The 144,179-nt window shown below is 42.6% G+C and overlaps 2 protein-coding genes across 2 annotated transcripts; one reads left to right on the forward strand and one right to left on the reverse strand.

Annotated features, from left to right (window-relative positions):
• Nucleotides 1-5,854: 5,854 nt before the first annotated feature.
• KIFAP3 (kinesin associated protein 3) lies at nucleotides 5,855-75,121 on the reverse strand. The gene is made up of 20 exons (XM_086617370.1): nucleotides 75,090-75,121; nucleotides 69,879-70,010; nucleotides 69,322-69,476; nucleotides 68,133-68,188; nucleotides 67,505-67,646; nucleotides 65,831-65,930; nucleotides 64,973-65,097; nucleotides 64,414-64,512; nucleotides 63,542-63,720; nucleotides 61,038-61,200; nucleotides 47,446-47,546; nucleotides 42,644-42,752; nucleotides 41,211-41,323; nucleotides 40,079-40,244; nucleotides 39,763-39,888; nucleotides 39,284-39,382; nucleotides 37,695-37,780; nucleotides 28,998-29,187; nucleotides 24,588-24,687; nucleotides 5,855-5,966 (listed from the first exon to the last, which is right to left on the reverse strand). Exons 1-20 carry the CDS (start codon nucleotides 75,119-75,121, stop codon nucleotides 5,858-5,860), a joined length of 2,382 nt encoding a protein of 793 aa, XP_086473496.1. The 3' UTR covers nucleotides 5,855-5,857.
• A 14,419-nt stretch (nucleotides 75,122-89,540) lies between these two features.
• NTMT2 (N-terminal Xaa-Pro-Lys N-methyltransferase 2) lies at nucleotides 89,541-105,919 on the forward strand. Its single transcript, XM_009980650.1, has 4 exons — nucleotides 89,541-89,784; nucleotides 97,097-97,272; nucleotides 102,792-103,041; nucleotides 105,645-105,919. The coding sequence occupies exons 1-4, from the start codon at nucleotides 89,541-89,543 to the stop codon at nucleotides 105,917-105,919; spliced, it is 945 nt and encodes a 314-aa protein (XP_009978952.1).
• Nucleotides 105,920-144,179: the final 38,260 nt, after the last annotated feature.

Consider the following 144,179-nt stretch of genomic DNA (forward strand, 5'->3'; position numbering starts at 1 on the left):
CCGGGGCCCCACAGCCGCCCGACAGATCCCCCCGCGCGGCGGCCGAGGTGGCGTTAACTCCCGCATCACGAGGAGATCCCTTTAACGCCATTAAAAGTAATTGCTCTCTGCGCTGCAGAGCGAAGCGGCTCAGGGGAGAGATTTCGCATGAGTATTTCGGGCAGCGGAACGAACATTGAAAGGAATTACTACAGTGCGGCGGGAGGTCTGGGCTTCCCACACGCTGTTTTCATGTCGCCAGTGTTATTCCAGTTTCAGGCCGCGCCAGGACGTTAGGATGTGGTTTGCTCCGTCGTTTGGAACCTGATGCTTAGAGCAAGCTGAGCCTCCAGCACGCCCCATACCTGTGGCCTTGTCTAGACAAGGATTTAATGGCAGTGGCAGGGTGTTCCACAAAGGTGGTCTAAGCTGTGCTAACTCCTTGGCTTTCTCCAGCAACTAAACTCCACAGCTTTAGCTGGCACTAAATTTTGTGCTGTCAAATCTGGCATGAACTTAGTGGATTCTTTAGGAATACACTTTTTCTCCCCTTTCCAGCACTGCCTTCCAGTCCATGACCAGAGTGTGGACGGTGCAGATGGTCCCAGAGACACCTCTGCCGGCCAGCAGCTCATCTACGCCAGAGTCCTTTCGACACAACAAAGCCACACGTACCTGGACAGAAAAACAGATCCCCCAGAGGAAGGCTTTACTTCCCCTGCTGTCTACTGGGAAGTCTTTAAGCTGGCCCATCAGGACTAACAGCGGCAGAGTGCTAGGAGTCCACTCCTCTGGTAGAGGGGCATTTTGGCAGCTGGATGATCTCGGTCTTTTTAAATAAAGCAGAAAGCTGATGGGAGGAGGAGGGTGCAGGAAAGTAGAACGGGTCCAATGTAGCGTGCCAGGCAAAGTATGTCATACATTATGGGGTGACATAACGCACACAGGAACAGAACTAAAATCAGGTTCAGATATGCCACCTCCCTCTTTCAAAGGCAGGAAGGATCTGAAATCTTTGGCTCCAATGGGACAGACAGTCATGTCAAAAGACCCTGGCCCTAAAGCACAAAATAAGGGCAACTGTGGGCATTCCTCACCTCACTTTATACAAGGGCATAGGTGTGGATTTATATGTCCTCTGTGTGTGTGTTTGTGGCAGGGAAAAGGCAAAAGATTGGAAGACCTGAACAACTGCAAGTGCCTCATTAGGTTTGTTAATGGTTATGAAAGTCGATTGGGCAAGAAAAGATTAGCATAAATGTATACGTGGGGAGAGAGACAGCTAGTGACAGTAGAAGATGATGGAGCAAAAAGCCCATCTGTGTAGAGCTTGTAAGGTCTAAAAGGACAGCCAGGGAGTGTTGTCCAGCAGACTCTGGTGAATTCGCTATCTGCACTGAAGACATGTTGCCCAGCTTTTCGTCTTCCAGGCCACAAGGCCTTTGGAAAACGCAGAGGGAAAAAACAGAGCTGGGTTGGTGCTCCCAGAACCAACCTGAACTGTAGCCGATGTCTTTTCCAATGTCCTCCTGCCACATAGTCGTGTTAGTGACAGCTACATTACAGTAGGTTTTTGCTGCTAAGGATATTTCTCGAATACTCAATTACTTAATAAACAGAAGGAGGTTTCTCTTTTAGGGGGGCAGGAACCCCAACATACCAACTCCAGAATAGTCCACATTCTTGTTCAAATGTGTTTCTAGACTGCTGCAAACGTCACCTTCTACCTGTGAACTGCGAGCAATGCCGCACTGTCCTCCACCACCTGCGCAGGCGGGCAGCTCCAGTAGCTCTCTTGCTGCCTCAGCGCTCTCTCCTGAACCTCATAAAGAAAAATGAGCAGGTCACAACTACTTTAGGGCTGACATTTGCAACATACTTTGCACTTGTAAGCCAGCTTCACATTATTTTATTTTTCTTGAGGATGGTCATGGAAGGAAGGAAGGCTGTAGCTATCCTCAGCCTTCTCCCATGAAGAGTGGACAGCTGAGCTCACCAGTGGCGTGTTACAGGAATTCCATCAAAGAACCTGCCAGAGGGGCTTGAAATCTCTTGTATCTACACAGACCTTGTCCTGCTTATTCCAGAAGGAAGACACATCTTGTTCCTGTTTTATTTAATCCAGAGTGGATTAAAATAAACAGAATCACGGCAGTCTTATTTCAGTATGAAATGCACATGTTCAGCTGTTACCAGACAGCTCCATGCACACACTGGTATTTAGAAGACTTTTAATCAGGTCCTTCATAAGCTCCCTAGGCCAAGGATCTTTGTTTACTTGTGCTTTTCCCCACCCTCCGTTGCCCTAGTAAACTCCTAAGTACAACTAATAATTTAAAACAAGATCTTGGGCTGCTGTATTAAGTAGAAAGCTCACTGAAATTATACTGTACATCTGCAGAAAGCCTAAATAATAGCTAACAGATGTATGAACTTCTCAGCATATGCTTATTTCATTGTTCTATTAACTTTACAGCCTAATTATATCTAAAACACCTGCATAACCAAACTCATTAATTAATTAGCAGCAGACTGGGAAAGAGGATACTCCTGAGATGGTTAGGGATTGCTGCTGGGCGGGGGTGGGGGGGGGGGAACAGGAGCAATACAAAGTCAGGGAAAGAAACAAGGAAAAGAAGGAAAGGACAAAAGTTGTAGAAGTTGCTAAAAGAAAGCAGATCCCTCCTCGCTCCATTTTTATGCGGGATACAGTACTCAGGGACTGAATCCCTAAATACAGATAATTAAAAAGTTACTCTACAGGTCAGACTCTCCAGTCGCCTTCTGACACCCGCAGGAAATGTGATATAGATTGAAAAGTCTACGTGCTCGTACCTTTTTCCCCTTTCTGGCTCAGGAACTGTAATTGAAGGGAAAACCAGCCTCTCTCCTGCCTTAGAGAGTATAGCGGCACAGCTGGTTTTCATCTTGGCTAGCAGGCTCTGTCCTCAGGCTACTAAGTGCTGAGTAATTTTTACCAAGCTCTGCTTGCAGATAAATGATGTTCTTCTCTTAGCTGCTGCCAGGCAAAGCTACAAATACTTGCTCTTTTATTCTTTTCCCATAAACTCCTAACGTTGAATACTAAAAATGCAGCCAGAGATTTTTCCACTGCCATTTATTCTCAGCATGGTCACAACTGCATTACAATTACAGGCACCCACCCATCTGCTGAAGCTCAACTGCAGTTCCTCGTTAACCTGAAGCTTCCAATTAAAGGCTCCTTCAGTTTCATTGATAGTTTGCATATACTCCAAGGACTCACTTCATTTTTTTTTTTTTTCCTCCCAAAACACATTCCATGAGAAGGGCAACTGCTTTAAATAACTTCACACTAATTTTCTAGAAAAGCTTGATGAGCGAGTGCCAGTCTCAAAAGAAAAGCCTGTGTCTGAATATGCAGTTTGGGTAATTTTTCTCACAGCTACAACCATAAAAATATCTGAAAGCTTTGGACTAAATGTGGTACTAAACTGCTGAGCAGATAAAGTGTGAGCTCAGATTAACAGAAAGAATCTAGAAAGGTACAACACTGGAAACCCATTAGTTTAATTCAAGTTTTCTGCAGTGTTTCTAGTAAGATCTTACATTTTCTAAGAAACTGCACAAGAATTAGTTAAATTGTACAGAAAATTATTTCAAAAAATATTAGTTAATCTTGGCAACGGAGGTTCTTCCACCTACCTCCAGTAAGTGACGCCATGAACATGAAGCCAGCACAGGGAGGAGGCTGAAAACTGGTAAGAAATACCAGGGCTAATTTTAGAATCACTTCCAGTCATGCAGCACGAAACAGAGTGAGAAACAGTCCATATAAAGGTACCTGCACACTTTTAAAAGATAAAGCAAGGTTTAAAACCAATCTTGATTTCAAAAATATTTTTAAAGTATAAGACTAACAGCCTGTCAACTTCCTAAACCACCTCATGCCTTTGAAGATCACCTCCCCAGCACACACACCAGTCTTAAGGGATTACTGGCTACTGTTTTAGTAGTATCAGCCCCTGATGCAACTCTGTTTTCTGTTTAAGCCAGAAATGAGGGAAAAAAGAGGAGAGGAACAATTCTGCAAATCAATAGCTATTTAAAAAATAATAAAAAAAAAAATCACAGAATGGTTAGGGTTGGAAGGGACCTCAAAGATCATCTAGTTCCTACCCCTCTGCCATGGGCAGGGAAACCCTCCACTACATCAGGTTCCTCAAAGCCCCATCCAACCTGGCCTTGAACACTTCCAGGGATGGGGCAGCCACGGCTTCTCTGAGCAACCTGTTCCAGTGCCTCACCACCCTTGATGTGAAAAATTTCTTCCTTAAATCTAATTGAAATCTCCCCTCTTTCAGTTTAAATCCATTGCCCCTCGTCCTATCACTACATGCCCTTGTGAAAAGCCTCTCTCCACCTTTCCTGTAGGTCCCCTTTAAGTTACTGGAAGGCTGCTACAAGGTCTCCCTGGAGCCTTCTCTTCTCCAGGCTGAACAGCCCCAACTCTCTCAGCCTGTCTCCATAGCAGAGTTGCTCCAGCCCTCTTATCATCTTCATGGCCCTCCTCTGGACCCTCTCCAGCAGCTCCATGTCCTTGTGCGGGGGACTCCAGAGCTGAATGCAGTATTCCAGGTGGGGTCTCACGAGAGCAGAGTAGAGGGGCAGAATCACCTCCCTCAACCTGCTGGCCACGCTTCTTTGGATGCAGCCCAGGATACAGTTGGCTTTCTGGGCTGCCAGCACACATTGCTGGCTCATGTCATCAACCAGCACTCCCAAGTCCTTCTCCTCAGGGCTGCTCTCAATCCATTTTCCACCCATCATGAAGTGGAGGTAGTTTTTCTTTTAAAAACTGAAAATTTGAACTGCTGTCTTGATGTCTGTGGCAGAGAGGACATTTCCATATGCTTTCTTGCGTCTTTTGTGGATGGGGTACACAACTCAAGAATAGCTTTAGCTTAAACTCTGTTTGCACAGAGCATGTTTCAAAACATGGCTTAATGCACTGCATTGCAGGTCCCATGTGAAGGTGTCTGGGCCTGTCTCTGCTGTTCAGTCAATGATCTGTGCCTAGATCCAAACCTTGCAAACATGCAGCACAGGATGCTTTTGTATTTCAGGATGGGGAAGTTGGGGGAAAGCCTCTGCATCTAGATTCTGAACCAAGTTAGAGTAGGTCTTTTTTCTCTTCCTAGTCCCTCAGGACGTGGCTGTCTTCTCACAGCCCACAGAGCTTTATTTAAACACTATGGTAAAGGTATTCTTTTGTAGTGTGGTTTCTAATTTTAAGTGTTTTCAAGCATTTAAACTAGATTGTAAATGTCTGAAGCTCTGGGGAGTGAACCTGTGCCATCTTTCCATTATTAAAGTCTTTAGACCCAGGACTGGACTTCGCTAACTATGTGTCAAGGTATTGCCAGGAGATGCTGGGGCTTAACAGTGTTCCTGTTACTTAAGTGTGAGAGGGAAACAGTCCATGTTAAACACACTTCACATGAAGCATTCTTCTTAAATGCCTTGTAAAACAAACAAAACGTTGGTTAGAAACACATTCACCACTGCTGACCACACAGGTTTTTATATTTAATAGAAATTAAATTAGTAGCTTAATATACATAACGTTACGCTTTCCAGTCCAGTAGCCTTGCAATTCTTGCTTTCCTTTCAAGTCACAGGGCAAAACCAAAGAGCAACCAAAGAGCAAACACTGTCACTAAAACACTGGACCCAGAAAGGCTAGGTTTATCTGGAGCTACGCACGCCAAAGGATACATAACAATGGACCCATCGTGGTACTATCATGCATTACCAAGGGATAGATCTACTGCCGGCCATGCACCCACTGGTTTCTCCAGGGCAGGTGGCAGCAGCCTGGACTGCTGAGTGGGCTGTTTTATCGTGCTCCGTAGCTATAGTAGTAAGGTTCATCTGGGCGGTATCCATATGCAGTCACTGGGCGGCCAGGAACTCCTGGGGATTGACCAAATCCATCAACTCCAATGCTACAAAAGAAAAAAAAAAGAGAAGAGAGAAACTGGAGGGTTTTGTACAGCAGGGAAGGTGCACTAGTGCTGGTGTCTCCAACTTCCTGCCACAGAGACAGGTTCGTGAGGCAACTTCACAAGCCATCTTCCCCTTCCAGCCAGCACTGCTCTCTCGTCTGCCCTTGGCAGGAAAAGAAATGCTGCAGAAAAATCAACACAGCTCCTATGGAGGAAGGGCTTTCAGGTCAAATAGCCAGAAGAGATGGAAGTCTTCTATCCTTTTATGGATTTCCTGGAAAAGCATTTTACTTCTGACTCAATTTCTCTCTCTCAAAGTTAACCTGTCTTTCAGGAAAGACTAAAAGCATGCTTCTTGCAAAGCCCACCAGTAACTCCACCCTACACAGCACATCTGAATAATCTAATTTCCTTCCTTTAGTACATTCCTGAAGCCTCTGGGAAAACACCAGCTAGAAATGAGAAAGTGAGGATATCTGGCACAGCAACATAGTTCAGCAAAGGACAGTGTTTCTGGTGGGATACAAGACTGACAGTCAAATGGCAGAAAGAATTCATCATATACTGAAAGGCTGTGTACTAATGAGACAGAATAATTCATTTTTCATACAGAACAGCATCTTTCACACCTAAAAAGTCCAACAGCAATGAATTAAGATGCTAAAGCACGAGAACTGCGTAGGGAAGAGTAGCACAACGATCTCAACAAAAACTGTCTTGCAGGAGGTAGAGAAAAATGAACATTGCCTAAGATACTAGATTACTGCCTATTCATAGTTATGTCACTTCTTAACTTCCACTTCAGTAGAAGGACAAATGGAAAAGGACTCAGATTTATTGTCTGACTAAAGATGCATTGAAAGGAGTTGAACTTCCCCTCTGAAGACTGTCAAAACACAAAGAACCAAAGTGCTTTTGGAGTGGGGAAAAGCTGAACCTCATTACTGCCAATTATCCATATGGAACATGGGTTATGCAACAGTCAAGGCTGGGAAAGAATGACCCATCCAGAAGATGTACAATGGGTGGGCCCCAGGCCCTGGCTCAGCAAAAAGCTGGCACTGCTGAATCGGTTAGACTGAAAGGGCTCGGCTGAAGTGGTGGGGGACCATGTCCATCACTCTGTCCTTGCAAAGACGCTTTCCTCAGATTGTGCCTCTGAAGTCCTAGAAAAGGATCTCTGGTTCTTAATTTCTCATGAAACTAGTTCACTTATGGGATATTCTGATAATCAAGTGAAGGTGGAAGGTCTGAGGCTGATATTTGTCTTCTGAGAGGGAGAATACACAGTCAACATGCCGAACTGCAGAAAACAAATCATTGTTTCACCTAAATGCATCCTGAGAAATGCAGCACTCTGGAAGTGCTTTGCTATTTCCACGTCTGCCTGTCTGCATTTGAACTGGCAATGCCCCTGTCTCATAACTCATACACAGAGCAATCGGTCTGACCTTAGAGGCTGACCAGTCCCTTCTGCAGGGCAAAGGGAAGCAGAGTAGCCGTGGTGTATCCTGTAGCGGTGCAAAGCTACGTGAACGCATGCCTCTGGCTTCACACCTTCCTCTGGCCACCCACTCCTTCCTGTATGCACTCCAAAATCCTATTACTTTTTTGCAAGCCCATTATGGAATGAGCTGGTGACCTCTGAGACACCTTGCCCAGGTCCCTCCTTTGTACCTAGCAAACCGCAGCTTTCTTGTTAGCAGGCTCGAAGCTTTAAAGGACTCCTGAAAGAAAGGATTAAGAAAAATGCTGGTATTTTGTCTGTATCTAACTCTTTGTCTCCAGAAACACCAAACCCTCCACTCACCTTCGTCAGAGGATGGTCCCTGCTTCTGCCACTCTTACTGCTTTGCAGCATGCAAAGGGATCAGACAGGCCGACTTCACGTGGGCTGCCGTTAGGTATAGCTTTCTGAATACAGGCACAAAGCTCTTCCAAACAAGCCAGCAAGAATCTGGCATGAAGCTGATCAATTAATGTGGCAGTTCAGAAAACAAACAAGTTGAATAACTTCTGTAAAACAACACCGACTCTTTAGAGGAGCACTTTCAGTACTGGTAGTGCTAGAAGTTAATAACACACTAAAAGAAGGTGTAGTAGGATTTAGAAGCAGAGTCCAGTTTCATTGTGCACTACAAATTCCCAGTTGCCAGTGATACTACACACCTGTAACACTTCAGAGAAGCAGTGACCAGCAGGACCCTTTAAGACTGCCTTTAAGCTCACAATTCCACTGTTTTCTTCCAAAGATCTTTAAAGCATCTATAGTCAATTTATAACAGAAAGGTATTTTAACAGAAAACGCTTTTCTAGATTTATCTTTCAAAGCCTTTTTTTCTGTGACTATAACAATGTCAGTTGTGGCTAAGTTGTTTTTATTACTAGTATGGTAGAAGAGGGGCTTTTTGCATTTCTAACTACTGAAAACTTCACTCTGGAAAGTGAAGAGAGCAGGCTGTGGGTGCAGCAGGCTGCGAGCCCTGCGTGCAGGGAGGCTGTTGAGTGTGAGCCAAGCTGGCAGAGCCAAGCTGGCAGGGCCAAGCCTTGGCTCGCAGGGTAGACAACACGAGCCATCCTCAGGTTTGCTGTGGCAGAGAGAGACATGTCCTGAAGCAGGATTTTCTTCCTAAGTATAAATATGGTTTCTCTCGATCCTGCAGAGTTCAAGAACTTCTTCTGGTCACTGTTAAATACTAAACAACACTGAGGGTTTGGGGAGGGAGGTGTAATAACGACACCGAGCCACGCGGTGGCAATAGGTCTCTATCACTTCAGGCAGAGCTGTTCCAGCTACTTCCAGTTTAGTAATCCTTATTCAAAGAACTTTTAAATGTATTTAAATTGATAACAAGAGCAAGGAAAATATGGTTTCAATCACATTCCCAGCAAATCATTTTTTTAATTTTTTTTTTATAAACGTGTAAGTAATTAGGTAAAGATCCCTAGAGTTTAAACTTTGAGGAGTATCAGTTATTTCCAAATGGTTTAGACATATGTTAGTGTCCTGAAGAAAACTGGAAGAGATGGATCAGCTGATAACTGCTTTGGACGTAAAAAAAAAAATAAAAAGAAAGGAACAGAAAATCACATTAAAACACCTTGATCAAATCACCACTCTCTCCTATCTAAACATTTCTCTTAAGTAAATGAAGGCTTGTCCATGCTTCAAAAAAGAAGTTGGCTTCATTTTTACACGCTAGTGCTCTTGAAACATACCAGCTTTGCCTATCTGATTGTTTGCACTGGCAGCCCGCAGCAAAAGGCTTGTCCTCGTGGTTGACGGAAAGGCTATTGAACCCAGGAGGTAACTGCGGGGTAGGGCAAGGGAACAGCCATCGCGCCTCTGCGGAGGTGGAGACATGGGTTCAAACACCAAGTCCTGATGAATCCCTGCCACTTCTGCCAAGAACAGCAGAGGAGTAGAGCCAGGAAAGATGGTAGCTTTCTGGCTGTAAACACTTGTTGGGTAACGATTGGCCTGAGATCATGATTTGTGCCATGTGTTTTTAGATTTATACAAGCAATCAACTTCAAAACTTGGTCCTAGGAAGAACACGTTGTTGACCTTATTTATACAGCATCTACAGGGAAACTCAGTGCTCAGCAGAGCACGCTCCAGCCTGTCTTCCCAAAGTTAGGGACACAATTATGCCATCGAGGCAACAATACTCATCCCCGAATTGGTATTTTTGCCTCTCGTTAGTCAGCCCTGTTCAACTAGGTACGCAGCAGAAGCGAATGCAATCCCTGTAGTTGTATAATGGATCTGGATCACACGACACCACAACAAGCTCCTCAGATAAATGACATGCTGTTACCTTAATCTGCAAGTTATTTAAGGCAGTTTTGTCTCACCAAGTTGCACGTGTGCGCAGAGAGGGGTTGGTGATTGCCAACCACGCGGTCAAAGCACAACTGGATTCTTGTGCAAAGTTTACCACCACGCCTGGAGCTGATGGAGTTAAACAGTGAACAGCACAGCTAATTACTATGTACTGCTAACCTCAGTTGCTGGTTCATTTTGAGACCCTTTAAAATATGAACTGTGTATTTTACCCCTATGCACTCTCTTAATGATTTGTTTTTTTTAGACTGAAATCACTTCCAGCCATCAGTTATACTCGTGGTCTCTACACATGCACTTCTCCAAGCACAAATATTTCTTTTTCCTATTGGTCTGCCAGCCCCTGTCAGAGCAAATTTCACTTTAAACTAAATGCTATGATACTTAAAACCTCTTGGATTACTCAGGCTGCTAGCGTGATCTATGACCTTCCCCAAATGACAGCTGAACTTTCCAATTTGCTCGTACTGCTGGGGAACTGAAGAACACATGCCGAAGAGGAAAATGTTCCTGATGTGCCTGAGTGAGGAAAGATTTCCCAACAGCTCTACTTGTTGATACTTACTCTGATTCACAACATCCAAATTAATACACCCATCTAGGATCCTAGGTGCCAGCATCCTAGGTGCCCTGACATAATTTAAAATGTGAAGACCAACTGCGTCCCCCCTCACAGCAGGAAATGCTATCCAGCATCCACTCTGTCCACAAACTACTTAATTTCCTTAACTTCCTCCTGTATCCAGAGCCTCAGAGACTAGAGAGGCTTGGTGGTACATCTGGGAGACTGGGCAGCCTCAGACAGGGAACGTTCTGCCAGCAACCCTCTGTTGGGGTTCCCGTTCAGGTATCTTTGCTGCTCGTGAGTGCACGGTACAGGAAGAGCGGCTCTTGAGCTTAGTCTGAACTACAGTAATTAGCACCTGGGTGCAGACTGACCACGGAGCAAGGCTGCTTTCCGTAAGTTCTCCTGATGCGATAGACACCTGAGCCTGTCCACACCAGCGTTCACACTGTTACTACTGCTGGTGCTGACAAGCTGCTCTAAAACAGGTACTAATTCCTCCGGCACAAGCAGGGTCTCAGAAAGGCAAGTCCTGGGTCACTGGGGAAATTCTTGGTCAAAACTAACCCCTTTAAGTCCAACTGGAAATCACGTGGAAATCTTGCATGGATCTTGGAGCGATCCCAGCAAGAAACGCTGCTTGGGAAAAGAGGCATGAAGCAGTATGGTAAGAATCGTACCAGACTGTACTGTAGAAGACTGTGTCTGTACAGGCAAAGGTGGCCCAGGGAGAGTCTTCACCTTAGAGGGTGAAATAGCAGTTTAAGAGCTTACACTTCAGGGCTCATATTTCATCCTTTTTGGCCTACCAGTTTCATGGTTGGAAGCCCAAAATTAAAGCGCCCTGAAATCACCGCCCACTGAAAATGAAATCCAAGCTAAACACATATGGTGCTTCCACAAGAGCCACGATTTCAGCTATGTTTCTTTTCATCCTAAACCTGTTCTAAAACCCTGTGAATCCCTCTTCCTTATTCTGCATCAACAAGCCTTATACCAGCCTCATGTGTGAAAGGTTCTCAGCTACTCACTGGGGATACAAGTTTTATGATTTTATTAAAAAAAATCTATTTTATTAAAAAACCCTATAAATTAATAATTCACTAGGTCCTCTGACCTTGGTAAGACCAAGCAAACAATACAGCTCTCAACTCATCAGCAACCATACCAAATCCTAATGAAGGAATCACACCCAAAGTTCTCCATATGCTCTAATGAGCTGCTGAGAGGGTTTATCTGCAGGCATAAATTTGCAGCCCCTGTTTGCACACACGGCACCTTTTCTTGCTGCCATTGATCTCACCTGCAGCTTTGCAAAACTCATCCCGAGTACCAGAGAATGGGATTTGTACCAGAAGATTTTTGAGTATCCTTCGGAAGCCTGATATCAGTACAGTTCATGGCAACCCCTCTGTTTCCTCCCTACCTTGTCCCTTTATACACCTTACATTATTGTTTCTTAAAAACGCTGTCTTCCCTCTCAAAACATGGCCCCCTCACCCCAGGCAGGCATTCAGAATTTCATGCAGCACATCCTTGAAGCCCTAATGCTCCCCATCTGTGAATGTACTCATGTGTGACAGCACTGTTGGTAACATATGGTACAGTTACCATCCTATATTGCCCTATAAACTCCCATGCCATAACCCCCTGTAATCTATAATGCTGTATCAAGTTCCTGTGTACAACAGACAAAACAAGTTATGTTCAGATGAATACTGAAGGCTGCTTTTTCCCCCCAGGAGGTACCCAAGCCATAGAAATGGCACACCAGTCTCTGATCTTGAGACAAGCACAGCATTATAACCTGCACAACTGCGATGCAGTTGATTGTTTATGATACTCACCAACAAGAGACACAGGAGTTTGCCAGCAGCAAAGCCTGTATTTTTTCTCTCCTCTCAGTGGTTTTTGTTTGTTGGGTTTTTTTTTGGTGTTTTGTTGTTGGTTTTTTTTTTAAGTGTTGATAAAAGGTGCTAGACTGTAGATCTGAGATAATAACTGCAGGGCAGTATAATCACATATGGCATGTGGCAGAGGCTACACTCCTGCTATCTCAATTAGGAGATCAGTTAGCAAACGCTGCAGCTCTCTCCCTCTCTCCACAGGTTTCCTCTGCACAGAAACCAGAATAGGGAAAGGCAGGGGGAGCTGGAGGCATCCAGGCCTTGTCCCATTGTACAGTGAGGATTGAGGCACGGTGTGCATCAAGGCGCAGGAGGTAGGAAATGTTTTTGAACTTCATAGTACAAACACAGACCTCCAATTTCTTAAATTATCTTCAAGTAAGAAAAATTTAGCTAATCCTTTGCTGCTACCATCTAACCACCTCACTTTAACCAGGACTCAAAGTGTATGAAACCCACGGACCCTCTGGCCTTTCTGCTGATACTTACTGTCAGCTAAACATTGGATGGGATACCATTTTCACAACACCAGTCACAAAAGAGTGGCAGGCATCAGAAAGCAGCATACAACTGATTGCTTTTCCCTTTGCTTGGAGTCTAGCGATTAAGAAGATGATCCTCTTTACTTCTATGTGCCAGCTACCTCTGGTTTTGCTTCACTGACCATAAATTTTCTATCCTTCAGAGTAAGAGCACAAACCATGGGTTATGGAGAAACAGCATAGAACTGAGAAGTCTTAGAAAAACAACGTTTCTTTATATAATATCCTGTAACTGTAGATTCTTCCACTACTGGTAATGACGTTAAACTATAAACCACAAGTCTCTTAAATTCTGCCTCTCAAGGCCCCAACTTACTTTCTCCCCTATCTGTGAAGCTTTTTTTCCCCATGCTTTCTATCCCTCGAGTCCAAGTGGGAGAGGAGTTTCGTGGCAGGGACTGTGACTTTGCACACTGCATCAAATACCAAGTCTGTCTCTACATTAGCACTGAATATTAACATTGCTTAAATAGTAACACTACATCTGCTCAGAAGATAGAAAATGTGAGGATGAACCTGTGCAATAATACTTTAGCTCCCTTGTGCATCATGATACAGCTTTTATGGGTAAGATCATGTCTCTCCATGTGATCCAGCTTTCTTCAGTGCACTTAATGACTTAAAGTTTCCAGTTGCTTCTGGACTTGGTGCCCAGTTGTATCTCAGCACAATACTGCTGTTTCTGCCATTTAATTAAAAACAAATGCAAATCTGACAATTGTGGAGAAATGAGCACTGCGTCTTCTGTGTCAGGCTCCAGCTACGCACCAAGCAATAAGCATGCCAAAATTCACTGGGGGGGCAGCATTAAAACAAAAAAAAATTATTTCCCAACTGAATAGTAAGAAAGCACTGAACTAAAAACAAATGACCTTGCTTAGCCAAATTCACTAAGAGCCTTGCTTGAAAGCCGTAGAGCTTGCTATCCCAGCTCTGTGAAAGAAGCCTGGGACTTGGGCTCAGTTTCTTGCTCTGTCAGTTACCTGCTGTGTGATCCTGGGCAAGTTGCTCCTTTTCTCCATGACCTCAGTTTCCCATTGGAGTATTGAAAGAAAAAACCACTCCAGACATTAAACACAGTAAGTTACAAACTACACTAATGAGAAGACTCAAATTAGACTGGCATAGATAGAAAAGACTTTTGGTTATTCTGTAACACCCCTCTCAAAGAGGAAAAAAAAAAATTCTGATCGGCTAGAAAGGCAAGAAATCCAGAATACAGCTGAGGGTAAAAAGGCAACTCAAGAGCTCAAGTTGTTTCATATAGCTGTCTGCTTTCTTTGAAGGGCATCAGGATAACTTCACCAGCACTCCCTCACCCAGGCTCACACCTCCGCCATGTGGACGGGGAGTTTCTCAGCTATTCTGTACAAGACTTGTGAAAAGGTCAAGTGCACAGTCAGGGCTGGAACAGAAACCAGGAGTTCTGACTTCCCATTAGAAGCCTGACAGAAACATCTCCTGTGATGTTGGCTCAACAACTGGCCAAGCCCACTGATTAGATACATCCATTTCTTAAGAATTAATTAAGAACTAAAACAAATACAAAAGCCCTGAGGAGCAGGCAGTAACAAGATGATGTCCTTTCCTCCCCCTCTATCCTTGTACAGTCCAAAGTATTTGTGTCAACTCCATAAATCGAAGAGTGCATTGCCTTAATCTTGCACTAGGAATTTGTCTGGCTTGGGAAGGTTTCGAGCATCTCTTTTGCTGAGCTCCAGCAATGTCAGTGTTATGTTTTGTACAGAAGCTTCAGCCAACAGCCTGAGCAGAATAAGATCCTGAAGTGGCAACCTCCTAGAGGTGACTAGAGTTACTGATTAGATCAGCTCAGGACCTGGTCCACATCTTCCACAGGCTTCTGACTAGCCTTCCCGTTTCCAGACAGGAGCTGCTTCTTGCCTCCTGTGCCAGGTTACAGAGCAGGGTCTCTGTGAACACGTACTCTGAGATAAACAGTTGAAGTGGAAGTGCAAGCTTTCAGTGCCCTGCATTAAACCGCTCATAGCTGAAGAATTATTCCTTTAAATATTTATACAACCTCCTCAAGTCCAAGCACTGCCACTAAGCTCTGTGCTTCAACAAAAATGGGTAAAAAACATTCCCTCTTGTGCACAAATAGCCAGAAGAGCCACACCAACAGGTTACTGGCTGACAGTCGTGCTGTCTCCAGGGCTCAGCACCAAGATCCAGGCAAGTCAATGTGGATGATAATCCAGATGCTGGAGGGGAGGAGGGAGGGAGAGTCAAAAAATCTGTTCTGCTTTGACTTACAGCTGCAGCCAATAAAAGCTTTCAAAGTCTTTTCTGAAAGTTAACATTACTAGAGGATTTGCAGTGTGCACTAGAGCACACAGCAAACGCAGTTGGAGCATTATTACCGATGAATAAACTTGAAATACTTTTTTACCACCATAGATGATTCTCCAGATTTCAACCACTTTTAAATATCAACACAGGACCCTAGTGAAGTCTTGTCAAAACCTATCCCAAATCAGCGATGATTTTCATGTAAACCAAAAAGGAAGTAAATCTCAATGTCTCTTACTGTTTTCTTTCTTAGGGCTAACACTGGATATATTAGGGAACAAGTCAGATACAAATACAGATGTGGAACAGTTTCTTGGAGATTTATACCTTGGAGTAGCATTATTATGAAAAATTTCAACTTTAATTAAATGAACAAAAATGAAATGTTACCAGGACAAAGGCTGAGCAGGGAATCTTGGAAAAAATAAAACTTAAAAAGCTCAAAACCCAGAAGGCAAATAAACTCTCTAAACTAGAAGACTGGGGTTTTTTTAAGCATGAGATTATTTTTTTTAAGTAAGTTTTCCAGAGGGAAGAGAAAAGGGTGGTTCAGTCATCATACCCGAATGGCTGAAGCTGATAAATACAGATTCTGAGAATAAAATTTTAGAATCAAAACAATTTTAAGTGTTTGGCAAAGAAATTAATTTGATATGTTACATTAATTTTTACACTAGAGACTTGTTTGCAGCACATGTTGCATTCAGATAATAACCACAATATCCCACAGATATAGTGGACTTTTTAAAACTACTCATTGTAGGTTTAATTTTGAATCCTGTGAGAATGCTTACACATAGCATACAAAACACCCTTCACTTTATTACAGTTTTAAATCTTTCTTCCAGTTCTGGCCTTGCAACCGACTTGTCTTGATAAAAATAGGTCACTTGAAAAAGGAAAGCTCAATAAAACGAATTACAAAACCAACGAGATTAAACTGATTGTGCTGGTTTTGTACAGTGCAGCTGAATTCTGCAAATATGCTGCTGGCTGTGGTTTGGCATTTAACAGCATGCGATCAGTGAGAAGGAGGAAATTTTATTCTCATTAACTGTTGCAGATTTACTGCAGTGAAAAAGGGCTATGTAACCTGAGAAGTGACAGAATGGAAAGATCAAAGCAGCAGTCTGGAAACTAAATAAACCTTCTGGCTACTTCCTGCAAGGAAAATTCACTCTGGCAATGTAAAACAGAGTCCAGTTAAAAACTACTCTCAGTTTTATGAGCTGTCACAGCAGCTTGAGTGGTTTGGACCAGTCAAGTTTAGAACATTATATTTCCTTGTTTTTGTCTCAGATACTTCTGTAAGCAGTTTTATAGTTTCTTTTTCTTTTTTTTTTTTTAAAGAGAAAAATAAAATTCTTTTCTTTTGGTTGAAATCGAGAAGGTCACAGCTAAACTCATTAAAAACAAGCAGGTCTTCATTTGCACATTCCATTCCCATTTACTACATTTTAATATTTTAGTTTGAGATTTATAAGCAATGTACATTTCTTTAATAACTCTTCCGCATTCTGTTCACTTATTGTTTAATATAAGTGCAAATCAGTTTACAGAGCCCAGATGGCTTGTAACCAGGGAGCCAGTCTATTCCTAGTAGCACATCTGGAGGGACTAAGAGCAGCAGACAGAACGTGGGAATTAATTAATGTTACATTTCAGAAGAGACAGACCCAGGTTTGAGGGATTTTTTGGTAAGACATTCCAAAGGACTTGAGCTAACTGCTACAGCATTTTGGTATTCTTTTAAAATTCTTAATAGCTGCCTAAACCATGTCGGTTAAACAAGGCCAACTGCAGGTGGAATATAGTAAAATATAAAGCAACTAAAAAATGTAAAAGAAAGTGACTGCAAGCAAGAGAGACCCGAGTATCCTATATCCCAAAAGAGCTGAAGTGCATTAAAACCTCAACACTGACTCTCTTCCCAAATGGCATCTCCAACTTGCTGGAAAAATTGCATCCCTAAAATATTCCCAAGCAAGCTATTTCATCTCTTAGCATACTACTGTAATTGTTCAGAGCAATTAAACAGCTCTTACAGTAAGTGAAACAAGTGGAACACGATCCTTCATGATTACGGACCACACACCTTGGAGAGGTGGTGTGGTCCGGTCACTGGAGCACCACGAGAGCAGCCAGGAGAGCACTCACTGCTCTACTCCAGGCTCTGGCATCTGATGTTGGATAAATAACTCCTCTTCTCCTTGTCTTTGGTTCCCTGCCCGTCTTGACTATCAGCTCTTTAGGGCATGGACTGTGTGTTGCACTGTGAACATCCACTGAGTGTTGGGGGATACAAGGAGAGCTGCTTGGAAGCTTCTCCTGATACAGTCCATGAACAGAATAATAATAAATAAGCACCCAAGCACATAAAAAAGTTGCTATATAAAGACTACTGTTTATGAAGAATATTGTCCTCATCTGGATATTCCCAAATTACAGGCAGTGCTGGGCCCTAATCTTTTAGTGGTGCAGCATGCACAGCTCTCCAAACCCTGAGAAAATCTCATGGATGAATACGGGTCGTAGAGAAAAGTCTGTGTCAAGCCATATACAGCCACAGCAGAAATTTAGCAAAATTCTCCTGCCTGTGTTCAGTTTAACTTCTTTAAAACTAAACATGTAGGCAGTTAAGACAACAGAATATGATAAAAAGATATGACTCTGCCACCACTAACAACATTTTTGTGGTATTAAAACAAAAAAGCCCACCACCAACCCAAAAAACACCCTTATTTGTCTCCAGAAACTTCACTGGTTCTGGGCTTCTCTTAAAGGCCTTTTCAAATTCGTTTCAGTGGGATTTACAATTTGCTAATACTGATGTGTGATAAACTAATAAAACCTGCCTACAAGGTTATAGGCCCAATTTACTAATAAAACCTAATTCAATTCTCTTGGGAAATGCAAATTAAATAGTGTCCAAATGGCAGAAGCTGAGTACAACTCTGCTGAACATACTGCAAAGGCAAAAAAGGTTTTGTTTGTTTTTGAAACGAAGTTTAAGTATGGAAAAGCAAAAAGTCATGCACAGAACTGTAAGAAATATCACTATGGTAAAATGTTTGAAAGTCAGATCATTTTGTAATAATAATAGTTTACAGTATTAGCTTTTCATGCCATTAAGAAAGAGATTTTACACTCACTGTATGTCCACCTGTAAGACAGGAAAGTATTACTGCCTCTATTCAAATGATGAGGAAAGAGAGATGTGGATACTTTCAATTCTACTGTAGCTCAGACCCCACATCAGAAGATGTTTTTTTATCTGAGCTAATCTTCCCAAGAACCATGAAACAAAGTTTCTTCTGCCACTGATGGCTGTAAAGGGTTGCCTGAGGCAGCTCACTTTTACTGTCTACTGATGTATTAGTTTTTCACCTTCAGAGACAGGCTGCAAGGTGGCACTTAGCTGCTGAAAGGCTGGGAAAGGAAAGTTCACACTTCTAAATAAACCATGCGCATTACTGAAAACACAACATGGATGAAAAATACTCCATAGCAGGGTTCCCAACTCCTCCAGTCTTCTCTGGTTCTTTATATCGGCACTATATCCCATAGGGTTTAGAGACTAAAGCAAGAAAGAGATGAAATCCTAACTGCAAGGCTTGAGAAGTACAACATATGATTGCTTTGAGCAAATCCCATTGAAGATGAGGATCTATATGGAAGACCGCTATAAATGTCAAAGTAGAATGGAAGTTACAGGTACGATCACTTTAAAACATTTGATAAACAATCACAAAGCACATATTTGGCAGCACCTGATGCAGCTCCTGTACCTGACCTGAACAGGAGCCGTTCAGCTGTGACACATGACTGGGAGCTCACACCATGCTGCAGGAGTCAACAAGAACGGAAGACTACAGACCTAGGTCTTTTACCCATGAAAATTCACATCTGATTTTCATCAGGGTACCCAAGCGAAAAAGGCTGTGGATACAACTATTTTTGCCATTCAGTGTGGACTTTTAGCACGAGTGGACATTACGTGTGGGTAGCTAAGCTAGAGATAAGCTAAGTCACAGTAACAGTCTTCCTTGTACTCCCACCAGGACCTACGGCCATGCATTAAGTTACTGAAGGCCACATCACAACAGTTTCCATCAACTCAAGAGAAAACAGCTCAGTTATGTGTGCCTGTACTTGCCAACAACACACAGCCCAACTGAAGCCGGCGCAGAGCGGCCTGCGAGGCCCTGGCTCCACACACTGAGCTCACAAAATATCACCATGACCTGCCATGGCAAAAAGAAGAGACGCAGCTACAGTTTTAGGCTGTAAATCCCGGCAAGAGGAAAGATGCTTCACCAAGGACAGAGCCAGGCAGTCACCCCATAAAACTGGTTTCGTTTGACATGCCAAATCTCACCGCTTCCTGGGAAGAAGCTTCCATCAGATGTCTGCAGAGAGGAGATGCGAGCGCGAACGCTGGGAGCCGCACACACGCAGGAACGCCTTGTCTTCCTGAAAATGAGGATTGCACAATGGCAGCTCTGCTACATTTTATAAGAAGGTTAAAAGATTCTGCGCTGGAGAAAACTTCCTTAGGAAGAAAAAAAAGTTTTGGCTAGCTCCAGCATTCCGAACTATAAATCTTTCTAAAGCTACAGAGAGGGATTTGGGAACTCTGATGAAGATATTAACAAAAAATTGGCTTTTGCACTTAAAAGTTTGAACCAGTTATAGCTGAGAAAGGTTAAAAAGCAGTCTCTTCCCCAAAAGTGTAAGAAAAATACATGGATATCTATTGTAAGATATTTAGCCATCACTATTATGTTTGTGTCTTAAGAAAGTAATCAGTCTCTAGAAGGTGATTAAAATTTGATAAATGACCATGGATTCTTGAAGATATCTTTCAGCTGGTCTTTATCCCTTGCAGCTCAGACACTAAGCTGTCATCACATTATCCAAAGGTGAGGGATTTTTTTTGTTTGCTACAATCATAAAACTTTCACTCTATATTAAGAGTTATCAGAACCAGGAGCCTTGAATACTGATTTTAATAACAGATGAAAATTTCAAATCTATGCCTAATGCCCATCTGCTTCTGAAAGACAGTCAGACAATTCAAAGCTGGTAATCTAATCACAAAAGTCTTTTCCTAGCCAATGAAAAAGAAAAAAAAAAACTGGATACAAGCTGTCAAAACAACCTCCTCAGCCATGTATTTTCTGCTGAATGGAAAACATACCTTACAATCTGTTTGCATCCTGCTCCAAGCCTTTGAGGAAAACAGGAGATGCTGTTTACGTATTTTATCACCACTTCTGTGTACATTCTATTCTGTAATAATTCTATTTATAGATATCATACGCAACAGGACAACTCCACTAAGAATGCAGTTCAGAAGTGAGAGCTGTAAACTGAAGCTGCAAAACAGACAAGCGAGATTACCAGAAACAAAGTGTTTTTATTTCTAACAACGCCTTGGGTCCCCTAAAGTGAGGGTGGCAGAATTGGAAAAACACCAACTTTCCAGGTCTTCACTTATGTGCTGCTTCTTCTTTATGCCAACAAGTACCAGAAACAACAATTATTCCTGCTTTCTTCAGGATATGTCCAGAATAGCAAGCATGCAAACACATCTATGAACTCAATTTAGGGCTAGATACTTCCACAATTCAATTCCCTTCAAAGTTTTTCCGTTCTTCATGATGCAGGAACTGATCATGTAAGGTAGCATTCTCAATTCTGGACAGTAGTCAGTACTCTAGGTTTCAAAGGAAAGTCCAAGAAACCCCGCGAAGGGAAGGCAACGTCCTTGAAAAACGCAGCCCCGAAGATACTCTGCCTAATTCACCAGATCTATAGACGTTCTTACTGCTAATACTATTACTTCATGTTTCCCCTTCTTAAAAAGTTATGAGGGAAAAACCTCTCTGTGCTAACCCAACAAGTGCAGGTGCCTACAAATACCTTAACTTTTAAAACTCCTGTTTTACTCTTGACTTCAGAAAAGGACTTCCCTACTCATCTAAGAGTCTAAGACAATGCAGCAGGTCTATGTATGTAGGTCCAGTGTCTCCTGGGACAGGGACTCCACAGGAGATGGCTGTGAGATGCCTGCTGGGTTACAGGAAAGTCAACCACTTCATCGATTGCACACCTGCATATGGCTGCTGCTCCAATTCACCTGAATTCTCCTGAACGTAACATGGTGGAACTGCCACGGCAGTGGCCGCCCCAGACCTCTGCCAGAACTAGCATCCTACAGCCAAGGAAGCACACGGTTTTCACTATCTGCTCAATGCAGTACAACTGGTACAACAGTCCCATATATGGCAGCTGGTGTGGGCTGAGCTCCCTGGCACAGGTATTATTAAATACTGCTCACAGTGAAAATCTTCAAGGTGACTTGAGTCTGGTTGCGGTCCTTGAAAACCTCTCCTCACAGACCCATTTCTTTGGCTCCAAAAAACGAGGCTGGTAAACAGAACACACCTAAGCCCTGGTAATGCACCGAGGGCATCAACACTAGCTCAGCTCCTCAGTGACATGCAGGCACTAAAAAGGTGGGTCTTTCTGGTTGACTTGTTTGGCTCTCCTGGAGATAAGTGGAAGTCCTGATCCAGTTTGAGCACATTACAAGGATAGGAAATAACCTCAGAGAAATTAAAGTAGTAACATATCCTAAGCCTTCCTCACAGGAACACAAAAAGGAGAAGAAAGGATTAGATGATTCGAAGTTGAGTAGCAAGAAGTCAGCTCATGGTTGTCACCTACCTCAAATTTCAGAGGGTGGTCTTAAGTGACAGAAAAGACTCCTTCAGAACTCACCCCACTGCTCAGCAAACAACTGTTTCTGTTACAGAATTAAAAAGCCTAATATAAAAAACTAAGACCAGAACACACAGGCACAACAAAAACGTATAACAAATGAAAAGACCGAAAATATGCATCTAATCATTATTAGACCATCTCTGAGTCACAAAAAATGTTACTATTAATTGACTTGCTAGTTGTCTACACAAATCATAACTCAGCTTTCTTTAAAAAAGTTTCTGAAACATATTCAAATATTAATAATAGAAAAATGAACCATTTTATAACAAAAATCTTGACTTATTAAAAGCTGGAACTGGTTAAAAATAAATCCTTGACATAAGGTTCTTGTTAGCTTTAAATTGTAAGCATAAAAATACCCTAGAATTATGTTTTGGTATGGATGAAATGTACACTATATAACACATAAAAAGAGCCTTGACTTGCTGCTATTATTTTTAATTAGGCTCTCTAGCACGTATGGTTTTACCTTCCAACACCAATTCAAATTTGGGAAAAGGGAGGGTCTGACTCTCCAAACTCATGGGACTGGCAATTCCATGGCTCATGCCTTGGAGCACTAATGCATTTTACATTAGCTCTAAGCATCAGGAAATCCTGGCTTCTGGCGCCAAGAAGTTCAAAACGATAATGACACACATCTGAAAACTAGGATTCGCCGTTCGACTGCCAATATCCATTCTATCAAACAATTCAGTCCTGCTCTGCTACAAATAGGACAGAACATTTGCAGCCGTCCACGCTGTTTCCAATTAGACTGCGTGTCTGGACTGCAGATAAATCCATGGAGCAATCATAACAAAAAAAGTCTTCCTAGAAAACAGAATTCTAATGAGAAATCTGAACATTTACAGAGGCTATCATCAAAGGGCAATCACCAAGTTTGTCGTTAGCCAAACTGCAGTTTTTCTGTTTTCTTTCTTGAGGTGAGCCTCCAAAATGCCTTGAGACATTTCAAGAAAGTTCTACAAATACTTAATCTAACTAGGTATAACACCAGATGTATTTCGCTACTCGTTTTAGATGAAATACAATCAGACTAAAAAGCAGCTTACTAACATACCTACCTGATAAGGGATTTAAATTTGAGGTTGAGTGATCTACTTTAACTTTAACCCAAGGGCAATCAAGATTTTTTTTCCCAACTGAAAGCTTTCTGGTCAAACAAGAGCATCTTGACTGGGGCTATATCTAAGTTTATTGGAAACAACAGAGTCTGCAAGCTTCACCCTGCATGCTTTTCCCCCCACCTCCAGGGGGGCAGGAAGACTGTTGGGACCACATACCCACACAATGTTCCATCATCTCCTGTCTATTTTAAAGTTGAAAATGGTAAAACATATGGTAAGACGCCAAGAATAGCATATAAGTCATACTTTCCTCAGTTTCTCTATCACCTGCATGCTTGCAAATGAAGGTTATGCATTTGGAAACAACCAGCGCCAGTATCCCCTTCCCAAACACAGGAATCATACAAAGTGTTACACATTAGTCTGAACTTGATCCCTACCAAGTATAAACACTTCCTGTTTTCAAGAGGATCCATCTCTTAAGTCTTGCTTTTTTTCCTGATCTGAGTATTTTATATTAATTTGTTCTTACAAATGCTACGCCCTTCCACCCTTGCTGAATGTTCAGCCTTCTGGTGCATCACAGGTAGAATAAACAAAGAAGTGTAACTGTCCGCCGCCCTACAACAATTACAAGAAGCCAAAGTAAGGGATAAAATTCTTTTTTGCTTCAGCTGTATATACTGTGAATTACTCCTGTTTTACAAATGGTGACGAAAGTGGTAGGTGGTGAAAATTACATTCTTCCTTTGGAAAGAAACAACTTCAGCCACAGGGCTGGGCACATCCAGATAGCATCCTGTTAAAGTGGATTCTGTACCTTGACTGCAAAGTGTTTGAAATTTTTCCTGCTAAGGAGCGCAAATAATTCATGCTCTACAAAAGACATTTCCTAAACATTAGAGGATCTATGAAGATTTCATTCTTTGCAATGAGTCCTTTCTATTTTGAACTCATGGGAGAAGTCTACTCAGAAATTCAAACTGGAACAGCTTGCTAACATTCAGGGAAGGAGAGGTCATTAACCAGTGGGGAAATTCAGAGAAACATCTCCCAAAAGTCAAGCCAACATCTTTTGCTCATCTAGCAAATTTTCAAAGTGCATGCCATCAGTAATCTAACTGAGAATACCTTGGGAAGACTTAGGTTAAGGAAAAAAAACAAGCTAAACAAAAAACCAAATCCACATAAAAATAATTTCTCAGCTGAGAAAACTATTTAACAATTTAAGAATATCAGAAACAACAGTCTTCTAGGTAATCAGCATCTCAAGCCTCTTTTTAGATATTTCCCAACAACAGTGTCCGAACAGTATTTGAGTAACTGTTGTAACATGTAGTTAGTTGTGGGTTCTAGTTTTACTTTTCTATTCTGCAGCTTTTGGAAAGCTGTGATGTATTACAGCACATAGGTTAATACATTAAAAGAAACATGTAATTTAGAATACAGACTAGAACTGCATTTTCAGTGTAAATCATTCCCACTGCTATAAGGGCACAAATCGTTCAACGCCACAAATGAAGCCCTATAAAGGAAACCTGAATAGCCATTGTTAGATTATATACATTCTTCATCAACAACAACTTACCTGCTAGAGAAGGGATGCTGCCCCACGAGGTCTCCATTCTGAAGATGGTAATCACTGAAGAAATCTGGACTCACTGCTCCATCGGGGGCTATTAGGCCATCTATAAAAACAAGAAACATGCAGTGACTGTACGAAAGAGCTTCACTTCAGGGCAAGTGGGCAATGCAACCTGTGCTGGTTTGTCTTAGGGGCTCATTAGCAACTTGCAATATTTCTGGGAGGAATGTTGAGCAACAATAATACTGAAAAACAGCAACTTCAATTACCAAAAAAGCTTACTGGGACTCCAAGTAGCTCAGCCTACTGCCCTCAGAAAAAAGCTGTGCCTAAGAAATAGTCTCTTACCCCTTCTTCCTCAGGCCTGTAAAAGTTATATCAAGACCCATCTTGAAAGTGAGCCCAGAGAAAAAGTAATGAGAATGGTCAAACATTCATCTGGGGCAGCAGCATGAAAGTAGCAAAGGTCTTAATTGTTCAGACTCTACCCTTCACCACTGTATCTCTTAAAACTGGTGAAGAAAAGCAGGAAAGTAACTTCAAACCTATTTCTTTCATCTCCCTCATATTTTAATGTCTTCTAGCTATTTCCTAAAAAGGTGGTTTTCTCACATGACATCCTCTCAAGAACATAGGTTACAGTTTTCTTTTGCTCCCTTTATGTTAAAATGCTGGCATAAGAAGATGCAGACACTTATAAAGCCAGTAGTATTGCTTAAAGGTTTCACAGTCTCTGCTTGCTTTATAAGGAAGAGAAGAAAATCAGGGGCTGACATATTCCCTCTGTTACATCAGTGTAAATCCAGAGTGTCTTTGAAGTGAGGTGAACTGATCCCAGCTGAATCAGAGCCCAGCTTAACTCTTTCTTGTTCCCATTCACAAAACACATTTCTTGTTCATATTAAGGGCACAGTTCTTACTTGGTAATTAGTATAAGGCTCTAATCAGATAAAAAGAGCTATTTAATTAAAACAGACCCTACATCAGTTTGTCTCCATTACTGTATGAAAACAATCCCAGACTTGCAGTGCAGAAAGCATCCCAATAAAAACAGGTACATTCAGACTGATTCTTTAATAGTTTAACAGAGGGGGGGGGAGAGAGATTCCTAATGACTAGGAAGTTACAAATGCCATTCCACTTTAAAGATAAAGAGAGATAAGATCCACGGAGTCACAGGCCACTTAGCTTAACCTCTGTGGTTTCAAAACTACTAAAACTGCCTGTGCAGGAAGCAATGGAAAGTTACTTACAGACACAAGGGCTTAGAGATGACGACTCAGGCATTCAAACAAATCTCCCTGTGCTTTATGAATTTACCTGAGGTTTTTTGAAGATAATACAGTGACAAATGATAAAAGGAATAGAATTGACACATCTAGATTTCCAACAGACATTTGATGAGGTGCTACAGAGATTCATTTAGAAGATACCTCATGGGAAAGTGACTGAATACCACGAAACAGATTGTAAATGAAAGCGCTAGCCACGATCAGACTATGTTTTAGCAGCGTAAGATATCTGTACACGACTATATTCTAATTATATACATGTGTATACAGTATGTGAAAGAGTATTACTTGACAAGCAAGTTGTCTGGCACAGATCGATATTACCGTCTTTCAGCACGTTCAGCGAGACATGAGAGCTCCGAGATATCATACGGATGTGAAATGACCAAAGAAGAGGAAGGAAAGTTGAAAGAGCCGTGAACACTTGTGACAATTTTTTCTCTCTTAACACCTATTCTGTATTTTTCACAGAAAGAAACGAGGGGGAACATCAGCACTTTTATATCTGCAGCACTTCAGATCAAAACCAATCAATTTAAACTACGTGTTTAAAACAGTCGGGTTTGGTTAAAACTTATTCGAAAGCAGAGAGACTTAAATGTAACACGTATCTTTTACTAATAAAGCAAGCATTACATTTTAACTCTGAGGCTAGAGCTACCGCCACTTAAAGGGTCTTCAATCAAGAGTGCTAACATTCAAACCATAACACTCAGAGTTACGGCTCACATGAATTTATGGGAAAACGAAAGCACATGGATAACATCAGCTGCATATAATATGATTACACAGTTAACGGACATCTGTTGTTACGTACTTTTCAACATAAGTTAGGGTCATGTACTTTCAGAGCAAGAGAGACACGGAGCTCATGAAGGTAACTTCAGAGATTCTACCAAGTTCCTCATACAGGTTTAAATTACTTTACAAGAGAGATGTTGGTGTATCGTCACAATGAGGAACTCTTCTTGCCATCAGTGAGCTCAAGAACTGTTATGGCCAAGGGGGGACCTGTGCTGAGCACTAGCCATCAGTACACGTCACTTCTAAAATTATCAAACTGAAATACAAGCATTTAATATTTCTGACTGCACAAAGATTTGCATTTTTGTTATTTTTTGACTATGTAATGCTCTGTTCCTCAGAAACCCCAATGCCTACTCCAATTGGTACAATAATCCATAGCCTTTTCAAAGGAGTATTTTGTCTCCTCTGGCCACATCACAAAAGTATAAATCCAGCAGACTTCAGAAACACACCATTACTGGCACTTGTCAGAAGGAATCCGAGAAGTGAATCTGTGTTTTTAATATAATCACCTGCTCTTATACCTTTAAAAACAAAAGCACTTTTCAAACATCTGCAGAACATATCATTGGAAATCTGCCTCTCCTTCCTGGTCAAATATCAATTCCAACACAAAAATCTTTGTTCAAACAACATTAAGCCTGTAACATAAACGATGAAAAGCCAGGAAATTCAGTGTTACTGGTGCCACTCCATCTCTAGCTCACATTATTGGGAAAAGAAGCGGCCCTATGAAATAAACAAAGGTTTATTATTAAGACCTGTAAAGAAGAAACTACAACAGGCATTCTGGCACACCTTTAACTCGGGAAGCCTGAAGGAGACTTCATGTAATAGAAGACCCTGGTACAACACATGGCTCACACTGCCAACCTTGTAGATCTTGTAGAGCAAGACAAAGCTACAAGATTCAAAAGGGAAAAACATACCACTAAAAAGGCAAGTTGCTATGGTCCACATACGTAAACAAAAGTAGAAGAAAAAGAATCCTTAAGTTCTAATATCCTTTGAGATTAATTTTTGAAGTGCTACTGAGATCTTGCACAATTGTTTTCTCGCAGCAACTACAAGTAAAGCTGACGGGGTTTAGTGGTTTTTTATTTTTCTTATTACTGTTCCTGCAAATTCATCCGGAGTCATACAGTTTTGTGACTCATGCTTCATAGCAAAGGACTGGATACTTATGTGGAAAATAAAAAACCACAGACTCAAACCCAGCAATTAAAAAAAGAAATCCACACACACAGAGCCATCCAGGAGTTTGAAAAGGATATAAAACCTTAAGTTTGAAAGCATAAGCCAACTCCTAGTTATGAAACGTAATGAAGACATTTATCTGGTGGGCAAATTATTTCATTATTGTCTCCTGCGGCGTTTTTTGAACCTCCCTGTGAAACAGCTGGCAATATTGGACTAGATACATCAGTGTCTTAAGCCGGTATTAGCAACTTTTGTTTTCTTAGTAACTACAAAATCTTTATGGCAGGAGAGAGAGAGCAGATTCCACTTGACATGCCCTAGAACTGTGTCATTATGCACCACTACTAGGATTAAACAAAATCATGAGAAATGTCTTTTTTCTTTAAAAAATGTATTAGGGTTAATCTCAAATAAGAACATGACTTTTTTTAAGAATAATTTTGTTGTTTTTTTTAACTAACGTCTATAAATTGTCAAGTAATAAAACTTTTTCATATGAGGCACTAAAAAAAAGTATTTAGAGAAGAAATTCACATGCTTCTCTAGATATATAACAGCAAAAATCATACAAACAGATTAGCTGAAAGTCGCAGAATGGTTGCCTCTAAGCAACCTGCAAGTTTGATGTGGCTCAAATGAAGTCTTTCATCAAGATCTGCAATAAAAATTCCATTACACAACTAACGGGGGGCAGAACAAAAATCAGCATCAAATCCCATGGTCGTGAATCTGACAGGTTTGAGAAAAGGTTTGTGTTTGCAAAGCAAACAAGCTGTGGGCACACGAAATAGGTGTGAAGAACAAGGCTGGGCCACCTTTATTCAGATCAGTCGTCACAGTCTATTAACTCTCCGAGACAGATTTACTCAGATTTCTGAAGACCTGTAACACTTTGTAAGATCATGGATATATAGTACTCAACCCATCACTAACATCCCAACAAGGACAAGTCCATCCTGGGCTAGCAAGCACTAGTGCTGCTCCCAGTGACACAGAAGGGTAACTCTCCTACTGGTTTGAGTCAGCAGATTCTCTCTACAGCCCCACATCAAGCTCCAGTTCCAAATCCAGAGGTAGCAATCCCAGTCCTAAGTACTGATATATACTGCCTTACCTGCATTGTAGTAGAGGTCAGGTCTTTCCAGAATATCCCCTTCATGGATGTAGGGCTCAATACAATCATCACCATATAGATACTGCTCACTGTCATCCATCTGCCGACTCTCCACCATCTCCAGCCACTGAGAGTTGTGCCATCGAAATTTCTCACTCTGGATTTTTTTAGCCCATTCCTCATCATATTCCTGTTAAGAATCACCACACAGTATTTTAGGATGAGGTAGAGACAAAGCTGCCCAACAGGAAACGGCAGAGGAGTTTAATGTCAGCGAAAGACGCAAGTTTCAGGGCTCAGTGACTTAAATCCTCTATTCAGTTTGCAGAGCACTTTGAGCAAACAAGGGAATGATTTTGCAAGCACTAAGCATTATTCTGTTTTCGTACACGCAGCAGTACAATCTTCCCTTCATGGTTTGTAACTTTACACCATCCAGAAAAAATTCCTGCTTTCAGCAGGGAAGTTCCATCATCACAACCTCCTCATTTGGTTTATCAAGTAGAGTCAATTACTGCCAATTTTCAGGGGATTTCAGTAATTAATTACTAACACTGGCCAAATACCCTGTACATCCTCACTAGGTAAGCATTCACTAGTACAACTAGTTACTAGGAAATACAACAAAAAAAAGTGGTGATAAAACCAGTAAATCTTTATTTTGTTTCAAGAGCTCCAATAAGACAGGATTTAATTTTCAACTTCTTTTCAAATTTTATAATGGCTTTCTATGTTTAGTATTGAATACCCACAAAAATGGTACACAACATTTGTAATAAAGAGGGTAAGGGAATCCAAGATACAAAACTAAAACCTGAGAGGAACTTCTCCAGAAAGCTGGGGAAAACGGAATATAGGTTCTAGGCACTATGGAAACAAAATGTAGGCAAGAAATTTCAATCTGGATTACAGCCTAATTGCACTCAAGTGATGTGATACTCAGTATAAAGCATCATCAGAAGGAAGTGACATTGCCTATGGTTACGGCAATCAGCTGTTCAGAAGGCTCTTCTAAACACAACAGACTGTGTGGGCTGTTGATTACCACCAAGGGAACACAGACCTGTGGATAATACTCAGTTTCTCAATATTACTGGAAAATAGGGCACAGCTAAGTATAGGAAACCCATCAACATATGAAATCTGCAGATGTTATCAATTTGTGAAGATTCACAAATAATGCACCATGGTTAGTACTTTTTTAATCAAAGGATTGTGAACAAGAATAACATTCATCATCAAAGTGGTTCTACTTGTGGGAAGAAGTATCCTCGTGAAACAGGTCCTGCTTCGCTGTCTTCTAACCTAACTACAAAGGAGAGAAAAACGGAAAAGCATTTCTTAATTCTCACGTTGGCTAACACATGATCCACACAAACTTCCCTTGGAGACCTAGTTTAAGGTTTTAAAAACATGTTTTACTTAATCCTGAAGGGGATGAAGAGTGTTCACACAATTATCGACAATGCCTTGGCTGCGCAAGTGGTAATTTCTTAAACTGCTCCAGCTAGACATGCAAAAGTAGATCTTTCTACAACCAGAGGTCAAAAAATTGCAGTGAAGACAGAATGAGTTGGGTTAGTACTTCAGGTTAACCTTCTGAAACTCCTATTGACTGAATTTGAGCTTTTAAACTGACTCAGTATTCAAATTACCTTGTCTTCACTGCTATTAACCTGACACAGGTAAGACACACTAACCCGCACCTTTTCCACCCTTCTGACTGGTCAATAACACAAAAACCAGCTGGCCCTGTCATTCTGGCAGAGGCCTCTCTGACATCTCTAACAAGTATCTAGAGCACGCAAGATTTCACAGGGAATCACGTCGCGTTGTGCGACCACATATCTTTATTCCAAGGCAGTAGGTTTTTAAACTCTGTTTTACTTGGAGAAATGGGAAGTTTGTTTCTCTTGGCTTAAAGAATGTAAACTCCCTTTTGATGGGACATCCATACAAGAACCTGCAGATTTGGGGCTCTGCTCTGTCTATGGCATTATTCTAAATTTCTCCAAATCCACCTCTAATCAACACTTACCAGACCTTTCTAATTCCCCTTCACACCATCCTGGCACACAAGTGGTCATATTCCAAGCCTGGTCTCCTGCATAAATTGCATACACAAAGCAGGTACACCTGTGGGATCTACAGATATTCTCAGTGCCTAGTGGCCTCAGGCAAAATTCCACATTTCTGTCAGCCATACAATAACGCAACAACCTTAGTGAAGGAGAAAGAAAAACCAAAACACCCAAAACATCAAAAAAACAAACACACACAACTATGCCTCATACTGTTTGGAACAAGAACATCTCATACTCTGTCCGCCTCTTGATCCTTCCCCTCCCACTTCCACTCTCAATTAAAAGAAAAGGCTACAAATAACAGTGCAAAACAAGAGTTTTCCTGGCAAAAGCAAGATGATCACTGAGGCTTATAAAATTACCCATAAAAACATGAAAAGGCATGACTTTCAATGATGACATCTGACCAGCATCTTGGAAACATCTCCTGTGCTGCATCTGCCAGAGGTAAGCTGTGGCCTATCTATTATGTCAGCCTCCAGCAGCTGTGAGTTACTTACAAGCTGTAACTGCCAGAAATCATACTGCTGTCTTAAGAAAACTATTCCCAGAAATCATGATTGCAAAGAAGTGGGGGAAAATAAACAAATCTAGCAAACAGCAAATTAGACTAATCTGTGGGAAAGCTGAATCCCTTTTACATTACCTTGTTTACCTTTAACAGTTCCCAAAAGCAGAAAGGCCAGCAGCTAAATTACTGATTCACATTTACCATACATGCACTTCGAAAACACTTTCATCTTCCCAAAGTTACAACCCCAAATGAATCCCACTTGCCCGACATCACTGTTCCATTCCACCCTCCTGTCTGAACACGTTGAACGTCTGTCACAAATAGACTTGTACTTCTTATGTTCTTCTAAAAGAATCAGTTAATATTTCTTAAATCTTAAATGATTTTTTCTTCAGACAATGACAGCAGGGCAGAATATTCCTAGGTATTCTACATTTCCCATTCTATATCAAGAGGCTTAAAACTCTCAGGTATTTTACCTCAATCATTCATCTAAATTTTGGAAAACAGGATTAGCAAATGAATAGCAAATTAGCAGCTGTAAGACTGAGCATATCTATACATTACTTAAAAAAAAATAATCACAAGTTACCCATTTAAGCGGTTTGGCTACTTTGTTGTATTTGAACCCTTTATTTCACTATGAATGAGCAACAAGAACAAAGAAGTGACCACACCAGAATCAGATCAATGATTAGTTTTGTCAAGAGTTTCATTCTGGCAGCAATCCTAGAAAAGGACGATTTGCAATAATCTAGAACGCTTTACATAAGCTCAGCACAAAAGAGTTCATGTAAGTACTGCTAGATCAGGACCATGTCTGTAAATTTTCCACAGAAATGTGCAGAAACACCACTGGGTAAATGATTAATGGAATAACATCAGAATGGAAGAAAAGCTGTAAACACAGGACTACAGCCAAAAGGCACAAAGAAACCAAATTAAAGTAGTATAGAGCAAAACAATTCCCTAAAACACAGCAACTCTTCCAGTAATTATATTTTGAGCTATTAAAAACCTTTTTTTTTAATTTTGTGTGGGGTTTTTTTTTGTTTGTTTTTTTAAACACGAGTATACCTCCTTTACTAAGGAATTCCTGCAAAAATGAAACCAGAAAAACTCATGGAGATACAAACACAGCTTTGTGCCCTCTAGTCCTTTTAAATGTTATGCTATTGGAAAAGCAGCGGACGGAGGAACGAGAAGAAGGTGGACAGAACATGCCTATTCTCCAACCCCCTGCCTCCACCCCCCTCGCAAATACTGCATGTTCAGAAACATAAAAGGAGGAATCCTGAAGGTTGATTTTATTCTCTTCGGAGCTCCCTGACATCACTGTTTTTAACATTCGGTTTCCATAAATCCAAAAGTGTCACAGAAGATGTATGGTTCGACTCTGCAAGGAATGTGCCATCCTTTTTGAAGTTCTACTTCCAACTTTGTTTACTACTGAACCATTGAAATATTATGAAGCGTTAACTGGCCTATTATCAGAGCATGTCTGTTCCCTATCAGGGGTCCCCTTTGTCACTGGTTTCCGTCACACCTTGTATCTGATTAACACACTATAGGATAACATAGAGCTACACAGATCTGCTTTGTGTTCTCTCACAGCTGATGAAAAACAGATTTTCCTTTTCACTTTAATGTGGTTGCCCTTTAATTGGGTCTGTAATAGGGTTCATTTGATGTGATTCCTCATACTAAACTAAAACTGCTATACAGTAAGTAGAACTTACTTATGTAAGTTCATTATGTTCAAGGCTGTACTTGATGATATGTTACATTCTTCATTATTTAACCATCCCTAAAACACGCAGTTTACATGAAAGGTTAAATTAACCATTTATTAAGAAAGAAAATATTTATCTTGTCTAGCTATCCAAAAGTTAGGTATGTCATTTGAACTATATGCCTCTATAAACCAAGGAGAGAAACAGATGTTATGGATCACCTTCTGCAGGTGTCTACGACACCTACCTTATGGTAAGTACCACCAGAGGGCAATTCATTCACAGGATAAACAAAAAAGAAAATCCTTCTACCTCTTACACCTGTGTAACCCAGAGTCACTTCTTCACAAACAGGTTCATCCCTAAATACATTCTGATGGGAAGCTAATAGAAACCTGTGATATGAAACTAATGCCAAGGCAGAGAAAAAAAAAACATTCATCCCTCCTAAATTCAGATGCCTACATAAAATGCACACTGTCCACAGGGTTCTCTCTGAAGAGGGAAGCTTTCCAACCCCCCGCCTCCTTTAGAGGAATGTAAGGTATCCATTGGCAAGCTGTTAGGAAAATAACAGAGATCAGTGGTTTGGCTCACCTTCCTAGTCTTACAACTCCAAAGAATAAGCACCAATGCTAGAAGGAAATCTGTCCAAGATTGTTTTTGTCTTCACATAAACCTATCAGGACATGCCACCTGCCCTATCTAATGCTGCCTGCGGTGTGGTTACTCTCCTAGTCCAGAGTCTTTCCTGCTGGGTGCATGCTCTTTGCCACAAAAAGCTACCAGCACCAAAGCAGACTGACTGCAAATTTAACAATTCAGAAGTTGATCAGTGACAACACATGTCAGCAGCTCAGCCTGCAGTCCCACACCCTTGCTGCTCATCTGCCCACCTCTCTGTATTCCTGATTGTTAGAGGATAACAGGGGAACAAGAGACACAGCAGAAAGGGGGAGGCTTGACAAGAGAAGGGAGAACCTTTTTCCTGGAGTGACTACAGCAAGGAAAGAGGACACCAAGCTGGAGTCAAAGGTTATCTATTTTCAGAGTATGCTGCCTATTCAAATAAAGCCTAAACCAAATCCCTGCGGTCTGCTCTTCCTTGATTCTAAGAGAGCTGGCCAATATCTTGCACAGCTGCCCCAAATCCCAGAGCACTGAGGGTTCACAGCACATTCCTGATTCTGATGTGAAATTCCCGCATTCCCAACATGGAGGATTTGTGTCAGGGCACTTGGCTAACACGGAGAGATGCAAGCTGTTCATTAACATAGCTTTCCATATCAGGCAAATGTTAATTGGTATTCATTACAAACACTTGGGCAAAGAAGGAGAGCTGGAAAGACACCTTAGGCACAAGGCCCTTCCTAAATCCCATGGATCTTGCCATAGCTATCTAGAAGATGTTTTATTTCTGCAGGAAGCATAATGATGTACTCTTGATCATAAGAGAAACAAGACAGTACAGCAGGCCTGAATTCGAAACTGTAAAAACACTGAATAGGAAAATGAGAGGAAATGGGGGAGGCAGAAGGCTTGGACTACACAGACCAAGGATCTGGTTATGGTAATTAAATATCCTTTGAATAAATGAGGAAAATCCTTTAACTGCAATAAGACTGAGCTAGGAGCAGAAAAAAAGAAAGAAATCTGAGATTAATAACCCTCTCAGCTCTTGATAATGTTGTCCAAGGTGAACAGAGTAAACCCATCTTGAGTAAGCAGGCATTTCTTTCCATAAGCTTTGAGTTGCAAGCACGCAGGCTTCTGAGGCAGAGTAAAAGGAAACTTCATTTGCTTGAGACTCTTACACCAGCTGTTGATTCCAGGCTTTCAGCTGAGCCATGAGACTTGTCCCACTTTAGGTACACCAGTACAATAAACTAGCTGCTTGGTGTCAGGACTCGGCACACAACAGGAGACTGAAGCATTCCTACATTATCAACGCAGATTTTTTTTGACAAAAGGGATCTCTCACATCTACCAGTTCGAAGCTGAGACTCCCCAGTACATACTATGCTAAAGCAGCACATCTGTTTCAGTTCATCAATGGCAGAGTCCAGCCAAGCTATATTAAACAAATCATCACTAGTGTAACATTTCCATAATTTCTGTGACAATTACTTTACTACAGAAAGCATTTCTCCCCTAAGGCTTGTAAGGCATCTGATTTTCTTCAGCGTTATTTCAATCACACTATATAGAGCTTATTGATGAGTGAAAGAGGCATTTGTCTCCCTGAGAAGAAATTACTTTCAAATCTCTATTCTCCAACATTTAGTTTTTGATTTCCATCATCAGAGGAACTAATCCTGTCAGCATGTATAGAACAACAAGACTGAAAACTTAAGTTTTTCTTGTTGTGGATTTAGCACAGATAAGAAGTTTCACTGATCTTAGAGACTGGGTTTGTTCAGACACCTCAGAAGGCACTGGTGGTGTAAAATCACCATGCAACCAAACACCTCAGTGTTTATAGGCTGCTTTACCACATCCTCCGAGCTGGATGACAAAACTCCTATCGAGATCTGAGGTTCTGATAACTTACTGTTTCATATTTTCTCCCATCACCATCTAGAATGCGTTGCCTTTTTTTTCCTCTGATTTTTGGTACTGGGAGATATGTGACCAGCTTACAACACCGCCGAGAAAGCAATCAATTAGTGTTTCTCTCTGTCCTCCCGAAAAGAGGGCATATTGTGCTTCCTGTTCCCCACAGGGACATAGTGTTACTTAGGGTTTAGGCAACTTACAACCCCACAGCTAGATAGTAAAGCTAAAAAGACTTTCTCAGAAAGGGAACTCTCCTAACTTACCAGTGAACACCATTCTAAGTGTGGCACTGCTCCTTAACCAAAGAAAAAAAATAATTTACCACCACACAAACTGCTCTCAGTATGCCCTTGGTATCTTCTCCCTTGCCCCCAAAAACATCAGTACCACATCATTTCTTCCCTTTATTCTTCCTCGAAGCCCTAAAAGTCCTGTCCAGTGCTTCTTGCAAGTGGAGAAGTGCCTCTCATCCATTATCATAGCACTCCTTGTTTACTCACAGCTAACATAAAGACTACCTCTTCTTAGGAAGGATAAAAAAAAATCAAGTATATTTCACTCAGATGTTAATATCGAATATGAAGCTATGTATTAATGTATTTATTCTTCTAAATTCTATAAAATAAGTGTTGCTTAAGAATATTTCTAAGAATTTTTCAGTAACTAGATACTACTATGTACCACGTTGTAAAGCTCCCCCATATGAACGAATCAATGCCCGAGACACTTGGAAGTTGCACTAGCTCCGAGATAAAGCCAGCGTTGAAAGACTTGGATTACCCAGTCTCACCTAGAAGATAAAAATCTTTCTACTGTTTCCACTAGAGATGACCCTGGAAATAATTGATCTTGGTAAGCTGAGGATAATGCCCATCATAAATAAGTACTAAGTACAAGTTCATCTGAGTTGAAATCTTGCCCTTAACAAATGTCAGTGGCAACTCTGCCACTAACTAATGGAGCACGATTTTCATTCCATACCTCCAGGAAGCAAGATAAAAAGAAATCCAACACAGAAAACATTACGTCATTTTACTTCTTTTTTCAGATGAGTATGAAATTAGAAGGCATTACTAATGGGTATAATAGAAAAAGACAAAATAGACTACACTTGTGCAGTGTAAATTAGGTCTTCTGTGATATTAAACCTTTCAGAGAACAAGTTGTGATATGCATAATTTAACTGAAGAAGAAACTAAGCAGATGATAGGAAAAGCACTAACATAGCCAAAGACACTTCTCTTGGCTCATAGTTAAGTTCTTTGGCTATCACATTTAATTACATGGTATCATGTAATTTCATTACATCCAAAAGTTGAAGACAATATTAAAAAGTTCAATATTATACTGACTGTTCCCGCAGCAGAAAACAACCAGCTCCAGAATCGCTGCCCATATTTTCTTTTTGAACCAAATATTGGCATTGGGTGATGTAGAAAAGCTGAATAAAAGCTGCTGGATAAAAAGAGCCATTTGTTTGGAGAACTAAGAAATAATGAAGTTAACATGTAATGTGATTAATTTATTTAAGTATAAAAGCACTCCTTAGAGAAGTGTCTGTAGTGTAAACTGGTACTAGTTTTCTAAGAGTGTGTGTATATATATGTGCACTTTTTGGAAGTTTAGTACACAGCCTAGATTAATGATTGTCATTGTCCCATGAAAACAGATCTTTTCCCTACGTGATTAGAAAGTTGCACATAAAAAAATATTCTTAAATAACTAAGTAGCAATAACCTGCAAATTGAGAATTACCTCATGTAAAGAAGTTATTGAACGACATGATTAAAAAAAAAAAAATCAGACCTACCGCTATAATATCCAGAGTGTTGTCACAAACTTTCCGAATCTCAGCATTTTTGTCATGCATCAGGTCTATAAGATATGCTGGAGCCTCTGGAAAGAAACTGTTAAGGATAAAAGGTATTTTTTTTTCCACAGCCCTGGGTTCTTCCAACTGCAGATTTCATTAAGAACCATAGTCAGGAATTTTCCATCACATGTGAAGTTCAGCAGCCTTCTCACAAAAACTTTTGTGGGTGTGGTTTGTTTGTGTTTTTTTTTTAAAAAACACACTTTTTAAAATACTCAAATATTCTCCAAAATTGTTGAAGAAAAATTACATGTCCCTTACAAAGAAAATACATTCTGATATCTTATAGGAAATCCATGCACTTCTTGTGTTAGTCCAAAAGGCACAGATTCTGTGGAATGGTTTAATCTTTTGAGACTGTTAATTTTGTAATCTTTAGGGAGTTTTCTTGTTTTAAAAAAGGTTTCCAATGTATTTGTCTCAAAAATACTGAAGATCATCTACTATGCTAGCATTAATACTAGTCTTGTTCAATTTAAGTGAGAAAAGCATGTTCAAATGTTGGTGCTTTATCATTACAGATATAAAAACAGATGCAATTTTTTGGGTTTTTGTTTTGTTTTGTTTTTTTTAAAGCTATCCAGCTAGGAGTCCAAACTGGAGACAAAGAAGGACATCCCAAATGGCTTCTCAGTTATTCCACAGAGCTTAAAGGAAAAAGGACCTTAAGAAGTAGTCCTTGTACTGTTAGCAAAGCAATCACTAATCAGCTATCCCTACAAGGGCTCCATTCAACCTATTCTTTGTGTTTCAATAAAATTTAACATTCAGTTAAGGCCCACAAAGACAGCTTGCACCTCTTTCCACAGTTTTGGGATCATCTGAATGAGCTCAACATCAGCAGTGATTGAAAAAATAAGTAGTAAAGACTGATATGAGTACCATACAAAAAAATTGAACACATCTATGACATTAGGAAACTGAAGAACAGATTCAGTCATCAACAGACAGGTGAAGAAAGGAGAAAGAGGAAAGCCAGGAACAGAAATCCAAGTCTCCACAGTGGGAAGAAGATAGGAGACTTATGCCAAATATAAAATTCAAAAGTAAATTAGATAGACAAAAAATACAGAGCAGACATTATTTGTCTAGTCTGATGTAAGAAAGCATGCTACCGAAATATTTTAAGGCACATATCTTCAGACTATGCAACATGTACGCCTAAGGGCACAGTGCGAGAAATTTGTCTGTGCTCTAGGTAAGTTTTTCTATGGACTATGGTTTTGACTATGATTTTCAAAACAAATTCACACAGTAATTAAGATTAGATAGGAACTAATGGGTCACATCTGGCCCAGTGATCCCCTTACTATCCCCTCCCTCTTTCAACGCAAACTAACTTTTAACCTTTACTAGCAATCTTGCCGTCCCTCTACATGCCTAGGCTGCTTGGATTTTTTCTTCAGCTGAAATAAACCATTTACAAAGATGAGATCAGGAGATTTATGGAAGATAAATATAGACCAAACATCAGTTATGACAAACTAAGTGCTGTAATTCCAGATGTTTATTTTTTAAAAAGATACGGGTTTCCTTGATAATGACATCTCTGGTGGCTTGATGGAAGACCATCTGATAAAATACATAGATGATCTGGCAGACAAACTCATCATCTTCCTGCTGAGCTGCAAGGGAAAAAACAAACCACGATTTCAGATCTCACAACTTGAAGAAGCTCTTGATGCTTAGAGAAAGTCCAGCTCTCACATGTCAGCTAGACAGTTGCATGAGATTTCATCTGACAACAAAAACAGAGTGTTTTCTTCCCTTTCTGTAGAAAGACCACAGATTGCAGCAAAAGTTGTGGAGGTGTGGGAAAAATCAAATCTATTAGACCACTAGTCAGTATCTCTCTTCAATAACGGAGGAATTGCTCCTCCTTTCATATACAAACCACCTACCCTGCCTTGCAAAGGAAAAGGAACAGTGCATTCCCTTACAGCACAGCTACATCAACTAAGCTTCTCTGAAAAATAAAAACCTAAAGTCAAACATGGCAATATACCATTTAGAAGCTCAATGAGCGCAGGAATTATTCCAGATTTAGCCAGCAGAGCAGCACAAGAGTCATCCATAGAAACGGTTCCAATCATTATCACCACTTCTAAAACGAGGTCATCTTCTGCAGAACCTGGTAAGTCAGAAAGTATGATCTCTTAGAAATTCTTAGTCTCATGTTGTATATACAGTTCTGTTCTTCAGTGCTATGTTTCCCCAAACAACCACAAATTAAAAAGGTAAACAGACTCCACTCTGCAAGAGCACTCCAAGTATTCTTCAAGAGACACTACTTTGAAAGACTAATCAAACTTCGTACAGACCTGGTTTTAGTTTATCCTTGAGGTATGGAACCAGTTTGTACTCTTTCAGCACAAGTTCCCAGTCCAGATCTGGTAGAGTCAAATTTGCAAGTGTTCCCAGGCATTCAATCACAAACTCCTCTTCTTCATCATTTGATATTTGAGCTGCTAAATCACCAACGTAATCCTAAAGAAAGGACAGCAACAAACATTACAGGTGAACACAATCTAGGGTTCTGAAGAACTTACAACTTGGTCAAACCAAAACTACTTCTCGAAAGAATGCTAAGGAGACTTTTCTCCTGAAATGAGGGATAATAAGGGAGTATCATTTTCGGCTGAAGAATGATCCAAGAAAACATTTCAGCATTTTTTTCCTCCATCCTTTCACTTTGAAGAGATGTAGATCATTTGTTCAGATGTTCCAAAAGCAGCTACTACACACACAGCTTCAGAAAGCTGTTAGAAAATAAGGGAAAGAAGACAGCGAACACTATACGGCTATAGTGACAGTAATGCAGTCCCCTTCCTGAAGATTTTGAGAAATAACTCCAAGATTTTCAGAGAGCATCAGCAGAGGAATCATGGATTCTACTTACTAATTCCATACTGCTTTATGACAATTTGATAATCAATCTTCATTTTAACAGTACATTTAAAATTTCCACAATTAGGATGTTGTGCTTCTCCCTTTTCTTTTGAAAGGGTAACTTTACACCATTAACTAAATATTAAGTATTTAACATTTTAGAATACCTACTTATAACAAACCACATGGCACAGTGAAAAAAAAACACCTTATTTTGCCCTCTAGCACAAAAACCAGATTTAGGATAACTGTTAATTGTTAACTGTTAATTGTTATGATGCCCACCCTAGCATTTGGGTTTGTTTGTTAGTTTCTTTTTGTTCCTTTATTTTGGAACAGGGACTTACTGGATACAGCTTAAGACCTGTTTTCTCTTTAGTGAGGGATCCAAACCCTGACCAACCAACTGAGATAGCCTTACAAAATGAAACATAAATCAACCCATGACAGCCACGAAAACTTAAACTGAACGCCCTGTAAAGACAAAAAACAGCAGCTCTCCAAAGCCAGCCTTTTCCAGTAGGAAGAATCAGAGATCACCATTAGGTCACAGATAGTACTTACAATAAACAGGCTTTTAGTTGGCCCATCATGTTGTGAAATATTCCTGATCATCTTCATTAACAATGGGTCCTTAAATTTCAAAGCCCGCTTCATTAGCATTTTCAAGCCATTTCCTGAAAAGAAACATACACTTAGGAAATACTCCAAATAAAAAAAATGAGCAAAGTACTGGCTGATCAAAAACCAAGAACAAACCTTTAACTTTTAAAAGTTTACAAGAAAAAAAAAGTGAAGAATCTAGACAGGAACTACTTCTTCCCAGTTTAAGTTGAAGAGAAAAGATCTGCTTTGTATAAATTCTATAGCTTCTCTAAACCAACTACTATGACCATATGTACTGGTGGGACACTTAAAAAGTCAGATAAATATCTAAACACTTCAGGTGTGCTTAGTTATTCATTCAGACCAAGAAAGGTTCTAGATCCAAACCATTATCCTATCATCAGTTCAGTCAGTAGAAATACAGCACAGCTGTTGGTACTAGCTCAGAGACTTCTCTCCCCACTCCGTAGAATAAATACAGTGTTATGGTTTTAAAAGATTATTTACCCATCCTGTAGACCATTACATGGATTCACACACAACAGACAGACCTCAAGAACTTGATTGCACAGGGCAAGACCCACTGTTACCATTATGTTTCCAAAAGATCACCTTGCCTATCTTTTAAGTGCTACTAGCTTGAATTTCATGTCTACCTTTAACATAAAATTGGATCTCCCTGCTCCTCCCCCTTCTAGAGAGCTATGCAGACGATTTTAAAGTGGAATTGCTGGCCATAGAATCCACTGATTGCCACTGTCCTTTTAGTAATTTATTATAGTAGTTCATAGTGAAAATTTTGAGCACAAGTGATAATGAGAGCTACCGAATAATAATGTTCCACTTAAAACCTGCTGCTAATATGAAAATAATGAAACTTGAAAAGCATTTAGAAAGCTACCAAATGAAATACCGAACCCATCTGTACCATGCAACAAAATACTAGAACACAAAAGATGCTTGACTTAAAAAAAAAATATGGAAAGATATAACTAAACAATATCACTGTGCTATTAATTGGGTACTGGCAGGTGAAAACATCAATCAGCTGAAGATGGATTTTCAGCATCAGGTAGAAGAAAATCTTGATCTGTCCATACAGCCACAGTTTCCCAGAGTAATGTCATCAGTGTGTTTTACAGAACTACATGCACATGAGACATGTGGGCATGTGTGGCTATACAGTGTCATTCCTGCCACCAAGACCAATTTTGGGGAAGATATGGCCATTTGCTTGCAATCATTACCCAATAAGGTGCATTTTATTTTTAAAAGATACATATATGTACATAAATTTATAAATAACTCAAATATACATTATTTTTATATATATATAAATATATGTAAGTGTTGTGATCTCCAAGAAAACAGTAAAACCTCAGTATGCTTACCTTCGCAGATGAGTTGTACATTTCTTTTGTTAGCAGCAAGGTTAATACAGAAAGAAATGAGTTCCAGGTCAACTCGTTCATCAGGACATTCAAAAAGCATCTTCATTAACTGCCAAGAAACACAAACACACTTAAGTCATTAACCCTTCCAAAGCATTAGAAGAGCAATGTTATGATGTCAACTACAGCAGCTTTTTTTTTTTTAATTTAATATTCAGCATTTTTACAAGAACAGTAAAGTCATAGAATCATAGAATCGTTAGGGCTGGAAGGGACCTTCAAAGGTCATCTAGTCCAACCCCCCTGCAAGGAACAGGGATATCTCCAACTAGATCAGGTTGCTCAGGGCCTCATCCAACCGGGCCTTGAACGTCTCCAGGGATGGAGCATCCACCACCTCTCTGGGCAACCTGTTCCAGTGTTCTACAACTCTCATGGTAAAAAATTTTTTCCTAATATCCAACCTGAATCTACCTCCCTCTATTTTAAAACCATTACCCCTTGTCCTATCACAACTGGCCCTCCTGAACATTCATAAGTTCAGTCATAAGTCATAAAGGTTAAGGGCACAAGATGTATAGTTCCATTATCTGGGGAAAACAATGCTTATGAAGTGCCAAAAATGGCAGTCACTCATCACCTTAAATTAACTTGGGTTAGTTACATTCAATTGTTACCACTGAATTTTTTATTTTACTGTTTTTTAAAGTTGTGAATGGATAAATCTGTTTTGAAAGTTTAGACAGACTTAACATAGGGAAAAAACCCAACTTAGTTTGAGAAATTCAGATTAATACCTGGTTGTTTAACAAAATTATGACTCTAAACAGGTACTTAATTGCAGAATAATTCTAGTACAATTTTGCTTTAAGATGACTCCATTGAGAGATGTTAGCTGTATCTGCAGCAGTGTGCTTTATCTTTGCAGCTTCCATGGCTAGAATTGAACACTGCCATATACCAAAGACTTCTCAGTAGCAGAACAAGAACGTGACAGAACAACCTGGGTTAACATAAGTAGACAATCGCCTATAATGCTGTTCCAACTCTTTAGTAAGCGTCAGTGAATTTCCAGATGATTCCTTAGGCAAATAACCTATGGATTGCCATTATTTTATATATCTGGCACCTGCATTGTCCATTACAGCACAGGCTATCTAGTCTTATTTTTTCCAAGATGAACATTTTTTGAAATGGCATATTGAATATACAAACATGACTCAAATATGTTTCTCTCTTTTTCTGTTTCCAGCCATGGCAGACATATTGCATGGCTTCCTCATCAACGGGCTGCAGGACATCACCCTGTTTGCCCCTAAAGCCTGCTCAGTTCATACAACACATCAAGATTATAATGCAAAGCAGTGTGATAACAAGACTGAGATTACTGGAAGTAGAAACAACTGAACCTAAAGATAAGCGGGACATAAAGCACAAAAAAACCACCCACAAACATAGCTCAGTTTCTGTCAAAAAGGGTTGAGAAGAAAGCATTAAGTAACAATTAAATATCTGTGTGCTTGCCCCCTGGTGGAAAGACAGTTTGTAATGCATTAAAAACTAGAGAAAGTGGGTGAACAACTCATTTAGAGAGGAGGGAAAAAAAAAAAAGGAACAATAGGATTGCAGTAATTTCACTCCAAAGTATTTTACTACAGCAATTCTGTGTGTTTATCTACTATCAGAAACAGGCTGTCATTTCAAATGGACCCAAACAGAATGTAATAAAGATCTTTATGTTACAACATAGTTATTAATCTCATTTTCTGGGACTTTCATGTACTGATTTAAAACCTATCATTGATTTCTTCCTCCCTTTCTTAAAAAGGTAGAATCAGATTTCCCTTGGTTGTTATAAGAACTTATGAAATCCCTAGTTTGTTAAATCTGTAAGCCTGACAGTCACATAAGCGTCAATTAACCAGAGAAGAAAGTTGCCACTTAACAAGTAGAATATGAGCATTCAAAACATCACCCCCTGCAACTCTTCTGTTACAAAACCTTTAAAACCAGATTTTAAAAACCCTTCAAATAATTTGAAGGGAAACATTCTCATTACTTACACAATACAAAATCCGTGGAAATTAGATGTTTAACAAGATGGGATTACACTGTTAATTACTGAACTACTTCTCTATAAAAAGAAAAAATATATCCAGTTTCAATTAAAGCCGTTCAAATTCTAAAATAATAGTTTTGTACGAGCTCCATGTTTCCCATTATGTCTTCATTTAATTTGATTGCTTCTTGTGCCACTTCAAAAGGAAGAGTAATTGCTGCCAAATAGGAAATATTAAAATTAAATTTGTTCTGCTTTTACTATGTCCATTGTCATCTTTTACTGATTTAACAGGAAGGCAGTAAAAAGACTGCAGCATGTGCAATGAAGAGGCAGTAGTGTTCAATCAGACAAGTCCCATATTGAGTATCAGATACCACAGACCAGGACTGAAATCACTGTGTCTAGACTCTCTGGCACCTGCCTTCACTTATTTACCAGTGACCAGAGGCCAACCCCCACAGCTCTCTGTTCGCATACACCTCTGTCCAACCCCCTCCCCAAGCCCAGCTCAAACATCTTTGAATGATTATGCCAGAACTGCATGCCTCAGGAATCTCTCCTGACCGGCTACTCCCTAACTCTGCTGTTTGAAGTGATGCTCTGGTTTCTGAACTTCAGCAGATAATGGCGGACAGGAGCAAAGGGTGCTGTCAAGAGAGGACGTTTACCAGCATTAAGCTGAAAAGAAGCTTACAGATCAAAGAGGGGCCAAACAGGACAACCGTGGTGGAAAACATGTGGGTAGCTGCGGAGAGCCTCGCACACTGCTCTGCGGTAAAATATTAAATATCGCCATGACATCACTGCCTAACCATGCCCTTTGATTGGCCAGGTTATTACCAGTAAAGGCTTTTATAAGCATCTGGATGGCATTTGCACCTATTTAAACAAAACACGCGTTGCTGAGGTCTCAACAAGAATGAACTGTTAATACTCACTTTTAACTGTTACTAGAATAGCACCCACTAACTCCTCCAGTCCACGAGGATGTTCACCTGGGACAGCACGCACGAGCCCTTGTCAGGCACTTCGCCTGTTCAAAACGACAACAGGGGATGGATCTTCCAATCGCTCGCTACAATAGCGAAACATTCCTTACCGGGTATTTGCCGGTTGGGGTGTTCACCTTTCCTCAAAAGGAAACAATCCCTCTGAAGGGCACACACTACTATTTGGAATTTCGTTTTCCGGGGTAGAATCAGATGGCAGGGAGTCCTTTTAAAAAGGTTGTTTTCTTCTCATGATGCCTTCCCTATGTTTTCTGCTACCTCTGTCTTCCTTGACTATCCTAATTTTGAACACTCATTAATAAAATTCAAGCTCTTATTGTCCAGCTTGTCCTTTTTGAACAGTCAGCAGATGCGATCCGTGAATAAACACATTGATCACTGAAGCATCAATAGCAATAGGTATCCTTTGAATTTTGCAGTTTTAGCCGAAGTCTGATGAAGGCAGTGGACCTCTTTCCTCCTCCTCTAGTCTATGGGTACAGCTCCGTAAGCACTGGTGTGAGCAGTCACTGCCTATTAGAACAGTGATGTTCAAAGCTCAGAGTATGATGTCACTGAAGTTTCCACACTCTCTACAGTTGGCACTGGGCATCTAAGAGCCATGCCAAGATTTCCTGAAAGCATGTCATAAGCGAGCCCTGAAACACCGTGCATCATCAATCCCTTATATCATGCAAATGCCTTAACGTATAGCTGCTTCTTGTGGCAGAAAAGGCAGTGGGCGGGATGTTTACAAGACCATTTGTAACACACACTAGTTATTCCCACCAGTTCTCCCCTCTCTAGCCTCCAAAAATCCTCCTGTATGTGGAAAAACATCACCATTTTTGTCATGAGATAATGACCAGAAACATTCTGAAAACTTTCCATGGCAACTTCCCATTCTGGATGCATGTGATGTTAAAAACATAGTTGGCAGGAAAGAAGACACCGTAGTGCAATTCTGAAGAAGCTACTGGAGAGTTTTTACACTTATGCAACACAGGCTCTCAACTCCAGCCTCATCAAGACTGAGAAAAAGATCAGTAAGAGAGGATTTGATACTTGTTAAAAAAAAAACCCACACAACAAACTACAAGACACACAAAAACATACACAAAAAACCCAAAGCCCCATGATATTGTGTCTGCACTTGGATCAAAGACTTTGACTAGAGACAAAATGTTATGCAACAAACTGTAGCCTGAAAGATGGGTGAAGAGCCTTCCACAGTTTTCAATTCTCCCCTGATGTACATGCCTGCAGTTGGAAAAGGAATTGTCATGAGCAACATAACTCTGCTTGGCTGGTTTCCAGTTCATATCCTGTAATACTGGAGACGCTGAAATTTTGATATCCAATGGGATCAGAAAAGAATGCCTTCTAAAACTGTAAAGGAAATACTTTCCACAAGGTTCTCTAAGGACCTGCTGTGCACAAGCTTTAATCTCTTCCGAGCATTCCTGATCTTCCACAGAAATTCATCAGGTCACCTGTATTTTTACCAATTCATTGATGCAGCTCAAGTGCTAGTAGCACCGACAGAGAACGAGTCACCTCTCCTTTTTCTGGGGACCATTACATTCAGCAAGAACAGTCCCGACGAGTAGGTGGTTCGCTACCGACTCAGCAGCATCGTGGTGGTTCCTGCTTTCACCTGCGGGTGTCAGTGCGAGCTCTGCTACGAGCGAGGAAAAGAGGCGCACAGGGAAAGATGCACTTACCCCCTCACCGTACGGAAAAGCACATACCTGCGGGATACAGTCCGTGTACGCAAACATTGATTTAAAGCGATCATCCATGCTTATGTGATACAGAATACACATTGCTACTTGTTTGTAGTTTTCATTTGCTAGAAAGAGAAAAAAATCCGTATTAATAGAAGCCTGGTACTTTAGGTGGTGTAAACACTTAAGGGGAAAACAAAAAGCACCAAAAATCCTAGCGAACAGAAGGAAAATTTAAATCAGAAATGCAACATTAATGAAAGAGCGTTGCCTGACCTATCCAAATCAACCACGGTTTTCTACAAAGAGGGAAAAGGCAACAGTAACTACTTTCCCTCTTCCCAGCACCTCAAAACACTTCCTTAACCCCACTTTGCAAGGAATATAATTTGCAGAAGGAACACTTAATAATGATAGGCCATCAAAACAAAGCCTTCATTAGTTTCCAGCCAGGAAATCTAGTATCAAATGTAACACCAATTTAGCTGTAGATATTCCTGTTGAAACAACAAGCTTGTCGCAAAGTGAAATGATAAAGAAACTAAAAATGCCAGAGAGAAAAATAAGAACTAACACTAAAAAGTGTTGTAGAAGGAATCTCGTGCCTTTCAAGTCAGTCACATACTGGTTGTTTTATTATCCTAAACAATAACATTATCCTATGGGTGCCTTTTGTTTCAAACAATTCAAGGACAACATTAGTATATTTTCACATTAATACTTACCAAAGAAAAAGAGTCTCAAGAAAAATTGGAGCAGTTAACGCAACTAGGCTGTGAAGAATTTAGCCAAAAGGTTCTATAAAACTAGCTTAGACAAACGTACAGATGTTTAAGAACAACACAGGCAAATTTGATCCTGACTCACTGCTGAAGTCTGGACTGAGCATTCTCTTGAGCTCTCCTCTAGCCCTACACTAGCAGGATCCTGGCTATATACGGGGTAAAATGTTCATATTAGGTAGACCAAGATGTAATAAGGTGACCAATTCAGAATTTATTCACAGTTCTTCTGTAACTGATCAGAAATATCCTCCCACTTCTATTTAAGCTAAGTTAGAACATAATCTGTTCAACACTTTAGCAAAGCATCAAGACCTCAAACAGCAACCACCACAGTTAAATTTTTCTTCTGCATACATCATTGGGAGCTGGAGTTTCCTTTAAGCAGCAAGGATATGATGCCTTTATCCTGAGAATGCACATTTGCAACTTTTTTCAAAACTGAATTACCAAAAAAGACCCAGGAAACCCTTCTAGCAGTTGCCATCCAACAGTGAAGTATTCTTTCCCATGCCAAACCAAAAAACAAAGCTGACCTTTTAGATCCTTCTGGATTCTTACCTGTTTGGAAAAAGGTGACTTGCCTGACAACTCTCCACGTACTTAACAGCTGGAGAAAGGATAATGCCCAAATTTGAAAGCTACTGTGGCTATTATTACAATAAAAGCACAGACAGCACTACAGTTGCTAAAGCATACACACTGTTTTAAGCAAACAAAATTAAGTGTTTATCCTTCGTGCTCCTCTGGTGACTGGTCATCTTACCCACCTATTCACTTGTAGTGACATTGTAAACCCAACAATTACATGAAAAAAAAACTTCCCCATACATAAAGCTAAAGGCTTCTCCTAAGCAAATATAAACATTTAAAGACTAAATTATACCTTCAAATTTCATGAGGCTAGAAAAAAAAAGACCTGTTTACACTGCTCTTAACACTTCTTCCTATGCCTCTATTTAAGACTCAAACACCAAGACTCAAATCACAATTACACTTTGCTGGATAATGCAGGAACCACTATGTGAAGTAAAAGGTAAGTCACTATGAAAGGGAGGAAAGCTGGCTACTCGGAACAGCAACAGGAAAAACAAACTAGAGTGAAGCTGGACTAGACCTTCAGCAGGTATGAACTGGCAGACAGTCAACAAGAATGATGCTCCTTTGTATCTGATTAACCTCCATCCTTCATGGGTTTTTTCCCCCTCCTTATTTTTGCAAGATTCATTTGTGCCAAGATAAAGCATCAGCTAAGATACAGTCTTAACATTTGGTAGCAACAGCAGTTTTCTATTTGGTAATACTGGTAGCTTACTTTCCAAATAAAATAGTCCACTATCGCAGCAAAGGGCTTCTGTTTTTTAAGAAACTCTTTGCGTAATTTTCTCTCCCTTTTTTTCCCTAAAGGTCCAGCCTGTCACAATAACCCTTCTGATGCCTGAAGAACACCCTGGGTATCAGCGCTGAATGACAGCACTGCCTCTGCTTCTAAACTACCAAAATAATCAAAACCACCTAGATACTCAAAGTATTAAGAATATCTAAAGCCCCAAAAAATTTATTTTATCTGAACAAACTAATGACTGGCACTTAAATCATTCTCTCCAAGTATGTTCCATAAGGCAGATTTCATAACATACAAAAGGCAAAGACAGCTATAGTTTCAAAAAAAGAGCTGAATTTAAACTCCTTGCCGTGCAGTTAATTGACCCATTTTCTCTAAATTCCCCTGTCCTACTGTCAACACAGAGAGAATAGTTTAGAGCATTTAAATCACAGGCACTTACCGAATAGGCTCAGCAAGGAAGTATTTTTCAATTGTGAACAAACACAAAAAACCCCACCATGAATTCTACTAACTCAAAGATGAAAATAAACTACAGAACTAAAGCTAAAAGAAAAGTGTGCAACTAAACCAGCTTTTAAGTATTTAATGGTGTATGCATTTTAAGTTTAATTTTAATTTCCTAGAAAGGAACAAACTTCAGGCTGATCTCTGGAAATTTCACTGTCCCACTCTCCCTATGGAAGTACTTTGGTGGAGAAAAAGCAGAACCTCCTGACTTCCAGTTCTCATGCAAAGCAGCGGCAACTCACAATCCAAAGAATAAAACGCTTCAGGAAAATCAAGAGGAGGTGGTTGTTTCTAAGCACAGCCTGCATGATTTAATGCAATTGTTAATCCCATGCTCAATTATGAGGCATACAGCCTATTGGAAAGTTGACTGGAAATTGTGCATAACTAGTTTGTAGCAGGTTCAGAAGAGAACAGATTCAACAGCTATAGCCTTTTAAAGACTAAGCATCATCCTGCAGCCTGAAGATTTTATAAAAGAGTAAGATGTGACAGACTGGTTGAAAAATCCACCAAGCCAACTGCTGCCCTTTTGCATAGGGACTTCACTCTCAAAAATACCAACTGTTTTTTTAAAAATTATTTTATACTCATCTGAAAGCAAACAAAAAAAGCCCTAAGTCAATCCTTGTTTAGAGACTTGGCTGTAAAAATTTCAAGCCCTGCCCAGTACCTGGCTGGAGAACAGCTTTCCAAAGCATGGAAGTGATACCTTTTCTGCTATTTTTGACAACTACTGAAGGCCACACATGAAAAAGCAGACACTGAAAGAAAGACTTCCTTATGACCTAGTACAGTAGGCATCAATTATTCCCCTAACTAGAAAGAGCAAGAGAAAGAAAAGAAAAAAAAAAAACACAAACAAACAGACCTCTGCCAAACGTGTTCATAAAAATGACCAAAGTTTTGGTGGGGTGCCAGAAAGTTGTGGCCTACAAATGCTGGTAGTTTTGAGCATCGAGCTTTTTATGACTGAAGGTGGAATAGCCAAATGGCCTAAAGCAGTAAGGGCAGCCCTGGAAAATAATGGCCTAGTCATTATGGATTCTTCTGGTATTTATGGCAATAAAACATGAATCATAATGAACTCATTGGATATTAAATGTGGGGGTCACAAGTACTTTGATAGGATTTCCACAGGAATTTACCATTAATTAACCAAATAATTATTTGAAAGTGTTACTGAATTATCCTTAGTTCTTATACAGCCATTCCAGAGAAATTGGTCATTCCCAGCTGAGTGCAGTTAATGCCTTAACAAACCGGTCATTAACTGCAGTTACTGATTTTGTGGGAATTATTGTGTTATAAAATACACTCAACAGTTTATAGAAACAATACTTAGGGTTTTTTTTGCAGCTGTAGTTCAGCTGGAGCAGCTGGGATGGAAAAATATCAGGTCCCTCGGGCTATTTTCACAACTAGTTTTCTGCAAATTAGAGAGGGAAATAAATACATGATGGGTTTTGAGTTCAAAATGGCTTCAGATTTTTAGCCTTTGAACATTAATAAGAAGCCATGTGCCAGTTCTGTGGACCAACGCCCAAATTCCATGTCTAGTTCTTACTACGGTTAAAGATATAAATGGTACTGGTAGCAGAAGCTAAAGAAAAAAAAAATTTCTTGATCATGAGATCAGGCCCTACATTTTCATTGAGTTTGTGAGTTTAAAATGAAAAAAATCCTCCATTAGCTCCACAATAACAAAAGAGAAACCCTAAAGCTTTAAAACTGAAATGCCAATCTGGGTTGCAGCAGCAGCAGCATTCAGCTTTCAAATGCTAAAGTAAAAATGAGAATATAAATTCTGGACTAAATTATTCAAATGTAACACTATCAGTAATTCAAGTAGCCATCATTTCTAATGGAATCATCAATGTCTCCACATTAGATAGGAGAAACCCCTATCCAACCATGTGCAAAACATTAACTACATTAAATCAAAACCAGAACACAAAGGAAGGTAAATACCTATTAAAACAGCAGAATGAATCCTCATTTAAATTTCAAACTCTGATACTCCCAAGTCAAATCTACTGCAGAATTAGGCAAACAAGAAATCTAGCTGGATAAGAACGTCACAAACTGAATAACAGATCCATACACCGTCTCATACTGCTGTCAGAAAACAATAAAATCAAGAGTTTATTCACATGTATCATAATTGGCAGTGAGCTTAGGAAAAAAGTGATGGCAAAGTACCTCTGCATACCTCTGTCCCATGTTATTCCTTGCAACCAACTCTGAAACAGTTGGACTAAGTTACTCCATGTGTGGTTTAAACACATACTGGTTTGATTTACATATGTAAATATAAATCATATTGGATATATCAGTTTATTTTATCAAGAGAACCTGAAAGAATTTTCAAATCTGCTCATACTCAAGGAGACTAGGCATTGTAAATAACGCATTATGATATTAATTACAAACTAATAATCCCCCTTGTGCCACCTTAGTCTTATTTTAAACTGGCTTCATATCATAACCCTAACTTAAAACCCTGATTTTGCCATAGTTGGGGTTTGGGTTTTTTTGTTGTTTGGTTGGGCTTTTTGAAGCTTTTTGAATCATACTTGAACTCATGTGAATTCACACAGAAATGGGAAGTTGATTGGTTGTAATTTCCATATACTGCACAAACCAAAGCTAAATCCATTACAAGTTCAGATGAGAAAGAAAACAGGAAGCAATAAGATTATCCCTGAAGGAAGATGATAAAGCTACTTCTCTTTTCTCCTCAAAAGAAATACATTTCAAGTCTGGCTATGACCAAGGAAGAAAGCAAGAGACAGAAAAAGAAGTAACTATCATTATTACAAGAAGCTGGAAATTAGAAGAGGTGGTGCTCAGTCTGAATCAAACTAAGAAAACAACCACTTCCAAAGTAGATGGAAAAAATTCCACATAAGGCTGTTCCTTTAGAAGTCTTCATCAAGCTACATAGATTAAATGCTATACGATTAAACATAAATTTACAGGACATGCAAATCTTTTGCCATATCTGTACTATATTTTAATTAAACTACATCAACTGCTCTAATTACAATTACTAGAAAATATTCAGACTTCTCTGCTCTAAAACCACCCTTCCAATCTTGTCTGGAATTAAGTGGAGGTTTTCCATGCGCTGGCTCTGCAAGCTTCAGCTCCACAGCAGAGCAGCCTCAGTTCTGAAAGGATGGTGCAGCTATATTTCAAAATGCTCCTGCTTGAACAAGGGAAAGAAAACAAAACAACACAGGATGCTACCTTTCACTTTGAGATAGAGACGACTGTATTGAAATGGAAACTGCTTTCACCCATGTTTCCAAGTCAATGAAGTACAAAGCTGAGGTTCAAATCTAAGCCCCAAAAGTGGAGTTACATATTGGTTGAGCTTTTGAGTCCTCCAGATAACAAGAGTTAAGCTCCATATTGTTCAAAAGATACTGTTCTTGTGCACCCACCAGCATACTCCTATTGGCAAAGTCTTGGAAGAAAGGTAAACCATTCAACTGCATTCTTCTTATTGTGAAAACATTACAGTTCTGTTATTTAAAAGGTCATTTGTTGATGATCTACATATTTCTCACAGATCTGATGTCTGTCTTTTTTTTTGGAAAAGCTATTTGAGACCCCAGCCTCACAAAGAAAGTTCTGCTTTATGCAATGAGACTACACGAATATGTAAAATCACAACCCATCCTGTACAGTGTCTCTACGTCAGAGACCAAAGGAACAAAAATTGATTGTACAGAGATATACCAGCACCATACTTGCTGTAGTGCAATACATTTTTATGTTGGCATTTCTTTCCCCGCCTCCATCAGCTCAAAGAGTCTGAAGATAATACTGTCAACCGACAAAGGATTTCTCACCTTAGTAACTGCAGACATGGAGAATGCAGTTGGTTGGAGGTTACCCGAGAAGCTCTTAGATAAACAGCAGAAACTTGTGAGTTAAGATGTTTCCACATTTCCAAAAAGGAAAGCAATTGTAACCTTCCCCCTTACATCTGAACTCGTAAAAGCCTCAGGATCTACGAGACTACTACATCTGAAAAATTGTTCCACATGATCCTTTGAGACCATCCCTCTGCCCGCAGGCTTCACAAGGGCTTTGGAAAAGGTGCTCCTCTCTCTTCTGCCCTGGCCCTTATACAGGCTTTATGAAGATTTTGCCATAGGTTAGGAAACCAGCAGAAGTGCCTCACCCTTTCTTTATGGAGATTTTCCAAGAAACTAGAGCTGGTTGTTTCTGTCCCGTCACACTTTAGGCATCCAAGTTATGCCCTATAAAGCTTTCACACGTCAATAGTTAATGTAGAAGACTAGATTTACTTTCTACTGTCAAGTATTAATTTGCTCTTGCAATATGCAAAGAAACAGTTAAAAGAATTCAATTAATTATGCAGTCACATATTGTAAGTTCCACAGCAGAAATACTGGCTCAGGGGATCCTTCCCATTAATGTTTAGTGAATTTCCAAAAACTCAGCCCTCTCATTTTTAGATTGCTGCCATCTCTCCACTCCTGTCCTTGCTGCTGCCATAAGCATTTCTGTTCTCAGACAACACTCATTGAGTTAGCCTCTTGTGTTACACCAAAGTTATCCTCTCCACTAAAAAAGCTAAAAACACAGCTAAATACCCATGTGCACTTGTGAGCATAACAGCAACGCACTTTCACTCACCTGAACAGTCAAAGGCTGTGTTCAGATTAGCAAGGATCCACCTGTAATAGCTACAAAATAGAAGAACACTGTTTCCAGCTCCAGACAGTGTTAAAGGAGTCAGAAAAATCTTAAGACAACAGACTTCAAAAATCTGTAAGCTTATATAAAAATATGATGTTATAAATTTCAGTTATTCTTTCCTGACAATTCACTTCAATTTACCAGTAGCACAAAGCAGTGACACGGTGAAGGCTTTTACCTTAAGCCTAGCTGGGATTCTATTTCTGCTTCAAACACAGTATTGGCGATACCGACATCTCTCCGAGTTCTACATTTCTCAACATCAAATCTCATTTTTTCTTTAATAATACTAAAGTTTGCTGTCTAATCCATAGTTAAAGTATTTAGGTAAGTACTAAGTCCTCAGACACACTGTGCACCCAACACTCTCCTTAAGTCAGTTAGACATACTAGGTATATCTGCACTTCTAATAAGAATAAGAAGTTGAATGTTAAAAGATGATTTTGGTTTGTGTTTCTTTTGGTAAGACTTGCTTGTTTGTTTGGTTTTGTGGGTTGTTTGGGTTTTTTTTTTTAAGTCTTGGCCATACTCACAACAAATGATAAAAAAACTACCATTAAAACAAATCCCTTAATAATTACTGCTTTCCAACAGACTAGTCGCTGTAGTTGAACTGTTACTTAATGTGCTTCAGCCTGCCTCAACTATAAAGGAATGGAGACACCCCAGGCAATATTCACACAAGTATTGGAACCAGCTGCTGCAGAGCCACCTTAGGAAAAAAAGGTTTCTCAATTTAATTGGGAAAACAGGAGGAAGCATAAATTTTACTGCCATTAATAACTTCAAGCAATCCCGATATGACTTTACCTCACCCTGATGGTTGGACATGTGCTTTTTGTTAGGGTCTTTGCCACATCTGACCCCTATTGTTTGCTCACTTGATCAGGTAAGAAAATGTATGTTTCTTTATAGGATAAACGAGGCCTATTAAAGTCAGAAAAAACACTGCAGTAGCCTATAAGAAGCTCCATTTTTCAACAGATGTGTGAAGCTCCGTAATAAGTTCATTACAAAAAGGCCAAGTGAACTCATAAAGAGAACACATCTACTTTAAGCCTTCTTAAAAGAAACTTTCATAAAAGGAATAGAACATTAAAAACCCACAGCACTCCGTTAATTAGAGAGCAAAGTACTTCTTGTGTTTTTAAACAGCAGTCAACGTATAATCCAGCTTGGCTGCATACCGTATCAAGACTAGATTGTTAAGAAACCCAACATACAACTGTTTGGCAATTCTTTGATTGCCCATTAAACCTAACTTGTAAAGAATGGAAAAACGTCAGAGGAATTTCAGCAGTTTCTAGAAAAGATTTTACATAATAAAACTCTGAAAAATTCTGTCAATTAATCTAGCGAAGACAGACTCTTCAGCGAGGACTAAATCAGACTGCGGAAGTCACCCTCTGCTCTGGCTACCTCCAGCTTAAATAAAGAACTCGTAACAGAAGAGTCTGACCTACTTTGGAGTTTGCAAACTATTGTACAGCCCTCAGACTTCTACGCAGGATCAGATGGCTACTACTTCTCAGTGTGCTGATACTAAGTCTTAGAAATTAAGACCACCAGGCCAGGACGCTCACATTAATAATGCATATAGGCTCGATACACACTGTGACTGGCAAAACCCTACTACTGCTACTGGAGACTGAACACACCATTTCAGAGTTTTGTACAACAAACGCTCATCTGCTTGGCTGAACACAAATCCACAAAGCCAATTTTCTTTCAGTCACTGTAATCTGTACCAGAAAACACAACCCAAGATGTTCATCGCCACCTAAAAGCTTTTTGAGACTGAACACCCTGGCACTGTGTAACACTTTCGCAGCCATATGCCCAATCCTTCTGCACTCCATGTCCCATTTGGGCCCAATTGGCAACTGGCACTGTTTTGTGATCCGCTCACTTTTCAGCTCACCAACACCTGTGTGCCATCAGCCCTCGATTTTTAAAAGCAGATAGTAATTTCAAGCAACCAAGAGACACTTCAGTTTGACTTCCAAGCCTAATGGGTTTTCATTCTTCAAACACAGCTTGCACTGGGAAGTGAGTGAAAAGAACTAGGCATTTCAAGACACTGTGCATTCAGTACGCCTAAGAACTGTCCAGCAGCTCAAAGGCATGCATGCACACAGCACAGAAAAAAACGTTTGCTCCTTGCATGCAGCCAGACCTACTCTGTTTACCCTTCGAGCAGCAAGACAGTTCCCACTGCAACAGCTTTTGCACCATTCCCTATCATTTATACCCTTTTAAGAGGAAAAACTCACTCCTGGGTGGACACAGAAACCCCAATACGGCCTGCCATACCTGCATACTGCCAGGAGCTCCTTCTGAACAGGGGTCCACCAAGAAGAGTTTGCAGCCTGCCATAACACACACAGCAGCACTCAGCTGGTTCTGCTGCACAAACTGCCAGCTGCTCTCAAGCAGAACAGAGAATTATTTGTCTCAGTTCACAAAGGCTAAGGAACCACGCAGATGCAGCACAAAATAGCATCCTTATTAGAAGAATGAATCACAAGCTGTGCGTATATTTAAGAGAGCTGTACTAAAAATTTTGTATTTGGTTTGGCCAGTTAACTGAAAAACAAAGTGGATTTAGTCCAAACAAGAAGTGAGGGTTTTTATTCTTCCTTGTAGACAATGTTTTCTTCTGTTTGCTGCCAGGGCATTTACTTTAGAAACCAATCACACATCCAGGGGAAGAATTATGAAAAAGGGTAACATTTCCTTTCCGTCCAACAGTGGAAGAGCATTCCCAGGGATAAAGGAAGGATGCGAATCTGTTTTCTCGAAGTTCAGCTCTACGTTTCCCCCTTTCAGTGAGAATAATCCACTATCCACCAAACTCTACTGTATTTGGAGCAAATCATTCCTCTACTGCACTTCACTTGAGTTATAGTGCTCTTTTTGCTCTGCATGGCATAAGAGAAGTAAACCTCCACAGAATAGTCTATAGCACACTGCTTTGGTCTCTCATTCCGAGGGGATTATCAGAGGGCACTGAATCTGCATTTTCCACATTTCAGGCAAACATGTAGTTTAAACCACTTGGTGAATTCACAAGAATTCTCACCTTAATCCACTGAAGCCATACTTCACTATACTGGCACATAAAGCATTCACATGGAGAACATACAAAAAAAGAAAGATCACTCTGTAAATATAATTTCTAAGTATTAAAGCCACAAGCACAAAAAACATTCTCTGCAAAGCCTTGGTGACTCAACAATTACAAAGTTTTCTTGAAGAACTGAAGACATAAATCAACAAAATCTCATTTCGTACCTCTTCAAGCAGCTTGTGTATGGAAAAACCTCAATACAGCAGGCTGTACCTCACAGGCCTCCACAGCTCTGCTCCAGCTTCTGATCTCAAGTCTGAAGCCAAATTTCCCTCAGCTGCACCCAGTTCTTTGTTATGCTCTGGATCTCAAAGAACAGCTGTAGTTGATTAACTTGGGTGCCTGGAGGGAGCAAGAGGAGTCTTGTCATATACAATACTTCAGACTTGTGAAGAGAAGCCGCGAAAACGAGCAAGTGGTGTTGACTGGCAAAGCTACATGGGGAAGCAGGCATTGGCACTATTAAAAAGAAAAGGCTAACTAAAATGGAAACCAATATTAAGCAGAATTTCTCATGTCCATGCTTTCAACAGCAGCCTCAACACTCTGGGGCAAGAGGGAAAGAAAGAAGATGGTCTTTCTCCAATATATCCATAGCATACTTTTTCCATTCCTGATAGCTCAGTTGAAGTCAGTCCATCCTCTCCACTTCCAGCCTCCACCTATGTTTAGAGCCTTCCTGCTCCCAAGCCACTAAGTGTCCCTCTGGAAAGCAGCATGCCTTCCAGAACTGCAGACTGCAGCCACCTCAGCACTCAGCCCTAAACTGCTGTCTGACAAACCCTGGCCTTTAATTCTTTGCAATCTCAACTCTTGCCTTAAACACCTACTACACTTAATTTATACTCATCTCAAACCAGTGCTGAAGTCTTAAATGCACGGCACGCACAAATGTTAAATTTCAGCAGGCTGAGTCAACAAACTTGACCTCTTGGCATTAGGAGCCGTACGGTAACTTGTCAACAGCTGTTGAGGTGTGTTAGCACTTTAAGGTGCCCTGCAAACATAAGCCCAAGGGTACTGGCTTGAGTAATGTGTGTTTAATACCCAAGTAACCTGTGTAAGAGGGGCATCTGGCATATGATTGTTCTATTATTAAGGCTGCAGGTTTCCCTGAGACAGGATACACAAAGTGATACATTTGAGAATTGCTTGAATCACCACATCAAGAAGAGTCCCACAAATCACAGAGCTGGCTTAACAACCTACATTTTCTAACCAGCACACTGCAAAATAAGTATCAAGCAATTCTACAAGAAGGAGTTAGGGCAAACAGCACATGTCTCTGTGAAGGAGGTTAAAAAAAAAGAGGAAAAAAGAAAAGGGTCGAACACATCAAAGTCAAGGAAAGAACCACCACCCATAGAGCCAAACAGACAGTGAAGCTTCTGGAAGTACTAGCAGAACTTGCTGTAGATTACCCTAACAACCACTTTGAGAACAGGCTGCAACCTTAGAAGCCAGTTCTTCTGAGTTAAATGTCTTCTGCACAGGCCTACTTAGAAGTCCAAGAAAATGGCATTTGAAAGTAAATTCTCCTCTCTACATTAAAGTCGGACACTAGAAAGCAGATATTGAACTGTAGTGTGACTCTAACACTAAATGAAGAATTTTGGGAAGCAGGGTCTTCTCAGTGATTTATGTCATGCCATGGCTTGGGGTGACAAGCATCCAGAAGCCCTAGGCTTAGACGACAGTGCTAGCTGCTGTACAAACAAAAGAAAGAGACAAGTTCCTGCTCCAAAAAGCTTACAATCCAAGCTGAACCAGACTACCTAGCCAGATCCACTCTCAAACAAGAGAAAACACATTTCCTCACCAGCTTCCACTTTTCAGTTTACTGCCAAATAATGTTGCCTTGAGGAAAAAAAGTACAGAGAAGGAGGATTGCAAATGCCATTTTTCCTCTTCCTCCCAGCTCAGCCCAGAGGAAAATATCAAGCGCAAACACGGTTGTGGCACAGGAAGCATAAAAAGATATGAGGCATTTCAGGATATATCAGGTAGCTGATGTATTAGTCACCAACAGGATTAAAGCTTCCAAAGCAGAGTAAGTTTTGACAGTGTTAACTTGTACACTAAACAGCAATGCGGCCATGTTGAGGTTGAATGTAAAATTGAGAAGGCAAACAATCCTAAGAGACTATACAAAGCTAAGGGAGAACACACCGTGGCATTCCACTTCTGGAATATCCATTCACATCTGGATACACCAGCTGTACCGATTTAGGACATCTGAAACCCAACATATCTCAGAAAGCTTTAACAGTATCTTGCCATCAGCATTTCACACATTTAGGGCTCCATAATACAAGATCCTCAACTCCCACTTAAAAAGGAACACTCAGCAATTCTTACAATCAAATTCTGCTAAATATTTAGTATATCTAACAGAGCAGCCTCTAGATAGTATTAGCCAAAGAACACACGAGCAGCAATAAAAACTCCCTCCTGATAACTCCAGTGTACAACAATGACCAAATCAGACAATCCTCTACTTTTTCCAAACTCCTTACTGTCTCCACGGCTTCCCTCTACAGACTGGTTTCACTTGTATCTGAAGTACTCACATCATCTTGACACAAGTTGCAGACTGTCAAGCTGAAAGCCTAAAAATCAGTTCTGCCTACAGTTGGAGCTGATAAAGCTAGGAAATTTCTGATCTCTCTATCTGGACCATTAAGGTAACAAGAAGCAGCAAGTATACTGAACTTCATTAAAAAAAGAAAAAGAGGTAGTTGGCATCTTCATCAGCTAAGCTCTCTGAAGTTGCTGGCTGTTTTTCCTAGATGGTCCCTCAAAATTACAAGCATCACCCATGTGTCAGCTTCCATGGTTTTCAGGTAGCTATCAAAGTTATTTTAAAAGACCAGAAGATTCATTCAACAGTTTAAGAGAACCTAGGAATAAATCTACCAGGAATCACATTATTTTAAACTCCCATTTAAATCATGTGAAAAGACGATTTGAATGATAAAAAGTGGGGAGTAGCAAGGAAGTTCTTTGGCAAAGGGAAAGGTGACATAGCAACATTTAGGCACACTATATCATGATGCAAACAGCTTCACTGTCCCTGCTGAAATGTCTGTGTCAGAATGAAAGAAAACATACCTAGAAGTGCAGTGAGTTTGGGAAGCAGACCAACTTGTACCATTTTATTTCTCAGGCCTGTGTCAAAGGAGAGATTTAGTAAGAGCCGAAGAGTGATGTTCAGCAGGTCTTCATGTTCACAGGGTACCATTTTCACAAGTTTTTCAACAATATCCATTTCAACCTGTGTATCAAGGAAAGGAGAAATCTATAATCCATGTAAACTTAGCTTTGTTTTCTACGTAAAAGCCCTCTCAGTGTGTCATATATTCACATGCATGCATATGCAAATACATACCCAATTTGTACCCGTAAGTGTAACTGCCAATGCATTTTCATCTGAAGCAGCTTTGCTTATGTCTTTGTGGTTGAAGTCTTCTAGATTGGGTTACTGGGTAATGCTGATTAAAAAAAATTCTGAACCAAAGAGTTCAGATGTCTTGGAAATATTCCTCACAGTTGGAATACTGCAAGAATGTGGTCGAGACATCACTTGCAAGACGAGATTGGGAGGAGGAGCGAACTCATTTAAACTTAAACACAAGCAACCCTGGAGCAACTGACATTAGAGTCAAAGAGATACTCAACCAAGACAGACAGAAAATTGGCATCCAAAAAGAATCTGAGACCTTTCATTACGAATTTCAAATGAACCCCTAGACATAACTTTGCATGTGCTCTAAGAGGCATGCCGTCCTGTGCGTTAATGCAATAAAAGCATGAAAGTCATCTTGAAACATGTATCATTTTCAAATTAAGAAGTGGAATCCAGGAACTGAGAAGTGGTATCAGATCCTGAGATCATGCTCACCTCACCAGCCAGAAGAGACATCTGAGCATTGACTGGCAAGACTTCAGAAAGTTTTTATCATCTTTTAAGCAACATTTATCCACTTTTATTTGACATAATCTTTTAAATGCCTTCATTTTTTGTTTCCCAGAACCTTCTTTGGCCAGAAGGAGGCACATAAAATTACTCTGCATTCTTCAAACTTGCACGTATGTCACTAGCCTTGCAGTTATAAACACACACAGAACGAATACGAAGAAAAGAAACTGCATCTCTCCACAGATGTGGGGAGAGTGCAATAATCAAACAACTGACTAGATGCCATCTGATTGCTTATAATCAAAGGTAAGAACTCCAACTTCACTGCCCTGAATGTAACATGGCACTTGAATAGCGAAGGAAAGAATGTGCTATAAATACACAGATTATTCAGTTTTACTTAGAATCAGGCGTTGCATAACTAATCTTGGTTCATTTTGCCTGCAACATTTTTATGCTATCGCCTGACATAAATATTCCAACGCCTTCTCCTTCATAGGTAGCTTTCCTTAATAATACTGTGGAGAAAAAAGTATCATCTTCATAATCACTAAAAAAATGCTCAAACAGCTGACCTGAAGCATACAAATCTTTTCAAAAAGTCTTTTCAACACTGTTAAAACACTCTGCAATAAAATAAATTCAACAGTTCTGTTTGTCCTTCCACTAAATCCAATGGAATGCGGAAAGTGTGCCAACAAATCAGTGGGCTGGAAAGCTAATCCTTATTTTCCTAATAAACTCCTTCAGGGCACTACACAAGCATAAACTAAATCAATGACCAATCACCTGATAAACAGTCTAAATTCCCCAAAAGACGCACGCTTGGTGTCTGACTTCTGTTAAGAAATAGGATACCTATATATGAATAAGGGAGGCAGGTCTTGTCTGCAGTGTTCAGTGTATATTTGTGCAAATACAATTCCAGTAACAAAGATGCAATTAATTCTATTGCATTTACACAGATATTTCCATCTCACAATCTAAGTGTAACAATAATCTCAGATTACCTCTTGGATAAGGAAAATTTATTATTTTCATTTGACTAATTAGCATAAAGGTACAGAAGTGAAGGCCATGTATCTACTAAAAGCCATTGGGAAATCGGTAAGGGAGATACTTGGCTAGAGCTTAAAGTCACAAAAAAACATGCTACAATTTCAGAAGCTTGAGACTTCACCTAAAAAAAGCTTATGAAGAATAACACTGCCTCCAGTCCTTAGGAGCTATTGACAGCATGAAGGAAGGTGCCTTCGAAGACCAAGTTGACCTAGGAAATAAGTCTACTAGCCTAGCAAACTGCCAAAGGGTAACTACCTCTCCTTCCAAGACTTTACACAACAGAGACAACAATACGTTTTCAAAAGAGTCTAGTTTGAGGGAAAGGTCATGGGCATCTCCAGAAGTTGGGGTATGACAAGACTTTGGGGTCCTGACTTCAAAATTTAGAATTTCACGTATCATGAGGCAGCTTCACTGTTTGGGATGACAGTTCTTCAGAAACTTTTGCAGTGTGCTATGGCTGGATGTTGTACTACTTTTCTTTTACTCATTTTAATAGTAACAAAAGAGGTAAATCAGTGCTATGGATATTTAGGGTGAAGACAGAAATGTCTCCCTCTTCCCTCCTCCAACCACACTAAGTTTTCAGAGTCCACACCTTTCAAACACTGCAGGAGAGTGCTATGAGCCTTACCATATCATTTTTGTTCTCCATAAAAATGCTGAGTTTCTTCAAGAAAGATACAACCAGGATAAGCAGCTCAAAATTATCACGGTCCAGTGCTTTCACTAACATATGGACAATGTTCTTGTTTCTCATCTTCAGCTCGGTGCGAGTATCCTCAGCAAGATTTAGGAGCAGGTAAAGTGCCACTAACAAAGTCCAATACAAATCATACCAACAGGTCAAAGACAACAGAACTAAACAAGTCTCTACATACACATTAAGTGCTTAAGACTTTCAGAAGCATTCCACTGTCTTCCCATTGCATTTTGAAGGAAACTGACCATGAATGCTTTTTATTCCAGTTTAGAAAGCATTAAGAAGATTAATTCTAATAGTGGCTTTGCAAAAAAAAAAAAAAATCACTAGAAGTTTTTTATATTTTTTTTCTTTCAATTTCAATGGGAACCATTAAAAAGCCCTTCCCAGGAAAGCTTTGCCACTCAGATCATTTCAATCTCACATTAAGTGTATTTTAGTGCAAAAATCTGAGTGAAAACTATTCAACTTGAGTCAGATACAGGCTAAGTTAAAAAAACCCCACAAACATACAAAACCAAAATACCCAACTCCTCCCAAACCAACATCACAACCAAAGAAAAGTTAAGTGGATCACTTTTGCTATTTTTTCTTCTTAGACTAACAAATCACTTCAAAAATTGTTAGCATACTGTCAAACAATCTGATTAAGGACTCATCTTCTCCCTATTCTTTGGCAATGCTCTTCCATATTCATCCACACGTTCAGCATGTTTAAGACCTCCTGGTTACAACTAGCATCCAACAGAACCGCCTACCCACATTCACCAACCAGGAAACAATTTGCTGTTCGGATTTGGTACCTCTGAGCAGCTGTTCCTGCTTGACAACCAGCCCTTGGTATTTCTTATAGGTTTTCTCATAGTCCTTTTTCAGGGTTTGATTTTCAGGATCTTCATCAAGTAAATGCTGAAGTTAAGGAAGTCAGATAAAAGTTACACAGTCTAGATGACTATTGTCCTCAATGGTGTTATTCAATCACCAGCAAAAAGCAAGAGACCTATGGAAGAGCCAGTGTAAAGACACCACCTCAGCAACAGCTTGCTATGCCTGTAATTTATGGCATGATTTTTTTTTTTTCTCCTCCTACTCCTGGATGTATTACATCCTAAAAGTCAGCAAGAACGTTCCTAACACATACTGCTGACAAAATAATAATTTTTTTGTGGGTTTTTTTATTAACTTCAACTAAATCTCTTCAACAGCCCAAAATTGTCACTCCTGGTCTTTTTCATATCTGGAATTATATTTTGCACTTTCTAGTAAATTCTGCTGCTTTCACAGAAGTTGCTGTATGCTCAACAACAGCTATCAGGACAAGCCAGAAGCCATCGAAGCTACCCCAGCATATCAAAAGGATATCGGCTTTCTTCTTTTTAGAAAGTTCTTCCTGCCAAAGCTCATGTCTCTTCAGTTCATGGTCTATGATATTCATACACAGAGCTCCAATTTTGTAGTGTGTGATTATTCCATGAAACTGCGAAAAACTACATTGAAGAAAAAACACCTGTGAGGAAAAAAATAAATGCAAACAACCCCAAACCTGTTTTGACATCTATGGCAGCAATGTCCCAACACTGCACCACATGAAGTATTAAAAAGAGTATTTACTCTGTGCCTCGTTATAACACTGCTCTATTGGAAAACTATTACAAAACAAAACCAATTCCTGAAAAAAGGAGCATTTTTGCCAAACTTGTAGAAGGACAAGCATCAGTGTGTTGTTCCAAGGCAAAACAAAAACACATTCCAATTTTCATGCATAAAGGAAAGTGTTTTCCAATCAGCCCCACTTTTCATACTCTAAGTGCTTCGGAGGACCCTTTACTCACTAGAAATATAATAGAAGTCTAAAATCAAGTTGCAAGGCAAATTCTATTTTAGTTATCTCTAGGCAGGGTAAACTGAAACTTTGGCATATCTAAATAAGAGCAAGTACTCACTTCAGTTTTGAATACCATTTCTCCCAGGTGGCACCTCGGCCTATAAACTACGGGTCAGAATCCTTACCAGTTTCTTCCCAGCTCCAGTACACACTACCTCACTGTGGGGGTTCTTTTTATGCCCCAATTTTGTCATTAATAACAAGTGTTTCCATCTCAGCAATTATTTTTTTTCCCGTTTCAGTGCAGTTTTGTAGTGCAGCACAGAAAACAGATGAAGAGCCACAAAGCAGAGAGAAGTTCCTTATGTCCCTACACACGGAGGCTCTGCACTCACCTTGAAAAGCAGAAGAAAATATAAATTATATTGGTAGCAAGTTCCACACTTTGTTTCCAGTCTTCCCTCAGCACTCTAGCCAATGCACCCAGGGCAGTTTCTGAAGTGAAACAAGATTTAGATGAGCATCGCATTTCACCTCCCTCTTTTTGTCTTGTGGGACTCAGAATTTCAATATTCCTTATTCTACATCTGTCAGTTTTCTAGTGGAAGATTTTCAGAGGTATCTCACTTTAACATGTAACACTGCTCACAAGATCTGTGTAGAGACAGCTCTAAAACAGACAGTATCATTGGTGGTCATCCAGTCACAAACTCTAAGAAGAAGTGACATGCAAGGAAACTGCAACCAAGCACTAAGGTAGCCTTAAAACTACCACTAATCTTAAAATCTTGTGGCTTCTGCCAGCTGTATGTTCCATACTACACTGTGGCCCCTACCTAGAACATCACCATGCTCACTTCCAAATCCTCTTTAAGTTCTACCTTGACAACTATCATTTTTCATCCACTTCTTTCTATTTTTCCCCCCATAACAAGTTTGTATTATTTAATAATTTGGTTTTCATTTCTTCTTGTCACACTTCAGCTTACTTTTCCTCTCTGAACCACTTACCTTTCCACCTACTTTCCCTTATCTAGTTTGTCTTCACCTACACATGATCAGAATGAGAAAAGCAGTAACTGGCAATTTCAAGCACTAGAATATTTGCAACAACTCACAGGGACAAGCGGTTATTTGATGGCTTACCATACCCCTCCCATTCCAATTCTCACAACAATCTTGCTAGCTGACATTGCAGGATGGGTAGAGTACATATTGAAGTCATAATTTACTCAAGGAATGTGGGGGTATAAGGGCCCAGTAAGAGAGAAGGGGGGCAAGGAAAAAAATTACTACATTAACAAGACATGAACCTACCATCACTTTGGAGGTCTGGTTTGGATTGCCTTCATCTTTCATTTGTCTGACACCTTTACAGACTATAAGGGGTCCCTTTTTCCCCCCAGAAGAGAGGGGGCAATGGGAAATAAGGATGTATATACATGTACACATACATATTTACAAACACACACTATTCCACACTGATGTAGCTCTTGAAATGCACATGGCACAGCCCCTATGCATGCAGACACAAAATGACAACAATATGAATGTCACATCATGCATTCTGATGAGATTTTTCAATGGATCCATAAGCAAAAGGAGTATGGTGTGCTAGTGAGACACTTAAGTGATGCATGCACATACAATTTATTCATTCCCTTGGAAACTGGACACCTATACTTATGTCAGCCTGCGAATTCCATTTTCAAAGCAAGTTTCCTGATCTTCAGGATACAACTCTACATTCTCTTATGTCCATCAGCAACACCAACTGAAGTTAATTTAACATCAAAATAAGTAAAGATGAGAAAAAACAGCTGAAGCCAGGAAGATTTCTGTATTAGGTCCACCTAAAACAGCCTAAGCAGCATACACTTCTAGAGAGATCCAATCATAGAATGGATGCAATAGGGCTTTGGCAGCCAGCTTATTATGTACTGAGAAGCAAAGCCTAGTAAACTACAGAAAATCCCAAATTAAAAGTGGACTACTTTTCCCTTGAGAAGAAAGCATCACAAATAAGCAGCACAACATTAAGAGAAGTTATCACTGGGTTTTAAAGTTACCATTGATAAGCAGTTCTTCTAAATTATCAGGATTCCTAGCCAGCTGCAGGATGAGGGCAGAGCCGCGCACCTTGTCAGGAATGTCCTCGTACAGTAGCTCAATGTATTCATCCATGTCATTGATATTGGCAACTTCATCAATCTGAAAGCAGTCATAAGTAGGGATTTCAGAGAGATGTCAATTCAAGACAATCAATCATGACATGCGTTAATCACAAGACAAAAGAGTGCACAGCTTTGTTAAGATCTTAGGGAAAAAACAAAATACAAGGAAAAAAAAAATCAACACATCCAGAATCACTGCCAACGAACACCAGGAAATCTGAGAAGATTTAATTACAAAAAACAAAGGATGCTCAGACATGACTCCCAGTGTCCTGTCCGATGTTCCAGACCTCACTTGCGATCCTGCTGCATGCTATAGTTTGAGGAGAAAGCATGCAAGTCAAATATTTTACCCATTATGGAGATGATTTTTACTCCATTGTGCAATATTTCCAAACCAAGTTCTTTGTTTAAAAACAAGAAGCGAAAACCCCCAGAATTCAGCATTTCCTCTCCCCCTCTCCCTTATATAACGGCTTACTTAAGTAAATGGGGTTTGCATTTCTCTAACACCAATATTTACCTCCATTCCTTCAAATGGGGGTGGATCTTTTGGCTTACTGGACTTCTCTTTCTTTTCTATAAAGAAAAAGACATGGTTGCAGTTAAGTTATGCATATTCATAAATAAAAAACATCCATCCACAGCAACCATTCTGGTTAAATCAAGGTCTAAGTTCTTTTGAGTCCAGCTGACCTGTCAGACAAACACGACTAAGGCATGCCATGTTTCTGAAGCTGAACATCCCACAGGGAGCAAAATAAACCCTCAGATGGCTTTTGACTCCTCAGTCTAAGCGATCGGTTACAGCCCAGTCAGCTCAGGGGACAGCCCAGACTGACAAAGCTCACTTCCACAGCAAGATACCTTAGCAGCTTTGACTCTGCTTGAACACTGTGGCAAAGCTGCCCTGCGATACACCAAGACATGTATACGCAGAATAAAAGAGGGTAAAACACCCAAAGCAGTTACAATCGAAGTACATCAATAACATTAATCTTTGTTTTAAACTCATCCCACTAAGATAAGCCACCTCGAGAACAAAGCTTACCATTTTGTGATTGCAAGAAACCTTGCTAACAACAAGATAATACAGGACCAGATGTTAAATATGAAACTGTCCCCTAAGCAGAAAGTTTAAGATGAACTTAAGACACAAACAGGACCACCAAAATGCCTTGGCATTAGAGTAGGGAATCACTGTTCTCAGTAACTTGTTCACCAGGAACTTATGAGAAGACAAGAGGATTACCCCACACTGTACCGAAGCATATCAGACAGAAATTCCTCACTCCAGCTTTACAGACAGTGCAAATTCAGCCTAGGAACACTATCTACTCTTGCAATAGATGATGACTGAGATCTTCTGACGAAGATTCTCGCACAGTCTTCTGATGTCACTGCAAGCACAGATGTAACATGAAGAGGCTGCACCAAACAGCAGAATCCATATCTCTAAAGCCCTGCTAAAGCAGCAGCCAGTAAGAAGCATCAACACAAAGTTTAACTAACTGAAAAATTAAACTTTGGTTTTTAAAATGATAATTCCCCACCCTACTTGCTCCAAGATAGTAATTTTTTCCAAGTGTGATTTAACCACACCTCTTCCCTGCTCTATCTCCAAAGAACTCGTACATCAAGCAAGTTAGGACCTCAGCTAGAAAAACCTCAATGCTGAAGCATCCCAGTCCCAAGTTCCGATAATTATTTACCTTTTCCTGCTGAGGCATCTCTGCGATTCTGCAGATAGTATAACAGCTGTTCTACATCTGCAAGTTTGGAGGGGTGAATGAGCTTGCATTCTTCAACCACCTTTCGAGCCAGGGAAGCAATGTCTGTGTTTGCATTAAGACTCTTTAGCCGAATGCTGCAACAGAGACAGGTCTCCTTCAGTTTTTAATTTTTTTATATCTTCAGTCCTCCAATGCCTGTGCCATGGCTTACACAGGTAACGTCAAAGCAGTGGCTCTCTACAACTTCAACAGGCAATGCAGCAACACTAAATGCAGCTGTATGAACAGATCCCTTATGAACATCTTAGACACAGCAGTCAGTAATTTATTTGCAATACACCCCAAAAAATAGCACACCAGGCCGCAAAGAAGTATCGCACACATACGTTATTAGAATATATTATTTATAGATTAAGATTAGAATAGAATATTAGATTAGAATATATTATTTCTTACAGGCTGTTGATGCTTTCAGTTACTGAATTTGTGACTTTATGAAAAACACAAAGAGCTATCAGAACTTGCTGAGACCTTACATTTTCTGACACTCCTTGCGCTCTCCCAGCATGGGGTCTCCTGTCTCTCCCAGAATTGTTGCTTCCACTTCATAGTGGACAATGAGGGCTTTCTCAGACGGATGCACATCTATGTTGCCTCCTTTTACCTTCCTGCCATGAAGAAAGGGATAAATAAATTACTGGTTAAATGAAAAGCTCAGAACACATATCAGTACATGGATCAGTAACAATGACCTGTCTCCAGTTTTATCCCAACTCTAGACCCAAGCATCACCCTCCTTCCACACCATATTTCTTAATTTCACACAGTTGCACCAAAGCTCAGTGCTAGCGTCATATTCTCAAGTCCTGCCTTTAGTGCACACAGAAACACCCAAGCCTTTGGTCAAGTCTTAGTCACAGAAGTTAAATAAGGAAGAAACAGGATAAATTTTTGATTTGTAAGTCTCCCATCTCTCTTAAGGAAAAATGATCAGGAAAAAGATGCATTTCATAGAGATGGTGAATTTCCCAGTTGATTCCCTGTTACCTTGTCAGTATTGCAAAATCCTCCGCTAGTGGCATCGATCTAGTGGTACGAGTACAATCATTTACAAAAGGAAAGTTTTCCTCAAAGACTCTTTTGATAGGATTAGCTAAATCTTCACAGTTAGAAATCTACCAAGAATCAATTACAAAAATTTAAATTTCAAATTAACTATTCTCTCCTGAAGCACAAACCTCTTCACTACCATTCTTCACCTCATTGTGAGGCTCAGGGGATTATCAGATCAACAGCTGCCACCCACAGGTATAAATCAAGCATGTCTATCTGCTTTATACAGCTACAGATATTTCGGAAACGTATTCTCCAGGAATACCCAGTGACTCTGGGTATGTCACTGTCAAAAGGGCCTGTCCTGCTCTCTCATCCTTTCTGTCAGCAACTCCATGTCCATGAAAATATACAAGGGCCACGAGGATAGGCCATGGATAAAAGGCCACGAAGCTACACCTCATTTCTGTTTTCAAATGATGGCAGAACCATTAACCAGAGAATATATTTACATATTTCTGCCTTTGGCGGTAAAACTGACATTTGCCCCTTTTCCCCTTGGTACTGCCAACAGAGTATGCACAGCCACACCATAAACCAGGCTGCTGAAACACTGCAGATGAAAAACAACCCCCTAATGTGGGTTTGGGTTTTGGTGTGCGGGTAGGTTTTTTTCTTGTTTGTTTTGGGGTTTTGTTTGGGTGTTGTTATTTTTTCAGACAGATCATGTCAATTAACATATTTACAGGTGTCTTCACTAAATCTTAACAGTTAAAAATCAAGAATTAATTACAAGAATTTGAATCACCAGCAGTTGTACCAGCATAAATGAGATAGCAGCTAGCCATGGCATTGGGTTAATTAGGTCAGGGAAAATTATTTCAGCCTCAGAACTGGAAATGTTGGCAAATCCAGGTGCAGCCTTCAGCGTAACCACTCTCTTCGGAAAACATTTGAAACGTGTGTCTCCAGTTACTATAGTGGCTGCTTTCCCTTCTGTAGAATACAACTGCAAAAAAATACTTTTTTCTTGAGATACAGATGGTCAAAAAACCCCACAAACCACAGAAAGGTCCGCTGTGGGAAATGAGGAGTCTAGTTCCACTACTAGGCTTACAAAGACATAAGGATACAAGGCAAACAAATATATCTCACTGCTAAAGAGCAGCATCGTCCTTGATGAGATTGTAGGAGAACTTCATCTATCACTTAAGATTTTTTTGAAGAGACTTGCGGCTTTTCCCTTTAACAGTTCTTTGAAGTAGATGCTTCATTACAGTCTGTTCTCACAAGGTCTTATCACAGCCTTCCAGTACTTAAAGGAGGCCTACAGGAAAGCTGGAGAGGGACTTTTTACAAGGGTATGTAGTGACAGAACAAGGGGCAATGGCTTTAAACTGAAAGAGGGGAGATTTAGATTAGATCTAAGGAAGACATTTTTCACATCGAGGGTGGTGAGGCACTGGAACAGGTTGCCCAGAGAAGTTGTGGATGCCCCATCCCTGGAAGTGTTCAAGGACAGGTTGGATAAGGCTTTGAGCAACCTGGTGTAGTGGACGGTGTCTCTGCCCGTGGCAGGGGTTAGGACTAGGTAATCTTTGAGGTCCCTTCCAACCCAAACCATTCTATGATTCTATAAGGTCCAGCCTTGCAGGGCAGAAAGCTTATGGCAAATCTATTTCAAAGGAAATCAGCTGTCACTCCTCACCCCCAAATATATTTCGTCCATACTTAGACTTACCAGAAGACGCCAATCACAAATGCTCCTCCTGGCAGTCAAACCTCTGTTAAGTGACAGCTTGGTAATATTTACAGATATAAAGAAAAGGATGTGTAGAGAACAAGTGAGCCTGAAGGAGTTTGGTGTAGTTTCACAAGAACTAAGCTGAAGTAACAGCTCATCATTGCCAAAAGGATTAGATTTTCCCATGTTTTCCCTGCTCCTGGCAGTCACCTTGGTTCAGTGTGAGGGCTCAAACCCTTTCACAGCCTCTTCCAGCAATCCAACAGAAAACCTGTCGTGTCTTGGGCAGAGGGAGTTTTTCAATGCGTTACTGAATTAAAGTGCTCTATAGAAAGGGAATAACACTTCCTATCTATGAGCAGGGATAAAGAGGAAAGAGTGAGACCTCCTCCTTTTGGCAGCAGCAAACTACTGATGAGCTTAATGACCAGTAGAATCTCAGTTTAAGACTGCTTAAACAGTTTTAGCATTTCCTATATTTATTTTTTTCCTTAAGAGGGGCAGGTGGGCAAGCTGAAGAACTTAAAGCTGCAGAGATTTTTTGCTCTCTCACATTGATGACCACTCTCACTACTTGAGCTATTTTCTAGCTAACCAAGTCACAAATCAATTCACATTCAAGCTCCCTCTCTGCAAAATCTTACCTTGCGAATTGCTTGAAGATCTATGCTAAAATGCAGTACCCAGCCACTAAAGTTGTTTCCATTTGGAAAACACTACATTCAGATTGCCAGCATCACAAAAAAAAGATAAATAAATCTTTATTTAAACAATCCCTCCCCCTCAAATCAACAAAATCTACTTGACTGATTTTCTATCCATCTTGAGTTTGTAAGTCACTTAGGACACTTAAAAATACATTCTTATAACTAGTAGAAGCAGCAATACAGCGGGGAGCTCTCGCACACATTGACCCATCCTTTCACTTCACTGTCTGCTTTGTCAACAAGAATGCCTGCTCTGTTAAAGGTTTAAAAGAGGAAGGCCTTTTCTACAGACAAAAGCTGTGCTAGCCAAGCTCACATAACCAAAGCTGGTGTGTGAATACCCTTTATTAACTAATTCCTTCAGGAGGAAAAAGAAAAACTAAACTATCCTAATTACAAGCAGCACAAATTACACACACTGAAAATCCAATAACAAATCCTAGCAAGTCAGACTTGGTGGGAGGGGGACTGCACATGGAAGATGACAAAGGGAAACAGGGATCAGAGGAGTACCAAGCTTGCACACAAGCCTAGTCACGTTAGACAGCACAGTGGATGTTTTTTAGTTTGTGCTCCCTAAAGAGAGAAAACTACATTTGTTGCAGGGATGACTAAAAAATAAAGATGACTCCAAAATCACATCAGACAGCACAAACAGAACATGAAAAACAGGCACTGCTTTAAAGTTACATCTATTTAATAACAAGTGGCCATTTGTTTTTTACCTGTTATCACATTTATATGACAGAACCAATGTTCAAAGATTATCAAGAGGTTTTCTTTCCCACTGTTTCTAATTACAGATCTTAATATGTGGCATATGAGGAGAAATAAAAAAAAGGCAAGACCCAGACAGCTTAAACAGCAAGTTCTGCAAATGCTAATAACTCGAAAGGAAGGAAAAAAAAAAAAAAAAAAGGAAAGACTAAGAACTCCACAGGATTCAACATGTGATGGATAAAATCACCTGTGTGACAGGAGAAAGTAACACTGTTCACACATCATATCTTAACAGAGGTCTAGATGGTCTGACATCTTTTGGGATTGCTAGCACTTTTGCTCTGAAACAACTGATGGAGATCCAATAGTTGCCTACTCAGACCCTGTTCTTCAGGCTGACTGGTCTCACTACCAAACAGATAGATAAAGGCACCACTCATTCATCATCATCAAAACCAGATCACCCACTTTATATACGATCGTTACCTCTCAGGTCCATCCCAACTCCCAAACCATTCCATTCATCTCACTTCACCACCTGTCCCCCTGTCGGCCATGCCGTACTCTAACTAATCTCCTCCAAATCAGTTCATCTCTCCCAGCTGCACCCTGAACCTGCCCTTACTGCCTAATATCCCCTCCCCAGTCCCCAGCCTGACTGTTCCCCAAGGCAACCACCTGCCCCTTCCCAACCTCTAATACTCACACAACCCTTTCCAATCATCTCCTAATAGCACCTATTCTCCTCTCAACTTGCTGCTACCTCAGAGCCTCATCCCAAGAGCACACCACAAAATGACACCACAGCCATCCCCAAACCAGTGCATCCCTCCAAACTACTACCTGCTCCCAACCAGTTACCACCAGCACGTCACCATCTCTGAATCTACCCTAAGCCCACTTTATAACCTTCACTCATCCCTAACCCAGCCTCCCAGTCCCCATCTAAGTCTCCTGCCCACCAGACCAGGCAGCCACCCCTCAGCCTGCCCCAAACAAATCTATCTCCTACCCTCAAGCCACTCACCTCTACCCACACACCATAACCTCCAGCCGTTTTCCAAACCAGTCATTCCTCAATCCCAATGCCTCCACTCACCTCATGATCTCCCCCCTCAAAACACTCTCCGTTTTCACCTCCCCACTCACAACCTCTCATCCGTCCCCAAGCCAGCCCCCACTACACCTACAACACCTCAGCCCCACGCTCCATCCCCTCCCCACAACCCCCTTCCTGCCTCCCTACACCACAGCTTCCCACTCAGCCCCCACCAAAGGCTAAAAGGCCTCACTCCCCCAGCCCACAATCTCCCATTCGCCCCCTGCAATGTCTCCCACCCCACAACGCCCCACCCGACGCCACGCCACCCCTCAGGACAACCTGCCGCGCCTCAGCCCCGCGCCCAGCCCCCACCGCGACCCGCCGCGCCTCAGCCCCACGGCCCCCTTCCACCTCCCACCGCGCCTCGGCCCCGAAACAGCCGTCTCCCGCCCATAACCAGGCCAGCCCCCACCCCGGTTACCTCTTGAGGTACCGGGCATCCTCGCCCTGCATGGCGGCGGGGGAGGCCTGGGCAGGGCGCGGCCCCTCAGCTGTGCTTGTTACCAGGGTGAGCGCCAGCCCCGCCCCGCGGGCTCCCAGCGCGCACGCGCCGCCGCCACAGCCCCGCGGCGGCCAGCGCGCATGCGCACTGCGCGGCCCCTGCGTCCCGCCCGCCCGGCGGGCGGGGCGCCCCCTGCAGGCGCGGGGGAGGCGCTGTCCCGCCGCTCCGCGCCCGAGGTGTGAGGCGGTGTTCCCGGTTGGCGCCGCGTCTCCGCCCCAGCCGCTGGCACCTGGAACCCCGCTGGCACCTCTGGAGGTGCCCGCTCTGGGCGCAGTGACCAGGCAGCAGCCTCCACGCGCCGCGCTAGGTAGGCTCCTCGGCCCCTCGCAGATCAGGGGTGCAGCTGACCGCCCCTGAGGGCCGCGGCGGCCCTGCTGGCCTCGGCAGCCCGGTAGGGCCATTATCAACCCCAGCTGCTGCCTCAGTGTTGGCCCGCTTCTTCACGGGAGGGCCAAAGGTGGTGGACTGCAGGCTGCGCGGGGCAGGCCGGGCGAGACTGGTTCCCCAGCAAAGTTAGTGGTGACCTGAGGCTCCAGGTCGGGCATAGCCACAGGTCCTGGATCCCTAAGGGAGTCAAGAAACAGTCCTGCTCTTACAGTGGGACCTGTTTCATACATAGTACTTCAGGAAGCTGCAAGTATCAGGAATAACGGGGCTTTGTATGTTTCCGCTTGCCATATTTAGCAAAAGATTGAAGAGAGGCTGTTGTGGTGTCCTGCCACATTATGGCTGTTGGAGCTGTCGCATTTCCTCAGCACCACCTCTTAGCTAAGCCCAGCCTAAAAGCAGCCGTGGTCAGCAAGGTGTTTTGAAACTTATCCTCTTGGGTCAGCAGCACTGTTGCTCAGCCACCAATGCAGGAGGTGTGGGGGTGATACTGCTGTAACGCCAGCCTCAGGCAAGTGGATGGAAATCCAAAATCATCTTGGAAAAGATAGACTGTGTAGCCAGCACCTGAATCCTTTGTCCCTTTGCTGTGTTTCCCAGCCACTCTAAAGAACAACCAAACAGCATCGTGGTATCAGAAATGATCTTAATGGACTGCAGTTTGTATCAGGGCAGCATCTAGTCCTGAATGGAGATTCCTCTAAGCTATTTATTCTCATATCCATGATAGAGGTAAAGCAGGCCCATCCTCAGCTGCCTAAGGGTCCTGCTGTCCATTTGGGTAGAAACTAAACAGCTAACACATAGAACTAGAGGCAGCAGTGTCTTTCTTGTTGGCTTTTTGAACCTTCTCTGTACTTTCTCAAGATAGGATTTTCATTTGTGCTTGTTTTTGTCAAATTCAGTAAAACCGTTGTGTGGGGTTTGCAGAGATGATTCGTTTCAAGACTTATTTGAGGGGCAGGGATTGTTGTTTGGGTTCCAGAATAAAAGGACAATACCAGGAAAAGAGCATGGGACTTGCTGAGAAAAGCAGAATAGGAAGAGAACAGTGGAGTTGAAAGCATGAAAAGAAAGAGTGAAGCAGGTGAGTAAACAGAACAAGAGAGAAGACAGAAGTGTGGAGTGTTCACAGGTTAAATATATGGTAGAGTAAGCGTAGAAGAAATTGACGACATTTGTGTAGAATAAGTGTAGATAAAGAAATGAACAACATTTTTCTTCTTTGTTCGCATTAAAAAAGTAAAAACTCTTTTTAATGTCATTGAGAAAGCACACTTTCATGCAAAAAGTTGAGATTTTTTTTTTCTTTTTTTTTCCTCAAGATGCGGCCAGATGTTCTTAAGCAGACAGACAGAATACACTCTGACATCGGAGTAACACCCACCATACTGTCTCATGGTAACTTAGTTTTATTTCTTCCTATTTGTTCTCTTAGGATAAAACAAATTCATTATGACTGAAAAATACTGATGCTAAGCCTGATTTTGAACTCAACAAAGATGTTTCTGTTGTCTTCAGTGAGCTTTATATGGGCCTTTGGTATTTAACCATGAGACTGCATGCTGAAAGTGCCTTGGGGTTTGATTTCTTCAAAGTTTTATTGAATCCTACCCAGATTTTTTTACATCATTGTGGAAAAAAAAAACAAAATAACCAACATTGCTTTTCTATAGCAAATTAAATTGTTGAAATGTAATAGATTAATTTCTGCCTTGCAGAATTAAGAAACCAAAGCAACCCTGAGTTTTGTAATCTCTCCTTCAAAGATTGCATCTTGCTCTCAGGAGAATAGAATATGGGTGGATTTCATGGGAAAAAATAGTGAATACGGGATATTTTCCTAGACCTTGTAAAAATGAACTATGTAAGAATTCCTTTAGGCCTTTTATTACCTAAAATAAAGTACAGGAATCTGAAAGGATGACTTCCAGAGAAACATTTTAAGTGATTAGACTGTGCTGCTCAGTGGGGGATGGAGAAGATGTTGTTCTGATGTGCTGTCACATAGTAAGTGATTAAGGTATGGAGGTAATAAACCCTAGGCTTAAAAGTTTTTCTGGGAAGGAAGAAGTGAGACAGGGCAACGCAAAATCTGATACACAAAGGGAAAGTCTGGCTTAACTCTTCTGGATGAAATTAATCTTGAGACACAGATCAAGGTGATTCTGGAACGCCTTTTTGATCAGTGGAGACAGGGGCATCTGCACAAGAGAAGGGCGTTTTCAATATGACACACGGTCGTGCTGGTAAATAGTGGGTGCTCTTGTTATCCTTGAACAGGAGACTTCACAAAAATGAAAACAGGAGTCTCTATGGAGAGCTTGAGTTGTATTTTGTAATATATCTAATGCAGCACTGACCCAAGTAAATGCATCAATTTGAGGTTATTTAAACCAGTGGAGAAAATTAGCTGTAGGCTTTCATTGTTTCAGATGTAGAAAGAAAAAATTCAAAGATGTGAAGAGAAGCAGACCTTTTCATAGAGAAGCAGAGCTTTCTTTTAACTAGACATCGTAGAGCAAAGGGTATACTGTTTTCTCCGTCGGTTTGTTCAAATCAGAATTGCTCGCTTCCATGAACGTGGTTTTGTTTGAAGGCCTTGTACCCTCATTCACTTGGCTGATTGAGTATATCCAGCTGGTGCTAAACTGGCCTATGCCATCTCATGCCCCAGTGCTCCTCAGCAGCTGGAGTGTTACAAACAGACCTGTGCAAGCCTGCAAGGCAGGAGTACAGTACCCAAGCTCAACTGCAGCTGGTTGTGTGGCAAAACAACCATCTACATAGATTTTCAGTGCCTGACTTGAGACCCGAGGGTTGTTACTTATGGAAAAAATTACCAGTTTACTCATGTTCTAAGCAAGGCTGATCTAAGAAGTGTTGGAAGATATAAAATGTACCACAATGGTGCTACATTACTTTTTTTTCCTTAGATGATCAACCCTTTAAGAGGGAATTTTGCAGTGAGGAACATAGAAGAACATGTTTTATGTTTTCATAGAATCATAAAATCATTTAGATTGGAAAAGACCTTTAGAGTCTAACCATAAGCCTGACACTGCCAAGTCCACCACTAAACCATGTCAGTGCCACAATCTGCGTGTCAGTATATTCTCTGTACGTTCAGTATGTGTGATGCACTAGACTTTGTGTATTTAATTTCTGCTTATTTTCTGACAAACAGCCTGCAATGCAGTACCTCTATCCAAAGAGCCAATGATGTGCTTTCAGCTTGGGTTAATTTTAATTGGACTAAGGAAAACATAGAAAGATGAAATATGAAAGAGGGAGCAGGCGGCCTCCCTCTGCTAATATCATCTTTTGTGGGCCCCAGTGATGGTGATGGAGATTCTTGTGCAAAATTCTGGTTCTCTTGAAGTCAATGGGAGTTTCACCATTGACTCCGATGGGGACAGAATTTCACCTCTTAATGTTTATTAGATGCAGCAGGCAGAAAGCAGACTCACAGCTATAAAGGCTGTGACGTTTTATGGTTCTGACTCTGCAACCACTCAAGCACATGCTTAATTTTGCCACAGCAATAAAGTTAAGTGCCAGCTTAAGTGTTTTCAAGAAGGGGTCTCCTTTACACTTGAACCAGTCTATATTTAATCATAAATCAGGAATTCGCCTTCTTCCTCACCCCTCCCCTCCAAAACAAAAAGATTCTGAATGTGATCATCAAACTCTTTCTACTTTGCTCAAAAATAATTGCCTTTTTTTTTCATTTTTTGTCCAAAAAAAAAGCAAAAGGAGCTTAAGGAATGAGTACCTCAGCTGAAGCGGTGTTGCTTAGATGACATTTGACTTAAAGCAAGTTAGTCATTTCAAACAGATTCAAAAGGGAAATTTCCTTTTCCAACAATTTATTATAAATATTTCAGACAATGGCTATTTCCATAGAAAAAGTGAAGATTTTGCACAACACTGTACAGCCAAAATATTTTTTCTTAAGTTTTTGAACTTCATAGACAGTGCTAGCCTTGTTCTTCACATCAGGGCAAATCCTGCTCCTTTTGCATGTAGCAGCACTTGTGTATTTGTTTCCACTTAATTTTAACCAAAGTGCGTGAGAAACGTGAGTTTCTCATGAGTGAGAGGCATTTAAGCTAGATGAAATCAAGCATAAAATTTTAGAGGGATAGCACTTAATCAGTGAAATAACTTAGGATTCATGACTGGTTGCTTTCCCATTATTACCAGTCTTTATGTCAGGAGTAGATGCCTTTGTGAAACAAATGCTTCAGCTTAAACAGACTCATAGGTTCATAGCAAACTGTGCTGAAGCAGCCTCTTTCAGTCTATCCCCCTGCCCTAAGCCAAATAATTTGTACCCATATTATTCCTATCACTAATCTCATCTTCAGTGATGTGCATTATAATCTTCCTGGGGAAGCTATTCCAGGACTGAATTGCTGTTATTGCAAGAAGACCATTCCTTTTTTGTATCAAAGGTACTCCGGCTGTGTTTTTCTTGAAGATCCATGCCCAAACCTGGGTACAGTACTTCAGCTGAAGTCTTTCCAGTGCTAAACAGGTGGGAAGGATGACTTCATGTTGTCCATGGAGATGAAGTAATCCTTCTGCTTGGCAGTGATAAGGCTGGTTTTGATGCAGGGATGGGTGGATGGGGGTCTTTGATGTGTATTATACTGAAGGGCCAACTAGATGGTCATGGAAGTCCCTTCTGGTTTTAAATCTAAGAAAGACAGTGTGGATGATGAGTGTATGGTAAATTCCTTCACGGGTTCTCTTCTTATGCTAATATCGTAGTTGATAATAATAGAGGAAGTAGTCCACTGGGTAGGGGGAATGATGAGGATGAGTCACTTTTAGACTCATCAGGAACCCAAGCAGATGCTGTGCTTCTGCTTGATTTAGTGCACTTGCCCCTTCACCCTACTTGGTCTTCCCAGAACTATCTGTGGCAACGTGGCCGAGGTAGAAACTGGAAAAATGTATATACAACAGAGACAGTTGTAAGAAAAAACGTAACTTATGTGACAGTCAGCTGAAAGCTGATGACAAACAGGATGCAGAGAGTAAAGGCTCATCATGGGAGCTGTGGCTACGTTTCCCTCACAGTTTGGAGAGCCTTAAGGCTGCACTTGCTTGCTGCCTAGACCCCACTTCGTACTCCACCTAGGCCATCAGTTTTGGGTGGAATGATGTAAGGCAAGAGGAGCTGAGGAGCTTCGCAAAATGCCTCTGACAAGAGTGGATGTGACATGCAGGCAGCCTGAGCTCTGGAGCAGAGTGCGTTCCAGGTGCTGTCCTAGCCGGCTCAGCACAGCAACAGCCAGAGGGATTGGTGGCTGGGAAACACAGTGACGGAATGGCAGGAGAGGGTATGGGGCGCCTGGAAGAGACTGTGTCAGAAGAGGAAGGTGTATGGGGGCACAGGAGATTTGGGAGGTAGAAGGGAGCATGGAGTTGTACTTTGCAGGAGTCTGGAAAGCACTGAGGGAAGGAAGGATTGGGTGCTGGTGGGTAAGAAAATACAAGAGCCCAGGAGTTCAGCTTTGGTAATTACTCTTTCTCATGAGCTTCTGGGTTACAGTAATGGAAGTTTTACAGTGCTGTTGAGCTGTGTGTTGAAAAAACAATCCTTCAGCTTTCAACTAATTTAGTTACCATCTGTAAGCTGTTTAGCTAATTCCCCTCATTTCACTTTCACCATTTAATTTTGCTATGTATGCCTTTTCTTCATTACACCTCCTACAGATGCATCTGTACGGGCACAGAGTAGCACGTAGGTGTGTAACTCCGGATTTTCTGTAGAACTGGAAAAACACAGTTGTCATTGATGTGGTTTGCGGGCAGAAAGGGATGATGTGAGATTACTGTAGCCCATCCACAGACTGTAGGCATTTTGTTGTGGGGACCAGTGGTCTGTTTCTCACCACAGTGTATTCTAGACAGACGCGGAAAGTGTGAAATGCATAAGTAAAAAGTGCTTTATGCCACAAAACTCCAATATTGGCGTTGGTACAGATGCCTGAATTTTATTTTGTGCCTTCTGTACAAAACTCAATTCACTGTTGGATTTCAGATTTCAAAGTTAACATATTAAAGTTGTCCTTAGTTCACCCAACTCCAGTGAAGTATTGCGACTTATATGATTCATAAGATTTCCCTGGAACCCAGGGGCATATCAGCTGTCGTGGCAAGGCACAGCGAGGTGAGTTAATTAATAGCATTCCAACATATCCTGGGCTAATAGTGAAGAATCCCAGAAGAAGGAAAGCACTGTAATTGTGCCAGATCCATCTTGTGTTTCCTATAGTTTCATTCTTGAATTTTTTTCATATATATTATATTGTCTCGATGCCAGTGATCATGGTCTCTGAAATTAAAAGCGTTCCTCATAAAGAGGATTATGAGATTAAAAATATTGCTTGTAAAGAACACATTGATCCTCACTGGGAGTATGATAGACATAAAACCATCAAATTACTGATGTCACCAAATAAAACTAATTTAGGAGATAACAGTGCATTTTTAAAGAAATAGTGGGGATGTGTTAGATTTACAAACTGTAGGAACTCTCCTTCCCAGTATGCTCATTCTTCATTTATCATTTTATAATAAGAAAACCCCTTAAACTTAAAGTTAGTCTCATACAAATGTCACTTACTAGCTTTCTTGCTAATCCAGAGGAAATATTATCCTAGTGGTCCCTGAGGTCCAATGTCTAGGTGTTGGATACATGATAAACTTACTTGAAGCTTTCTTAGTGAAATATAGTCCTCTGGAGACAGCTGTGGATTTAATTTTTCAAGCTTTAGTACAACCTAACCCCTTAAAAATAAGATTTAAGTTTCCCTTGTCAGGTCACTTAAGAGTTTCTTCTTTTATTTTACTCTTTTTTTTTTCCTCCTCTGCTACTTGCCCAGACTTCTAATCCTCAGCCTCTGGAGGAAACATTTAACCATCTCAAACTTTTCATGTCTTGATTATTTTTTGGTTCCAAAGGACAACACACATACATTTGACTTTCGATGGTTCTAGTCTGAGAGCTCAGATAGAAAGTGTCCATGCAAAGCAAATAGTTTCCAGTCTTGATCATTTAGTTTCTACTTTCAGTTCTGAGCAGAGGTGGGTTTTGCAAATTTCGAGCCACTCCTCTGTGTAAGATCAGTATTTCCCAAAAAGAGGTGTGTTTATAGTTTCAGCAATCCATGTTCCCATGTGTTTACGCTGTCCAGGAGCTGGGCTTAATCTAGTTTTCTTGCCCCTTGATACTTACCACTTGGTTTTCCAGAAACTGAGTTCAGTGTTCCAAGGCATGCACAGGATTTAACCGCATAGTTCCTGGTGTTGTGAAACTCCACACAATGCAGAGACAATTTAAGGATGAAGCCTATCCAAGCCAGTAATGTCACAGATACACTTCATCTGAGATGCAGGGGTGGTATTTACTGATCCAGTAAAACTGCTGCTTACGACTCCTGATCCCCTCTAGTTCCCTGGTGCAGCAGCCCCCCGCCCCCAGCTTCTGCCAGACTGTTCCTTCTCAGGAGCTAAAGGTGGAAGAGGCCTTTCAAGGTCACTTGTCAGATTTGTTCCCTACAGTCTAGTTTTCTTTTTTCCTTTCAGCTTGTTTTCCTTTGGCTTTCTCAGGAAATTAGTTTTATCTTGCCTTACCTATCCATGCATTCATCATCTCTCTTCTTCCTCCCTCTAATAACTTCATGACATGTTGGCCAAGCGCGATCACCATTGAAAGATGTGTGCAGAGTTTAAAAGTTAATTAAGTTTCTAGAGGTTTGTGCGCTCTGGCTGCCAGGTAAATGAGCGAGACCCATGACAGGGACTGCACTGCGGGAGAGTTAAGCAGAGTTCAGCTCTTTGGCAGCAGCGAGAGGTCAGTCCCTCTGTGCACACTTGCCAGACAGACAGCACAGATGAACAGGCTGGCCAGGCTGTCCCGGAGCAGCTCCGGACTGGCTGCAGCACCGGCAGTTTCTTGTCCAGAGTGGATCTTTCATGGTAGATGGCAAGTCAGAGAGGGTATGGAGCTTGTTTCAGGTAGAAGCAGTTAAGACACAAATCTAAAAGAAACTAAGCAACTCCTGTTGCTCTATGAGTTGCAGAACAACGCATTTTCCAGTCTAGTTTTAACTGCCCCAACAAAAAGGACATTTTCCACCCCTGCTGTGAAATGTGCTGCTGTACCAGATCAGGGGAATGTCAGTCTGTTGTTTGCCATCATAGCCAACAGTGGGGGCGGATCCGCAGAGCTCCATACGCCACTCAGCCAGAACGAGATCTTTGTTAGCTTTCACCTAGAAAAGTAACCTTACCGTGCACTCAAGCCAACAGAGGGCAATATATGCAAAATTCAACGTTGAGAAGAAATGCTTTTAAAAGACGACTCTAAGCAGCCCAGCCCTTACTGTATCTGGAGTCACATATCACAGTGAAAGGCAGCATTCCACGCTGGACCTAAAACCTTCTCAGGCTCCATCAATTAAACCACCACATATGGGGTGGAAGAGACTCAGCAAGGAACTCTCACTAGGGTTCAATGAAAACCAGATGCTGTGGGCACAGCTGTCATGCTTCTTATCAAGAACAACAGAGCAGCCCTGCTGCAGTTTCATCAGGAACCCTGGCCTTCCTTCCCTTCAGCCCCAGCAGTACTGAGAGTCCCTAACCAGAACCAACTAAAATCCTCATGGCCAAAGCATGCTGGAGTCCTCCCTAAATACTGCTATTTACGTTAGCATACTGTTTATGCATCTCCAAAGCAGGGTCCCGCTGTGACTCTTGCCATGCTTGAGACATGATGAGACAGGCTCCCACTCCTACCTAAGAGTGGCTTCATTCACTCCCTTAAAAATGTAATTTAGTGTTGGCTCCAGAGCTAGAAGGATTAGAGGGAAAGAACTGTGTTTTCCCTCCATAGGGATAAAGCTCTGGCCAATTTCGTTTACATGAATTATAATGTATTTACCCATAGGGCTCACATGCTGTGTTTTGTTGCTTTAGATGGAATTCCAGATTGCCGAATTCCAATTGTATAAATGATAACAGATTGCTGCCGTGACTGCACCCGTGAAAATACGCGGGAATTGTGCAGGATGTGCCCTGAAGGGCATGAGTCATCCTGACCTACAGGCAGTGAACTCTGCTTTGGAAATGTGGTTCAAAGTGAGGGTTTCTCTTGAGAGATCAGAAGTCCTATCCCAAGGTTGGGTCTCTGCCCAAGGACCTGTTTTGCTCTGCATTTCCTTGTGTCCTTTTGCCACACAGTGATTTTGCAAGACTGACTAGTCGACTGGTGACAACAACATTATTATTGTTTGCGCTTGTAAATGGTAGGCTGAAACCAAATTTACCTAAATTTAATTACAAATGAACAAATAAAGAAGTAGAAGAAGGGAAATAGCCCTGCAAACAAACCAAAACATTTTCTTTGGCTTGACACAGAAATTTTTTTTCGGGTGAGAAAAGAGAGATATTTCAGTTTCTCATCAACCCCAAACACTATTTTTTCTCTACTCAAAACCAAATTCTTTTCACAGTGCTACTTCTGAAGACTGCTGAGTCTAATTGGACCCATGAGCGGAGTTTAGGTGGCCGAGGATTGTGACTAAGAGTTCTGGACTTCAACAAGTCGGACAATTAGTGTATCCATTGTCATATTACTATTTCCCAGCTTGACACCCAGACACTGGTGTACACTGTTGCTCTGAATAAGCCACCGAAGCTGCAGTCAGAAGAATTCAGGCAGTTGCTTTTTTGGCTGCAGCAAAGTCAGTTGTAAAGGTTACCACCTGCCATCCAACCTGCAGCTGTTCTTCACTGCCCTTGTAACTGCACGTGTGCTCTCTGCCTGCGCCTCTTCTGTCCACATGATCCTGTGGTTTTCAGGAACTTTCAAAAACTTGTTGTCAAAGATAAAACAAAAATTACTTGTTTTAACCACATTTATTCCTGACAGCATATGCCAGGCGTGAGCGTGAGGGAGAAGAATTAATATAGAGGCCTTTTTAAGATGAAGAGACATCTTACAGCAATCCCTATGGCTTGTCCATGTGGAAATCAGATTGCATACCAGGTGTTTTGTAAGCAGAACACAGTAATTTAAAGGCAAAACTGACCCTTTGTGACCTGCATGATATGTGGAGTTAGTGCACATGGTTTCCTTTTTCTCTTCTGTGCAGCTGGTGTGTTTCAGAAGTAGCATGTACAGCTCAGATCTGCAGAGACAGGTAGTTACCTGCTAATATAAAAATAAGTCCAACTTCTCTTTAAATACCCGAACACTCTGACAAACAGATCTTCCTTGGATCTTGCAGTGACTCATCATAAGCCATCTGGTACCTTATTTTAAACCTACTACCCTCAAGCAGAGATCAGCTGCAGGTATTTTAACAAGAAGCTGCTCTAGCTGATCCTTCATTTTAATCTGTGATAAACGTGATATCCTAGAACTGCCTTATCTCTTGGGGAGGAAGAAGACAACAGATGGAGGAACTATTTGTTTACTCACCAAAATACAAACACATTCTTATTTTAGACCAGAAGCTCTTCGAGGCAATGACTGTCACAGATTATGGCTGTGTCTACTGTTACTTTAGTGTACGGCTTCAGTTTATCCAGAGGTCCAGATTCTCCAGTGTCCCTGCTAGCAAGAAGAAGGCTGGCTTTCTGCCTCATCTTCAGAAACAGTCAAATGGCCATTTGGGAAAGGAAACTAAGGGAGTTGACTCACATTTCAGCAGTGACCCTACCAGTACTATGGTTGCCATTGTGCCCATACTCAAGTCCTATTCTTCTTGTTAATGGAGATGTAGGAGATATATTAGTGGATTAGTTGTTTGCTGCTTCTGGGTAGATCAATACCCCTCCTGCTCAGAATATGGGCTTAGAAGAGAGTATGAAGCAGGTGGAGTTGTGAGTTGTTCGTAGCAGATGTTGAAATGCTGCTGTTGACTAATAGGCAGAGAATATAGCACCTACTTTTTGAAAAAAAACCCCTGCACTTTCTGTGGCCTTTTTCAGGCATTTCTGGACACAAATCTGTATTTCTGCCTACCCTTTGACAGCAATAGGAAGTGCTTTGAAAGCACTTTAAAAGGCTTGATGGTGTTGTGATTCACCTACTTAGCTGCGCTCGTATCTGAGGACTGAGTGTGCATTCACAGTAACAGATTATAGAGCTGTTTAGAACAGGGACTTAGTCTTGGCCACATGCAAACAGAATAAATAGAATTAGTGTTTATGCAGCCTTACGTAGATCATCGCTCATTTTGTGTGAGGCAGGACTACTGCGAGTCAAAACTACCACCAATTTGTAAAAACCAGTTATAACCAGCATTTAGCCTGAAAAAGTAATCCTGTGAACTGTCATTTCTGACAGATTTGTGTTGTATCATTGAGAATGGTAAGTTTGAAAGAGAGGTGCAGATGTGCCTGTGCCCATCCCTGCTTATAGGTTTTATGGCATCTCAGAAGAGCAAAACTCACTGTGCTGAGTGACTCAAGGATGAGATCTGTCTCTCTACCCCATCTACTGCTTTGATGTGAGCTTTGAAGTACAAGGATTTGTTTGAGATAGGTTTAAATGTTCGGTGATGGGGTAGTAAAAGTCATAGAGACATACACAATGTGATTGCACTTATCTTTTCCTAAGGAAAGTGGGCTGGGAGCGTGTTACGAGAAGATCACTAGCAGGGCATTAAAAAGGTAAGGTCTGGCCCCGGGGTATGCCTTATTTCCCATGTGTATGTATTCACTGTCATAATTGGCCAGATTCTCGGAGGGTGTGATTTCAGAGAGCTTACTGGAGTCACAGTCGCTGGGGCACTTCGTAGGCACCAGAAAACCCAAAGGGAGAGTTAAGTCCCACTTGTACACAGAAGGCAGGAGAAACTGTGCCCTTTTCTGCTTTTGCACTTCATGTTGTCATAGTGAATGTAAAAGCCTAGGCCCTTGTGGACCTCATGAGTGTGAAAGCTATGGAGAGCCCTGGGACTGCAGTCCCAGCACCCTCCACAGTGCTCTCCCAGCATTTCACTCCACTAGGATATGTCAGGGGTTCGGTTTCAGCTTGGAGTCCCTGCTATCTCTAAGCATAGGGGTCACTTTGCTACACAATGGGCATTGCCAAAACTACAGCCATGACAAATGTGAAACGTGGTGTCAAATGCGGAACAGGTGGGCTCTGAGTTCCTAGGAGTGTCTTTTGTTGGTGACAAAGTGGGCTTGTGCAACGTCTTTCCAGAGCGTTAACTTGCTGTCTTGATGCATCCGTTCCTGGCACACTAACTGGCGAGTGGCTGAAAATAGATAAGGAAAGAGAAAGGGACAGATTTGTGAGAAAACCAAGAGACAGACCAGGAATGTGTCTGGGCACAGATATTTCAAAATTACTTGGAGAGAGCCTTATGCTTCTCTGATAGATACATGACTAGGAAGAAATTTGAGACTGAGTAATTAACAGGATGGCTGAAGTTTCCAAGGCTGGGTGAAGAGCATCATTCTCTGTTCAAGGAAGGGCTCAGACTTTGGTGCAGTGGCTTCAGAGCTGATAAAACCACTGCCGTGATCCCGCTCTCCCCACCCCATCCTCCATGGTGTGTTTCTGCCTCCCTTCTTGCTCTTTTCTGACAATTGTAAGCTCTGCACTGAGCTGCTTTACAGTGCTGACCCCACAGAAAAAGCCAATGGATGTGGCAAGCTGAAATGACTCAGCAGAGACCCCGACAGCAAGAATGTGAGAGCAAGGAGAGGTGGGAGCATAGAAACATATCTTCCAGTACTTAGTTTACCTTTGGCTGCCATGCGACCACCTTCAGCACACCTCTCTGACAGGACACAGGGAGGACGTAAGGCCACGGTGTATTGTGGCTGTATGGCTGCCTCCTCCACACAGCCGTCCCAGGTGGCTGTCCCAGACCCCATATTGTAGCGCATGACAAATTCCCTTGTGTCAGCTGTAGGCTGGACTGTAGAACTGATCCAACCTGAAAGAAAAATAAGTGTATTTTTCTGAATTATCTGATTCACTGATCTGTTCGCCAACAAGTTGGCATGATCATGTAGGCTGGAACAGCTTGGGGAGCAGCATGCCAATGCAGTTAGGTGAGAATGAGTAGTACAGGATGGTAGTTGGGGAAACAAGAAAGGCAGTAATACACAGGGATGGTTCTACCCCTAAATACTTTTAATAAGTAATATCAGAGCAGAGCTTCAGAGATTGACTGCTCAAGGAAGCGAGTCATGTTGGAAAATACGCTTTAATTGATGCATTGCTAAATGCTGCTAAGCATCATCTGTAGCTGAATTACTAGCAATTTTCCTTGGCGGAGGCTGGGTCTTCTTTGTTCTGCGCTCAGAAGCTTGATCAGATGTTTGTCGCCAGTGGCAGTACTGCTCAGGACATACGGCAGCCCATTTGTTTTGGAAACATCCAGCTTGCTGGTGCCTGTCGCTGCGTTACAAGTGTCCCTACATTGCAGATAGCTGGAAAAGAGGCAAAGCATGAACTTGAATCTGTTGCTTTCTCTTTGCTTGCTATAATCACAGTTTATTAGGACACACAGTTTGCGTAGAGGCATGTCCATGTTCTGTCTTCTGGCCTTTGTCTTGGGTGCCCTGGACTGAAAATAGCGAGGGAGAGACAGAGAAACAAAATCAGCCTGTGAGATACAGAAGAGGGAGATGGGAGATCCTGGATAATATCTGAGTTCCTTTGAAGTGAAGGCTGAATAGATTAGGAAAAGTGTAAATGAATTAAAGCCACTCTTTTTTGGAGTAGATATACTTTTACCCTGGCTAAGCAATTTCCGGGTTGAGTTTTTTATCACTTACCAGCACCTGCTTGTTTCAGAGGGCGACACTCCAGAGATTACTCTGAGCCAGTGCCAACAGCCAGCGTTTCTCACTCCCCTCTCACCCGCCTCCGCCCCCTGCACTGCTCTAGACACACATCCCGATATAGCATGACAGCACATTGCCGCGATTTAAATGACGGTGCCTCTGCCTCTTCGGAAGAACAGGTCCTCTAAACAGCACCGGCCACAGCAACTGTCCACGCTCACAACAAACGTCTTCATCATGGCGTACAAAGCAGCACATTTGGCCTTTAAGTCACGCTGGCACAAGACAGACGAAGAGCTCTGTCGACATAGCATGTCCTTCGTCTTGCATACGGCGATCCGAAATGACTTCTTTCAGAGTTACCTTTATCTGCTGGAAAAGCTTCCCCTGGGTGAGTAGCTGGTGGGCAGGAGCGTCTCTGTGTGTGTGTGACCGTGCTCCGGAAAGATGTATCGTGTTAGGTGGGAGAGTGCAGACATGTGAATTACAATAAGTAGTAGTTTTGAGAAGCCCGGCTAAAGACTACAGTGCCAGCTAAGCCATTTGGTATTCTCTCTCTCAGCTCCCTCTAATTCAGTACCCTGTTGTTTTACCTAAATACTCCACAGATTGTTAGAGAGGTGTAAAGGAAGGACCATGAGAGTGAAAGAAAGTTTGGTTTCTGGCTAATGGTTCCTTTTTGTGTCACGGTTGACCTGTTTGGAACTTGGAAGGACAAATGCAAAACTACCAGAGCTGACAGGCTTTACTTTCTGGTGCCTGATACCTGTTTTGTTGTCATTCAGTGTGTCCTTAGCTTTGGTATATGTATTGTTTTGGACAAGTGCTTGAAAGGCAGTGTTTTTTAAAATTGTTTGCAAGAGTCTTTGTAATCCTCATCTCTGCAGCAGGCTATCTAACCTGCTGTTTCTTATCTGGGAGGAAATGCTTCCAAAATGTTTGTTTATAGCCAAATTTCAGTGAAAGTCTCTGGTACAGGATGCCAAGACGTTTTTTTTTTTAGATGCAGAAAACAAGTGTTAATTTCTTATGAAAAATTGACCCTGAATAAGAAACAAAATTTCCCCAGGACAATATAGCTAAAAAGTAGCTTTGACTTGAGTCTGTATTACATCAGCATGTCACTTTTTAAGCAGAATTATTCATCCTCCATTCAGTGTTAGAACTGCAGAAATTTAAAATGGAAAGGATGTGTCTGTGCAACCTTTTAAACTACTCTTCACAGTGAATTCTTGACGCCCTTTCCTAACTGAATGATTCATTTAAGCGAGTGGATTATCTTACCTGAGTGTGTGAAACTCTACAGACCCCAGTGAGAACTCTGCTCAAGATGGCAGAATTCATAAGTATTTTGATGTGACTTTTCAAATGCAGCAATATCTGCAACTATTTAAAATGAAACATGGCAGATAAATACTCTTATCCCTAGTGGTAGGTAGCTGTGAACAATGCAAAGGAAGGAAAGATGGAAAGGAAGGAGAGTCGATGGTTATGGGTCAATGGAATCTCAAGAACTCTATGAAAATGTTATTCTTTCATTTGTTTTGAAAATAAACACAACATATTGGAAACTGGGCAGGATTTCCTACAGTGTTAACTGATAGTGTAAGTGCTAATAGATCATTTTAAGGCTAGAAGGTACCATTATGAACATCTAGCTTAAAGTTTCATGTAAAACGTCCTGTATCATTCTTGTTACTTATGACCGGGTCACGGTATGTATTTATGAAGGCAAAAATACTTTGGTTTAAGGGCTGCAAATGACTGAGAATCCATCAATCTATCATTAAGCTGTTTCCAGCTTGTAGAACTGTATTTTATTTGTCTGAGTTTTATTTGAATTTCCATTCCCAGCCAACAAGCTTTGTAAAATGTTCCTGTCAGACTAAAGATCCACTCTGCCAGGCTTTTCATGACCTGAATCACTAAAACTTCACTAAAGAGCTTAGAAGCTTATTGCCAGCCTGTCCAAATTAGGTTGACTCCATGGCAAAGGTACTGTGAGTCCAGCCCTCATGTGAACATGTAGTATGTCTGTTACTCCATGGTTATTGTCATGAAGTAAAAGTGTGCATAAGAGCAGGTACTGTGAGGTAGCTCATACGCTGTGAATACACATGCAAGAAACTTCACAGCATGCGAGGATGTCATGGTCTGGATGAGTGGACAGTCAGGTGGGTAAAACGTGGTTGGGTGATTGGGCTCAGAAAGTCGTGGTCAAATCTTGAGGTCAGTGGAGCACCGCAAGGGTCTGTCCTGGGACCTATTCTGTTTAACATCTATATCAAGAACCTGCAGGATGTGAAGGACTGCTTGCTCATCATGTTTGCAGATTGCAGCCTACTGGTGGGACTTATCCACAAGTTTCAGATCAGGACTGCCATCCAGAGACACCTAAATAGGCTGGAGGAAAAAGACAGTGGGAACCGAGTGAAATTCAAATTCATTGAAATTTGAAGGCAAATGCCAAGTCCTGTACCTGGAAAGGAAGAGCCCTTGGCAACAGCAACATGGGCTGGGTAGTGGCTGGCTGAGGAGCAACCCTGCTGATAGGGTTTTGGTAGACAGCAGCCGAACATGAACCAGCAGTGTGTCCTGGCATCAAAGAAGGCCAAGAGCATCCTGGGCTGTATTAACAAAAGCATAGCTAGCTGATCGAGGGAAGTAATTATCCCATTTTATGCTACAGTCATGAGACCATATGTGTGAAGTCTTGAACTCCCAATGCAGAAAATGTCATGGAGTGAGTTGGATCACCTCCAAGGTGGTGAGAGAACTGGAGAACATGCCCTATAAAGACAGACCAAGGGAATGGGTCATATTCAGCCAGAGGAGACAGCTTCAGGGAGACCAAATATCAATCTATTACCTACAAGAATATCATGAAGAAGATGGAGCTGAGCTCTGCACAATGGTGTGAGGCAAGAGGACAAGAGACAGTGGCCATAAATGGAAACAGAAAAAGTTCAGACCAGCTGTAAGGGAAAACTCTTTCCCAGTGAGGACAATCAGGCATTAGAACAGGTTGCCCAGGGAGGTCATACAGTAATATGTTGAATAAAGTGCCAATGAACCTCATCTGACCTCATGTCTGTCCCTGCTTTGAGCAGAAGTTTGGACTAGAGACCTCCTTAGGTCCTTTCCAACCTGGATTATCCTGTGATCCAGTGCTCTCTGTGATGGAGAAGACAGAATGTGGTGGGTTTGAACATCTCTGCAGAATGACATTTTCCAGTTCAGTTCAGCGTGGAACTGAAATGAACTGAACTTCTCAGACTTCAAGACTGGATCCAGATATCTCTGTGTAAACAGTATTAAACAACTAAAGCGACACTGAGACTGTGACCTAACAGGGTAGTTAAGTGTGTGCTTAACCCTAAGCATGAATAATAACACTGAAGTCAAGCTTCACATTGAAACGTGCAGTGCAGCCCAGGGTCAGCAAGGTAGAAAGTTTGCTTCAAGCTATGCTAACTCCACAGTCCCCCCCACTCCATGGCTAGGTTCAGTGGTGGAGCACGTAGGCATGTTTACCTACGAGCTGAGCATATCTGGTATCACAGCCTGTTAAGAGAAACATGTCACTTTTACAGACCAGGGTAACATTTATAAATAAAAGACATGAGTAACTTTAGGCCCTGATCCAACAATGTACTTAAATGTCTGTGAAAGCCCTTAAGCCCAGTGGACTCTAATGGAGCTACTCAGATGCTGGAATTTATGCATGTGTTTGTTTACATGGTTTGTGGGACTTGGTGCCAGTGGGGTGAGATCTGCGTGGAAAACTCAGGTGATCGGTCCGTAGAGACAACTATTCCCGTGTGTGAAGCGTGTGTCTGTAAGTAAAATCTGCTTTGGGGGTGGGCTGATGCTTATCCTCTATAAAACAGAATTTAAATGGTTCTTGGGCCACAGTAGAGAGATGAATTCTACCCTGCACCCAGATAACTGTTTTTCAACTGATGCACAAAGCAGATGTTGCATTTAAAAGGGAATACTCAGCCAAACTGGAATTAGTTCAGTATCTTGCAAAAAGCCGTTTTAGCCACAAAATAATGTTCACAAATAAAAACTTCAAAAAAATTACTTGCAACATCTACTTCTGCCTGGGAAATTTAGCTGAGTAAACCCTGCAACCAAGAACTATTAGACAGTCTACCACAGATTGAGATTGCACCCAGTCTTACATACAAAGTGGTAACATTTCTCTAGAGATTTAGATCAGATGCACTAGGGAACAGGATTTTGAACTGATCCGTAAGAAAATATTAGAGATAATGTTTTGGACTTTGCAGGGCAAAAGGGCTCTGTCTAGTCCAGGGGTTGGCATTCAGCTTAGATCACCACTCTGCATCCAGACTGCGTTTGCAGCAACCAAAAATTATTAATGTCTCATGACTGTGGAGTGACCTTTAGGGAGCCAGTTCCTGTTCTCAGCCTGCTTTTGCAGTGGGTTTGTTTGAACCATCTCCACTTGGGGACTTGCCAGCAGATTCAGCTGAGATACCAAGTGGGCCATGAAAAAAGTTTCTTCTTGCTTTACTAGAAACACATTTCTAACCTTAAACCTTACGAGTCACCTACCTTAACACTGAAAATCTTGTCTGTGAAAGACAACTGCCCCCCCAATGTCTGAGATGCTTACAGCCTCCATCATCCTGTCCTGTCTATGCCCTACTTTACAAAGTTCATTGAAATCAGGCTGTGTATCTGTAACAGACCTCACAAGTATTTAATTTCCTGATGCATGAGATAGTCCCGCATGGTCATGGAAAGGGAGATGCCTCTGGCAAGACAGGTCCTGTGATGAGGGGGAGGCACGCTGGAGCAGAGCTGCAACACTCACTGCCACCAAGGACATGTGTGCCTCCTCGCGCTCCTCTTTTCGGGTAGATTCCTGCAAGCTGGCAAACCTCCTTCTCCCTCTGGTCCTGCTGCTGGAGCCTGCGTGCCAGGCACAGCTGCGAGGGAGATCAGAGGTGAGGCTGATTTGCTGTGTCTGGAAAATTGAGTTGTGGATCGGAAGAGTTGGTAGTGTTGCAAATTCGTGAGGGGGAGGAGTAACACTGAGGGAGCAAGAGGTGGAAATCATCTGTATAGTTTGTACACTGCATGAGTGAGACTCCGTGGGTCTGCAGGAGAAGGTACCGGGTGCAGTGCCGCCCTTTGTCTTAGCCTGTGTCCTTGCATGCCTTCAGGTGGGAGACTTGCATAAAAGGATCTTTACAAAGTTTGATGCATAGAGAAGACCCTGTGGATGCCAAGCCTGGAGCTGGTTTCGGATGCCAGCACGTAAGGCAGGGCGCTGGGGCCCCAGCTGGCCCAGGAGGAGCTGCAGTCAGCTGGTGTATGCATGCAAGTCCCGGCAGGCGTTCTGCAAGGCTGATACTGGTTCTGAGTGAGAAATCTGAGAGCACACGCTACAGATCTGATATCCTGAACAGCATATCGTCCCCATGTGTTGCCTTGGGTCAGGCTCAGGTTTTGAGTAGAAGGACTCCGAATATTTGTTGTTCGTGCTGCCAGCGGCCTTGCAACACCCTGTCCCATTGTGCAGACAGACCATAAATGCCTTTCCTTTCATTCTAGCAAAGCGGGATAAATCTCTTGGTAAGTCCATTAAACAAGCCCTAGAAATCATCGCTGGACTCTTATACAGAAGATCTTGCAAAGCCAGAGAGCAAGGCTTCACTTCTGTTCACCAGAAAAACTGGCATCTGAAATGGAGGAAAAAAGAGAGACAGAGAAAACAAGATGGTGCCACTCCTGGAGGAAGATGCAGATCGTTTACTGGAAGAATCACAGCCACCGATGGAGTCGTCTTCCCAGGCTCTGGGAGCCACCCTGGCCAAGTTGTGCTGGGGATTGGCTGCTGCCCCCTTCATCATAATTTCTTCAGCCAAACGGTTTCTCCTGAGTGTGTGAATACAATCAGTGGAGTGTGTAAAACTCCCAGGTTTGACCCTTGCTGGGCTCAGCGCTTCTTGTGGTGTAATTTTCTCAGGCATAACATAAATGTGTAATGGATTAAAGCTTTAATAGTATCCGTTCAGCAGTTGACTCAAGCAGGTGATGACAGGAGGGGCTGGTAATGCTGCTTTTGTTGGATGAAGGATATGCCGGGCATGCTGCTTATATGTAACCCAATAGCACTATTCTGTTCTGAGTGGTCCTTGGTGGTAATTATTCCCCATCCTACTTCCTTTGTCCCCCCCTCATTTGCCCCCAAAATGTCATTCTCCTGCTGAGGATGGGCAGGCACACACTTATCATTCCCTGCTGAGCTTGCTTGCCCTCAATAAATACATTCCAGGCTTATATGCAGGCCCTCTGGCCTAGCTCTCATCCTTTGCGTGGAGGGCATAATTCCCGCTCCCCAGCAGGCGTAAGCAAGGCATGGCCTGTTCAGACCCTTCCCAGAGCGACCAGCAGCGCTGCTGTGGATGCTTAAAGATGCAGCGACAAAGCGCTGCTCCCTGGTCCTTCCGTGTTCAAAGCCAGCAGGGAGCTCTCCCTTTCCACTGTTATTAACCCGAAAGGTGTTTGCTGGGAATCTGCAGCAGAGCTGTTCTCACACGGCAAGGTGGTGCTCGCAAAGGCTCGTTCCCACTGTTACTCCATCCCTCCTTATTGCTTGGCTTTCACAGACAGGCTTCTTGTTTTCCTTGGAAGGTTTGGCTGGGAATAGCCATGTGTCGTACATACGGGAAAATGCCTGGACACCTGTATGTGTGCATGAAATAGTAAGAGGTGCTGGTTTCCAAGCAAACTGTTTATGCCTGCCTCAATCCAAACTTTTCAGCTGTAAAACGTAACTGCTTTTGATGTGCCGACGCACATCGAGTAGAGAAAAAACCCAGGATGCCGAAGATAGACCTCAGGTTTTTTAAGAATACGAGAAAATAGTCCTTACCCAGCAAAGCTCACAGGTTCTAATACAACAGCTTCGAATTTATGATTGCTGTATATTACCAGCAAAATAGCCACGCAATGAAAAGCAACATCCAAGCCTCTGGCACACAGGAACTTTCCAGTATATCACCCACTGATTATCTCGCTCCTTGATCTGTGACAGAGGAAAATTTAGGACTGTCTCTTCTAAATTGTCTCCCCCCCTCTATACTCGTTTAGGCCTGAGACTACCATCTGCTCTTTGGTTCAGCTTACTTGCAGTGCCACAGACTGTACAGAGTCACTAAAAATAAACCAGAGCAAGTGCCTCATTCATCCACTCTCTTCTTGGTGCTCTCTCCGTGCAGCTGTCAATGGCCAGAAAGCATATATGGAAGTGTGCGGAACAGTTAGGTTTGTGATAGTGGAAGTGATGTCCCTGCATAGCAATAAGTGCTGCCCACAGCTTTTCTGGGAGCAAATCAAACCCCGTGCTCGCTTGGGCACCCACGCTCACTTCCAACTTGAAATGATCTTTCACTGATGTGAAAACATAGCGTGATGACAAAAATGTCATCGTTTATGTCTGAGCCTGGGAGTCACTGAATTTGCCCAAGGGGGGCTGTGTCTCTTCAAGGTCTTGCAAGATTAAATCCAACACCTTTCCTTCCACCTTTGCTTTAGAAACAGAGGTTTGGTAATTTGAAGGCTAAACTTAAGTTTATAGATCTTCGCCATCGTGCCTCCAGAGCAATAAAATAAACCAGAAATATCTACCATTAACAATAAAATAGTGATTTATCTGCTTACAGTGAAACTTTACGCTTTGACAAGTCAAGTTATCAATGGGGAGATGCAGTTCTACGCCAGGGCCAAACACTTCTACCGGGAGGTGCCAGCCACAGAAGAGGGCATGATGGGAGACTACATTGAGCTCTCCAATACAGACATTGAATCCTCCAGGGAGTTTCTCAGGAAGTTTGTTGGGGTGAGTCATTTAATCCCATCTTCTGCAAGAAACAGTGGTGACGTGTCGTAAATGACATGCGCTGTGCCCAGTCCCTATATATTTTAAATGGCAGCATATGTCACATTTGTTGTGCAGTCACAGGTCATAACTAACTGTCGTTGGGTCTAGTAATGCTTTCTGCCAGGTCATGCATCATCATGAACACACGTTTTGCCTGCCCATGTGTCATTATTTACCTGCTTTGCATCCTTTTCTTATGCTCCAAAGCTGCAAAGAGGATTGTGCAAGGAGTTCTGATAGCTGTGTTTGGGTGGGAGATTAATTCTCAGGGCAGAGCTGGGACCTTTCATGATAAAATCCTTGCTGACTTCAGTGGGAGATTTGCCTATGCAAATTCCTCCAGTGCATTTGGGAAAGTCACTGAGACTAAATGCCAAGTTTCTGGTTTGGTTATTTATAGATATTTCTGAGAATGCTGCAACAAAACCCAGCTCTCCCCCTTCCCCTCAAACATTAGGAGTACATAGAATAAGCTACCCATTAGGAAAAATATTTTTTTCCTGAACATTTCAGTGTCACTAGGGACCTTTGCAGGCAGATTTCTAAAGGTCTGTAAACATCTTCAAAGGTCTGCTTTACCTGAGATGCAAAGAGATGCCAAGTGGGATTTTAAAAGCACAAACAATAGCAGTATCGCTTTTGCACTTAGGTTTCTGGAAATCCTGTTGATGCCTAAATGTGTCTTTGGGAACCTGCAAATCTTTCAAAGTGTGGCCTGATTGTTTCTGACTGCCCTTCCCTCTTCCCGGGGTAAAAGCCCACTAAATTAACTCAACAACAGTATTAGATGCTAAAGAATCCACAAAGCTACAGGAAACCAAATTTCGTAAGTTCTCCTGCTCACAAATGCCTAGTTGTATGTAATGCTACCATAGATCTTTAATTTTCTGCTCAAATGTACAAATTTGGGGTAGCCAGATGATCTTTTTTTATTCTCAATGATTTACTTGGGGAAAAAATCTCAATAGGTTAATTAGAAGTTGTGTGTAAAAAAGGGCACAGTTTAAATGGTTTGGGGTGGAAAATGAGCGTGGCTTAACAACAGATAGAAATCCTGTATAGCGGTGAAGGGCAACTGATGGCAAAGTTTGCCATACCTGATAGAGGGAGGCTTTTGGGGCAGTGAGCCAGCAAAACACAAGTGAACAGCTACATTTTTTTAATTAACTGTCATTTGTATCGATGCTAATGTGAAAAGGCTTGACAACATTTCCAAGCCTCGCCATATCGGGCTTTCTGCCAACACGAAATGTGAAAATACAAAGGAATTTCAGCAAGGCACCTGAACCGGGTGGTAAAATGGCATTCTCAGGCAAAATGAAATGATATTTATAAGCCTAGAGCCAGCTGAAGGCATACTCTTTAAATTTTACTTAAGTCTTGTTTTAAGGACGTTTGTGGAACTCAAATGGTGCATGAGCATGTACTAAGGGAAATTATTTCCCACTTATTAGACATCATATAGATTCAGTTTCGTGAATGGCAGGTTTATATCACACTGTCACACTTTCTCATCTCCAAGACCTGAAAAGAAGTACAGTCGGTAGCAGTTTCACATGCCAAACAGAAATCATACCCCATGCATCAGGTGTGATGACAGATACAAAATACTCCAGAGCAGAGTTCCTACTCCTATTATTAGCCTGGGGTAGAAAGGATACTCTGAATGACCGAAATCAAACAAGAAAAAAAAAAAAAGGAACAGAAAGGAATCTGCATGTTTTGCTAATTCTGATTTAGTTTGTTAAAGCCTGTCCTCTATTGAGATACAGTCAATTGGTTGCGTTACTTACAGTTTATTTTCCTTTCTTACTACTGCAATTTGAATCCCACTCAACCAGATACAGATATTTACTGGCTTTCTGTAGTAGTGACTTTGTTGTAAAGCTAATTTGGGTTATGTCTTCCCGAGTTTGTAGCTCTATGAATAATTTTTTTTCCAATAGGCGATCAAGATAGAAACAAAGCAATGATTCACCCTAATATAAACTATACTTTCTTTTTAAAGAAAAGTTTAATAAAATCAGAAAATAGAAAAATTAGTTTCAGATCAACTGAACATATTTCACTTCATTATTTTTATTGTTTTACCCTCCGAAAAACTTTTCCCTTTGTTTTCAAGAGTTCAAGTCACTTCCAAAATGAAAAATGCTGTTTAGAAATGAAAAGTTGACAAGTTTTTTTTTTTCCTTGAAAGTCATGGAAAAGAAGTATCTTGACATTTTCAACATTCTTTCCCATGTTTTTTGGCTATAACTGTTCTCTAGATTTGAAATACCAATTTCACAGAGAGTTTCATTCTTCCAAAACTTTATTTTCTGGCAAAACTAGTGCTCCTTAAAAAACAGTTGCCCAGTTCCACTCAAATTACCCCTCTTGAGTTAGTTTGGCTGGTGTAGAAATGCCACACAGTGACATTTCCCTTACACGACTGATACTGCACACCGTCATGTATGGCATTTCTTAGCATGATTCTTAGCACCACTGTAAACTGAGCTACAGATTTCTTTGCCATGGGAGAATTCATCTTGCCTGGGCACATGGAAGGATTTACAGGCTTCACTTACATTTTAGCCTGTCTCCTTCCCACGCGAGTCAAACTGAGTTAGAAGTGCCACTGTGCTCAAGTCAAGAGGTTTTATGTGTGTGTGGGCAGAATTCAAACCAAGAGCAACATTGCTTGAGCCAGGAGTGCGGTACAGACAAGCTATAGGCTGCTTTAGGTACAGCCATACGTGAAGGGTTATCAGCAGAGCTATAGCACTGCATATTTATGGCAATGTGTTCATGCCAGTTAAAGCCTTGATGTCCACATAGACAGTGTGTTTCCAAGTGTCTAATCCAGAGGTAGTGTGTAAAAGAGGAAATAAAGAAGACAAAGAAACCGTTAATTTAGGAACAGTTGTGAGCTATAGGTGCGAGAAGTAATATGGATGGAGATTATATTAACTTTATAGCTCCCTTTCTCCCCTAACTGTTTAGGGGCAGTTCACCTGCCTGATGGGTTACTTGCTGACTGAAAAGCTTCTCAAAAGAGATTTTTCCCATTTGATCAGGAGGATGGAAGAGATGTTATTGAAAACCTGATTATTATTTTTCTTTTTAATTTAGAAAGAAAACCACTGTGATTTCTATCTATTTCTTGAATTCTGATTTCTTTTTTATCCTACATATCAACATTGCCTTCCTGCTGTTCCAAGACCTGTAGTAGTATAAGGAACATATTCCATAGTTCTTTTGTCCTTAAGGAGGTTTGTGAGTGCCCTATTTAGCTTTACAGAAGAATTTTTGGGTGTGTATGTGTCTGAAATGATAGTGATTCTGAATAATGGGAAGCAGGTATTCAGAGAAGCAGTCAGTCCTGAATTTTGAAGCCTATTCTGGCTTAAATTTTCACTTACACAATTTTTTTAAACGAGGAGTCTGATTTTCAACTAAATTATGCTTTTGGGAAAACGATCGCCTTCCAAAGAAAATGTTAATACCCTGTCAAAGCTCTGAGCACTCCCAAACTGAAAATATATTAGCTGAACATGGAATTATGTCAACATTCCTATTACAAATGGAGCCGTGGTGCTTCGCAGTGCTTCTCATCTGACTGCCTGATGCTTTTGCTCCCTTTCAGGGAAGTGTGGGATCAAGCTTCCTCTCCCATGATTGTTCCCTTTCCTTCTTGGTGGCAAATGGAGATGTGTCATCAGAGGTCCTTGCCGTGACGCATCATGGGAGATTAATTCCCTGTTTTGAGTGAGGTAGTGTGACTATAGGCTCTCTGAAACACAAACGTCAAAGAAGTTGTATGGCTTTTTGTCGAATTCTGACAGTTGTTTTGGTAGATTATCCTAGTTTTCTCACCAGCTTTCTCAAAGATTTTTACTTAATCACGTCAGTGTAGGCCTGTATCTATCTGCCAGCAAACAGTATGAAAATCCACCTTGTAAAGATCCAAGATTGCAGTTCGTTCTCCTTTCATGAACTCCTAGTTACAGCTTAGTGTGGCCCTCGGTAAAAGCCACATGCTCATAAATGCAGCCTGTGAATGAAGAATGGCCCACGTTTTCTGGATAACTGCAAACAGGTCGTCTCCAGAGTCTAATAGGGTTGAACCCTTGTGGACTCTTGCACACATCGGGAGATTAATCTTCCTAGGTATACAAATTGGGACCAGCAGCCCCGGAGACTGGGGAGAGCCTCTGAGGTCCTTGTGCTCTTTCTACAGTTACTCTGTGTAACCAGATGCTCAGCCGGGCTATTCATAGTCGTATCATTGACAGTACTGTTCTTTGACCTTAATAATCTACTGAATTACCCACTGAAGCAAGGCCAAAAAAGCAGTGAGTTACATGATTTATGCTTGGTCATTACAGAGTGAGACTCCCAATAAGCACGAAGAGCAAGATTCTTCCTGGGCTCATTTCCTTTAAGAGCAGTGAAGTTGCAACAGGGACTTTGGCCCATAGCTTTCACTTCAACACTCACTTCCAGGGGACAGGGAAAAGGTGTTTACAATTGCTTTTAATATATTTGTTTAACAGATAACTTTGGCCAGGGGAGCTCCAATCCCACAGTCAGTGCATGTACAGACTTAAAATTTCTGTTTTACAGAACAGCAGCAGGCTCTTAAGAGCCTTTTTATAGCTAGAATGGAAGCTTTAGAGGTGAAATACAGCTTTCATTATAAAGCTCCTTATACAGTGACTCATTATTTTCTCATAGACTTATCCTTTGTGCCACGTTTTTTCATGTCTGATCTCTGTCCAGAGATGATATTTATGAATAAAAAAAGAACAGTTAAGCAAAATCTACTCAATCATCTTTCTTGACTCTATGCCTAAGAGAGAAATTCTGTGTATGCTCCAGTCCAAACTTTTTGAGTTGTCATAAGTTGCCTACAACTCCAAGATCTTCTTTCAAGCACAGCTTGTTTGGAAACTGGACTCTCATCTCAAGGGTGCTGTGTATCTGCAGAGATGTCCATGGGTACCTTGGGAGTTCTGTGCTGCAGAAGCTACTTCTTGCATGCAGTGTTTGGTACATGCTTACTTTTTGTTAGGCCTTTACAGGGCTCAGAATGAGGCTTATCTAGCTGTGTAGTTGGCGCTGAGGTGTGAATATTTGACAGATGAAGTTGCAAGGACTTTACAAAGGCCAGCGGATCTCCTGAGAAAGCTAGGAGCTTGTGAAAAATCGTCTCCTCTTACAATCAGAATGTTATTGTACAGCAGTAAATACAGGGCTGCAATGAGGAAGTCCCATCAACAGCAGCGTGGGAGCATGGCAGCCCAGCTTGGCTCACACGTAGGTACCCAAAGCTGTATTGATTGTCCCAGGTTCTTATCAGTCTTGCAACAGTCCTGCACAAATAAGGAGATAAGACACTGGGCTTGGTAGACTAAAGGCTGTAGCTGGTAACAGAGTTACTGTGATCTTTCACGTGATATTTTTCAGATTTCAAATTATTTTCTTGTATCCCACAGGGGGTGGGGAAAGCTGGCACCAACCGCGCCCTGGACTGTGGCTCTGGGATAGGTCGTATCAGCAAGCATGTCCTGTTACCAGTTTTCAAGAGCGTGGAACTGGTGGATATGATGGAGAATTTCCTGGCTGAGGTCCCGAACTACCTGCAGGGCAAGGAGGACAGAGTAGAGATGTATTATTGCAAAAGCCTTCAGGAATTCACTCCAGCCCCACAAAGATATGATGTCATCTGGATTCAGTGGGTTTCAGGTTAGTTCAGCACGATTCATCAAGCCCAGCATCTCAGAGAACTATACAGCTTGTGCTAAAGTTTATGTTAAAGGAATGATGCAAGTGTAAAAGGAGGTTCTCAAATCTTTGGGACTGCTTCCTATAATCTCACAAGAGAGTTCTGAGAGTTCTCCCCAGCCACATGCACAGTGGGTACGAAAAAAGTTGGGTTTTTTCAGGTCACGTACTGAAGAAGGTACATGTTCGTGGAGAGTAGCCTGCATGCTAAGGTGCAGCTGAGTAGTAGGCCTTATGTATGGATTGTCTTGAGCAGGAATCTGCCTTCTTAGTTGCCAGTGCTGCAGACAGATACACAGACTTGGGGGGGTATTTCAGGAAACAATCTGAAAAAAGCCATAGTGAATTTACCAATACCTATAAACCAGACCATGTCATACATATGCACTGATGCTTATCAAACAGATTCACTTAGCTATGTCCCACAGTACCCTCTCCTGCAGCCACCCCAGTGGATGCCCTGCAGCACTGAGAGCAACAGACTGGCGATCAGATAATATGGGCTACGTTCCTCACCAAAAAAATAAAAGTTCTTAAATTTTTCTAGAAAACCTGCTACGGCACCTAACTGTCCTTCCAGAAAAGAAGATTTTCTTCTAATCTGTAAACCTAAGTGTCCATGGTGCAGTTTCAGCAGGCAGAAGTCATTATTCTAAAGCACAAGAGGAGGCCTGAACAAGCCCTTCTCTCTAAAACCCTGGAGATAGTTTCTTGCTAGGCAAAAAGAAAGATATAAGCAGAGATTAGCACTGGAGATGGTTTTATTCAGGAATATTTATTTGTCCTCTAAACAGAGTCTTAAAAAGTAATGAAACTGAGCTTCTTCGAACAGGTCTTTATAGCTGTTCAAGCAAATTGCTTCAGAACAGTATCATTTTCCTTTGTATTTTTGCTCTTCTTGAATAACCAGTGATTGCAGTAAATGTGGCTCCTGCCTCATCTTTTGGGCAGATCCGAGTCAACATGAGACTGAATGAGCTGAGACTTGGCTGAGACTGTGCTGATCAGCTATGCAGCTGCTAAGGAAGGGCACATACGCCTTTTCTTTAGCATAGACACAGATCCCAATCTCCTTCTTCCATCAATTTCAATGAAATATGCAGTGATCTTAAGTAATAATCAAGTAATAATCAGACTCCTACCCCTATCTTGAATTTGGCTGAAATATGCCAACAAGCTCAATGCTTTTTGGTGGAGCGAGAGCAGGACTGTCTGGTAGAGGGCAACACTGAACACAATGAAGGCCTCATTGTCTTGGGAGCTAGGCTAAAAGCTAAGTTTAGAGAACATTAAGTTCCAAATTAGGTGTTCAGAAGCTTCGATGCATCTTGCCAATGCAATCTTGATTTGTCTTACGTATGCGTAAGTATATAAGCCCAGGCTGTTGTTTTATGAAAAACTAAAAACACAAGTTCACATTTCATATTGAAATTACTGTTTTCCTTGAACTTGAAAGGTATTCAGCTTTAGGCTTTGGGGCTTTTTTCTTTTTCTTTTTTTTTTGGGAGGGTGGTTAAAAAAAACCTGACATGCTATGTCAAAATGTGGGTTTGAAATGACAACTTCCATTTATAAAAGTTTAAATCTTCCATCAAGAAAACTAAATATTTTGACTAGAAAATACAAACGATTATTTCTTCCAAGTTTCTCATTCAGTTTCTGACCACCTGTCCTTGGTAATTCATCTTAGCTATTTCACATGTGAGAGTTCTCATTTTGCTCTTCTCTGAGCCGTGCACTACTGATCTCAACATGACAGAAGTATTGATCTTTGAGAAGGAAGGGTGAAAAGCACAATCTTGATAAAAAATACCGAAAAAGTCCTGGTTTTAAATGTATATGGTGTATGCAGAAATCACAACAGTATGGGGTAATATAAAGAGCTTATTTGGCGGTTTGGAAGGTTGTGCATTCCTCACTGGATCTCTAATCCAGAACTCCTTTGATGGGTACATAGTGTTATGCAAATTTATAGAGGTTTGCTTCATTAAAAGACAGGAGGGACTGTTAGATTATCTGGTTTGACCTACTCTATATCACAAGCTGTTATATTCATTCCTTTACCTTTGTACTGAGCGAGTAGTTTGTGTTCAATTAAAACATGTCTTGAGAAAGTCAACCACACTCGATTTGTGGACTTCAAGAGGTGGTAAACGCCACTTCTGTTGGTAGCTTCCAATGGGTAATTACTTACACTGTTAAGCAGTTGTCATTTATTTCCAGTATGAATTTGTTTGGCTCCAGCTTCTTGCCGCTGATTCTTATTATGACTTTAACCACCAGATTAAAGAATCCTTCAGCACCCAGTATGTTCTCTGCTATTCCCATTGACTTCTGTCCACATCTGTTGCTACTAATAATATGGATCCTAAATATTGATTTGAGTTTGTAACTGTTGATCTCATTGATTTGCCCAAGATTTCATAATTAAATCTGGCAGGACTAGAACTTCTCCTGCAATAAATATGTTACGGAGACTCAGATCAAGGGACCATTCTGATGTGTACAGGGGGAGTCTGCTTGAATGGTTAATAGTGATCTATTTTCCATCTTCTCATCTGTAGGATATCTGACAGATAAAGATCTCCTGGAGTTTCTCATCCGGTGCCAGGATGGCTTGAAGGATAACGGTGTTATCATTCTCAAGGACAATGTAGCCAGGGAGGGCTGTATCCTGGATTGTCTGGATAGTAGTGTGATCCGAGACCTGGACATCCTCCACAGCCTTATTGAAATGAGTGGACTCACCATCCTACGAGAGGAGAGGCAGGAGGGATTCCCTGAGCAGTGTGTCCCTGTCTGGATGTTGGCCATGCAGAAAGTCCCTGGCCATTCCTGATTGCACAGTGAGACTGCAGAGACTGGACTACAGATGAACCACAGAACTGGGAAGGAGAAAAGCATCTACTAGAATCCTCCTAACCATGCACTGCTACGGCAACTTTAGGGCCGCAACTCCTAGAGGATCGTGAGAGAATTAGAAATGAGCCAGTTTCTCCAGGGAATAGTCTGCTTCTAAATCCTGCCTGCTTCCATTTTTAAAATTAAGCCTTTCTAACAGCTCCTTGTCAAATCTCTCTTTCATTAAGGAGTCAATACTGGACAAAACTCAACTAATAGAAAATAATTAGTTCTGAAGTTTCTGTAGTGGCTAATACATTTTGGAGTGTTCTGTATGAGGTGTTAACAAAGAAGCCTGGTTTTTACTCTGGCACTTCTTGGCATTTAAGAAGGATCTGTCAGATCACTGAAGCAGGAAATTCAAATAGCTTCATGAAAACCTAAACCAAATTTTGTCTGTCATCACTATCTGTACTTTAAAATATTTAAACCAAAACTATAAGGGAAGTTTTATCCATTTGTTAGCATCAGCAATGCTGTTTATTTATTTTTTTTTTGCATTTCTGTCTGCTTGGACAATAAGACAACCTGGGTAATTTTCCATTTTTAAGAACTGCTTTATTTTCCAGATGTTTCTGCCGTGGAACAATAGTGGTGCATAAAGGGTTTCGCACTCCAGGGGAAAACTTAAATGACAAATATCTGCCTGTTTGCATTGAAATTCAGTGAAAAGATTGCCCCACAGATTACATTCTGGAAAATATTTTTTCGAAATGTTCACAGTGGAAACCACTTGAAAGCTTCTCTTTATTATTCATACCACTGTAAATTTCTTTCGTTCCCACATTCAGAACAAGTCTGGCACCATATGCAGAGCTAATGGGATTTCATGGGGTGTTAACAGTAAGACTGGAAGAAGAACTAATACAGTATTAAATTAATTAACAACTGTACTAAACTGCAGAGGGTGTGGTGTTAGTGTAACCCAAAAGCATCTATGATTTATATTCAAACAGCAGCAGTGTAAGCTTGGATTTGAAAATCCTAACACACATACCATCTCCTTAACGCTCACAGAAGTTACACGTTGAGCTTCTTGTCCTCTTCATATAGGCGCAGAAAGTGCTGTGGGAGAACAGAAGCTCATTTTGCAAAATAATTCAGAATTTTAAATTCTGCTTCATTCTGAATGAGGACAAGAAGGGAGGATTTTGAAATTCTTTATGAAGGCAAACCACACAACTGTGGACTTTTCCAAGTTGATATCAAATTTTTCATTCAGACAAAATCACATTTCTGTTGAATTCAACTTTTAAAATAATCTGCACTTGAAATATTATTACATGCAGTGAAAAGCAAATTAAATATGACTTGTTCAAAATTTTAGAAATTAATGATAACATTAGAATGGACTGTTCTGACTCTGTTGGAATTTTTATCATGCTTTATTCCCCTGAATCGCAATTCTGGCAAAACTTATCAGACTTTTTAGAGTTGCATTATGACAAACCTCTGTCTTCTGATGGAAAGGGGTTCTATAAAACATCCTCCACATGACTGTAGGCACAATTGTGTGTGTCAAATATTGTCATCTGTATTAGATTAACTTGCGTAGAAGCCTAAAGATAACTAGATCAGGGAACCTCTCAGCTGGATTTTAGTGCACTTTGCCATCCTTTGATAACAAATCTCCAGTTTTGGTTTTAATTGCATAATTCATCTTCTCTAGCAATATGGTAGCGTATGTTGAGACTCCAATTTATGGCAGAGGGCTTCCTGCCATCAGATCTTATCCAGTAATTGTTCTCTTAATGTGCCATCACTAATTGTAGCATTAAGGAAACCCTGGTGATTTGGTGAATATTCTGGCACCTCATATAACCTGGAAATGCATGGTTCCCATGACACAGATGCTCCTGGAATGTTTTGGCTAATTCTTCCATTCTAATCAACTGGTAGTGGACGTAAATTTAGTACATAACAATGTTAAAAACCCTAGGTGACCACTTACCTTCTGGAATTGTCTCCAGAACTAAGTGCTTCAAAGTGCCTTTAAGCCACTATGATACTTTGATTCTGCTGAGGCTGCAAAAAGCTGATGTCTTTGTGTGCATACAAGTATGGGCAGATGTCTGAAGGAAACCCAGACATTTGTTTTACGGGAAAGAGGCATCAGTCCTATAGTTAGTAAAACTGTTTAGCAGTAACAAGAGAATATTTAAAAGAGATTTACATGTGTTACAAATTAATTTGTCCTTCACTAGGTTTTCTTCCAGCCAGAGATGTCTGCCATGGCACAGAATATTTGGGGACAGCTGGAGATCCTAGTACAATCGTGTCTGTGCCAGGCATATCTGAATGGTGTTGGTCACTACAATGGTGAGAGAATGGCACTGTGGAAATAGGGAAGGAAACAATTTTATACAAATCTAAACAGCTGCCACATCTCACAGGGCAGAATATATCAGCTGTTCACTTATGCACCAGAGTGGGTGCAGTTCAGTAACCAGAGGTGGGGTTCCAAGATGGACATAGGATGTAAAGTGGTTTAGTGCGAAAGGTAGAGTGTAAATGACTGGTATTGTTATCAGTGAAATACGTTTTTCAAGGTAAAAATGTTCTTGCCATATTTTGTGCATACGGAATACATAGGCATAAACATGTAATGAAAATTGGTTCTCTTAACTGTATGAGAACAGAGACAAATAAAACCTTAATATAGTAGAAAACCCCATATTTCATGGTTCCCACATTCCTGGAAATTAATGTTTCATGGCTATGTTGCTTCCACAGTAAAATATTAAAGCTTTTCTGGTGGCATAATGAACGTCAAGAGTAAAGAAACGCAAGCCCTCCAGAGGCTTAAATGCATGAGATCGCTGCAGACTGAATAATATTTTCGTTTCCTCTTTTCCAAGGTATATTTTAATTCAAGAACTCCCAGTCAACCAGTGTAGGCCACCCTCAAATGTTCATGAATTTGGGTAAGGGCCATTCTTGGCTTAAAAGTTCAGGGCTTTCTGGACTTTACCATAGTATATAATAATAATAATGAAGAATCACAAATTTCAAACAGAAGATCTTGCTTAGAAATCATGTGTGTATCAGTTGCTCTCTGTTGTTCAGAGACTGGATAATGACTCGGTTGCTCTGTCTGAACTTTCAGGTTATTTAAACCATGCATTTAAGGAAGTCTTTAGCTTATCAGATTGCAGTAGAAGTTTGAATCCCATTTGTTTGGTGCTCATTTAGGACTTGTTCCCCATCTCAGTGTTACCAGAAATTTATTCCAAGATCAAGATCCTGGCTGAGGCAAGGTTCACACAACGTTCAGGGTCCTTCAAGGTCAAGCTCTCATTCACCACTGACAGGTAATTAGTGAAATACCCAATTAGTCTTTCAATCAGATGTTTCTCCCAGGCAGCGACAGCAGCGACTACTCACGTAATCCCTTAGGCAAAGTGCAGCAAAGCCCACTTCTGCCACATCACCACCAAAGCTCTTGGTAATGCCTGGCGTGCCGTATCAGGTCCAGTGCTTCTGTTCTGTGTGACTGAAGGCAGAGTGCTATCTTTATTACATGAATGTGAAGTTCCATGCAAAAGAGATCTTCAAGCTCTGACAGTAGCCCCCAAATGCTACTGCAGCCCAAACAAAATGTAAGGAAGCAATTATTACAGCAGTCTGAACAGCGATCCCAACTGTGCAGCTCGAGCAACCATCAAAGCTCAAGCTGTTCGTGTTCCAAAGGCAACTCAGGCATTACAAATGTCCTTTCAAACCTAATTGGAAGAGAGAGCCATCATTTTGAAACATATTGCTGAATGGATATTCTAAAATATTTTGTTTCAGAAATATTGAAATGATCTTATCAAATATTTTTCATTTGAATTTTTTGTTTGGATGTTTCATAATCTAGTCTAAACTGACATATTATGTGAGATGATAATGTAATGCATTATATAGTATTGTAATAAGTGAAATGAAAAATTACTTTCCTATAGGATACTCTTAATAAAATCAGTACATTCCCTGCCCTCAAATTTAGTGAAACAAGTCAGCAATTTCCAGAGGAAACAGTCATTTCAAGAGGCACAGTCCTGTCAAGAAGTATTTGCCCAAGCTTTTTTTCTCCAGGCATGTCCAATCCATTCAGGCAGCTTGCAGTGTGCCTGGTCTAGGGAGCAGCCACCTTAGGCTCTTCTACAGGCAAGAAGGAGAAACTGGCACCCGCAGAGCAATTCAGACCACCTTAGAGCTGAACTGGCTTGAGTAAGAGAGTCTTCCCTCTCCCCGGTGGTTGTACAGTGGGAATGAAAGTGCGTCCTTGTTGTAACCAATTCAGCATCTTCATCCTTACTGTCAGACCGAAGTGCAGTATGATCTGAGGAGCTGTGACTGTGAAAACTAGAAAAAGGTATGGATGTGGATAACCAAACACCCATTGAAAATCAAAGTCATGGTACCGGGACACTGCATTAACACCATTTTCTTAATCCAGGCTTCCCAGAGCGTTTACAATGGTGCATCAGAGAGTAGACCTGTCCAGAGGAACTTGACTGTTAAGCGTGATTAAAACCAGTTGTGTTGCATCCCATCCCTCTTCTCTTCCTTTGATGCTTCTTCCAACTTGCCAAGAAAATCCCTCCTCCACTTGCCAAAAATGATTTGTTCTCTGTGGACATCACCACATCTCACTGAAGCAAAACAGGTTACCTTTGATTTTAAGAGGAGGTAATTCTGTTTATCTGAGCGTAATAACAACACGCTGTATTTCAAACATACAGGTTAATACCTGTCTCTCTCAACTGATGTCAGGTAGGCACTCCCAGACCTTTGTACCAAACAAAGCCCACGTCCTCATCGTCACCATAAATAACAGTATTTGTGTGACACTGTATATCCCTAGACCTTGAAGCATGCGTTAGCGTTGTGTTCCAGGTAAGGAAACTGAGGCACAGAAGGGTGATCTGGGCTGCATTACGGCTTTACCTAAGTGGGAGCTGTGAGTGATTAACACCTCCACAAATCAGGCCACTACAGGAACTACAGAGTGTTTTGCAAGCAGACATAAACTTACTCTGCCTATGCTTGGAGCAGATTGAAACAGCATGGTTGTGGTTAGCCTGCTGATTAGGCCAACTCAATATGTCCTGCAAAGAGAGGGCTCGGGCTGGATGTTGTACTCGTTAACATAAACAGCTTCTGTTCCTTTCAAAGCATTGGAAGAACAACCTGGTGTGTGCCTGCAGCAAAAATAAAGACGGAAAATTGGTGGAAAGTCTCTCTTTCCTGTATCTCTCTTCCAAAAATGTTGAATTTGCAGACATTTCAACCTGTTCTGGTATTTTTCGGGCTCCTCGAGACTGAGGTTTTTAAAGGCATTTGAAGGTGCAGAAGTCCTGTAAATGCACTGTGGCTTAGTAGATACCTATTTGTGTCTTTGGATGTCTGTAAATGTCTGAAAATTTGGCTCGCAGGAACCTCAGCTTCACACAAGACTACACTTTCAGAATTGTGTAGGAGACCAGATTTGAAAACATTTAAGTGCCTGTCAGTGGAGGTAGGCATCTAGAGGGATTTCTAAAGCATTTGGCCAATTCAATCAAAATTTAGGATCAGCACGTCTTTGAAAACCCCTCAGGGAGATGTAAGCATCTTAGGTAAAAATTTCACTTGATTTGAGACACGAAATATAGATTTCTCATCTAGGATAATTGTCTAAGCTCTCTTTGCAGTTAGTGGAGGAAAACTGGCCCATACAGGAGATGTTCATGGCAGGCCCGTGCATTCATCCCATTCTAGATAGATGTATTGAAGATCTGAGCAATAGCAAAGTCCTTCTGAAAGCTCCATTCAACTGTGCCACTTAACAGTGACTAGAACTGATTTGTAGGTATGTTATGAACAGTAGAGAGGACTGTTCCCCTCTCCCTAACCTCTGACAGTGCCCTATAAATGTGAAACCCTGATTCAGAGATTGTATCTTCCAGATCTGTTAGCAGATTCCCAAACAGTGGCGCGCGTGGCACAAGCGCTGCCAATCCTCTAGAAGTGGTATGCAGAGCTTTCTGAGCAGGCTTCTATGTGCACACGTAGCCTGAAGCTGCTGGGAGCAGCTTCAGTTCCACCCGCCGCTGCTGCTGGGGCAATACTCCAGCCGGGAAATCCTCCCACACTCCTCCAGTAACAGAAAGGCAAACGTACAGCATTGTCAACTCCAGAAAGCCAAAAAGCACAGATCTAGCTTTAAAATATTTGCTTGGAAGATTTCTGTGTGTGTGTGTACACACATGGTTAACAGTTTTACAGATGTATACGCATACTTGTGGAGTATAAGCAATTTGTATTAGCCAAGGTGACCTGTGGTCTTTGGAATATGTGTGGCTTGCCAGCTTTTCACAAGGCATCTGCTGCAGTGGAACAGAGGCCGCTATGTAATCTGGATCCCCAGCCACACAAAGAAATGGTCCAGCACCATTTGCCAAGGCAACTGTTGCTGCATCAGCATCGGATGTCATCTTCTCAACCTGGCTCCATCCCAGGACTCCGTGGCAGGATCCCTTGGGTGACACTTGGCATGTCTCACTTGTAAAACCCACTCAGACCTGCCCTAGCCTCTTTGAATTATGTTGCTTGTCTCTTAAGCCTCTAAGTCATGTGAGGATTTTGTAATGTGGTACATAGGATCACCTGAGATGACCTAATGACCCTGTGGTTCCTTTCTCTATGGCTGCATGTAATCACAGGGCACACCGGGCATGAGATGCTTCTTGCCTAATTTGGACATCTAAGAGACACTTGTCTGAAGTTAAGGTATTGCCAAGATTCCCATGATTGTCACTGGGGAGAGATCAGCTCCTTCTAGAAAGCTTCTTCCCTCCTGCAATGATTTTTCCATGTACTCAACTGTAGAAGGAGCCTACAGGACTGCCTTGGGTTCAGACAAGTCATTCTTAGGTATTTGAGTGAGGTGAGATGAATTCCATCTTGAGTGTATAGGAATTCATGGAACACGCTGTGAGACTAGTCTTCAGTTTATTCAAGTCTGTCCTTTCTCCCACAGATGCGGAACTTGGATCTGCAGCCCTAGCTGTAAAAATCTTACAATTCTAAAAGCCTCTGCTGAGGACCAAAGTGAAGGTTGTCTGAAATTATTCCGTCCTGGACATTTTAGCATTTTCCTTTCAAAAGGTATGGGCACGGATACTCCTGAAAACTCAGTGGAGTAAAACAATTGCACTGATGTTTGGCTTGCATCTCCCCCAGACAGATAAAGTCTCCTGAGGGGTGCTTTTTGCACTCCAGTTGATTGGTTTACCAATGATCCAGGGCTGACCCTCTGTTGGGTCTTACTAAATAACATACTAGTCTTATTTATGCATCAGTACGTGCGTGCATTGCTAAATAAACAAGTGGCTTCTCCTAAAATCAGAGTACCATTGGCAAACTCTTAAAAATCCAACCCATAAAATAAACAGACTCCAGGAGTTACCTGTGATTCCTGCCACTGCGGTAACTTCAAGGTAACAAGAAGTCAATAAACCCCCACCGACAAAATCCCCACTGGGATCCAGCAACTGAGACTCTGAAGCAGCAGTCATCAAGAGGAGCTAAGCGATTCAGTAAAACATTAACGTTCCCAGAGGAACCATATTTGGGCTGCCTTGATTTGGTGAGAGAGGCAGCCCTGACCACTTACCAAAGGCAAAACATGGGCCATCGAAGAGGCTCCTGTTTGGATAATGTCTGTAGAGCCACTCTGCTCTCAGATGGGCTCTCTGCCCGTGATTAGGCCATGTATCATCCCTTGCTGTCTAGATGCCAAGGCAGAGGGACCCTGAGCAAGTGAGTACTTTCTCACTCTACACTAAGTCATTTCACTGCTCGGGTAGGATTCAGTCCCTGTCTCCTTGGTCTTGTAGATCCTCAAGCTGATGTCTCATAGCACCTTCAGTTTGCAGCATGCAGTAATTTTGATTTCAGTAAGCAGAGCAAACCCTGCCTTTGCCCTATCATAGCTGAAATGAGTAACTGATTATCTCTTTTTCTGGTCTCTCTCTGCACAGGTAGCTTTGTCCTGTCTCCCCCAACAGACTGCATTCTCTACAGCAAGGAGAGAAATACCATGTCACAAAAGATGGCTGAGCACATCATTGTGGAAATCCAAACCAGCCATGCAACAGCTGGGACAGGTACACATACTGAACAGAAAGGATTTAGGAACAAGTGGACCACTTTCCGTTGTTGCCTTCTCAGGTAGATAGATCTACGGACAGTCAGGCTTGTATGGCCTCCAGCATCTCAGCATCGGAGCATGTTGTAATAATTAGTGCATTGATTCTTTCTGCCCCACCGTCAGGTAGAGAAGGACTAGTTAGCTTCATTGCAGGTATGGGAACCCCAAAAAGCAGAGTTACGTTCATCTCATTGTACTTCAGCTGTTTACTCCGACTGGTTGTTACAACTGCCTAATACTCAGTGAAGCAAGGCCAGTACCTCGGCAAAACTTTTCAGTCCATCCAATGCTAGTGGGCAAATCTGACATTAGGAATGTCCTGTCTCTCTCTGCTGGTTAGTGATTTGCTCTTCAGCTTCATATACCTGATGTCAGATGAGTTGAATCTCTCCCTGAGGGAAGAGAGGCCTCAGAGAGTTGTGTGTGTTACAGCAAGGAACAGAATCCAGCTCTCCTTAGTCGCAGACATGTGCTCATACCACTGAGCCATTTTCTCTCTTATTTGTGTAAACCGAGGGGATTTGGGTTTCCAGCATGGTAAACAAGGATTTAACTACTTCCTCCCTCCTCCCAAATAACTTTCCCTGAAATTAACAGGGTAAACAGAGCTCTCTCTCTCAAAAAAGCCTTTCTGATTGGTGTTGTTTTGTAACTGATCCTCTTCTGCAAAACAAGCAACTGAAATTTCTGCTAAAAACAACCCAAGGGAACCTCTTACCAATAACATTACAAGCAATCTTATAGCCTGCTCCACTGGGTCCCGCGACACAAGAGTGGACACCCACCCACGGACGAGTTTGTAATCCTGTGCAATAAAGAAGAGCTGGGGCAGCTGGCAGCACACAGAGAGTGGCACAGAGCGCCTCGCTCCCCTCCGGCTTTGTGTCCTGCTTGTCAGAGAAGAGTGGACAGAGCAGCATCTAACACCTAGCTGTGGCCTTGTGCTGGGCACGTGTGAGTTCCAAAGATGGTGACGGGAAAAGAGAGGCATATTCAACATAGAAAGCAAGAGGCTTGACAGGCTGGAATATTTTCATCCACAAACAGCCCATTGTGTAATGGCTTTCAAATAATGACATTTAGGAAATAATAATAATCTTGTGTTTGTAGTTAACACCCTTTAAGGCTTAACTGCATTGTGAAGGCTAGAAAGTTGTTCTTTGAAAATGAAAATTCTCACGTAACTAGAGAATGGAGAAGTGGGTCTAACCTGCCTTTGCAGATTGTGTCCTTCCTTTCTGTCCCCACAATGAGTGCACACAAATAGCCTGATATATCCATAGAAGCACAGTGGCAGAAATCAAAGATCCAAGCTGACAAGTACGGAAGAGGCAAAGTCATAGGAGAAAAAGAGGGATCGTGCAACTCCTTTTGACTGGGGAATAGCAAGAAACTTGCTGCCTATCACATAGTCTAGGGTTATGTGTTGGAACTGTGCCTTCTAAATGTCTTTACTTAAGGTTAGACCTAAAAGCACAAAGCAGCTTACAGCACTTTCATTCACAGGTCTCGAAGGGAGCAGTGCAGAGAGGAGCATGTGGTAATCCCTACTGTAGAAGGGGAAACAACGGCCCGGAGCATCATATCGCTGAGCAGCCAAAATTGGGAATCCCACCCGCATCAATCCTATCTCCAGACAAAGCTACCATTTCCCCATGAGTACAACAGGTGAGGTTTTCCCAGGCTGGGGCTTGGTTTTCTTTGGCATGCCGTGTGCCTGTCCTTCACCAGGGAGCTGAGAATGACAGCTAGCAGCCAGCCCTCAGCCAGGGCCCCGCTGCTGCTAGGGGCAGAGCAGCAAGGAGAGTGTCTTGGTATGGTAGGACAGGAGTTCCAGCCAGGACAGCTGAGGTGAAAATCCTGCACAAATCCATACGAGACACCCTTGCAGCTCAAGACATCCATCAGCTAATCCTCTCTTTGGCAATCTCCTCACCTACCCCTTCCATCAAAGGAGCTTGGATTACAACGGCTGCTGTCTTAATGAGTGAGACTCTGAAGGAAGCCGGTTTCTCCAGGACAAAAAATAAAGTACTTTGCACTCTCTGGATCACCTTGCCTCTTAAGAGAAGCAGGCATTTAACAAACTGTTACTGAGCCTCAGGAGGGAGGCAAGTACTAACCCAGGGAGCTGTGCACACAGACGAGTTGGGGCCAAGAGAAGCTGAAAGTGCCTTGTGTCATGCCACAATATAATCATGACCTAAACTGGCACAGAATCTGCATGTCCCACCTTGCAGGTTTTTCAGCAGATTTTGAGGCCAAGGCCCTGGTCGTTCACTGTCGCTACAGACCTAGTGGTGTTCTTTGGCAGAGGAAAGGTGTTAACTCACGTTTCCTGGCCACACTCCAATTTGGCTGCCTATATTCTTGCTTTCTTAAACTCCTGCCCCACCCAACCGACCATTTTTGACAGTTTGCTGATTCCCCCAATTGCTCGTTGCTGTTGGTTGTGGAATGGCCCCTCTTTCACCCTGGAGCTCGCTGCATTGTGTCGCTTAAATGATTTCAGGTTTTAAGGTTATCTGCCATGACATTCCCTGCTCTGGAGAAGCACGTTTGCAAGATGGGTTTGCCTCCATTCCTTTCCAACCCTCGGAAGTGTGGCTGTCACTGAAGGATGGTGGAGTGGGGGGGGGGTCTCATGTGCTGTTGCAGAGCTGATGTGCTTAGAGAGGGCTTTCCAGTTTCTCAGTTCCATTCATCACTGTTTTCCCTGTAACTATCGGAACAAACTGCCGATGCCCCTCTAATCAAAGAAATGTGAAGTTAGCAAGAGGCCCCAAATACGTTTCCTGGCAACAAGACAAAAGTAAGTCTACTGAGAAGTTTATCCAAAGAGAATATTTCTAGTATATACAGTTCTGTCTTGTTCTCAGATGCCCATACCAAAGCAATTACTGTATGGGAGATGCCGACTGGCTGGAAGAACCTGTTCATTCTGGGTCTGTAATGGAGTCTGTGAGGACCTCAGCTTCCTGGTGTGGAAGAAGGTAAGTGTGTGTGAGGAAGGGAGGCTGGGGCATGTTTATTTGGGAGGGTAACCTTTCTGGGCTGGGAGCCTACTTTTTAATTTATTTGGTGGTCCGGGAAAATTCGTCACATCACATTCTTCAGCTCCTATTTCCACTGAGGCGATTACATCACCCCAGAGTCTTAGCTAGCTAACAGGGATACAGCTGGCTGTTTCATGATGGCAGCGATGCGGTTTGTCCCTAAGACAAACAAAAATTGCACAGGAGAAGGTAGAAGTCTGGGTCCAGCCAGGGAAATGCAGATCCAAGGCCAACTCCAAACTTTGAGCCAGCTCACGGATGATTTTTTCCATGACTGCTTTTACCCCACCCTTGAGCTCCTCACATCAGATCCAGACACATGTGGTCTCTATGTTCCTGTAAGCACAACGGCTGCTGTTTCAGGGCTCCCGGGAGAAATGCCCAGGACAAGTACCAGGGCTTTCCAAGTGATAACTCCAATGGTCTCAGAAGCATTTTGATGATCTGGAGTTGCAGAGCATCTTGGCTTCTTGACAGCACTGTATTTTGCAAAACAAGGATGAGGGATCAAGGCCTGCAGGAGTTGGGGCAAAGACTGAGACACAGAGTTGTGGCAAACTGCTGAGAGCTGAGGAAGGTGGAAGGGGAGATCCCTGGAGTGTGGGGTGACCATGGGAGAGAATCAGTGGCTCTCCCACTCACACACTCGCTTTTTGGTGTCATCCACACGCTAGTGTGAATATAGGAGAAAACGTTGAATCTGCTGGGTCACAACGCCTTGCTATGGCGTGCCCAGGTTCAGACGCTCAGTATTCAAAGGGACATTGGACTCCTGGAGACTGACAGCACCTCCGAGAGGTGTCCAAGTATGTTAGTGCCATTTTGCTCACAGCAGTGGTGAAGCAGTGTGGGGAATCACCTTTCACAGCCAGAGAGTGTGGCGGTGTCAAAGCCAGGAGAAAACTTGGGGCTGCCTGGTGCTCAGCTCACTGTCTTCTCCTCTCCTGCCGCTTCCTCTGCAGAATGCTGAATGTGCTTCTGAACCCTGTGTCTCATGTTTCTAGTCTATCTTTACACCAAAATCTTAACAGCAGTTTAAAACTGGCATAACTGGATTTGATAAAATGCATCTCTCAGCTCTTGCAGGCAGGGATTCTGTTTTGAAGAGCTAAACTGTTCCTCCTGCAATACAATGCACCCATACTCTCAGAGTTAATAAATCCGTGCGTGCCCTTTAAAAGAAGAAATCAGGAGGATTTTTTAGACATTTTTAGGCAAAGGTTCTTTTTTATTTTTTTTCATGCAGCCTCCTTGGTAACCAGTTAAAACAAATTCCTCCAGACTGTAAACTAGAGATAATGGAGTTCGCCTTTAATCTCGGTCCGCTACAGATCAAGTTACCTCTTAGAAATTACTTATCCTGGCCAAGCAAATGAATTGGAATTGATGTTCTTAATTGTTTTCTAAATTGCTGTTCCCCACTCCCTTCCTCCCCTTCTCTCTACACAGCTGTTTTGCATCAGAGTCTAGTCTAATGGGTACTGTCACTCACACGAGGGGGTGAAGTCATGTGGCCATAAAAGAAAAAGATTGGGGGAAGAGAGGGAAATACCACCCAGTGCATTATCTGGCTGTGACACACACAAATTGAATAGAAATAATTCCTCCTAGGGGGCTAGTCCCAACAATGGACACAGTTCTGTCTTGGGCTAGAAAAATGCGGAGGCTCACTCTGTTCTCTGATACTCGTTTCTCTCTCGCTGAGAAGGAAGATGATAAAAGTGCTAGTTTGGGACACAGGAAACCTGAGTTGAAACTGCTGACTCTGCGGCAACCTCCTTTGTCTGGTTTTGTGCAAGTTGCTTTGTTTATGCCTTAGTGGCTGCATTTGTAATAGATAAATAATACAATTCCCTTCCTTTCTCCTCAGGGCAACAATGGTCTTTCATTAGCTGTATCTTGCAAAACAGCTTAACCTGCTCTCTGTCTCCAAAAAGTGCTTCAGTACTCCCTGTGTTTACATATATTAGTCTCCAGCTCACTTGGAACTTACGTTGCACAGCTTTTGGGTTCTAGGAGCATCAGGCCAGGACTTAACACCAGAATCCCATTGCTCCTCATCCTCTAAAGTGGAGAAAGAGCTCAAGTCTCAAACAGGAACCATCTCCTAACAATATTTCGCTCATATAAAAATCATTCCTGCATGTGAAACGTATGCAAACAAACTATTTCACCAACTTCTGTGTCCTGCCACTATGTTCCCTCCCAACCTATAAATGACCAATAATCCCAGTTTTGCAGCCTGCAGTTTTCCAGAATGCAGCTGTTCCCGTTCGGACCTTGTACTTCCATGGACTGGCAACTGTTTTCTGCTCATTTGTCCATTCGGAGTACAACCTAAAAGAGCAGAGGTTATCCTCTTCTTAACCTCTCCCAGAAGGTCTTTTTTGACAAACAACAGTCTGTTTTTACTCTCCTTACACTGTCAAGTTAGTTTTCTGAGGGAGACCAGGGAAATGGAGAATTTGCTGCCCACATAAAATCCTGAAGTGCCTGCTGGAAAAGCAGCAGACTCTTGGATACCTGTTTGTAATATCTGAGAACACTGTGTGGAATAAGTTGAAGAAAAAAAAAAAGACGGGAAAGAAGGAGTTTTATACAGATCAAGTTAAAAAATCATGCTAACTGCTGGGAGTGGTGAGAAAAGCTGTCATTAAAGTGCGGAGACTTTTTCCGTCCTTTTCAGTAAGGAGAATATGGATTGCTTGGGCTCACTGCAGCACTGAGCACAACTGTCAGGTACCAGATCATTGTTGACACTGGCAAAATCATGTTCATTTCTTCTGCAAATGCTAGCCTGTGGGAGCTGCACATTTAGCATTCTTCATAACTGGAAAGAGTCTCTAACACTGGCTGGCCACTGTGTCTTCACAGCTGTTTAAGCAGCCTTGTTTCTTAGGAAGTGTAATGCAAATGGTTACGATGGTTCATATTAACACCGTAGTGCAAAGACCCTTATCTCCCTGGAGAAAGGAGAAGGAAAAGAAAATCTGCCTGTGACAAACCTTAGTTACATGACTCGAGGTGACCTGATGTGGTTATGGAGAAAATGGTGTGCGAATCTAAGGGGATGGATTTTGCTTTGCTTTCCTACAGTTAGTCATCTCTGAAACAGTTAGGGCCAAGAACTGGTCACTGTCCTGGAAAGAAGAAAATCAAATGTGCAGGTGTTGGGTGTTGTGAGTGAGGTTTTCAAAAGTGTGAATGTGAGTTAGGAGCACAACTTCCAAGTCATATGAATCAGGTACACCCAATTGTCTGAATCCGGGATTCATTCAGCTGTCTAATAGTCTAAGCGCCCAGTTCAAAGCTAGTTTTTGGAGTTCTCTCAGAACTCAGGGTAGCGAGACAGGCAATTCATGAGGCTGGTACGTCCTGCCCATCACAGGCACTATGCTAGAAGGGTTGTTGCCTCCATCAGCAGTCACAGGAGTGGTCCCTTACCTGATTCTGTCAAAGTCATCCAAACCAGCACACTTACTATTTAAAGCAACTAAGTATGACTGTGGCTCACAGGAGAATGACCTCTAGGAAGGGATGGTTACAAAAAGGTGTAGGTAGGCGGTAGCATCCTCCTTCTGCCTTCACATGCGGGCACTCTTTTTCAGTCTGGGAGGGAAAGCAGGCAAAAGGTGATTAGAGCAATGCTCAGGAAGGAACTCTGACCTTCTCATCACAGCTTCCTTTTATCACAAGAGGATTTTTCTAGCTCTTAGAGCTCCAAGCTGAGCTCCTGCACTTTTTCCTTCTTACCATGTCACCAGTAAGGAAGAATCTGCAACCAGCATTTTGCGAAGAGGTGCCAGGAAGAAGGGAAGACAATATGTTTTTTCTGTAGCAGCGTGTGCTAATAGCAGGAAGGAGAAAAAACTCATTTATGTCAATGAAGCAAACAGATGTGACCCTTCAGTGGTGCTACCCTTGCTGACATTAGGTACTTGATGACTCCCTGAATAGCCCCATTCAAATAAATGTATGTGCTCTTGAAGTGAGGTTCTGCTCAGTGTTAATGAAGATGTGGGAATCTGGCCCACTGGGAATAAATGTGTTGAGCAAGAAGGGGCTCTTTTATAACCTCTTTCCTAGAACATGTTTGGAGGCCTGAATTTGCAGCTGGTTCCTATCTCAAAGCCAGGCCAAACCAAGCCCCATTCACCAGAAGATGCAAGTGTGCCCAGACGTTTGGAAGTTCAGCTCCAGATTCAAACATTAAGCCTGATCCAAAGTCGATAGACTCCCACTGACCTAAACAGACATTTGGCCCAAGCCTCCAAGACTTGGGCTCATCCTGACACAAAGCAATACGCTGTACACCAATACTACTGGCGTGTCTGAGCCCATGCCTGTAAGAATATGATCCCTTTTATTTTTTTTCCTCTTGCTTTTAATTTTTTTTTTTTTTGAGGGGGAAGGGATTGGTCTCAGGGAGGCATAAACTCCCTTCTTTTCCATCCCTGATTGAGTATCAAACTCCTCCGCTGAGATTTCTCCATGGAGACATTGGGTTTTCCTGGCAGGCAGGGTTGCAAACTACTCAGCGGAATGTCTACAGCTCTGCAGCTCCAGAGGAGCCAGGAGGCTGGGCATCCCAGCCAAGGGAAATACTGCTGTCGTCCCAAGAACACTTTCATGGAGACTGAGGTGCATACTGGATTAGAGGTGGCTAAGCTGGTTCTTGGGGTTTTTTGTTGGTTTCCTTTTCCCCCCTCGAAAATCTAAAGCACGGGGAAGAGAAATCCACAGACGAGAAATCTGGGGATCCTTTGCAAAATGTGGTTTCTTAATGGATCTTTTTACCTCTGGTACTTCTAGCTTGTTCAACACATACACGCACATACACACATACAGAGAATAACTTGGCAAGCTCGTGTTTTCGTGGCACAGCACCAGGAAATGGGAGTTCCCCTCCCAACAGAGAAGATCAGGGCAATGAGGCAAAGGTGGGGAATCAGACCCAGCCTGAGTCTCAGTGGAGCGCTGGCCCGGACAACTCTTACACAAATAATCTCCAGGAGCTCTGAACCCGTGCTTCATTGTGGACACAGACAGTGCTGTAGAAAAAACAGACTGGAATTGCTTCTCTTTCATGGCATCTGTAGTGTAAAAACGGTTTTCGTCCAAGACATTTGTGGTCGGAAAATCCTGACACCTCATAAATTATCTTAGAGGCGCAACAAAGCTTCAAAAAGATGAAACTCAATGCTGAGGTCAGCAGGAATTTTTTTGCATCTTCTGCAGTGGAGAAGCGTTTTCAGTCTCAGGAAAACCACCACAAAAAGAGGCAGCAAGAAGCGAGGATATTTCTTGGCATGAGAGCCTCAGTGCTCAGGGGAGTAAGGCGTCTTCTGTTATTTATTTTTGGCCACCTCTGTGTTCACACATCATCAGAACATGATCCAAGCGACCAGGGGCAGCCTGATAGCGAGGTGGCTGCTGCAGTTAGGTGACACTTCCAGGTCCACCCAAACACTCAAGCTAATTATATTTGCATAGTGCTGGGGGCTACGTGGGTTAAGCACCTTCCAGAATTGGTCTGACAATACTTTATAGGTGAGGTGGGTGCAGGATAGGGGTGAAGTACTGAGAAACCACAGTAGGCTTCATTGTGAGCTTGCAGAGAGCATGGAACAGCGTTGCGAGGAATGGCTTATGGTCTCTATCAGCTCATACCCACAAGCAGTCGGTTGGCATTTTTTAAAGCTGTTTTCCTATTCCTCTTGACTACAAATGCAAAGCCACTGCTGGATCTCTGGCTGCCCTGCTGCGCGAGGCTAAGCAGGCTGCTTAATCCCTCGCACCTTCCCGTAAGTACAGCTAGTCTGAACGAGGACAACTGCCTGGCAAGTTTCCCTTGCTCCCTTCTTGGATATTTCTTCTTTACTATGGAGGAGAGTTTCCTTCTCCCGGACAAGAACAAGGTGGAGATAGAGGACCCTGAGAGTGATGGCACGCATAGCCCTTTTTAACACAAGAACCTCTGCAGGGTCTTAGTTACCACGTGCGGATATTGGGTGGCAACCAACTGTCCTCTGCAGCACATTAAACGCCGTGTTGCTCAAAACAGAGGGAAATTGAGGTGGTGCTTGAAATGAGAACAGACACCTGCTGTCCAGGATGAGCTGTGGTTCCCCTGTTGTGGTGTGTGGCAGGAAGGATCTAGCCAGAGCCAGTCAGGTCAGGAAAGAAGGACTTTTTTTGTGGGATGAAAAGTGGAGGATATGTTTGCAAGGTGGCAGAGACTCCTGTCTGTGTCAGGAAGAAATCATCTGTCCTGTAGCAGACCCTGTTGCTGCTCCTACCAGCCTGTTGCCTTACGTTAACTGCTGCCATCCTGATCCCTGCCTGGCCGTGCCCTGCCGTGCTCATGGCAGGAGGTCTGGTGTGGTGCCGGAGTTGTGCTTGCAGCCTGCTGAGGGCTCCTTGGGAAAGGCAATGCCCGGGACGTGGCAGCCAGCCCTCCTGCAGGATCCCAGCATGAGGGGGATGCTGCCAATGTGAAGCCAGTTTTTCAGGCAGGGACAATCATGCCTGGGACAGACTGTGAGTTTTAGGGTCGTTATTTATCCCCCTTACTGTGTGATCATCAAAATGGCTCCATTTTAATCTGCAGCATTGCCTGTCGCTTTTATGTGTCTTATTTTGGAGAGTGAAGTTATAGGGTAAGCTACAAACTGCTTTCCATTTCTGTGAGTGGACCAAACTTTCAGATTTAAAGCTTCTCTCCATATGTTCAGCCCTCTGAGTCCCTAGCAGGATCTGACCTCCCTGCCCACTTAGTAAATCAATGGTTTCTAGGCATGTAGAACTGATTTTATGGCAGCAAGATGCATTTCACTAGATTTATGTTATTAAACGAGGGGGGAGAAGCCTCCTTTTATTTGGGGCAGTCCTTGAGTTTTACAGGCTTGTTTGAGTAAGTAATTATTTTGGTAATGCTGGGGCCTCCTTTATTGAATCGTAAATGCATCCTGAACAGCTCTCGGAATAACAAGCAGACCTTTCCCTGAAAGTCTATGGATTGCCCTGATTAGCAAATCTGAACATTAGTAGTTTGCTCTCCGATTAGCTGTGCTGCCGAGGGCTGCCTTGGTTCATTTCTCTGGGGCTACTCACAGGATTAAGCGTGTATGTAAATGTTTGCAGGATCAGTGCCACAAAGGGAAAAAAAAAAACAACCCAAAAGCCGTTTCTTTGGAAACATCCTCTCTGACCATGTTAGGAAAAAGGATCAGATAATTGGGATCTTTATGATGCTTATTATAAAAAATGTTCTGGAACTAGTTCAAGCACCAATCAGAAACCACATTGTTCCACTAAATCACTTTCAGATGCCATTTCAGATACAGAATACAATTACTCCTAGTTTAAAAATATAAATGTTCCCTTCATAAAACATACACACACACACACACACACACACACCCCACTATTCTAATTTCTTTTATTTTTATCTGTCTTGGCTGGAGTTCAGGCCTTCCGCAGATGATCTATCAACAGATTTTGTGCCATTTCTCTCTGCTGGGCGTTGTGCTGAGCCCACTGTACGGTGCAGAAGTGCTCTACAACATGGACATTAGGACTTTACATACAAAAGAGCTCTTGCACAAGCCGAGGGGGCTGGAGGCCCAGGCTTGGATGTGTGTGTGCTTAAGAAATCAACTCAAAGCAAAACCTGGAACAAAGATTCTGCCCGAATGTTGCATTAAAAACCCACCCGAGATGCCTGGAGGGGTTCTTGGCCTGTCATTTTTTGTTATAGCTATGGGTTTTGGGAAGCAAACTCCCTTCCCGACGTGGTGGCTGCTGCCCACGTGCTCTCCTTGTTGTTGGGAGAGCGTGGAGGCCATCTGTGATGAGCTCAAACTGCGAGTCTGGCCCTGTTCGGTATTGGGGCACCTACCCGCCGTCCGTGCTGTTTATGTGCGAGCACACAGTGAGGTGCAGGCAAACGGGGAGGTGTGAAAAAGCTGGAGGGGGGAAAAAGCTGGATGGGGGCACCCTGTGCTCGCTTGGGGTGGGCAACGGATGAGCCTGCTGTCCCAGCACAGCCTCTGGTTAAGACGTTTAGTGCTGGCAGACCATGCAATCTCCTTCCTTCGGAGTCAACACACAGACAAGCAGCTCCAGAGGGTTTCTCAGGCACTCTGTAAGGTGTGACTCATTTCCTAGGAGGGAGCATCTCTGCGGAGAGGTATGGAGGAGCCAGAGTAACTCGATAGCTAAGCCCAGGGCTTTGGTAGGCAGTAAGCTGGTTGGAAATGCCCTGGGGCAGACTCCTGAGCCTTGTGCTTTCGTGGCGTAGCTCTGCTGGGCTGTGCAGAGGACTTTTCCACCTCACCAGAGCACCATGCGGTCTCCGGGTTGGGACTGTCTGGGACGTTTCTAATGGAAAGCTTTCTTCGTTGTCAGGAAATCATCCTTCGTCATTGCTGAAATCCGTCTCGAGAGCGGTTCTGTTTTGCTGAGCCCAGCCCCAGCCATGAGTCTGCGGGAGCGCAGCCTGCTCTCCTGCCAGCCGCCTGCGTTGTTTTCCAGGGCTTGGGGCCCCTGTGCTGCGTTCCATCCTGCTGTGGGACGGGAAGCCCACAGACACCAGGACTGTTGCCCCAGAATCCAGACAAACCCCCCAGAGATGCCAGACCCCCAACAACCTGGCAAGAAGCCCTGGGAACCTGGGATCAAAACAGGGATAACAAGGCTTAGCTTTCCACCCCAAGGCTAGGGATGCTTGAGGATGCTGCCATCTTTCAGACACTCCGCGGGCCGTCCTTTTTTCTTCCTTTCTTGGGGCCCGCGGAGGGATTTCTCAGCATCAGGGCAACGTGAGAATCCTGAGGGCTGCATTTTGGAAAAATTTATATGGAAACATTTTCATACTTTCCAAAACAAAAGATGCTAAGGGGTTTGTTACTAAGGGAAAATTCCTCCGCTAGTTTTACAAAGGCTGAGATTTCCGAGTTTCCTTAGCGTCGCTCATGGCTTCTTTAGGAGAGCTTTAGTCTTGACATTGAGAGGAACGGCCTTTGAACTCAGTGGTAGCTTAAATACAATGTGTGAAATCCTGGCCCCAAGGAAAGCAGGGGACTCCCAATGACTTGCACCAGCAAGCGAGATCAGGAACTTAGGCATGGTGCATTAGCTGACATTGCTTGGGCCTCGTGATGGAGTAAGGGATCTGCTCTGAGCCAAACTTTTGGCTGGAATGACCAAAGACAACTTTACTCCTGTGACTCCAATGGCTGGGAAGCAAAGTTTGAATGGAGAACAAAGCCGTTTCTGAAGAATGGATGTTTAGGCTGACAGGCGAGTTGAAGAAGCGGTTTATAGCAGTCTGAAATAATTCTGAGGGGATTTTCAGAAGCACAGGCTGTTCTTCTTACCGCCAGTGACTGGTTTTGCAGTGGGAGCAGAGTCAGGCTTATGCAAGGTGACTGTGGAAATTTGACCCTTGGTGCTCAAGATTTTTAGTGTTTCTGGCCAGAAGACTGGAGCTCTTGCTGAGATGCGATTACTTCTGTGATACTTCGTTGTTACAGTAGAGCCATAGAGCCTCATTCAGAGGCCAAGCCCCCCCCCCCCGTACCTTGCTGCATCTCTAAAGAATGTCCCAGAGATTTTTGATCCAACTGGACAATACTCTGCCCAAGTCAAGAACAGCTCATGATCCCCTTCAATAAGTGTTTTTTAATTATTACATGTTAGTGTCATTAATCACGCTGTTTTTCAGCAAGATGGTTGTGGCCTTTGACGCAACATGCTGATTTCTATTTGAGAGAGAGATTGGTGACAAATGTTTCACAGCCCTTGTATTACGATGTGCTTCTTACCTCAGGGACACAAGTTTGCTCTGCAGACAGGAAACGTTTTTCAGTGATGAGACAGGGAAATGTTGCAGATCTTGATGTTGCTAATGAGAGATGCACTATCAGGCTTGGGGCTATTCATGAAGCACTAGTCATTGGTGGTCTGTGATTCTTCAAACCTCTCAGGTTTTATGTTTTTTAAGATTATATTCCTAGTCCTTCTGGTTACAGAAAAATTTCTAGCACAATGAGACAACTGCACCTGGCAACCTGACGAAACGTAGAAAACCAGTAAAAACGTGTCACATCTCTTGTTCTTTTCTTTTTCTTTCTTCTCTTCCCTTTCACGCCTGCCTCCTGATTCAATATTGAGGTTTGGCAGCACAGAATACTGCAAAGGGAAGAGGGCCAAGATTGTTTGTGCCGACAGGTTTAAGTCACGGTATCAAAAGTGCAAGTCCATCCTTGGGTCCACATATCACCAGAATCCTGTTTCCGTTCACTCTGATGATTGGGCTTGAGCTCTTCTGCACAACAAAGAAAGCTTCATTCACCTATGTGGAAGTGTGGAAAACCAAGTGTCAGTAGTTATTAGCAGCAGCGGGACAAGTGCCGTGTTTCTAGGTATGCGCCTCTTCTGGGGCTCACTCTTCATTCCATGGTAACGTTGAAAATGCCAGAGGAAGCAGAAGCAGCAGGAGCAGAGGTAATGGACTCAGAATGGTGCCAGAATGCCACGGGTGAGTTTCCTTGCAAGCTGCCCATGGAGAGGGCCCGTCAGCCTGCACCAACAGAGCCATATTTCATTTGCACATAAGAACCCAGGATTGTCCTGAGAGGCTCCGTAAGAAATGAGGCTCCATGGTCGGTACGAAACCAATAACAAATACCACATTCCCTCCTACCAGGGGATCAGAGCGCAGAGGGGTGCCTGCAGCAGAGGAAAGCTGGGGCAAGCGCGGAACAGCAAGGATGTTTGTTAGTTCTTCATTGTATCTCTTACCAAGCGTAACTAACCTCACCACCATCAATAGGGTTTGTGACCATGGAATGAACCCAGCTCTGGGACCTACTGGACATTTTTCATTAGAAGGTTTTTAAACAAGACATGTTATTTTTTGTGCAAACATTTAAAAGTACCTGTTTTGAGTATTTTTTCTGGAGAAAAGAAAAGCAAAGAAAACCCAGCCTTTCCCAAAATGAAACATTTTTATAATGCGAGAAAGTTCTGTTTCCAAAATTTTTGAGTATTCTGAAATTTCATGTTTTCCAATATGAAATGTATTTGGTTATATTTTTTGAATGTTTCAGAAAATCCATGTCAACGTAGAACATGTGTGCTTATATATCTGTCAATATAGTTTGACTATGAGAGGTTTATTTTTAAAATATTACCTTATCACCAATATAAAGTGGTTTTACCCACTCTGAAGAGCAAAGGAATTCAAAATCATGGAAAAAGCTCGTGAGATGGAGGACCAGAAGGAAGAGGAAAGCAGGCAGCAATGAAGAGAAACAGAGGAGGAGGCTTTAGGGAGGAAACAGAGGGCATTCCGTGAAGAACCACCAAGGTTAAAAATGGAGAAAAGCAGGATGAAGCTGCTTGCAGGGTAGATTCCCTGGTGTGCAGAAGTCCTTCATAGGAGGATGACTCTGGATAGTCCACAGGCCTTGACCCAAGCTCAAGAGGTTGTGGAAGAATGGTCATGGCAAGGAGAATGGGGATGTGCTGAGCAACTGTATTGCTTTGTTGGGATCTATCTACAAGTTTTATGCAACCTACCATAAAAAGTAACAGTGCTAAAAAATTTTACAAAGCCTGCATGTCATGGGCTTTGATTGTCACATGTCACTGAAGAGATGATTCCTAACTTAGAGCACCTACAAGGCTGCAGAGGTGGGGACGTGTGTGCTTTGATCAGTAGCGTGAGCAAGACAAAGAGGACTGGAGGTCTGCTTTCTGTGGGGTGGTATCAGAGCTCCTGGGTTCAGGATGTGCAGGGAGGGCCCCCAAGGGCAGCAGCACTAATGAGCACTGTCCCTGTGCACTGCTGGGAGCCTGGAGATCATCCAGAAGAGAGGCAGAGCCTAGCTTGCAGCACGATGACTTCTCCACGGCCAAATAGCAGAGTGCGGCTGACAAAGGAGGAGGATGGATACAACACGTTTTACTCCCAGCACCTCTCCGTCACTGGCAGCCAAACCTGTCCCCAAGGGCAAATTCTACTCATCCAGCTGCAGCCATCCCCCTCTGCAAAACACGCATGCAGTGTGGGGTTTCAGAGGCTTGAAGGGGCCTTGATAACCACCTCTTGGGTGTGCTCCAATCTTGAGTAAACACTTCAAGGATACCACTGAGGTCCCCTGCCTCTCAGCCAGCACGAGCCAAAGTGATAAAAATTGAAATAAAAATCCCAAAACAAAGACAGAGGAAAGAGGGAGAAAATGCTGTGAGGCCCAAAGGGCTGAGGATGTGGGTACTGCTGGGCTTAATTGTCTTCTTCCTTGCTCTGCAAGGAGGAATGTTGCTGGGACAGCGTTGCTGTCTTTTGGAATGTTACTGGTTGGGGTTTTTTTTTTATTATTTTTTTCTTCCCCCAAAGCGAACAGGCCAGTGACGTAAAGCAAATGGAATTGCGGTTCTGAAGCTGGGAAAGTCGGAGATGATCCCAGGCTGCAAAATGGAGATCTGCATTTTGAACTCCCTGCGTAGCACAGGTCCATGGAGGCCCTCAGCTGGGCTAGGTCTGCCGCTGGAAGAGGGGGCGAGGGGCCAACCTCAGAGCCAGGTTCAGGTTTGGATTCTGAAACAAACCTCCCTCACTGAAAGCTCAGGGTCGTTCCTGGAGGCTCAGGAGGGAAGAGCTGGTTCCAGCCCTTCTCCTCTAACGGGTCTTGGACTTACTGTAACAATTCATCTGGGCCCCTAATGAGGAAAGCCGTCTTCTTTGTGATGACAGTTAAATATGTGCTCAGGCTCATTCCTCAATCAAAGGTTTACATTATATTACCTTTACATTATTTCTGTACTGCGAGTGCACCCTGATTTCACAAACCTTGCAGGCTATTCTGGTTTGGAACACGTGAAGAACTTCTAAAGACTGTTAAATTAAAGCAGGTAGATGTCTTCTCACAACCCACGCCCTTGTTTCCATTATCAGCTTTGAATTCACACCATTTACTTGTTCTACAGGGACATGAGGGACTGGAAACATATGGGAATGACACATGAAACACAAGCCTTGAGCTCCAAAGATCACTGCAAATCTGTGATTTTTCCTTGGTTTGAAAGCTGGAATTCTCCCCAAACTCACGGGCTGACTGGGCTGTCCATCAGATGGTTGGAAAGGAAGCAGTTACGATTTAATCAATATTTCAAGCAAATCAGTGAGGTCTATTAAAAGTGACCTCTCAGAGCATGTTTGCATCGTGAGTTAGCCGCAACAGATTGCTTGGAGCTCTTAAGCCAGGAGAAAGCGTTACAAGTCAATCACACCTCCTCATCCTCATGGCCTCCACAGGCACAGAGTTGAAGGGCAGTTCAAGGAGGTGGAGCTGGTACGCACAAAGTAACCCCAGAGTCCGTGATTGACTCAGGTCGGGGAAAGAGGAGTAAAGGGAGCGCAGATACTGGGTAGGAAATAGGGTCCATGAAGCATGCAGGGATTTCAGACACCGGGATTTTTTGTAACATTTATTGGAACAGACAGGCTAAGAGCGCTGAGGGATAAAGGATCCCAAATCAAACAGCCTAATTGGTCTCAAATGGAGTGACTAAGAAACTCTCTCCATTCCAAAATGGGTCAAATTGCATTTTAGAAGGAGATCTCTGAAATTTGAGTGGGAGGCCTGGATAGAAAAACGAATGGATGAACTCATAATTGACATGGATTCCATTATGGCTAATACCTGTGTCAGAGCTGCCACCGAATATGGCCTGCAAATCCAGTCTGGGGAAATTCCCTTTAGAGATGTGACCTAGGTGAAGCAGACTATTTGCCATGAGCCTGTGAGGAACTGAGACTTTAATTGCAAACATATGGCTGGGTAACTTTCCAGCAAGTGAAAACTGGGGGATAGATAGAGACCTGCTCTGAAACAGATGATCCAGAAGGGCTTTCACTATCTCTGCTCCGCATAGCGGCTTTCTGTGCTCTCATATAAGATTGTGAAGAAAGGAAACACATCAAAATATAATGTTGGCACAAAGAGCCCAGTGATTTTAGGAAGAATGAGGGTGAGATTAAGTTCTCTGTGATTTTACTTCAAAATGGTTTCCTGTTTGTGTTTTCTAAAAGGCAGCAGTCTGATCTTCAGCTTGCTCCTGTCCTGACGAAGACATAAGGTGGCTTGTGTCATGAACAGTTCTACCTGGGGTCAATTCCAATCTGAGAAGATGGCCTGAAGGACAAGATCATCACCCATCTGTGATGGGGACCAATGTAGCTGCTTAAATTGCCCGTCCCGGTGTTCAGCAAGCAGGGTAAGTGCACTGCAACAAGGAGGACCTGGGCACCAGCTCCTGGATCTGATTGCTTCCAGGGGTGATAGGGAACACCTCTTCCCCCACATCCAGGATTCAGGATCAACAAGGTGTATACGCACAGGCAGACCTACAAGGTAGCTGAGGGAAAGACCAAGGGCAGGGGCTCAAGTTTAAAGGCAGCTCCCACGTGAAGTGGGGAAGGGCCCTGTAGAGGCTGCTCGCAGTTATCTCACGGTGTTTTCATAGCAGCCTCATCCCAGCTTGCAGTTGCACTGTATCAGAGCTGGCCTGTAGTGCAGGCAGCCAAACCCCAAGGAAAGGGGGGAGGCTGCAGAGCTTTTCAGTGTGCTCAGGGCCTTGGGAATGCCGACTGTGGGTTTCATCTTCTCTGTTGTTCTCTCTTCTGACTGTTCTGAAGGTTTCCTATGCTTTGCAGAATACCTTTAATACGAGGAAGTCTGTGTGTGTTTGTGCTTTCCTCTGGGACCTGGAAGCATGTCCTTATGCACAGTGAGGGACGTAGAACTGTTGCCCTGGGTGACTGCAGAAAAACGAAGGGCAACATGGGCTGGCATTGATCACAAGAACAGAAGGGATGAGCTCAGGGGAGTTTTCTCTTCTGAAAGTGTTTTTGTTTGTCAGGTGACCTTGACAGGACAAGAACTTAACAAGACAAGAGCTAGACAGGAAGGTAGCTGGGTCCGTTGAGTTTTGTTAGGTTGCACAGCATCTTCAGAGTCCTGGCTTGGGAGAGGCAGCTCCTTGGTGTTGCAGATGGCCAGTCTACGGGGAACTTGGGCGTTTTCGGTGCTGGAGTCGTTTGACTCCTGAGTGTCGGAGGCTCACGTTCTGTGGTGAATCGAGCAAGGCCTGTACTTGCTGTGGAGGAGGGATTTCTCCTTCCTTGAGCAGGCATCCAGGTAAGGTGAGCAGCATATCGAATGTCAGCTGGGATGTTGGCTTTTGGAAGAGAACCAAAGATGAGTTTGAGCAAATAGGGCAACCTGTGAGTGCTGGTTTTGTATCCATAACTACACTCGTCCATGTGACCTAAATATTGAGGTTTGAAGAGACAAAGGCTCTGGTTATGCCGAGTAGTCCTGAGAGTGAAACCAAGAAAAGTTGAGTCTGCAAAAACTGAGGCATTTAACAGTAAATATCCTCTAAACTAGTGACTGCATGTCTGCAAAAGAAGATTTACGCAAAATGAGACGGGAAGTTTCGTAACAGCACTCCATAATAAAATAGCGACAGTGACATATGCACACATGTACACACACACTTACTCCGGATAAGATCAAATATCCAACACTCCAAAGATGAAACACTTTTCTGTTTATTTTTCTCCTTCTGACTAGGAAATATAATTTTTTCTTGGACTGACAGTTCCAGGCAGAAATGCTGTAGAGAATTCTTTCAGTCACTGCTGGGGGTGAGCTCTCTATTTTGCCTGTACCAATGTGTGTACTCCAGGCCTTTCCTGCCCGTAACTCTTCTTTCATATCCCAGTCCTCCTGCCCCTCAAGTCCTGCTCTCTTTGCTCTATGCATCCCTTTCTTGGACACTGGAATGCATCTCTGCTTAGATGTTCTGTTGTCAGTGATTTTAGCAGATAACATAGAGGTAGGGATTGAAGTGGGGCCATCGGAGCAGAAGTGGGATCTATTGAAAGGGAGGAAATGCAGAAAGGAGAGAGAAAAGGAGGTAAAAAGATAGAAGTGGAAGAGAGGAGAAGTGAAAAGGGGAAGATGGAGAAGGAAGAGAAGGAAAGGACAAAAAAAGCAAGAATCCCAAAGAATGACAAATTGCTCCTCTGAGCCATGTTATATACTGCATAATTTACAGTAAATTGAAATATTGTTAATCTATAAAGGCTGTATTGTTCTCTTTTTCTCTTGGCCAACTACTGCTGACGTAAGCAGGAACTCTGCTCTGGGCTGAAGAAGTCGAGAGCCTAGCAAGCGAGCCTGGTGCCCAGACTGGAGCTGGAAGTGGGATTTGGCCTCTGCTACAGAAAGACTTTGAAGACTCAGACTTAGAGGAACCCAGGGAATGTGAGGCTGTTGAGCAAGCTTCAGATAGGAGCTTTTAGTCAGTGTTTCTTCTACAAAAGCTAATAAAAATACATCTTTAAATCTCTTCCACGAAGATGTCAGAGCTCTCCTGCAGAGTTAACATGCCCAACGCAGAGACCAGCTTAGTCATTATAGGATAAGGCATAGGGGTTTAAGTCCTACTGGGAGTTCATATATCCTGCAAGCTTACTGAAGGAGGTGCTGCTTACTCCATGATGAGTATAAATGTATGTGCATGAGTATATATTTATATGTATGTTATATCACTGTGTATAAGCTTATGCAGCTATCTGTTTTCTCCCAATAATTCAGTGACTCTGCCTCCAGCTTTGCAGACTCCAGGATCCTGGCCAGCTGGAGCAGGAAAGACTGCCAAGTCCGTCAGGTTGATGGAGCCAGCAGGCTGCTCCACCTGACTGGAAGCATTCTTTTGCTGTCTTGGGAGATTCCCAACACGTCTCCATTTCCTCTGAAAGAAGGTTCGCCCATGACTGCCAGCATCAATGTCAGGTCTTCTTTCCATGGGTGCTGCAGCTGCAAAACCCAGAGACCCATGGCCCTTCTTAGTGCTGTTTGAGCCATCTCCTAGCTGCACAAGCCCTGAAAATTTCCAAAGTGTAGCTAATGAAGCAGATGAAAAGACACAGGCTCTTGGCTAGTGCTATAGCTGCTTTACAGGGATAGAGAGGATGATCTTCTCAAGAATTCTTTATGTCTCACAACCTGGTGAAGAGACTAACAAACCATATTTTTCTGCTCTTTTAAAGGAGAAGAACTTTTTTCAACTGAGAAGTCAACTGAGTCCACAACTGAGAAGATCCTGAAGAATCCCAAGATGTGTGAAGAGGTAAAAAGGGGACATCTGCAATTTATGTTATCATTAAGTTTCTCTGCTAATCTCAAGAATGATCATTCTGAGAAAGTAAATTCTTTGCCAATGCTCGTGAATCTCTGGAGTTCAGGTGCCCTGCAGGAGAGTTGCAGAGAGACAGAAAAGATTTGCACCACTTGATCTCAGCATGTGGCTCTCATCTGGTGCTGTGTTCTGCCTGCTTCTTGCCTGAGACAGTGTTCAGAACAAGCGGGATTTTCAAAAGTGGTCCGTATAGGGGAGAGCAAGAATATTCCTGTTTTCCTCCCTGCCTAGCCTAAAGAGATTCTCCAACTGCACCTCCCTCCTGAGTCCTCCTCCCAAGTACAGGTGAAGGATGGTTCTTCACAAGACTTGGAAACAGAGACTTGCACATCAATTGCATTGACAATTCTGTTGTCCATCTGTAGTCATGCCCTGCTGTTGCACTGCCTAATGGATAGTGTTGTCCCTTCCTGCGTTTCGGGCTTGTTTTACACCTGAAAGTGTGTACACAGCAGTGAGGTGGAGCCCTGAAATGGGAGACAGGGATGGTGGAGAGAAAGGAGGAGTGGAAAAACACACCAGCAACAAGCTCAGGAAGTTCAGTGAATGCATAAGCAGTACCATCAGTGTGTGCTTGGGAAACGTGTAGTATGTAGCAGGGAGTAGCCTTACTGGTTCTGGCTGACTCAAACAGTAGGTCTCTTTTACCTGTCCTTAACATGAGACGTTCACCCTGGCGAGGAAATACACCACTTTATGTTCAGCTCACTGTAGCTTGACATAGAAAAGACACACAACTCCGTGCTCTTTCTCTCTTCCTTAACGCAGAGGTTCCCAAACCACGGCAAAGATCCCTGTCAACCTTCTTTATGTCTTTTGGAGCACTTACACTTTTATTGTTAAACTTCGAATAGAGAGTTTTAAGAATAGTTGGTTCATCAGACCAGCTACAAACTTTTATAACCTCTTCAGCCATCCATGGATTAAAGGTGGGAAGTGCTGTTTCGGCCAAAAAGGTGCCAATTTTTATTATTTTCTCTTTGTTTTGTTGGGTTTTTTTAAATATAACAAGAATTCTGGTGAGGAAGGACTGCATGTAAAAAGGAGCTGAGGATTAATGAAGAAGCAAACGGGAGATCTTTTTTTTTGCTTACGTGGAAAGGGAGAAAAAATAAAACGACTGCTTGTGAAAACATGGAAGGTCTCCAGTATAATGAATAATAAGAATAATTTCAAATATATTCTCTGAGATCTGAACAGTATTTATATGCAAATGCTATCTCAGAAGGTAGTGGAAAAAATCAGTTTTCCTAACATTGGCTGAAAAACAGAATTTGCAGTTCTGGAAGACTTGCGATTTCCATAGGAACCAGATGAGATGAAGTAGAAAGACTTTAACAGAGGTGATTAAAAAGTATTTTGTACTGAAAACAAACTTTCTAGCTGAATGACATAAATTACATTTAAGGGAGAAAATGGCTTTCTAGCAAGTTTAAAAAACCACACCAGTATCTGCCCTTTGGTAACTGTGTGAGCCTTAGAGAGCAGAGAGCACAACTTTGGAGGAACCAGGGGCACATCTTTGGGGTGGCACACTGAGTTGGCTTAAATCTAGTTTATGACACCAGGATTTTGGGGTCCTGTTAATATTCAAATACATGCAAAAAAAAAAAAAACGTGCTTCATAAATCAAGAAGGGCCCTTCACGGTTTTCCTTTGTTCTGAAGAGAGGTTGGAGGGGAGTGATGTGGGCAGAGCATTTCATCCCCACTGTCTGGTGTTCAGGAATTTTAACGAGAGAAAGAATTATGGATGTTATCCTGCATTAAAGATTTGCCTAATTTTGTATTTTGTTTTGATTATTTTAGCAGTAATAATTTTATGGTTTCTGTACTCACCTTCCCAAAGAAGGGAGCCATCACAAACAAGCAAGCAGCTTCCTCGACAGTGCTGTTTCTGTTTTGTTTTATTAGTGAGCTAAAAAAAAGGCTTTGATCTACCCTCCAGCTTGATATGTAATGAGATATTTTCATCAAACTCTGCTCTTGATTGAACTCATATTAATCTCAGCAAGATTAACGCAGATATATGTTCTTATGCGTTTCCGGACAGTCAGATGGCATCTTGCGGTTAGACCTTGCTGGTGTGAGTTCAGTGGACACCACTGAAGGGACAGAAATCTTTCTATAGAAAATTCATTGCAGGATAGGAGCATAAGAGCAAATGCATTTGGCCTGGAGCACAGATAGCTAATGCATGGCTAAAGCTTGCTTAGATGTGTTGGTCCTTCTCCCATTGAAGCTGATGGCAAAACTCCCATGTAGTTCAGCAAAGCGGGATGGAATCTATACAGAAATTATTTTTCCCAGAACAACTTTGCAATAACCAGTGGATTTGCAAACTCCTCGCTCTGACACATTGAAATAATTTGGGACTTTCATTCCATTTTGCTTTAATTGGACTTACGCTACATCTGAGTCTTCCTAAGTGGGTTGCTGTGCCTAAAATATGTGCAGGCATGTTTGCACTCTCTGAGGGAACACGGAGGTTAAACTAGAAGGCGAGGTTATGTTAGCAAGGATGTTTTCTTTTTATACTGCTTCCAAAGGCAACCCTCTTTTGGGCTCACCACTCTGCCTTGACTGCTCTGTGCCTCTCCATACCAAATCATGCTGGGATTTGATGATAAAGCACATCCTCTTTCCAGGAGCCAAGCCAACCCCTACATCCTAACTCACTGGTGTTCTGGTACCTTAGGCACTTTGTGGTCAGAAGGCAGACTGCAAATGCGGGTGTTAGCCGTGGTGGTGCTGGAATGTCCAAACCCTCTGTAGGAAGAGAAAAAATTTCTTACAGAGCTGCTGTTGCCCATTTGATTCCCAGTTCCTTTGTTTTTATGTTTCTCGGACTTTGCCAGCTGAGATAGCTCTTAGCTGAATACCAGCACTTGCAGAGCCTGATTTGGTTCATGTCTTCTATAAAAGTTTTCCATCTCTGACCAAGGTATTTCAGATCAGGGTAAAAACGTGAGTAAATCAGAGCTGGCATCCATCCCAGACATATCAATTCCCTTAATTCCCATTTTCCTGTGGCTTTGGGACAATCAAAATAGGGAATGTTTCCACTGCCGTACCTTTATGAAAGTACAATATGTGAACGCCATATCCTGAGTGCATCTAGTGTGTTTCCTTACCTTGGTCGTTACCAACTGCACAGCCTTCTCTGGCAGTTATGTGAAACGGAGCACTGCAGTAGGGTAAATCTTTTGGCAGGGCTTGGTTCCAGGGAAGATCAAAACCCTCAGTGTGACAGTTAATGAAACAGGGAGAAAGAAGATGGAAGCTATCAGTCCCAGCCAGCCAACACTAACAGAGTCCGAAGGCAACGGGAGGTGCCAAGGTGTCTGCTTGCAAAATTTGTAGAGAGCTGTGGGGGTCATGGAGAGGGCTGCACCGAGGCCGGTTTTTCTGGCAGGAAAAGACGCTTACGATAACAGAGGAACAGTGGAGACAACTCATCCTCTCCAAGAGGACACGTACTGTCTTTTTTAAGATACAGAACAAGCCGGCATTATTCTGCATCCCTCGGGCGATGGTACTTTGCCATGGAGCTGACCTGGCTGGAGTACATGGAGCGTGGCATGGATCCAGGGGTACAAAGTGAATGCACAGTAATTGCAAGGACAGGACGGCATGAACTGAGCCGTGCAGAGCACCTGGTCCCCAGAGGAGACAACCGGCGCCTTTTGGTGAGCAACACAAAGGAGTTAAAGACAAAAAGTGGCAGCCTGAGCCATAAAGCAGAGAAGAGAGCAAGGGCCTCCTGTAACGAGCCTGTTGATCTCCAAAGCAGTGTTTCTCAGATTGTGATCCATGGGCCTTTGGTGGTCTATAAAACATCCAGTGGTGGCTCATGAAACAATAGTAAACCCTCTCTCCCCCCCTCCGACAGCCACAGAAGCAAGCACACAAACAAAATGGGAGAAAATAAAAGCTACTATAGATTAACTTTAGAGTTTTAGTCTTTCATTTATTTGATTTGATGTACGAAAAATATACAAGTTGATTTTTGGATTATTATTTTTTTTTCTGAAAAAAAAGGTTAATCCTTGGATTTGAGAAGTTTAAGAAATGTGGCTCTGAGGGTGCTATTTTTGGAGCCAATTACAACAGCATTGAAATGTTGAAAGATTCCTTTTGTTTGTTGAAAGATTAGGCTGAAGCCCTTCAGTCCATAAAAGAATAATAAACTCTAGTGGGATAAAATACTTCATTGCAACAAGGATACAAAACCCTCCTCAGACTGGTATGTGGCCTGGAAGGAAGCGCAGGGCTGGCAGAGCTGGCACTGATAATTACTAGAGCTATCAGTGCCCAGAAAAAAAGACTGCGAGCTCTTGCTTTATTCAAGTTACCTTGCATAAATCCCATCCTCCACCTCCTGCCACCATCTAAAGCTGATCTGGTAGCATTTATAAAATGGTGTGTGTTTACACAGTGTGCCCAGTCCCTGGTGGTATCCTTCAGTCTTGTGCAAACTGCTCTGAAATGAGTTGTTAGAACGGAGGGATTGGCAAAGTCATGTCTCGTGAAACCTTGGAGTGAAAACTAGCTCTAACTGACCTTTTCTTCCTTGCCAGTGTTGTCGTCTGGGATGTTTCTGGTTTGGGGACCAGGCAGTGTACATCGTGCAAACCTGTGGAGTTTGCTTTTCAGATAATCCCACTTGGACGAGTATAGTTTCCGGGTTATTTGTAAACCACCTTGAGACTCATCAGTAGTGAGGATTATGTAGCTGTGCCAGCCTCTGATGTTGTGCAAATTAGCTGCAAGTGCGGCTCACTGGAGGGTATGGCTGAGCTGAGGACCTTCCTAAAGGAACGGTGGGTTTGAAGAGAGGTAGGCAGTCCAAGGTGCAAAGCTTACATGAGAAAATACAGCTGCAGGTAAAGGCCAGGCATGTCTTTGTCTTGTCTGCCTGAAACAACGCAAGTTCGGCAGTGGGAATGGCAAAAAGCACCTTGGCGCCAGGGATAGGGGTGTGTGACACAAACAGCAGGTGACAGCGGTGCCATGGGTTATGGCACGTGTCCCTGAAGCCACAAGGAGCAAGAGCTTCACCGCCGGTGAATGTGTAGAGGTGCCTGATGGGCAGCAGTGGCTGATGCCCAACAACCCCAATCACGCTGTTGCTTTTGGAAGTTTTGCCCAGGTGTTTCCCTCCCAAGCCGAGTCCTGATCCTGCCACCCCAGCCCGTTCTCTGGGGATGCTGCGTCACCTGTCACACCGGCGTACGAACAGAGCGCTAACAGACCCCGATAAAAATCACACGGCGCCTTTCGCCGTTGTCTCAGCCAAGTTTCAGCGTGATTAATCACGCCATTCCTGCCTAAAGTTCCCCTCATCCACCACAATTTTAATTCCTCTCATTTCGTTTCTGGCCAGTGTGTTATGTTGAGCAGCACTGTTCTCGTCTGTTAAATGCCTCTGTTTCACCCCAGAAAGTGCCCCCTCTGCGTAGCAAATGAGGTGATTCCCCCGTGTCTCTTATTTCTTCCCAGAACCGTGGTGAGGATTAATAAGGAAGCATTTGCAAAGCGCTTTGTGATCCTCTGAGTAAAGGGTTTATACAAAGGTGAAATGTTGCCCCTTAATAGACCTTGTGCTGGCCACCAGCTCCGACCGCAGCTGCGTGCGCCTTCTGGGCTGTGAGCAGGCACGATGTATCATGAGCACAATAAGGGGAAGCTGTCTCCATTCCCCAACCATGACCCAAACCGGGATTATCTCACATATCCTTGGCATCGAAGCTTGGCTTGGCGTGCCGACGGGGCTGAATCTCAGGGTGGGTGACGGAGAGCTGGGGTCTGTGCCACCTTCAGGTCTCACCAAATCAGTCTCACTGGGGTTTGCAAGGCAGAAGGAAATGTGCCTGCCCTTGGTGCCGTCAGATTGATGGCAGAGCGGAGGGGCCTTTAGGGAATGGAGGAGGAAAAAGGAGAACTCTTAGAAGAAACTGATTTCTACCCCAGGTGTCAATTCCAACAGAAGTGGAAAACAAGCCTCATCAGAAGGATGCCTCAAACCGAAAAACCTGATGCACTGCAGGCATGACGAGCTCCTGCTCACGTGGTGTCTCTGCCTTTTATTGGGTTTAGTTCATCAGGCTTGCACTGAGTCAGCGACACCGACGTGGGAAGCAGTGTAGACCCCTAGGCAGGACTCAGGTCAGGGCACCGCTGGCTCCCGGCACTGAGAGCTACCCTGAGCAGAGAATTGCTCCCTGGGCTTGTGCATCTGCTCCTGGACCACTCTGGGGTTGCTGTCAAGAGGGCAGCCCAGAAGGGGATCCATCCCCATGTCTGTGTGACTCAGGGAACTCTTGGCAGACCCATAGGAAGCTCTGACTCCTGTCCTGACGGGCTTAGGGTTGGAATGAGAATGATACGACAGACCTAATCTGCACCTACTAATTTGGTCAAGTTTTGAAACTCAGCCTCCCCCTCGCACTGAAGCAGAGCTATAAAAGCAAGTGGGTCTGGGAAATCAATGAAGCCAGCTTTCCTACGTCTACCTCCTGGTGTCTAATAAAAGGAAGGTTATTCCTCTTCCCTTCACTTGGGCCCCCAGTTTGGATCTCTTTTCCCTGGCAGGGTATTTTATTGTCATTAATTTACTGCTTCTGAGATGTCTGCCCCTTTGACCAAACGGGTTTCAAAACTTTCCAACCTGTTCAAAACTGATTAGGGAACCCAGGTAGAGGGTTAGCGCATCAGTGCAGTTTCCTTAGGAAACTGGTCTGAAAACTCATCCAGCTCCCTTCCGCCTGCCCTGTTTCAGCTTCATTTCGGGTCGGCGTTGGAGCCCCTTGGTGAGCAGCAGATCCCAGGAGCAACAGAGACCAGCTCCACTGTGTACAGCCATCACGAGCTGCCAGGCAGCCTGGCGCGGGTCTGCTCGCTCCAGCTTTGCTCCAGCTGTCCAGCGTTCCCAAGGCTGTTTTGGAAAGCCGTTCCCACCTGACATAGCCATCCTGCATCCCCTTCTCACCGCCAAGTCGATGATGAACTCAGGCTATGCAGGTGATGTTTGGATGGCTGAAGTTTTGTGGATGGGTCCTGCTTTTATCAGGTTGTATGGAGGGTGCTCCAGGGGCAGCACCAGGAGTCACGTGCCTTCGTTCTGACCTTTCAGATTTAGAGGATTTGGGATTTCAGAGTGGTGTGATGAATCGGAGTGGACTGTAACTCCAGGCCACCTCTCCTCCCAGTGCCAGCCCAGCACAAAAGCACATCAAAACACACCCAGGCACACAGAGAGGCGAGGACAGGGCTGCCGGAGCAACCCAAGCGCAGCCCTCCCTGGGGGACAGAGTCAATCATCTCCGTAGAGGAGAAGAGCAGCAGCGAGAGAGACGTGGGTTGAGTCAGAGGCTTTGCTGGGGGCTGGGAAATCAGGGTGGAAGGCAGGGGTTTCCAGGACTCGAATTAATTAGAGGGAGGGGGCTTTGATGGAAGGAGGAGAGGACGGTTATGCTGGATAATACCTTGGCTTCAACTTTTCTAGGAAACTGTGGCCCAAAAGACTTCTTTTCCCTGCCAAGGGAGAGCCAGTAGAATGACACCCTTCCCCCAGGCCACCACCCTCTGTAACGCAATAATTGAAAAGGAAGACGATTTTTTTCTGTGCCACGCATTAACGCCACAGCTGCCAGAGCAGTATTCCTGTGCTGGATGCACGCTGCCACGGCAGACCAGCAGCATCCCAGGAACATGCCTGCAGCCTCTGCTCTGGGAATGCCAGGTCGAGTGAACAGGGCAGCGCTGTGTTGGCCCCCAAAAACCATTGCTGTGCTGGAGGCAGCAGCAAAGGGTGGGAGGTGCCTCCCCACAGCCCACAGCCCTGGCCCCTTCGCTCCTAGCCATTGAGCTCTGAGCTTGCACAGAAAGGTCTCTGTGTTTTCCATCGCGCTCTTTCCTCCCCTGTCGCCTTCCATGTCCTTTCTATCACTGCAGCGGGTCCAGGCTGTGTGGATCAGACTGGGAACCTGCTCAGAATTAAAACCACCACATGGAGGCTGCAGCTCAGCCCCTGGCAGAGACAGGCCTGTGGGGCGGTGAAGTTTGAGTTTCTATCTTATGGAACTTCCCAAGGTGTGAGCCAAGCCCAGCTCCCAGTAACCAGCCACAGGCTCCTGACAGAAGATGGGAGATCCAAGACCGAAGCCTTGGAGGAGGTGTTCCCTGGAGAAGCCTACTCTCCTCCTGCCTGGAGAGATGCAGAGAACCAGGGGAGAAGGTGCCTCTTGGGCACCAGAAAAGCATCACTTGGTGACACAACGTGTCTTGAATTTCTCCACTCTGTCCTGGCACTGTTTTCAGGGAGCCGAGGAGAGACATATGGCTGGGAGGCTGCTACTCTCCTTCCCTCAAAGAGCAGCTGTGCTTGCTGATTCCCGTGTTTCATTTCAAAGCAGGCTCCTCTCCTGGGCTCTCTCTGGGCACGTGAAAATAACCTGAAGCCCGTAGCTATGGCAAAGCGCTGCACGACTACTGTGCAAGCCCTACACAAACAAATTAGATACATCCCTGACCACTACCCCTGCAGAGAGCTCCTCAAAACACTGCCGGGCTCATACCAGTGCCTCCGAGGAGAAGCTGCTGCAATTGTTCACCCTGTGCCCAGAGGTCCCTGGGGCAGCGTCTGTGCAGCCCAACTGCTGCCAACTTCACCATGTGCCATCTGTCATGCCGGAGGGACGGGCAGTAATGTCATCATGGAGATGCCTGGTGTGTCACAGCCACTGGGATTCCTTCCGTGCGGCTTCTTGGGTGCCGCTGCAGGATGGGCAGGGGTGGGAGCTGGCTCTGCAGCTGCTCGTGGCAAGAGATGCTACTTTCATCATCAAAGCAGGACCTCCGGCAGCATGTGTGAGGATTAGCGTCAGATCCTCCACTTGGACCAGGAGCTTCGAGGCCTCCCAGCTCTATCCCATCACATTCACTGGCCATGTTGGCCCGAGCTGTGCCGCTGCTTCTCCGAAATGAAACGGGGTGGCCGCAGGCTTCCTGGGCACCAAGACGCGGGAGGGGACGAGGACCTCATCCCTGTCTCCAAGCGTGATGAACCAGCGGTGCGAAAGGGTTAAGCCATGTTGTGGATTGTCACATGGTGCTGGGAATGCAAAGGGAGCGGAGAGGCTGGGGAGCCCAGCGCAGCGGCACATCTTGACTGCACATGTGGCCTCCACCACAAACACTTCAAAGTGCTTCCCTCAGACCGACGGAACAGCCTGACGCCGACTGTAAATGCCCTTGACACGCAGAGTGGAAAATATCAAACGCTTCGGTGTTCCCCCCGAAACGCAGCCTGTTTTCGCTGGGGAAGGCCATAATGAACCCGCGCGGGAGAGGAGGAGGGAGGACGGGAGGTGTGACGGGTGGTTCTCATTTAGCCCGTGTACGGGTACGCGCCAGCCCGGGCAACTGGACTTAATCTGAGGCAAATCCAAGCGCTCGAGGGCATTTAAACAGAGGCCGGGACATCAGCTCCAGGCGGCTCCATGTCAAGACCCCACCGCACCTTCCCCCCCGCCCCACTGCCTGCCCTGAAATATGCCAGGAGGAACAAAAAGGTTTCCAGGCTGGAGGTTTCTCCCTTTCCTCAAGGAACCCCCACCTCTTCCCATCCCTGTGCTGCCTCTGCTCCACCACCCCCAGCCCTGAAATGTCCACCCTGACCAG

The sequence above is a fragment of the Tauraco erythrolophus genome, chromosome 10 (assembly GCF_009769465.1).
Source record: "Tauraco erythrolophus isolate bTauEry1 chromosome 10, bTauEry1.pri, whole genome shotgun sequence".
NCBI classification, from domain to species: domain Eukaryota; kingdom Metazoa; phylum Chordata; class Aves; order Musophagiformes; family Musophagidae; genus Tauraco; species Tauraco erythrolophus.

Excerpts from the sequence above, each read along its gene's own strand:
- NTMT2 (XM_009980650.1), top strand. The coding sequence starts at position 89,541 with ATGACGGTGCCTCTGCCTCTTCGGAAGAACAGGTCCTCTAAACAGCAC. Across the intron at positions 89,785-97,096 it reads GCTGGAAAAGCTTCCCCTGG|TGAAACTTTACGCTTTGACA; the intron begins GTGAGTAGCTGG and ends ATCTGCTTACAG. Across the intron at positions 97,273-102,791 it reads TTCTCAGGAAGTTTGTTGGG|GGGGTGGGGAAAGCTGGCAC; the intron begins GTGAGTCATTTA and ends TGTATCCCACAG.
- KIFAP3 (XM_086617370.1), bottom strand. The coding sequence starts at position 75,121 with ATGCAGGGCGAGGATGCCCGGTACCTCAAGAG. Across the intron at positions 41,324-42,643 it reads TGTACAACTCATCTGCGAAG|GAAATGGCTTGAAAATGCTA; the intron begins GTAAGCATACTG and ends GTTTCTTTTCAG. Across the intron at positions 5,967-24,587 it reads CAGCATCCCTTCTCTAGCAG|CATTGGAGTTGATGGATTTG; the intron begins GTAAGTTGTTGT and ends TTTCTTTTGTAG.